Source organism: Vulpes vulpes, chromosome X (genome assembly GCF_048418805.1).
Source record: "Vulpes vulpes isolate BD-2025 chromosome X, VulVul3, whole genome shotgun sequence".
Classification (NCBI taxonomy): domain Eukaryota; kingdom Metazoa; phylum Chordata; class Mammalia; order Carnivora; family Canidae; genus Vulpes; species Vulpes vulpes.
In genome coordinates, this window is record NC_132796.1 from 85,112,912 (window position 1) to 85,234,807 (window position 121,896).

Below are 121,896 nucleotides of genomic sequence, written 5' to 3' on the forward strand. Positions count from 1 at the left end.
CACTTCCCTTCGTCAGTTTCAGGAAGAAAACTTGTCATTTTCTGCGTGACCTGTCCCCGCCCCTGCCTTGCTCTCTATAATCCCCTCCGCTGGGGATCCCTGGGTGGCTCAGAGGTTGGGCCCCTGCCTTGGGCCCAGGGCGTGATCCTGGAGTCACAGGATCGAGTCCCGCGTCGGGCTCCCTGCATGGAGCCTGCTTCTCCCTCTGCCTGTGTCTCTGCCTCTCTCTCTATGTCTATCATAAATAATAATAATAATAATAATCCCCTTTACTGTAGGAGCTCCTTTCCGCTGCACCTTCTCCAGGCCTGCTATTTCTCTGCTCTGCCCAGACCCGAACTACAAAAGCAGCCCAGGTGCAGACACCTCCATGGTGAACGAGTGGGATGACTGCCTACTGGGTCCCGCGTCCCGCCCCCCCCCCCCCCCCCCCCCCCCGCGCCCTGCTATTTTTCCTAAGGATATTCAACATTTTCCCAACCATCTTAGCCAAAGCAACACTTGGGCAGCTGTCCTCGGGGGACTAGTGCCCAAGGCCTTTGGACCCCCTCTCCTTGGATGTGATGTGACAGCTCAGAAGTGGTCATTTTCAAACATGCTTGAAGAGATGGGGAGAGGGAGGAAATTGGAGAGGTGGAAATACAGGTGTGCTTTGGACAACCAATCGGAATAGAGACGATTTGTCGGGAACATTCCTTTGGGTGGCCATTTGGAGAAAACACTTGGGTGTGTGTGATGCTTTATGGGTAAAAAGGGTCTTTGGGGCAGTCCTGGTGGCGCAGTGGTTTAGCAGCCGCCTGCAGCCCGCAGTGTGATCCTGGGGACCCGGGATCCAGTCCCGCGTCGGGCTCCCTGCGTGGAGCCTGCTTCTCCCTCTGCCTGTGTCTCTGCCTCTCTCTCTCTCTCTCTCTCTCTATGTGTGTAGTGTGTGTGTGTCTCTGAATGAATGAATGAACGAATGAATGAATAAATAAATAAATATTTTAAAAGATTAAAAAATAAAAATAAAAAGGGTCTTTCTCTTATTTTGGCCCTTAGCCCTCGCAGTGACTCTGATCTGAAGGGTGAGAAGACTTTTCCAATCCTGCATAGTAATTGTGCAAGGAAGCCAGTAAATGTCTCCTTATTTCACACAAGGCTGCTTTATTATTTATTATTTGTGAGGATCCCTTGGGCTCCCTTGACTTCACAAAACAAACTGTACATTTTAGAGACATTTTTATTTGAAGGAAAAATATCTAAAAGTTGTAGGGTGACATTATAAAGAAATGTACTAGACGGAGGGTAACCAATGGAGTAGGTGTGATAGAATGCCCACCTCTCACCATCTGAAGAAATGTAGGGCTTTCTTTGTAACTGCCCCAATTGTAAATTTAATCATGTTTCAGGCTCTAAAACCTTAATGGTCAAACATACTGCAAGGACCCAAGGGGATTTTTATTTAAGAAAACTGTCAAAAGCAGCTACAGATGGAGGCCTTCTATGATTCTACATCATCTATGATGAAAGATATTTTCATTTCAGGCTGGGAGCTGTTCTTTCTCCATCATTCAGATTACTTTATGAGCCATTTGCTTTGGAAGTAGGCATTTTTGCTCTTTTAATGGAATGAAATGGTATAATGTTAAGGCTCATTATCAAATTGGAATGCAGAAATAACATTGGCCCACAGTTTAAATTTGCCTCTGTAAAAAATTGTAAAGAAGAAGAAAAAAATACATCTATATAATAAAATGAAGCTTCTTACCCATAGAAAAACACTACGGAGACCTAGATACGTACAAAGCTGTCAACATGGGCAGCCCGGGCGGCTCAGCAGTTTAGCGCTGCCTTCAACCTAGGGCCTGATCCTGGAGTCCCGGGATTGAGTCTCACGTCGGGCTCCCTGCATGGAGCCTGCTTCTCCCTCTCTCTCTCTGTGCCTCATGAATAAATAAATAAAATCTTTAAAAACAAACAAAAAACAAAGCTGTCAACATGAATGAAATATTCAAATTCACTAAAAACATGCAAGTGAAGCAACACACTTTGTATTTCATATTTCTTGAAACTTTAACTGTCCAAAAGGTTTTGATCAGGGGAACCTGGGTGGCTCAATGGTTGAGCATCTGCCTTTGCCTCAGGTCACGATCCCAGGGTCCTGGGATCGAGTCCCGCATCGCGCTCCCCACAGGGAGGCTGCTTCTCCCTCTGCCTAGGTCTCTGCCTCTCTCTGTGTCTCTCATGAGTAAATAAATAAAATATTTTTTAAAAAGGTTTTGACCTCTCTGAATATAAATAATCTCCCTATCTATAGGTGTCTATGAATATTAAATCACTTAGCATTTAGCAAACTATATATAAGCAAAATTTTACCACCAGATACAAGTAGCTGAATGGGACAAATCAACCGATATGAGTAAATGAGAAAAGAGGCTCATTCTAAATTTTAAAAAAAGAACAATTATGTAGCACATCACCAATTCCACGATTCATATTCTGTATGGAATAGTGCATGCTACATCAGTTTCTGCTCTTTTTTTGAATTTTTTTCATTTGAATGTAGTCGACCCACAGTGTTACATTAGTTTCAGCTACACAGAATCATGATTCAACTCCTCTATACATTACACTCTGCTCACCACCAGTGCAGCTCCCATCTGTCACCATACAACACTATTACAATACCATCGACTATATTCCCTATGCTGTGCTATTTATTCCCACGACTTCATTCGATTACTGGAAGCCTGTATCTCCCGTTCCCTTTCACCTATTTTCCAACTGCCTTTCCTCTGACAACCATCAGTTCTCTGTATTTACAGATCTGATACTTGTTTTTAATTGTTTATCCGTTTGTTTTGCCATGGTATTTGTCTTTCTTGGTTTGACTTATTTAGCATAATACCCTCTTGGCCCATCCATGTTGTTGCAAATGACACACTCATCCTTTTTTAATGGCTGCATAAACTTCCATTAGATAGACAAATAGATGGATTGATATAGGGACAGATCTCACATCTTCCTCATGCATTCTTTTTTTAAAGATGTATTTATTTGAGAGAGAGAGCAAGCAAGTACATGAACAGAGGGAGGGGCGGAGGGAGAGGGAGAAAATCTCCAACAAACTGCTCCTCTCCACAGGGCATGGAGCCTGATACAGGGCTCCATCACACAACCCCGAGATCATGACCTGAGCTGAAACCAAGAGTCAGATGCTCAACTGACTGAGCCACCCAAGGGCCCCTCCATTCTCCTATTAATGGACACTTAGGTTGCTATCTTGGCTACTGTAAATAATACTGCAATAAACATAGGGGTGCATATATCTTTTCAAATTAGTGTTTTCATTTCCTTTGGATAAATGCCCACTAGTGGAATTATTGGATCCTATGGTGTTTCTATTTTTAAATTTTTGAGGAACACCCATACTATTTTCCACAGTGGCCGCACCAACTTACATTCCATACTCAAGGATAGGAAGAACAAATATTGTTAAAATGTTCATACTACTCAAAGCAATCTACAGATTCAATGCAATCCCTATAAAAATATCAACAGTATTTTTTCACAGAACTAGAATAAATGGAACTAAAACTTGTATGGAACAAAAATTAAAACCCCGAATAACCACAGCAATCTGGAGAAAGAAGAACAAAGCTGGAGGTTTCACAATTCCATATTTCAAGATCTACTACAAAGCTGTAGTAATCAAAAGAGTGTGATACTGGCCAGAAAAAAATAGACACATTGATCAATAGAACAGAATAGGGAGCCCAGAAATAAACCTACACTTATTTTTTTTTTTTTAATTTATGATAGTCACAGAGAGAGAGAGAGAGAGGCAGAGACAGAAGCAGGCTCCATGCACCGGGAGCCTGACGTGGGATTCGATCCCGGGTCTCCAGGATCGCGCCCTGGGCCAAAGGCAGGTGCCAAACCGCTGCGCCACCCAGGGATCCCTAAACCTACACTTATATGGTCAATTAATCTATGACAGAGGGGGCAAGAAAATACAATGGGGAAAAGACAGTCTCTTCAATAAAGAGTGCTGGGAAAACTGGACAGCTACATGCAAAAGGATGAAATTGGACCACTTTCTAACACCATACACAAAAATGAAATCAAAATGGATTAAATACCTGAATGTGAGACCTGAAACCATAAAAATCCTAGAGGAGAGCACAGACAATAATCTCTCTAACATTGGCCATAGCAACAGTTTTGTAGCTATGTCTCCTAAGGCAAGGGAAACAAAAGCAAAAATAAGCTATTGGGACTACATCAAAATAAAAAGCTTTTGCACAGTGAAGGGAACCATCAACAAAACTAAAAGTCAACCTACTGAATGGGAGAAGATACTTACGAATGATATATCTGATAAGACGTTAACATCCAAAATATATAAAGAACTTACACAACTCAACTTCAAAAAAATCCAAAGAAGAGATACGTATGGTCAACGCACACATGAAAAGATGTTCAACATCACTCATCATCAGGAAAATACAAATCAAAACCACAAGGAGATAGCACCTTATACCTGTCAGAATGGCTGAAATCAGAATGAAAAGAAATAGCAAGTGTTGGTGAGGATGGGGAGACAAAGAAATCTTCATGCACTGTTGGTGGGAACTTTTTGTTCTTTTGAAAAAATATAAACATATTCAAAGAAAAATATTGATTTTAGATTACAACACCCGAATGTGCTAAAGAAACCATTGTAGGGAAATAAAAATAACATTGTCTGGTAAAGCATATAAATTGGCAATTTGGCTATTTACTTGGTTACGTATAAAGCTGTGTGTGTCCTTGAAAGAGAGTCCAACGAGTTAGCATAAGAAAAAACTGTATGTAGTTTTTTTAAATTGCTATTTTAAAGGCCTTGCAGTGATCAGTTTGTAGTCTGCCCTATGAAAGCCAGGAAATCTAATCAGACCATAGAAACTAGTACTTTGATTTTTCTTAATCATTTGATTTGGAAAGGTGCAAAATTTGGGGGATTTATTTGATTTTTAAAAATATTTTATTTGTTCATGAGAGTGAGAGAGAGAGAGAGAGAGAGAGAGAGAGAGAGGGAGGGAGGCAGAGACACAGGCAGAGGGAGAAGCAGGCTCCATGCAGGGAGCCTGATGTGGGACTGGATCCCGGGTCCTCCAAGATCACGCCCTGTGCTGAAGGCAGCGCTAAGCCGCTGAGCCATCCGGGCTGCCCTATTTGTTTTTTTTATGTGGCTAACACACTGTGGATGGATCTATAAGACAATTAAGGCAATTATCTGAAATGATTCAGACAAAAAGCTCACTCCTGCCTACATTTATGAAGCATTTTACTCTGCTCTTTGACGTTGCTGTTTGCACTAGTATCCTAAGTTTTTTTTTTATTCATGAGAGACACAGAGCGAAAGCGAGAGAGAGGGGGAGAGAGAGAGAGAGAGAGAGAGAGAGAGAGAGAGAGAGGCAGGCAGAGACACAGAGGGAGAAACAGGCCTCATGTAGGGAGCCCAATGTGGGACTCGATCCCGGATCTCCAGGATCACACCCCGGCCTGCAGGCGGCACTAAACCGCTGCGCCACCAGGGCTGCCCGTATCCTAAGATTTTTATGATAATAAATTTAATGTTAAACTCTCTATGACTTAGATAATAAGTATTAGAAATGGGACAGGAGTATCTATTAACATTCTTACAGAGATTCTTATATAAGGAGACTCCTCCTAACTCTGGGAAACAAAGGGCTGCAGAAGCGGAGGAGGGTGAGGAGATGGGATAACTGGGTGACGGGCACTGAGGAGAGCACTTGATTGGATGAGCACTGGGTATTATGCTATATGTAGGCAAATTGAATTTAAATAAAATATTTTTTAAAAACATTCTTATTTCATGCGTGGGGAACTCAAGCCCAGAGAGGTGAAATGACTTAATATCACAAAACTAAATGCTGGCCAGTTGGAGCCCAAGTAGGTCTCCGTTTTCCAGTCTAGTGCACTTATGATTTCAAGAGACTGTCTCAAGTTTTAATTGGTTACTGCCAGAAGTATATAATGATCTCTGTTTTATAGAACTTTTTGATTTTCAAGTGATAGCAAGAAGAACAACTCACTGAGTGCCTGGTAGGTGCCCTCTCTCCGCACTACCTTTATATTATCTGGGAGAATTGCTATCATGATACTATTGAGTCTTCCAACCAATGAAAATGGTATATCTCTCCATTTGTTGTTTTAGACAATATCTGACTTCCTTTTGCCAGCTAAGTAAAATAATTTCTCTCTGATGACAGATTCCTTGCCCTCAAACTATTCCAGCTTTTCAGAACACTTGCTAGGCCATTCTGCTCTTTTTTTTTTTTTTTTTAATAAAATAAGATAAAAACAGAAAGGGAGGCAAACCATAAGAGACTCTTAACTCTAGGAAACAAACTAAGGGTTGCTGGAGGGGAGATGGGTGTGGGGAATGGGTAACAGGGTGATGGGTATTAAGGAGAGCACTTGATGGGATGAGCACTGGGTGTTATATGCAACTGATGAATCACTAAATTCTAATCCTGAAATTAATAATATGTCATATGTTAACTAAATTGAATTTAAATAAAATTTTTTAAAAGATGAAATAATAACCAGTAAAAATCAGAGAAAGTACAATGTGTTCATTCAGGGGAAGCCTTGTCATTTGGCTCCAAATTAACATAAAAATGCCAGCAAGACAGTTAAATGACATTCACTGTGAAAGCTTTTCAGGAAAAAATATCATAAGCTGATTATTTTATTTTTCAGCAACTTTATTAGGATATAACTTGACAATCAATAAACTGAATACATTTAAATTGTACAATTTAGTAAGTTTTGACACATGCATATATACACAAAAATCATCATCACAATCAATATAGTGAACAAATCTACCACCCCCCAAATGTTCCCTGTGCCCCATGGTAATCCTTTCCCCATGCTCAATCCTCATCTTCCACATTCCCAGGCAATCACTGATTTGCTTTCTGTCATTATAGATTCATTTGCACATTATAATCATTTATGTATACATAGCATCATATAGTCTGAACTCTTTTTTGTCTAGCATTATTATTTTCAGGTTCATCCAAATTGTTATTGTGAGGCACCTGGATGGCTCAGTCAGTTAAGTGTCTGCCTTTGGCTCAGGTCATGATCCCAAGGCCCTGGGATGGAGCCCCGTGGCAGGCTCCCTGCTCAATGGGGAGTCTGCTTCTCTCTCTCCTTCTGCCCCTGCCTGCCCCCTGCCCCCAACCCCTCACTTGCATGTTCACTGTCTCAAATAAATGAATAAAATCTTTAAAATAATTTTTGCATGTATCAAAAGTTCATTTCTTTTTAGTGCTGAGTAATATTCTATTGTATACAAATTCCATAATTCACCGTTTTGCTGTCGATGGATATTTGGGAAGTTTCCTATTTGGGGCTATTTTACAAATAAAGATGTTTTGAACATTTGCATACAAATCTTTGGACATATACTTTGATATTTCTTAAATAATTACTTAGGATTTGAATAGGTGTATCATATAGTATGGGTATGTTTAACTTTTTGAGAAGCTGCAAAACTGGTTGCCAAAGTGGTGGTACTATTTTACATTCCCACAAGCAGTATATGAGCATTCCAGTTCTTCCACATTCTTGCCAACATTTGGTATGGTCAGTCATTTCCATTTTATCCCTTTTAATAGATGTATAGTGGTATCTTATTTTTTTAATTTTCATTTCTTCGATTACTAATGATAAACATCTTTTCATTTGTCTATTTGCCATTCATATATTTTCTTTGGTGAACTGTTCAAATTTTGCCCATGTTTAAATTGGGCTGTTTTATTATTCCGCATTGAGAGTTCTTTATGCATTCTGCATGAAAGTCTTTATCATCTACAATGCAAACATTTTCACCCAGTGACTTGTTTTTACATTCTTTTAACAGTAACTTTCAAAGAGCAGGATTTTAAAATTTTGATGAAGTCCATTTTATCAATTTTTTGCTTTTATGGATTGTACTTTCGGTGTCATGTCTAAGAAATCTTTGCCAAATCCAAGAACACAAGTATTTTCTCCCGTATTTTCTTCAAGGAGTTTTATAGATGTAGATTTTACATATAGGTCTATGATCCATTTTGAGTGAATTTTCATATATAATAAGAGGTATGAACCTATATTCACATTTTTGCATATGGATATCTAATTGTTCTGGCACAGTTTGTGGAAAACACTATCCTTTCTCAACTGAATTGCATTTGATTGATTGTTGAAAATCAGCTGTCCACATAGATGTGGGCTTATTTCTGAACTCTCTATTCTGTTCCATTTATCTACACGTTTGTAAAAATATACTGCTGTAAAGACACTAGTATCATAGTTTTGATTACTATAGATTTATAATGAGTTCTGAAAACAGATATTCTTACTCCTCCAACTTTGTACTGTTTTTTTCAAGTTCTTTTAGCTCTTCTAGATCCTTTGTATTTCCATGTGAATTTGAATATATATGGATCTATATATCAACTTGGAGAAAATAGACATAATGACGAAACTGAGTCTTCTGATCTGTGAACACCATATATCTATTTGTGATTTATTTTTTCTCAGTAGTATTTTATAGTTTTCAGCATTCTGGTCTTGAACATCTTTTGTTGGATTTACACCTATGTATTTTATGGGGTCTTTTAATGCTGTCAATGGTATTTTATTTAAATACAATTTTCAATTGTTAGTTGCCAGTATATAGAAAGAACATTGATGTTTCCATTTTTATCTTGTATCCTGCAAACTTGTTAAACTCCCTTATTATATCTGACATATTTTTTGTAGATTCCATAATCTTATGTGGATGATCACATTGTGTGTGAATAAATAGTCTTACTTCTTTCCTTCCAGTCTGAATGCCTTTTCTTTCTTGCCTGATTACACTTGCTAGAACATCTAGTACATTGAAGGGAAGTAGAAAGAGCAGACCTCTTCATCTTGTTCCTGATCTTAAGCAAAGCATTCAGTTTTTTACCACTGCACACGATGTTATCTACAGAGTTTGTACATGGCTTTTGTAAAATTGAGAGTTTCTTTTTACTCTTAGTATTCTAGTATTTTATAAGAAATGAACCTCTTTGTTGTTGAGTTGTAACAGGCTTTTTTTTTTTTTTTTCCTAATTTCTGATTACTGGACCCTTATCAGAAATGTGATTTGCAAATACATCTTCCCATTCTGTGGCCTGTCTTTTCAAACTCTTGATAGTTCCTTTGTTTTTTATAAAGATTTTATTTATTTTAGAGAGGAGAGAGAGAATGCATTGCAAGTGTGGGGGAAAGGCAGAGACAGAGGGGGAAGCAGACTCTCCCCTTATCATGGAGCCCATGCAGGGCTTGATCCCAGGACCCTGAGATCATGACCTGAGCTGAACCAAGAGTCAGACGCTTAACTGACTGAGCCACACAGGTGCCCCTGATAGTGTCCTCTGACGCATCAAAGATTTTAGTTCTGATGAAATCCAATTTATATGCTTTTCCATTTTGTTTCTTGTGCTTTTGGTGTCATATTTCAGAAACTACTGCCAAATCCAGGGTCATAAAGATTTCATTTGTTTTCTTCTCAAAGTTTTATAGTTTTATTTTTTACATTTAGGTCTTTGATCCATTTTGAAGTAATTGTTTAATGTGAGATGAGGATCCAATTTTATTCTTTCATATGTGAATATCTAATTGCTCCAACACCATTTGTTCAAGACTCCTCTTTCTCCATTGAGTAGCATTCTTGGCATCCTTGTGGAAAATCAATTGACCATAAATGTGAGGGTTTACTTCTGGACCCTCTATTCTACAATTAATTTTAGCATGTTGGCCTCATGTCCTGTAAGTTCGCTGAATTCACTTATTAACTTTAACTTTTTTGGTAGATTCTTTAGGATTTCCTAGTGATAGTGATGTAATCTGCAAATACTGATTACTTTTACCTTTCCAATTTGGATGCATTTTATTTCTTTTTGTCACCCAATTGGTCTGACTAGAACTTCTGGTTTGTTAAAATATGTGTTTTTTTATGTTTGTTTTATTAAGTTAAACCAAGCTAATGAATTTTTCATGCAAAGCTCTGTCAAGATTTTTTAACTGAAAAGAATATTCTATAATCAACATGTTAATATGTAATGTGTGTGTTTAATATATTTAAAACCTTAAGCTGTCTCAGGATTTCATAAAAAGATTTTATGTTAGAATTAAGTAACTACTGGGACGCCTGGGTGGTTCAGCGGTTGAGCGTCTGCCTTGGGCTTAGGCCGTGATTCCAGGTCCAGGGATCAAGTCCTGCATCAGGATCCCTGCGAGGAGCCTGCTTCTCCCTCTGCCTATGTCTCTGACTCTCTCTCTATGTCTCTCATGAATAAATAAACAAAAATATTTTAAAAAATAATTAAGCAACTACTGAAAGTCTATAATTTTTCTTACAGTTTTTGTTTAATATTTGATGCCCTTCTCAAAACTGTTATAAATTTAGAGAGGAGCCTACCTTATTCATATTCACTCAAACAACTTGGCTACTTAGAATCTGTCTTCAGTGATAGCCCAAGGTGCAGGGAACCAATCTCCTTTTTTTTTTTTTTTTAAGTAAGCTCTATGCCCAAAGTGAGGCTTGAATTTACAACCCTGAGATCCAGAGGCACATACTCTATGGAGTGAGCCAGCCAGATGCCCTCCAATCTCCTTTTGAGATAAGAAGCAATTAAGTAATCCTGGAAGCTGACATCGAGTATTCAACTGTGAAGAAGATATATCTTTATGTGTAAAATTAATAAGAGCTAAATGCAGAATCGTCAATTTTTCATACTTTTTTTTTTAACTCTCTGATGGAAGTGGGAATTGAATGTTCACTGAAATGATCAGACAAGAGTTACTATTTGGAGAAGTGAGAGTCTTTAGTTAAAGGAAAATCCCATGGTGAGCTCTACATTTTGGCCCACTACAGGTTCATTTTGGGTGTTTTCCAAATTCTCACTTAAAATTGTTCTACTTCAGGGCACCTGGATGGCTCATTTGGAGGAGTACGCAGCTTTTGATCTCAGGGTTGTGAGTCTGAACCTCACGTGGGGTTTAGAGATTACTTAAAAATAAAATCTATTAAAAAATTTTAGGGATGTCTGGGTGGCTCAGTGTGGTTGAGCATCTGCCTTCAGCTGGGGGTGTGACCCCGGGGTCCTGGGATCAAAGTCCACCTCGGGCTCCCTGCGTGGGGCCTGCTTCTCCCTCTGCCTATGTCTCTGCCTCTCTCTGTGTGTCTTTCATGGATAAATAAACATAATCTTTAAAAAAAATTTTTTAATTAGTTCTACCTTTCTGACTCAGTTCCTAGGCTTCCCCCCTTCCCCACCTCAGCCTCATCTCCATCTGGCTGAGCCTTCAGACCAAGAGCAACAGAAAGTTGAGACTCATACTGGAGGCTCTACTCTAAATGATGGAACCCAGATCAACAGGTGGAGAGCAATTGGGACAGCACAAAAAAGGGAACAAAAAGAGGCTTTTTGGCCACTTTTTTTTTTCCAGAGTTGTGGAAGGCTTTAAAATTATTTTATTTTTAAAAGATTTTATTTATTTATTCATGAGAGACACACAGAGAGGGAGAGGCAGAGACACAGGCAGAGGGAGAAGCAGGCTCCATGTAGGGAACCCGACGTGGGACTCAATCCTGGGTCTCCAGGATCACACGCTGGGCTAAAGGCGGCGCTAAACCACTGAGCCACCCGGGCTGCCCTAAAATAATTTATTTATGAAATGAATAGTCTTCTTCAGAGAAGACCTTTCCATTCATTCAAAGAAATCTTGTATGTTGAGGAGACATGCAGAAATAGGGAAAGATGAAAACTGCATTTAAAAGCAAACCAGGGGGTGCCTGGGCAGCGGAGTTGGTTGCCCTGTCAGACTCTGTTTTGTTTTGGCTCAGGTCATGATCTCAGGGACTTCAGATTGAGTCCTAAGTCAGGCTCCCCCCTCAGCAGGGAGGAGCTTGCTTGAAGAATCTCTCCCTCTGCCCCTCCCCACTCTCACTTACACACTCTCTTAAAAAAAAAAAATACAGCAAACTTGCCTCCTAAAATTTCACCAGCTCACTGGAATATTATATAATCAAGCAGCCATGTCCCCTAAGGTTAGGATTGTAGGATATTACATGGGTCATAATTATACTAAAAAACTATTTGTTGTTTATCTCAAATTCAAATTTAACTGGGCATCCTATAGTTTTGTGCGGGTTTGTTTTTGCTAACTCTGGCAACCCTATTGAGGTGCTACTCCCTCACATCTGTGGCATTTAAAATTTAGAGTCAGGTTTTATAATATTCTTTAAAGAATAAATACTTTGGGGCACCTGGGTGGCTCAGTTGGTTAGGTGGGGAGCCTACTTCTCTCTCTGCCCCTCCCTTTGATCATGCGTATGCCCTCTCTCCCTCTGTGTTTGTGTCAAATAAATAAAAAAGTCTTTTAAAAAAATAGACTTTTTACACAGTTAGGTGTAGGAAAAATAACTTGTTTCCTTTGACTGTAAACAGAATTTGAAATCTAACTCTTCTATTGCTTTTCTAAAGGTTAAGACAGTAATGACTTCACCTATAAAACTAAGAGTCTAAGTTCTATGCAGTATGAATATCAGTGTCACAGTAAATCCTAGGTTTAAAAGTTTTCTGGCTTTCCATGGATTCCTGGCCTTCTCAATCAAGGCCTTATATCTATTGATACCAGACTTTGTTTCAGTGAAATTGGGAGACAGGGGAAAATTCAAGGAACACTCCCTTGCTATTTGTCCTGGCTCAGTGAGCACAATGTGGGTTCTATGTCTGCTTCATGCTTGCTGAGCAACAGAGAGTTAAAATCTTTTTCAACATTGCCACTCAAATTGCTGTTTACCATCTAAAGTACAGGGTACAGAGTGAGGAGAAAGGCCACAAGGGTCATTATGCTGTGGTGGCAAAAGACCTATCATTATTTTCATTCTATTCAATGCCAACAAACCATTTATTAAAGGACAAAATTGGAAATTCTCCACTTTGCTCTTTTTGAGGACTTTTTATTTTATTTCCACAACCTGAGGAAAAGAAAGAAGGCTTTACAGATGAAGCACTGCAATTGTCAGGGTCTTCTGATGCCCACAGGCTGCCCTCATCCAATGACACTATGCTCATTGTTGGGACAATCGAATTTCATTTTTTCCTTACATTGACTTGAAATATTTCAAAATCTTGTTACTGAAGCTCAGCTGGCTTCTTGAGCCTGAAATATTTGGTCAATCAGTGGGGGAAACGAATCACATGAGGTATTCAGCCTGGAGGAAACCCTCCCTTCTCTGAAGATACATTCTCTTTCATTCGTACCATGCACAGAACACTCATCCCTTTATGCCACGTAGCAGGGGTGGCTTGTAGCTTGCCTTCCTGTCAGATCCCAGCGGGCTTTCATTTAATCAATTCAATTTCACTCATCTTAATCCTCTCATCAGAACTTTACATTGCATATCATAGGTTCTTGATAAATATCTGTTAAACAAATGAATGTGGGAACTGTTTTTAGGTTGTACTAACTCTCGCACCTTCGTACCCAGATGTTTGGGGCTTAGAAAGGAGCTTCTTCCCTTTTCACCAGCTCAAAATAAAAGATGTTTACAGCTCTATTATTGACAGCTGCTTGGAGGCAGAGAGAAAGAGAAGAGAGGTTTTGGGATTTTTCCCTGCTGACCAAGTCTAAAAACTGAGTAGCGCTCAGCAGTAACTCCTTGGCCCACTGTGGGTCAATAGAGAGGTTTAGCTAAAGTGAGTATTGACCATAGCGCAGTGTATTCTAGAGTCTTAGAACAAGTCTTTTGTCACGGGCTCAAAATCAAGTGGTGAAAGCTCTAGCCTGGTTAGGATATCTTTCCTCATTAGTTAGATTTGAGGTCAGCGTGTTCTTTCACATCTGTAGGAAGACTTGAATGTAGCCAGAAGAGGATGACAAAATCTGGAGGGCTACAAAAAGTTACTCTGGAATAAGGAGGGCAGGAGAGCTTTAAAAACCGGAGATACAAAAGCAGAATAAATGATGCAAAATAAGCAAGCTTGAGGAAGGGCCAGGAAAAAAACGTGGGAGGCTAGTTGAAAGAGATTCCTCTGAGTAGAAGAATGGGAGAACATATTCAGTACTTAGGAGGCTGAGGACAGAATTTTCCATCTAGAGAGAAATGGCCCTAGATTCCCGAACAAAAAGAACCTCACTTCCTTAGAAGTCAAGGTCGTGGTGGGGGGACGCCTGGGTGGCTCAGTGGTTGAGCGTCTGCCATTGGCTCAGGGTGTGATCCCAGGGTCCCCGGATCAAGGCCTGCATCTGGCTCCCCGCAGGGAGTCTGCTTCTCCCTCTGCCCTCCCCCCCTCTCTCTCTCTGTCTCTCATGAATAAATAAATAAAATCTTAAAAAAAAAAAGTCAAGATGGGAAGGAGGAAAAAACACGAAAGAGAATGAGAAAAGCTGGGTGATACAAGGAAAGCTGAAACCAAGAAAGAATTGTGGACCCCACAGGATGAGGACTAAAGCAAGGAGTTGAGGCACGATATGAGAAAATCAGATAAGAATTACTGAAATTGAAAAAAACAGTGATTGAAATTTGATTAACCAACTAAAAAAGGACACTGTGCACTTACTGTGTACCAGTCAATACATCAGGTTCTTTCACTATTTATATCTGATTGAGTCCTCAAATAACTATTCAAGTAGAAATTTTTATTTTCTGTTTCTAGATGTAAAAGATGGTGGCTCATACACATCTTATTCAAGGTCAAACAGTAAGAAATTGAGAGGAAATTCCAACTCAGAAATAATTCAGGTGGTTCCCAACAGATTGAATCCCATGCTCTTTCCACTAGACTTAATGAATGGAGTTTGCATTAGGCTGGTTCAAATAACTATGTATATCGCTATTTACTCTGATGTAGTCTATTTATTACCCACTGAGATTTAATAACTCTGGAATTTATTAACTTTGCAAGAAAGGCAACTGAAATCCTATAGGGAAAAGAAGTCAAAAAGGAAATGAGATGGGACGCCTGGCTCAGCAGTTAAGCATCTGCCTTTGGCTCAGGGCCTGATCCCGGGGTCCTGGGATCGAGTCCCACATCGGGCTCCCTGCATGGGGCCTGCTTCTCCCTCTGCCTGTGTCTCTGTCTCTCATGAATACATAAATAAAATCTTTAAAAACAATAACAACAACAGCAACAAAAAGGAAATGAGACTGTTCAGAAGACATACTTCTCATTTCCTGAGGTTGTAACAACAAAAAAAGGAGATACTTCTTGGAATCCTTCCACTTTCTCTCAACCCCCATAGCTTCTAATCCTAATTCTATGAACCAGTTTAATGGTCACCTCTTCCGGGTGTACCTTCACCTCATACCCTGACAGGATCCTGGCTCTAAATGGGGAAGAGAGAGTCACATCACTCAGGAAGACGGAGACCCTTGAAAGAGTCTGACAGCTCTGGTCCTTCCAATGTGGGTCTGCCTATAACCTGTGCTCCTGCCAGAGCCTTCACTTGATGTCCTGCCCTCTCCCTCCCCTCATCAACCCCCACCCCCACTTCAAGTCCTTTCAGGGACAGGATTTCTTGACCCTGAACTCTATACCTGTCAACACTGAGTCTCTGGTACCTGGTACCACATCATCCAGATGCTGACCACCACCAGCACTTCCTCTGATTCTATTATTAACGACAAAACCTATGAACTTTACAAATGTTAAATTCATATTTCCCCTGGCCTTTACCATCTTGTATACTTGGGTACAAGTGTTTTTTCTCCTCATTTTAAAGATAAGAAGCCTGAAGAGTTAGGACTTGCCTGAGGACACAGAATATTAAGTGATTTTTTTTTTCTGCTGAATGGGACCAGTGCTTTCACCTCTGCCCTGTTGCATTCCGACTGTCCCTTCTGCCTACTGGGTTCATATACGGGCTTGAGATCTGTGACTTTAAGGTCTCACATGCTTGCATTTTATTCTTTGCCTCCACAGATCCACTTCTATTTTTTTTTAAGATTTTACTTATTTATTCATGAGAGGCAGAGAGAGAGAGAGAGAGAGAGAGAGAGAGAGAGAGGCAGAGACATGTTCAGAGGGAGAAGAAGGCTTCCCCCAGGGAGCCCAATGCGGGGCTTGGTCCCAGGACCCCAGGATCACGACCTGAGCTGAAGGTAGACTCTCAACCACTGAGCCACTCAGGCGCCCCACCCCACCCCCATCCACTTCTTAAAGGAATGCTCCTTCCTAGCCCAGAGATTCTCAAAGTTTAGAGTTCACAAGAATCACCTGGGATGCTTGTTAAAATGCAGATTCTGAGACCTCAGACACCACCACTCCCCCATGGATCGGATTTAGGATGTTTGGAGGGAGGACATAGGAATCTCCATTTTGAAAAGGAATATAAGCGATTGTGACGCAGGGAGTCCAAAGATCACCCTTTGAGAAATGCTGTTGTAGGTATTCTGAAATAAGAGAATCCTCAAAGTGAAAATTGCTGGGGGATTCTTCAGTTTAAGTGTTGTGTTGCCTTGAGTTACAGAGTTCTTACACAATGTGAAGTGAATAATGTGGAACATTCAATCAACACAGTTGTTCACTGCCATAAAATGTCAACATTTCAGATCTTTTTTTTTTTTTTCCAAAAGACTTCTTAAGAATCCCTCTCTCCACACAGGGTCATGTTTAAAAGGAATTACAGCTGCTCCTACTTTTGTAACTAACACTTCCAAGTCTATGTAGAAAATATTTAAAAAGAACAAAGAGCAGCAAGAGCTATATTTGCAGTCGTGTAGAACAAATCCATTGCCTTCGAAATTATAAATCTGACTAATTAAAGCTAACCAAAAAAATCTACTGCATAAGAGTGGAATTTTTAAGCATATAAGCAGTGGAAGAAACCGCAAATGGAAAAATCAATAGATTTGGACTACACGAAAATGGAAAAAAAATTGAAGCTCAAAAGCCATTACTAAATAAGAAAACCTAAAAGACCAGCCACAGGCTAGGAAAAATAGTTGCAATAGACACTAAAAAGGAATGATAGATTTGAAATATTAAAAAGCTCACAAAAATCAAAATGGAAAATCCTAAAGAACAGGAACAGAGATAAACACAAATGATACAAGTTCAAGAACCTAGTGAATATATTTTTTAAATGTTCAATATTTTAGGGATGCCTGGGTGCCTCAGTGGTTGAGCGTCTGCCTTGGGCTCAGGGCCTGATCCCAGAGTCCCAGGATGGAATCCTACATCGAGCTCCCCACATGGAGCCTGCTTCTCCCTCTGCCTCTCTCTCTGCCTCTCCCTGTGTCTCTCATGAATAAATAAATAAAATCTTTTTTAAAAATGTTCAATATTTTAAAATACCAGTGGATAAGGATGCCTGGCTGGGTCAGTCAGTAAAACATGGGACGTGTAGGGTCGTGAGTTCGAGCCTTGTGTTGAGCATAGAGCATACTTAAAATAACATACCAGTGATAAATACCATTTTTGTCCATTAAATTAAGAACTTTTAAATGATCATTTGGGTGTCATCCTTGCATAGGGGTCACGCTAATCCTCTCTGTATCGTTCCAATTTTAGTTTATGTGCTGCTGAAGCGAGCACTTAAATGATCATTTGGGAGAGAATTCAGTGAAATGGACAGGCACATTCAAATATTGCTGGTGGGCAGGTAAATTAATAGAAACTTTCTTTAAACAATTTAAAAATTATTATCATGAGTGTATTTTTTTAAGTAAACTCTACCCCAGATGAGGGGCTCAATATTATAACTCCAAGATCAAGAGCTGTATGCTCTGCCCACTGAGCCAGACAGGTGCCCCTCTTGAGTGTTTTTTGAAAAAAAAAAAAAAATCATACACTTAGACCTAGTAAATCCCTTTGTAGGATTCTAGTCTAATGAAACAGATATTCAGACAAAGATTAAGCACAGAATTATTTTTAAGATGGAACAATTGGAATCATACCAAACGTCCAACAATAAAAGGATGTTCTTTTTAATAAACAACACATGGTATAGTCATGTGACAAAATGTTACATAGCAATTTAAAATGCTTTCAAATACTTAACGGTGCTTGAAAATGTTTCAGATATAAGGACACTTTGAAAACCCAAGATATAGCATTTTTATATATAATATAATGCCAATAAAAATATTTCATAGGCACATTAGAAAGCTGTAAATAAACACAACAAAATGCTAATAGCTGTTATCTCTAGGTGTTGAGATTTTTATTTTCCTCTTAGTACTTTTCTGTACTGTCAATTCTCTGTAATGATCACATTACTATTACAATCAAACTGCAACAAATGGTATTTCCAAAGTTCCTCTGAAAGCATAACATAAAGAAGGAAAAGTTGTCAACTTAATTAATTTATAGTTTGCAAGTGACAGAGAACACTCACCACTTGTTTCTGTGGCAGGCGCTGGAATCCACTTATGGAATGCCAGTGACCTTATATTCTCAAGACAACTGCTTATCTGTCTCCCTAATTGAAAGACTCGCGGATATAGAGTAGAGACGACAGTCTCTGGGAACAGATGTCCGAAGGGAGATAAGACAAGTATTGGGATAAAGTAAAAGGCAAATTTTACTAACAATCCTTAGTCTAACTACATTCTCATTTGGACTCTTAGACTAAAACCTTTCTCTTTGTACAATCTGATACATCATAACACCATTAATATTTATGAGGGTTTTTTTTTTTAACAGAAAAGGCTCTCCTTCAAGAATTGAAAATTGTAATCATAAGAGAAATGTCTTACTCCTTTCTTGATGACACATGCTAGGATACCTGACCACCCAATCAAAGACCAGCTTTGCAGGAGACAATACTGAGGAATCTTAGGCATCCATCTTAATTTTGTGTTGGTCACTGGTCAATTTTGTATGGGTCAACTTGACAGACTGCTAAAACAGATAATTCTGGGACACTACTTGCTAGCTGAATACCCACCTAGAACACAAACTTCTTCATATTAAAATCAGTGTGTAAAATGATCCCTTCTTGGTTACTGGGCGAACAAAAACAAAGTGGGGGTCACTTTAGGTAATCTGAAAGGAAGGTAGGACCAAGATTTTTCTCCTCGCTCCACAGGAGATTATTACTCGAGCATTCCCGAGCTCAGAGCAGGCAATTAGACTTGATGAGGTTAATTCTCTATATTTAAAAGGACAAGTTCAAAACCGAGAGATTTCACAGGTCGGTGCACTATCTCTAACTTACCACACCTCTCTGCCCAGGGCTAGACAGGCCAACTAACACACTGGATAGTCACCATCTGCAATGTAATTTGAAAGATATTTTAAGGATTATGCATCCAAATTTCCACTTCCTCCCAAACAGGCTGTCGTGAAGCCAGATATACCATCATTTGCTGGGACATTTACATTAGAGCTGGATTGAGGCACCGATTGGGAAGGGAGAGCAAGGAGTTAGCTAACGAAACTTAGCAGAGATGAGTTTACCTAATTCAGACCTATCTTTTGGTACTTAGCAAAAGAAAGCAGAAACTGAGAACAAACATGAAAAGACAGATATTTTAAGGATCCTGCAAGGTGGGAGGAGAGTTATTCAAATCAAGAATCCGTGAAAGAGCCCTAAAGGCAGATTTTCCCTGCATTAATGCAACAGACATTTATTGAGTCAGACCCTGTTTCAGTGTTACAAATAAAAGGAAAGAGTCCTTCCCTTAGATTTCATGGTCTAGGGGGGTAAATATGTGAATTAAAAAGTATAGTCAAGGGGTGCCTGGCTGGCTTGGTTGGTAGAGCATGCAACTCTTGATCTTTAGTTCAAGCCCCACCATTGGGTATAGAGATTCCTTAAAATAAAAAAAGTCAAATCCTATGTTCTAACAAAGCTCTGTTAGACAACTCAGTCTCTTCATCTTTCAACAAACATTTAGTCAGTCACTCTATCATATACCTGAAACTCTTAGAAAATAGAGACACAAAGCCCAATAAGGTGGAATCATGGCCCTAAGGGAATGGACACCTAGTTGAGGAAATGGACAGATTACAATGGCAACACAATGCTCTGAGAAGTAGGTATAAGATGCTATGGAAATGCGAAGATAGAACCATTCAGTCTGCCTGGAGGGGCTGGAGAAATCATCTCCAAAGACATGTCATTTGATGTGGGACTTGAAGAATGGTTAGGGATTTGCTAGTTTACAAAGGAACATGACAGCAGAACTCACAGGGGGACAGAAGAGAAATGGTAAGAGGTACTATCTACCGATACTATTGTAAACATTATAGTTGATCCTTCATTCAGTAACAGTGATCTGAGCGCATGCTATATACCAAACACTGTGCAGAAGTACTAATTCTCTGAATTTTCATAAGAGGATACAAAGGCATACAGAGACTAAGTGATTTTTCCAAAGCCACACAGATAAGAAGAGGCAGATTCAAACCAAGTTCTGACTCTCTCCTAAACACACATGTTTTCCATTCCACCCCCAAAACTGGATTGTATAGGTATACAGGCATATTTGGGAAATGATGAAATTTCTGGTTTGGCTAGAATAAAAGAGAATGTGGGGAGGAGGTGGGAAGTGGCAGCAGAAAATTTGTGGAATGTTTCACTAATTTGCATGTTAAGGTTTACATATCTGATCATTTGCACTTGATTTTAGAAAAAGGGAAATCATTCTTTTTTTATGCCTTTCCAAGAAGGTCCTGGAACAGGTACAATAATAGCTTTTTAAAGTTTTTAGAAACTTATGACCCCATAATGTGGAGATGGAAAAAAAAAAAAAACAAGAAGGAATTAAAATTGATTCTTAATGCAACCATTTTTTACTTGCAATTACTTTAAAATAGCATGAATATCTATCACTCAGCTTTCCAGACAATATGCCAGAACCCAAGCAATGATAAGGGAACAGCTATCTAAAGCACATGTGGAGAAAAGTCCCAAATAAAAATGGCAACCTTGACATTGTGTCATCACTGTATTGTGTTTATGTAGTTGCATGTTTACATATCCCAAAAACATTGTCAAGATCTGCATATACCTTGAAAACTTGTTTCTCACAAAATGAAATCTCATTACACAATCTAAAATTATGTTAAGTGGTGCTACCAAAGAAAATGGCAATAAAAATTGAGTTGCTGATAAAATACTATATGTTCATTAGTTGATTTTATTTTTTAAAAAGATTTTATTTATTCATGAGAGACACACAGAGAGAGGCAGAGACACAGGCAGAGGGAGAAGCAGGCTCCATGCAGGGAGCCCAATGTGGGACTCCATCCCAGGACTCCAGGATCACTCCCTGAGCCGAAGGAGGCGCCAAACCACTGAGCCATCCAGGGATACCCTTTTAGTTGATTTTATTTTATTTTTTTTTTTAAATTTTATTTATTTATGATAGTCACACACAGAGAGAGAGAGAGAGAGGCAGAGACACAGGCAGAGGGAGAAGCAGGCTCCATGCACTGGGAGCCCGATGTGGGATTCGATCCCGGGTCTCCAGGATCGCGCCCTGGGCGAAAGGCAGGCGCCAAACCGTTGCGCCACCCAGGGATCCCCTTTTAGTTGATTTTAAATAATTTTTTAAAAAAAGATTGAGTTGCTGAGTAGTGCAAACCTATAGTCACTTCATGAGACTTCTGTTTTGCCTTCAGATCAATCATTGTAATGACCGATCTTAGTGGTCATGTTAAAGAATTGTACCCAGCACTGAGGCTTAAGATGTTGGCTTTAAGTTTGTAGACATTAATGTTTATAATGTTTAAGCAAATATATCACTTCTGTGGTGCACCAAAGCATTATCATTAATTTAAGGGCTCTTAATAGGAATAACGGAAAACAGAGGAATTAGCTCCGAGCACTGCACTTTCATTTTAGATAAAGTAATTGAAAAAATCCTACTAATGGTTATGTATTTCTTGAATTTATATAATATTTCATGCTTTCATATGTGTCATACACATTGTTATAAATTATGCACCAATTTCCTTTTTAGAAATTGAATGTGTATTTCTACTTATTTATAAAATGCTATGAGACATTTGAGAAAAATTATACTATTACTGATAAGCATTCAATTAACCCGATTTTCTGACCTGCATGTTGAAGGCTGAGCTGTTCCATCCTTCAGAGGATTTTCTTTCCTCCACACACTCAAAAACTGGGTTGATATAAATATTAATGGCAGTATTGATTCATTTTTGAAAATTTTACATTTAATTCAAAATAGAAAATTAGGCATAGGAAAGACCTTAGTGTTCTGAATCATTTCTGGTAAAAAGAATGATGTATATTACTTACTATTTTAAAATATTCCAAGACAAATTTTAAAGAAGAAAGAATCCCCAACAAGCGATTCTAGTCCTGCACATCCATTCTGTGCATCTGGGGAGCTCCAACACATAGTCATATGTTGCTGGCAGGTTGGAGAGGCTGGTATTCATATTTGGGTTTCATCTTTCCAATTCTTTTTTTTTTTTTTTTTTTTTTGCAATCTGTTACCTATACCTCGCTCCTTGGGATTTTCTGCTCTGCTGAAGTTGTACCCTACAATGAGACAGAATGATGAGTCCGTTTTCATGAGCAGTACATGCTTCCATCAAGGTAAAAAAAATAAATTGGAAAGAATGAAGAATCTCTTTTTCAGGTTTAATGAAGACACAGGGCTTCATTGTCCTTTTACAGAAGAGAGTCTTAGAGAGCCAACAATAAGGTAGGGGAGAGAAGAGAATGAAGGAAGCCAACTAGATGAAGTCCCTCCATTGTGTGGCAGAATGACCTGACCAGTGACCTCTTTGCAGACACGGACTTGCTGCTAATGATATAAATACTTTCCTCCAGCTTCCCAAGGAATAATGTACTTCCTTCCATGCCTCTCAAATCGGGGTAATTAACTAGAGGACACAAATATCAGTCCAAACTATCTCTCTGCTTAGTTACAACTCAGGTTTTCTTTACCTTTACCCAGCCTTCTCGTCAAGCACTCAGATTATTAGGTCCTTAACGCTTGGATTTTGCATTTGTTTTGGTTAACTGAGTGCCTGGCCTTGGTCAGTCCTGGCTCTAGGTTTGCTCTGCAAGGTGTAAGGCTTTGGAGACCCACTTACAGCCTGCATGCTGTTTGACTTCAGCCAGTACCCTCTTGTTGACTTCCTTTGTCCAGGAAACGAATAGCTGGAAAGGACCTCACCCTGCTACATGGCCCAAGTGATGGCAATGTCACTGCAATGCATCTTTATTTAGCATATTTGCGAATCCACACTTGAAGTTGAGTTACATAGAAAGAAAAGTATAATCCTCAAAAAGCCACCCTAGCTCTTTCGTCTGGGTTGCCGACATGCCATCCAAACTAAGGAAGGCCCAGAACCATTGGGGCCACGGGAGCCAGGGCAATGTCCCACAGGCAAGCACCAGAAGCCCCCAAAGGGCCAAGGTAATGTTGGTGGCATGCATCACCACAGGATCAACATTGACAAACATCACCCAGGCTACTGTGGAAAAGTCGGTATGAGGCATGACCACTTAAAGAGGAACCAGAGCTTCTGCCCAACTGTCAACCTTGATAAACTGTGGACCTGGGATCCCTGGGTGGCGCAGCGGTTTGGCGCCTGCCTTTGGCCCAGGGCGCGATCCTGGAGACCCGGAATCGAATCCCACGTCGGGCTCCCGGTGTATGGAGCCTGCTTCTCCCTCCGCCTGTGTCTCTGCCTCTCTCTCTCTCTCTCTGTGACTATCATAAATAAATAAATAAATTAATTAATTAATTAATTAATTAATTAATTAATTAATTAAAAAAAAAAAAAACTGTGGACCTTGGTCAGTGAGCAGACACAGGTAAATGTTGCCAAAAACAGGACTGGAGCTGCTCTTCCCATTCATGTGGTGCGATGGGCTACTACAAAGTTCTGGAAAGAGAAGCTCCCAGAACAGCCTGTCATGGTGAAAGCCACGTTCTTCCTTCAGTAGACACATTGAGAAGATTAAGCATGTGGGAGGTGGGGGTGCCTGTGTCCTGGTAGCTTGAAGCCAAGTAGAGGGAGGTTCATTAAATGCCAACAAGTGCTTTTCTCTTCTAAAAAGAAAAGTGCCGCCCTAAGGGAACTTTATAAAAGGACTTTGAAAGAACCAAAACTTAGGGCCAGTCATTTTGCTTCTGTGGACCTCAGTTTTCCTAATCTGTAAAGTGAGGGAGATGGTCTATAATATTTCTTCTGGGCAGCCCAGGTGGCTCAACGGTTTAGTGCCGACTTCAGCCTAGGGCCTGATCCTGGAGACCTGGGATCAAGTCCCACGTCAGACTGCCTGCATGGAGCCTGCTTCTCCCTCCGCCTGTGTCTGTGCCTCTTTCTCTGTGTGTGTCTCTCATGAATAAATAAATAAAATCTTAAAAAAATAAAAATAAAATATAATGTTTCTTCTAATACAAAAATTCTATATTAATGATCAAATTATTTTGGTACTTAAATGTGATACTTCAAGAGGCCCTATGTTAAATAAAATGTCAGCTCTATGCTATGGGAGATTTTTTTTTTTAAGATTTATTTATTTTAGAGAAAGAGAGAGAGCACATGCACACAAGAAGGAGAGAGGTAGAGAGGGGAGAGAAACCCAAACAGATTCCACACTGAGAGTGAAGCCAGGCGATCTCATGACCCTGAAATCACGACCTGAGCTGAAACCAAGAGTCAGATGCTTAATGAGCTCTGCCACCAAGGTGCTCTTATGCGATGGGTGTTTTTTTTATCAACACTTATCTTAGAATATGCTTCAGCTGCTTAAAACTACCCCCCCCCATAAACACAATGATTTGTGTGACCTGTAGTTCAGAGTTCATCAGGTAAGACAACTTGGGCTGTTAATAGTGTATTTTGGGGAAAATTTGATAAATTATGCCTCTGTCTTTATCCTGCCTAGCAGATAAACTGAAAATCTGCTGTTGTTTTGTGTTTGTAACAAACAACTGGTTTGATAAACTTTTCACTAAAATTATCCTAGATTTTAAAACCCTGTAGAATATAGACTCAAAACACCCTTTGCTTCCAGTCTTCATAATATTAAAACATCTTTTTAAAAATTTTTTTAATTTATTTGAGAGAGAGAGAAAGCATGAGCAGGGGCAGGGGCAGAGAGAGAAGCAGACTCTGCTGAGCTGGGAGTCCAATACAGGGCCCGATCCCATGACCCTGGGATCATGATCTGAGCCAAAGGCAGAAGCTTAACCCACGGAGCCACCCAGGTGCCCCATAAAAATATTTATTATTAGTCCTAGACATCACCTACAAATATTACAAAAGACAAAGATAGGATTATATTCTTCCTGCTGCCATTGGCATACATTGCTATTACATGGATCCACTGACCTACTCTTTAAACTTGACAGTGCCATTTGGTGGAAAGAAAACACCTTGTACAGAATTACGAAAATAAATGCATGCTATTATACACTCCTAACATTAGATTAGGCATTACTGTAATAAACATGCCTGCTTACCTGTGAGATTTACTCCTAGTGGGCTAGCCACTTTCCATAGAAATGAGAAGAAGGGTGAAATACTCAGTAGTGCTCCTGTGCTTTATTTCTTGGGATAAAGCAGGGAACATTGCCTATAACACTGTGGTTCTGATCACAGGCTGCAAAGATAGAACACTCTCCTGCCCACTCTCACACCTGCACCCCACTCCTGCATTACAAGCCAGGTGACCTGCGTAAACGTTTACTTATTCTGTAAGCCTTAGCTTTCTCATCTTAAAATGGGGATATATGCCCATTTGTGGAAGTTATTAGCATTAAATGAGGCAATATACGTAAAGTTCCTAGTACAAATCCCGCCACGTTGAAGAACTTAATAAGGGGTAACTGTAGATATTGTCATTTTTCCCCTTGGTGAAATTTTGTCATTGTGTTTACATTCAAATTTGAAAAGTGGAAAAGAAATGACAGTAGGATATAACCATCTATCTATTGCTTAGTATTAAGATTGTGAAGACCTAAGATTGTACTGAGGGAAGGGTGCTAATTTCCATTTTAACTTGTTTCGTATCTCCAGCTGTGAACCAACTGGGTTTTTTTTTTTTTTTACAGATTTTATTCATGTATGTATTTATTTGAGAGAGAGAGCACAAGTGGAAGAGCAGAGGGAAAGGAACAAGCAGACTCTGCAGTGAGCACAGAGTCCAAAACAGGGCTCAATCCCACAAACTGAGATCATGACTGAAGCAGAAACCAAAAGTCAGACGCTCAACCTATGAGCCATCCAGGTGCTCCATCAACTAACTCTTACTTAAATACCCCTTTAAGAACACAAATACACCCAGATGCCAAATCCATATTGAAGCAAACACAGGAAACTAGCCAGGGGTCCATTGGCAAACTACAGCAGCAAACCTAATCTATTGTTACTTATTTTTAAAAATAAAGTTTTAGGGATCCCTGGGTGGCGCAGCGGTTTGGCGCCTGCCTTTGGCCCAGGGCGCGATCCTGGAGACCCAGGATCGAATCCCACATCAGGCTCCCGGTGCATGGAGCCTGCTTCTCCCTCTGCCTGTGTCTCTGCCTCTCTCTCTCTCTCTCTCTCTCTCTCTATCATAAATAAATAAAAATCAAAAAAATAAATAAAAGAATAGATTCAAAATTTAAAAAAACAAAAAATAAAGTTTTACTGGCACACCACCATGCCTGTTTATTTAGTGTCTGTGGCTCCTCTTGTACTACAACAGCAGAGTTGAGTATTTGCAACAAAGACTGTATGATCTGTATGCCAAAAATATTTACTATCTGGCCCTTTTTAGATAATGAATGTTTGCTGACACCTGAGCCAGAATAGTCCTTAAGAGTCTGATCTCATTTCACATGATGTTCTTTCCAAAGGACTCCCAAATATTTAAACCTTTTTAAAAAGCTTAGTTTAGTTAGATGCCGACTTCATTCCATCTACTAAATGAGATGTTGTTTGTATGACCCTATGGCATTGATAAAGAAACACACAGGTGAAAGCATTCTTGGTCCTGAATTATCCAAGAAATGTTTGTTGATTCAAAATGAAACTTCTGTGACACTTTCTAAGGAACCCTTTGGTTATTTAGACCAGATCTTCTAACTGCAATTAGTTATTAAAACCTTGTCACAGTTTAAATCTTTAAAGCAATATAGTCATGTACTTAAACTTTTCTAAAAGTATCAGAAAAGGTATATATCATCTTTTGCTATCTGGGTTCTGTTTCTGGTTTGTTTAAAATGTTTTTTGCAAAATGTAACTCTCTTTTGTGGTATATTGACAAAGTACTTTGTCCTTTTTCGATGAAAGTGGCAAACAAGGGCTCACGCTTGACCAGGACATAGAATCCTTTATGGTCCAAAACCCTTTTGATTTCTGAGGGTAGTTTGTCTCTTCCAATACAGATCCTTATAATAACTTTTTTCTGCCATCGCATGTCATATCCTCATTAGTATGAGTTTCCTGTGTTTAAACAGCCTGTGTCAATCTCTTTTAATGCAGCTTTGAGATATAATTCAGTCATTATTCAAGTCACCTGCTTAAATAATACCGATCAGTGGTTTTTAGTATATTTAGAGTTGTGCAACCATTATTGCAATCTATTTTAGAACATTTTCATGACCCCAAGAAGGACCCCTGTTAGCAGGAACCTCCCCCATTTTCCTCCATGGATGTCTCTATGGATGTTCCTTTCTTGTGCATTTCATATAAATGGAATCACATAAATGTCCAGATTCTTTCATTTAGCATGTTTTCAAAGTTCATTCATCTTGCAATACTGTCAATTACTTTTCAAAGCCACATTTTGCATATTTAGTAGACACTCAAATATTTATAGCATTTTAAAATCTGATTATATTCTCTCTCTCCACACACACACACAACCAGACACACAAACACATGCACACATGCACTCACACGGTCCTAAATTCACCAAAATCTAGCCTAACATTTGAGCATCAAACAACCAAACATAATAGACTAGACATGACTGTTTCTTTTAGGAGCCTAATTAGTGGTGTGGAAAATTATGGATAATCCTTATGAATTTTGAAATATGCTCTACAATTTATTCTGAAAGCTCTCTAGTATGTCTTTAAAAGACCCTTCTCATAGGAAACTTTCAGTGTTTGAAATTATATTCTGATGCAGATTGAATATTCCATCCAAAAGAATGCTCTTATAACCCAGACACACAAAATAGTGAAGCCAAGATATGCATGGGAGCTAGTGCACTCACCTACTTGCCCTGTAATTTACAGGTGTGTTCGTTTTTCCTCCCAAACCAAAATGTGACATGTGCTAATTAGTTATGTAAACTTCATGGGAGGGACTAACATAGCAGTATCTAAAGCAACTGTCAAAATTGCTATAACCAAAAGCAAGATCTCCTGTAATTTGCAATTTAATCACTGTAAAACAAGGTTCAGAAGTCTGTACTATCTCTAAAGGAAGTATAACAGATATTTTATCTTCGAAGTGGATTAAATAGATGTCAAGCCACTTTCTTTCCTGATTGATGTTATCACTGGACCTTTATAATAGGCAAATTCAAAGCTTTTGTTTTGCAGATGGGGAAGTGGAAGCCTGTAAAGGAAATCCAATCCCAGAAACTCACGCAAAGTTCTTTTGCTTTCCTCCTTGAAATGGAATGCATTTCCACTTAGCCTTATCACGTTTTATGCATCTTTTAAAGCCTAACTCAAGTACCATTGCACAAAAGATGCCTTCTCTGACTGCTTCAGCCTAATCATTCCCATTCCTTCCAGAGTTACTATAGCATCCCTTGTATATTCTATCTTGAATTGTTGTCTCAGTATTTCATCTACATTGGTTTTGCTATTGAATTATTCAACTATTAATTCCATGTGTGTTGAGACCATACTTTTTCTACATTGCATATAATTGATTTTTAAAAGATGATTTATTTGAGGGAGGAGGGGCAGAGGGAGAGGAAGAGAGAAACTCAAGCAGACTCCATACTGACCACAGAGTCCAACATCCCACAACCCTGAGATCACAACCTGAGCCAAAATCAAGAGTCAGATGCTTAACCCCAGTGTGACGTAATATTTAATTCAATGCCCAAAACATAATAGGCGCTTAAAAGAATATTGTCCATTAATGATATATTTGACAGGAAACCTGAGGGTAACAGTTTAATTCTGAGCATTTCTTGTGATGGAATAGTGACCTTCATTGGATCTACATAACAGAAGTTTACTGTTGATCAAATATATCCTAATCTTAGTAAAGACATTTCATTGGACTTTTTTTGGCCTTTTGTTCTTCCTTTTAACAAATGAAAATATGTGGGGCACCTGGGTGGCTCAGCCATTGAGCTTCTGCCTTCAGCTCAGGGCCTGATCCTGGAGACCCGGGATTGAGTCCCATAACGGGCTCCCTGCATGGAGCCTGCCTCTCTCTCTCTCTCTCTCTCATTCTCTCTGTGTCTTTCATGAATAAATAAATTTTTAAAAAATGAAATGTGAAAACACTCTTGGACATGTCACAATAATTTCTTTAGGAAAATGTGCTTATAAGATCATTGGCAAGGGCACCTGGGTGGCTCAGGGATTGAGCATCTGCCTTTGGCTCAGGTTGTGATCCCAGGGTTCTGGGATCCAGTCCCACATCGGGCTCCCCATGGGGAGCCTGCCTCTCCCTCTGTGTCTCTCAGGAATAAATAAATAAAATCTTAAAAAATATATATATAATTGGCAGGTTTTAGCAGTCATTCAAATTGATAGTAACTGCTGAGACTTGAGAAATATTTTAACACGCCTATCCAAAGAGTTAACATTCGTGTGTTATACATGCATACATTTTGAGTTGGCAACTTGAAAACCACCTTCACTTAGTAAACAATGGAAATAACTTGCAATTATTATATTCTGGGTAAAAAATTTTTAAGAAGTTTCCAGGTCTACCAAGATCACCCTCATGCTTTAATATTTAAGGATAAGAGAAATCTTTAAAATCACATTTTTTTAAATCACAATTGAAAAATTGTATGTCACTATTTGCTATGGATATTATCATATAAGCTATATTTTTAACCACATATAACATGTTGAATAAAAAAAAAAGAATCGGGGATCCCTGGGTGGCGCAGCGGTTTGGCGCCTGCCTTTGGCCCGGGGCGCGATCCTGGAGACCCGGGATCGAGTCCCACGTCGGGCTCCCGGTGCATGGAGCCTGCTTCTCCCTCCGCCTGTGTCTCTGCCTCTCTCTCTCTCTCTCTGTGACTATCATAAATAAAAAATAAAATAAAAAAATAATAAGTTCTTTCTTTTAAAAAAAAAAAATAAATAAAAATAAAAAAAAATAAAAAAAAAAAGAATCAAGGATCAATCCAAGAACATAAAAATATCATAACATGAAATAGAATTATCATACTAAAACATAAGATGAAAGCAAAATATATTGGTTCCTGGAAATTAACTGATAAATCACAAAGCAATTAATTAAAATAGATTGGTACACAATTACACATTTAGACAGTGAAGAGACCTTTTAGATTTGGGGCAACACAAAGGTAGCTTAGTTACATCAAAATGCCTATTTTAATAATATCCATCAAAATGCAGTTCTACCTGGATTATACTGGTGAGTTTGTTACATAGGAATCTCAACTAGCAGGTTCCTGGATGGCTGAGTTGGTTAACTGTCTGCCTTCGGCTCAGGTCATGATCCCAGAGTCCTGGGATAGAGCCCCTGCATCTGGCTCCCTGCTCAGTGGGGAGTCTGTGTCTCCCTCTGCCTCTGTGTTCTAGCAAATAAATAAATCTTAAAAAAAAAAAAAAAAAAAAGTAGGGGGAATCTCAACTAGAATCCAAATAGGTGGTTCCATGTTTAAGGTATATTTTTTCTGTTGGAGATTCTTGAGGCCATGAGTAGTGCCACCACTTAGGCACCCTGCAGCTTTGAAACTATAGACCACTGCACTTCCATTAAAGTGACACTTCTCACCAACAAACTCTTGCAGAATTCTACATCCTCACTGTTAGTGGTGAACAAAGACTTTTATTAAACTTTCAACATAAGCTTTTCTGATTAAAAAAGAAAGCAAAAATAGCCTATGCATAGGATTCTTAATATTTTGACATCCTCTAAATTCCAAAACTTGAAAAATAAACTGAAGTCGAAAATTAACTGAGACAAATATATCTATCCTCGAAAACTTAGCTTGCCGAGTTCCTTCACACTATTGCTAAGTCTGTCAGTTTAAGTCGGAAAGCAGGTGGAAGCTTTTCCGGGGTGACTTACAGGCAAAAGGTAGAAAACCAAAGTACCATATTTAGCGTGTCTCGAAATTCTGTGCAAAGCATTCCAGAAACCATACCAAAACGCGGGACAACTACTGGAAGCCAGAGATCTCATTCTGGAGCCTATTGTAAATGTGTGTGGCACGGCTGCCCAGTCACCCTAACAGCAATGCGTTGAAATCCATATTTTTGTGGTGACCCCAACCTGACCCAGTATGAAATCTCATAACAGAAATTTAATGTTTCTGAAAGCATGATTGCCCTCTCATTTCTTTTTCACCTTCCTGTGCCTTTCATAAGTCCTTCTGGTTGGTTAATCATTAATAAATATTTAACAAGTCTTTTTTTCTCCAGTGCCAAGTCCTCTGCTTATCTACCTTTTGGGCAGTCTCTGGACTCCCCTACACCTTCCCATTTAAGAAGTCCTGGCACCCACTACAGATTAATTTCTCCAAGGGAATTCATAATAGCAGATCAAATGGGGGTCTCTTTACAAGAGCATTCAATCTTTCAGGCCACTCTTAGTTTAGCATTTTTCCTAAAACACATGGAAAATGGGATGGAACTGAACCAATTTTAAGTTTGTAAAAAAAAAAAATCAAGGACACAGTTCTGGAACCAGATGGTTGCCACTCGAACGGGAAAGGGCTAAAACTTTCCCTTCGACAGCTGTCCCACAAGCCAATCACTTGACCTGACCCTGAAGAATGCCCTCAGATTCCGGCCCTCTGAGCTGATTTTGGACCTGGAGTGAGCCATAGGATCGGAATGCAGATACGGAGGGAAACCTCCCAGTGTATTAATGGAAGAAGCCAGCTCTGACCTGGAGGCAATCTCATGGGCAAAGAAGAAAAGCTACTCTGGCAAGCAGAAGAGGTACTCCGGGAAGTAGTAGCACGTCTGCAAGCTTTCTCTGGTGGAAAGAGATTGATGAGAATTGACATCCGTTTCCAGTCGAACGAGTGGAAGGACCTTGCTTCCACCATTCCTTTCCACCGCGACCTGTCACCCCTTTCCGCATGGACAAACCTACCAGACAGGTGGTCTTGCTCCACGACTAATTTACTTGGCACGAAACCAAAGACTTGAGAGCCTTGTCCTGTCCATATTCTGATCCCCGGACCCCGGAAGGGAAAAGGGAAGATCGCTAAGGTCTCACACCTGGGCTCATCCGCGCAGACGAAACTACTAGCAACGTCCCTCCTTGCGCCCAGATTATCTTCGCCGTTCCGGGGGTGGGGGGAACTGTTCCCTCGGGCTTAAATAGGGGCTTGGTGACTCTCAAACTCCCATTCCCAACATTCCCATTTATTTATCTATTCCACTTTTTTTTTAATTTTTACTTTTTTTGCATATGACTGAGCCAGGCACCGAGGGCTTCTAATGCCTTGGTAGCCGGGGAGAGGGAGAAGCCGGCGCGAGGGACCGCTCTCCGCTCCGGCCGCGGGGTTAGAGCCCCCATCCCGCCAGGGTGCCCATCCCGGTGAGTCTTCTCCCGGCTCCCCACCCAGTTGATGTGACAGGCTCGTGGCCCAATCCCCTTCCAGGTTCCCAGGCCGACTGTTAGCACCACCCGAGCCAATGGCGGCGGCCGAGGGGCGGAGGGGGCAGGCGGGGGGAGGGAGCGCTGGCTTTAGAGCCGCCGCCGCCAAGATTCCAAGAGGCAGAAGTTGTCTGAGCGCGTCGGTCGGAGGCTGGGAGGCTGCCGGGCCGGGGCCGGGACTCTGCGACTCCCCGTAAGTGCTCTGGGGGCGCGCAGGGCCCGGCGGGAGCGGGCGCCCGGGGCGCGGGCAGGCGTGCGTCCAGGGGAGAGCATCTCCCGGAACTTGGGCTGGAACGTGCCCAGCGCGGGGGGACGCGGGGGGACGCGGGGCGGAGAGGGGGCTGCAGACATTTCCGTCCTGGACCTTGGGCGCCGAAGCGGTCCTCGCACCCAGGATGGGTGGGAGTGACAGCGTTCCCACGACCGCCCGCCGCAAACACGTTTTCTGCTCTTAACGACCGGGGTGGTGGTTTTTCGCTAGTTGCTCTTAACTTGTTGCCTACCTGGGGCCGCGGTCCTTGACGCCCACCCTTGCTCTTCTCCCCCGCCGTGGCGGCGGCCCCGAAGCGGGAACGGGGCGGCTAACTTCCCTTCGCCGTCCTCCCCCGGCCCCTGCCCCCCCGCCCGGGCCTCGGGAAATCCCGGAGCCCGCAGCCTGCGACGCCTCCGGCCCCCGCTCGCCCACCCCGGGTGACCTCGCGGGCTCACGCCAGTTCCGGGGCCCCGAGCGGCTGCCTTGGCCCAGGCAAGGAGCCGGGTTCCGACTGCCGGCCTCCCGCTTGCTTCCCTGGCCATTGGCGAGAGCGCTGCTACCGCGCCGCGTCTCCTATGAGTAAGCACTTTTTTCTCTTCAGTAGCACAAGCTCCGCGGGCCGTGGGGGCAGAACCCCTCGATCCTCCTCTCCCCGGACCCCGCGCCTTCCGTGCGCTCCTTGCCCGGCTCCCCCGGCTCTGCAGCCACGAGCGAGCGCGCGCGGCCCGGGCGGCGGCAGCCGGGACCTCCCGCGGCTCCTGGGGAGGCTGAGCGTCAGGCGGAGCCCGAGGGGGGTGATCTCCCCTCCCCCGCCCCCCAGCTGCACTTGCGGGTGTTTACTTTCCTCCGCCGCAGCACTTAAGCGCGCTAATACGAGGCGGGGGGACGCTGAGCACCCCCGCCCTGGCTTCTCGCCAGTCCCAGAGCTGCTGCCGCTGCTACCGCTCTAGCGCGCGGGCGGCTCCAACCGCCCGGCTCCGGGACAGCGGCTGGTCCCAGGCGGGGGGTGGAGTGGGGTCAGTGCTGTCTGACACTTGCCCGACGCGGTGCTTCTTGCCGCTCCCCGGATCTGCACCCCACCCGCAGGGGCGCAGGCTGAGCCTAGAACTGTTGGCGAGCCTCGCCATTTAGGATCCGACGGCCGGGATGCTGGCGGGGGCGGGGGGGATGGGGCCCAGCGCCTGGCTGGCCTCGACGTAGGTTGAAAACGTCAAGTGAAATGACAGACTCCTGAGAGAGAAGCACTTAGCGCCACTTTATTGATGTCACAATGTGTCTGGGAGCCTCAACTTGATCCTGGAGACCCGATTTACAGTGAATTCCAGCGAAGTGGCCGAAGTCCCACACTTGCTGATTGGCATCACGTGCCCCAATCTGATGCCCCTAGGGTAATGGTCACATGACTTCTTTTGCCTTGAAAACTGGAATGTAATGGCTGAAGCCCATTTTCCAAAACTACCACGACAAAAAAAGAAGGGGGAGTGTGAACTAGCCTCTACTCCAGGGAATTCTACTTGGATTTGGAGGAGGGGAACAGAAAGGGAATTTGGTGCTCCGATTTTATCCGAAGTAAAAACGGGAGCTGTTTTTAAAATAACTATTTGAAATAGGTTTGTGCTGGGATATATATCTCCCCAGTGGCTCTCCTAAGTTAAAAAATCTTACTAATTATTTGGTAGGGAAGCCGTCCATTAATTCACACCCACTTCATCCCTAAATGATAGTTTTGAAGCCATATTCCGTAAGAAAGTGTCACAAAAAATTAGGATTTACCCATATTCCTGGTTCTGGCCTATATTCTAAATGAACTGTTCTCTTTAATAGGCATCTACGTGAAGGTGGTGGTTCATTTCTTGACTAAAATTAACCACCAGTAATTTGTAGTTTGGAAGTAATTGGACCAGAAATCAGCTACAAAAACAGTGGATTCTAAATCTGATAAATCGAGTTGGTTGGGTTTTTGCCTGTCAGTACCTAGATAGAATGATGAGAAGCCCCTGAAACAACTCGGGTGACGACCAGTACTCGCCCATGTGGCCCAAGTTAAGATTGCTGTTGGAAAAATGTGGCAGTTCTGATACTCAGATTATATTGTGCTGAGTATAGAAATGGGCAGGGCGGGGCGGGGGAGAGAAAAATGGGCAGAGGAGTCTCTGAGGTTAGGAGTTTAAAAACTTATTTACAAAAGTGGATCCAGTTGATACATATTCAGCCTTGAAACTAGGGCAGCTATAAATGAAAGTGGGAACATTTAAGAGATTTTTTGGCTTTGTAGGCATTAGCCAAAAAAAACCCTCTGTCTACTGCAGCAACCTCGGAATGACTGGAGCACTCCATTTTTGTGCTGTGCCTGGGTTTCTGAGCCTAAAAACTAGAACTACTTAAAGCATATAGTTCTGACTCAGGGCTAGCCTTGTGGCACAGATTTGCTCAAAGTGGGATTAAAGCCACACCTGAGTTGCTGGAGTTAACTATACTGGTAGATAGACCCCCCTAGTGGAAGTGAGGTGATCATATATTTTAGATTAAACTCCTAATACCTATCTTAACCTCAAAGAAAGAATACAATTATCCAACCAGGTTAAAGTGATGGGGACATAAGCTCTTTTTAAAATATTAACACATCAAAATAGTATCATCGCTAGGCTCTCAGTCGACCAAGCATTTCATTTCATTGTCTTCAAATGTACACTCATTTAAAACCACTGACTCTGTTACTGACTTAATGGGGGGGGGGGTATCATTTAATGAACTCAGGTTTTTCTTAAGATTAGGAGGTTGTGAGTCTAATTCTTATGTCTACTGTTAGATCTAGCAATTTATCAACCAGTCTCTTTCCCCGGGGTGGGGAAGCCAAACAAATTATGCTCTGCCTTGACTTAGTGCAGACAGTCAACGCTGAAGTTGAAGGGTCTCCAGTCTGATGCCATCATTTAGATTCCATAGCTAAAAACGTCTGGGCTTATGGCATTTGGGGTAGAAGGATTAATTATAACTGGTGAGTAATATTTTGGTTGAGATTACATCTCTTCTACAAATGGTTACATGCACATTAGACTTGACTATTTATACTGGCAGACTGTCAGTATCCAGGGCACTATCAGAAACCAACTGAAATTTTGCTCCTAGGCAAACCGCATGATTGTTACTAAAAAGAAGGGGGTAGCTTGGCCATGGTACTCGAGAACTAAAGTGATTCTTTTTGGTGAAACCGACAGGGGTGAAAAGGAAGAAAGTCCGCTTTCCATTGGCTTTAGGCATCATTTCTCCTTGCCTTTCCAAGACATATACTGATATATTTTTTACCACATATGATAAATTCAGGAATCCGCTCTTCTGTTTCATGGAGCTCAGCCTCGGCAAAATGCAAACACTAAACTTTTTGCTGTTCACTACGGATTCCAAAAGTAGCTGGTATAAAATTAAAAACCATCATCTATCAATATACAATTCAGGTATCTGTTTTTAAAATTGTTTCATATTTGCTCACGTGATCGTTTTTCTTTTGGTTGAAGGTAATCCAGGGAGGGAAAAATTTGATCTGTGAAACTAATAAAACACAGATTGGATGAAAACAGATCATGTTTTGAGTCTGTGTAAGTATTCTAGAAAGTGATCTGCCATATATATGTACATTCAGTGTGTTGGGAGGTTTCAAAAGCTTTTTGGATACATTACACTGTTGGAAGTTCTCAGACACCAATGGTCAGGACTAGCTGTTTTTTGTTATACAGCTTTGGTTACAGTTATGGCTTAGAAATACAAAAAACTGTCTAATCATGAAATGTCAGGCTCAGAAGGTCATAACTCTTGGGCCAACTTACTGTAGTTATGAAGGTAAGGCACTGTCAAAAAAATTCAGTATGTTTAATAATACCTAATTTGCCTTAATCTTGGCACTTGAAAAAAAAATCTTGGCACTTGAAAGACAAATGTCAGTATTTGATGTTTTAGGGATGAAAAAAAAACATGCTTTTAAGTGAAAATTGAAATACTAAGGGAAAAATATATCTACCTTCAGAAGAGCTCAATTTTACACGTCTCAGCTACCGACTGACTCCTAGTTTGACCTGGGGAAAGTTACTTAAAATTACTATATTGAGGGGCGCATGGGTGGCTCAGTTGGTTAAGTGGCTGCCTTCAGCTCAGGTGGTGATCAGAGTTCTGGGATCTCGAGCCCCTACCCCCGCCCCCCATGGGGCTCTCTGCTCAGTGGGGAGTCTGCTCCTCCCTCTCCCTCTGACCCTCCCTCCTAGCTGGTGTTCTATCTCAAATGAATAAATAATCTTTATTACTATATTGATAATGCACATTGAGTACATTATACATCTTCTCATTTATACAATTGTGGGCATGGCTCAAGGTTTTGGGTTTGCCGGGGATTCCCCCCCCCCCCCCGCCAATAGTTGTAGTCTGGCTTATTTCAGTTTTGTTAGTTGATTTTTCAAGTTTTAATGCCCCCATACAGAACCAAACTAACTACCTCGTTGGCACTTTGGTAGCTATTCAGGAAGATGGTCACCAGTGGTCTATTCTATGACTCGTGTTAGCTCTTTAAAATATAGAGGTACTGTTAACATCATTCTGAGCTAGGATTTTGACACATTAAACCCTACTGATTTTGTATTATGAGAAAGCTTAATTTTTCTTACCGTTTGTTTGAGGGAAGGAGGTGGTGTCGTTTATTGGCAAAGGCAGTGAGCATGGAACCCAAGGGCTCTTAGTCCTCTACAGTTTGGACATAAAGGCCATTGTAGGTAAATCACACACGTTCTCTGTGTTCATATTTGGATTTTACTTTATTAAAGCCATCTGTTTCCAATCTGTCACAGCCATGCTGAAAGGATAAGTGAGCTATGGATAAGTGAGCCTTGGCTCTTCAGCAGACAGGTGCTATATAAAATCAAAGTACTGTAGTAGTAGGTCACAGGCACACTAAAACTTTTAACAAGAGTCTACGGAAATGGTAGACTCCTCATCACTTCAGTCTCTGCCCCGTTTTTGCTTGCCGGCAAATGTTCTCCGGCCATCCAGTTTTACGAGCAAAGGAGAAATAGAGCCAGGCATAATCTAACGCAAAATAAGGAGAAACGGCAGATAACAAGAGAACCAAAACCTATATGTAATGCTGGAAGCAATTACTGTGATCGTTTTTTTGTTTGTTTTTCTTCTCCTTCTCAAGTAACTACTGAGCAGGATCTTACTGTTGGTAATCTTACAGAATCCAATGGCTTATCCAACTTCATTCATAGTTTTGTGACTGCCCATAATGGGGGGGCCCCAACTGCTCCCGAAAAAGCCAATGCTTCTCCTTAAATTGCCCTTTAGAGGAGTACAGGTTTGCAAAAGCTTCTAATGGAGGAGATAATCTGTGGTATGTAACTGGTAAGCCCTCATGAACACAGAAAGGGAAGTTAATGTAGATCTGCATTTGAGAAGCCCGTTGGATAGCTGGCTGCTGAGGGGTCAGAGTTAATGCCCACCCTTAAAACCATTAACCTTGAATTAATTTTCAGTGTTTATTGTCATCTTGCCAATTACAAGACAGTGTGTTAACTCTGTCATTCTTTGAGCTACCGTGCATTTTTATTTCGTCGGTTAAAATTATGGTTTTACTTACTGAATTCCAGTATGATTTAACATACAGTGTTACACTAGTTTTGGCTGTACAATATAGTGATCCAGCAGTTCTAGACATTGCTCAGTGCTCATCACCATCAATGTACTTTTAACCCCCTTCACCTATTCCGCCCACCCCCCCAGGTTGTTGTCTATATTTAAGAGACTTCTTTTTCGTTTTTCTCTTTTTTCTTCACTTGTTTCTTAAATTTTCTTAAATTCCACACATGAGTGAAATCATAGGATATTTGATATTATTCAAATATCATTGGTAAAGTGATAGTACTGAATTAAAATGAAATAAGCAGAAACCTCTGAGTTAAAGGGCTTTTGAAATAACCTGGTATCATGTGACTGGTTCTGAAGAGTGGATTTTTTTTGTTCATAGTGGTCAATTTCTTCTTTAAGTCTGATCTCTTGTTTCTACTATCTTTGGTTTAAAAGATTCAATAGCAAGTTATTTTTGTAACCCATTTATTGAAAATCTAACTCAGATCTTTTAAGCTGCTTATATGTGTGTGTGTGTGTGTATATAGTAATTTGCATAGAATACATATGTTTTTCTCTATAATAAAATTTGTGAGGTCAGTGTAATAGCTTTGAATATTATATGCTCTAATTACATGGTGTTGCACTCAGATTGACATTTCTGCTATTGACACTGAATAATACACTATCTTTCATAAACTAATGTAATTTGTAAGCTTTTTTCCTGTATTTAACTAGCTTGTGTATTTCTGGTTTTGTCCTTTCTTATTCTTTTTGATATTTTGGGGCTTGTATTTCAGGTCAGAGAGAATTACCATTATGGACTGCATAGTGTTTTCTAGAAGTGATCATGATAGGAAATGCTACAATAGTCATTATGATTTAGTTAATCTACTAGAAACCTATCTTAAGTAGTGAATACTTAAAATATTTTTAACCACTTTGTAATCATAAAAATCACAAAGTAATCATAAAAATTTTAGAGGAAAATATAAAAGGATTTATAATGAAGAAAATAAAAATTACTCATAATTGTACCACCTGCTCATATTTTTAATCTATTTCCAGTATAGAAAGTTGTATATTTTAAAAATTGGAATCATCCTGTATATATAGTTTGTATTCCATTCTTTTCACTTACTTACTATATGTTTTCTTGTAATGAAGTATTTTTTTTTAGAGATTTTTATTTATTTGAGAGAGGGAGAGCACAAGCAGGGGGAGGGGCAGAGAAGGGAGAGGGAGAGGGTCAAGCAAACTCTATGCTGAGTATGGAGCCAGAAGCTGGGCTGGATCACAGGATCCTGAGATCATGACCTGAGCTGAAGGCAGACACTTAATGGACTGAGCCACCCAGGCACCCGTGTAATCAAATATTTTTGAAAATTTTAAAAATTACTATGATAGTCCATATAATGGGTATTTCATAACTTACACTAATTCCAGGTTGTTGCAAGTTTATGGCATTCCCATATTTTGTAGATAATGCTTCACTGAACATCCTTGGGCAAAAACCATTTTGCAACTCTGATTATTTCCTTGAGATAAATATTGAGAGGAGAAATTGCAAAGATTTTTCTCTTTAAAGATAAAGTCCTCTGCCAATCGCTGAAATTTAAACATTGGCTTAAGCAAAAAGAGGCCTTGATTTCAAACAGTGGTATTCCAACAACAAAAAAGGACTGTTCTTTATATAGTGTATGGTATTTGACTCTAAACTGAAGCTGATTTAGGTAAAGTATATGTCTTGGAAATATTTTGGTTTCCTCTGATCTACTTAACAGGTGCAAAGCAGGATAAAGGAGAATCGTGTGGGGCATACAATCATAGGAAGTCTATTTTTAAAACGGAACTGTTAATGGGGGAAGGGAGACAGGTTTGTTTTTAACTTGCCCTTAGATTTCAGGTTGCTATAAAACTCAGTTCAAGTATCCAGAGCTTATTTGTGACCATAAACCTTCAGTATCGTAAAGGAACTTTTATTTTTTTATTTTCTTAAGATTTTATTTACTAATTCATGAGAGACCCAGAAAGAGAGAGGCAGAGACATAGGCAGAGGCAGAAGCAGGCTCCCCATGGGGTGCCTGATGCAAGCCGAAGGCAGATGCTCAACCACTGAGCCACCTGGGCATCCCTGTAAAGGAACTTGTAATCCTGGAGTTAGTTAAGTATATTTGTTGATAGGCTTTTCTCTGTCTCAGGCTGTCTGTCCCTTAAATTACCTTGAGATCACTCAATAAATTCGAAGTTTTGTATTTCATTCACATTGCTTAGATAACTCTGCAGAGATTTCAATAGTGGTGGAAACTGATGCTACTACTTAATTTGTGCCTAATTCTAGTATATGGTGACTCCCCAGATTACAAACACTTGATTTAAGTAATAATTTGTATATTTGAATGGGTCATTGTACACTGTACCTCTCAAAACTTGTCCCGTGCTGTTTCACAGACCCTTCCCTAATGTTTTTCTCCTTCCCCCAGGTCGCCAGTCTCACTAGGGACCATATTGGTCTGGGTGTAGCATGATGACCCAGAAGTGATAGAGAAAATTTGACTGACCTGGGGGCGCCTGGGTGGCTCAGTCAGTTGAGCATCCGACTCTTGGTCTTGGCTCAGGTTATGATTTCAGGGTCCTTAGATTTAGCCCCACATCAGGCTCTGCCCTCAGTGGGGAGCCTGTGTGAGATTCTCTCCCCCTCTCCTTCTACCCCTACCTCTACTCACACGTGAATGCTCTTTCTCTCTCTTTAATAAATCTTAAAAAAAATTTTTTTGTCTGACCTGACAACTCATTCCTACCATCTCCATTATTTTTTCTTTTCAGAGAGATCATCTACAACTATACTTCATAGTCAGAATGGATGTTAGCATAAAATATGGGTTCCAAGGGCTTTGCTATTTTATGTCTCTGTGACATTAGAGAAGTTCTGTAACTGCTCTAAACCTCAGTTTCATCATCTGTAAAATGGGGCTAATACCCCTTGTTTTCAGTGTTGTCCCTAAAATGAAATGAGAACATTAACCATGAAGCTAGCTGGTAGTCGGTACTCAATAAATACTTCCCCTTTACAATAAATGTTTCCCCTTAGATGACCTTGTCAGATATCTGTATCCACCTGTTCATTTTCCTCTGATTCAGACGCTTTTTCCTTAAGTATCACTATTCCAGATAAACCAGATAGTTTATTTTTTTCTGCTTTATTTAATGGTGTTGTGAAAATATTGCCTTCCATTGCTTTTTATTGTGGATAGGTAAGATTTTAACAATGTTCCAGGTTGAAAAAGATTCTTTACTTAGCTAGGAAAACTGCTTACCATTTAATTTATCTTTTTGTGACAATATGCCACCTAACAGTTTAAAAAATTCGCCTTCAAAGGAAAATTGGAAATGTGACTCTATACATACATTACAGAAACCATTATTAAGCCCATTGTGGCTAACAAATACAGCTTAGGGGTGCCTGGGTTGCCCAGTTGGTTAAGTGTCTGCTTTTGGTTCAGAGGGTCTTGATCCCGGGGTCCTGGGATCAAGCCCCGCATGGGGCTGGGAGCCTGCTTCTCCCCCTCCTTCCTGCTTGTGCTCTGTCACTATCTCTGTCTCTCAAATAAAATCTTTTTTAAAAAATACAGCTTAGATCAGAGTGAAAGGTAATGATAGGTAATGTTGATGCTTGATGGGGAGGTGGGGAGGGAAAAAAGCTTCAGCGTCTTTAGTGCTTCTGCAGTAGGAGGAATAGAAATGTGAGTGTTGGGAAGTTTACCTTTGTAAAAATAGGAGACGAGAAAATAGTGAAAACTTAGTGTTGGGGAATGCAGAGAGGCAAAGGGTTATAAACGAAATCAGCATCTTTCCAAGATGACATGTAGCCTTTGGAAAATGGGTGAATCCAAAACTTGTTAATCTTAAATTTATGATGTCCCTTGTTTCCTCTAGTGGAAGTTTTCAAAAGCAAAAACCAGGAAATGATGAAGGACACTGACACATTCAACAAATATTTTGAGCACTTTGTGGGTCTCCAGTTTAAAGCTACAGTTGAAATCATTTTTACATGTGACCATGAATAATTCAAATTTATATCTTATGATTAAAAAACAAATATAACCAAACTAGTATTAGTGTATGTAGATCACCAAAAAGTAATACTGACAGATTTACATGTTTAAAAATATAAGCCAGCCCACACATTTGGTGTCTGATCCTAAATCAAAGTGTTCCAGCATTTGTTGGGCCGGGGGGGGGGGGGGCAAACTAGAATCTATTCATAGGTGCAAGCCAAAGATGGGAAACTTCCCTAACCAGAGATTTGTGTAAAGAGGAAGGGAAGGAGGATTTGCCAAGTCCCTCAAGATATGTAAGAATTACATAAAAGAAGGCCTCTAGGCCAGTTATTTGTTATTTTTCAAAGATGTTATTTATATATTTGACGAGAGAGAGCGCGCGCGAGCATGAGCAGGGGGGAGGGATAGAGGGGGAGGGAGAAGCGGACTCCCTGCTGAGCGGAGAGCCTGATGTGGGGCTTGATCCCAGGACCCTGAGATCATGACCTAAGCCCAAGACAGATGCTTAACCCCCTGAGCCACCCAAGCGCCCCCTAGGCCATTTATAAATAGATGTAAACTCAGGAAAACTTTAAAATGTGCCCATAGTTCCCAAATATATATTGAGAATAGTATAAACTCCAGATGAAGTACTAGTTAACCAGGGATAGTAACATAGATGATGCCTTAATTACTGAGTTTGTGGTATGGTTTCATCATTCAAAAACAACGACAAAAATATGTAACAAAGACTTTTAGATGCCATCACTGTAAAGGTGGGTAAGATACACCTGCAGCCTAGTAGAAGCAAAAAATACAAAATATTGGATTTCATGAAAGCTAAAAATATTCTTCCATGTAGAAAATGAACTTAAATATGGCCCTTTCTCTCAACATAAAATAATTTCTAAATTTAAACCTTGTGTGAACAAAGACATTCATTTATAACCCAATATAATCAAATCTAAACTAAGAACAAATCAAATTTAAACATTGTTATTTCTTTGCAATAATTATTGCATCCTAAAAAACAGTACCCGCTATGAGTTAATTTTACTTAAATAGAACATTGCTCAGCCTATAAATGAAGGTCAGCAGACAGCAGTGTCTTGGAATAAAATAGCCCTTTGGCAAGAAAATGAGCCACACCCCATTTAGTTTTTACAAAAATAAAATTCTTTCCAGCTTTACTAAATTGTAGATGTTGTGCACAGCATGGAGCTCTGCTGTAGTTGGAGCCACAGCTGTGGAAACAGCCATGTGTGCAGAAGCCCCGAGTAACATTGATGAGCCGTTAGTTGTACCTGCAGTTCTTGGACTTTCTGTAGTACAGTATTCTGTTAAGTTTTATCTGACTCCAGAAGAGTAGTGAGTACCTACACCTTCATTTCCTTCCTTGAACTTCTTGATTGTCACAGACTTTACAATGAGCAGGAAAAGCCCAAATTCCAAATCTCATCATCATTTCATTTTGGTGGGAGAGCATCAGATGCTCTGTGGACTATGTCTGGGTGTACCATGGAAAGAACTGTGCTTCTAGAGAGAAAGGAAGAGGAACTCTGAGGGGAAGCCCCATTCTTCTAATTCTTTCACTGTACCTAGCACAAGGCAGATCTCCATACATACATAACATTTAAAAGGACGAAAAAGATGGGATGCCTGGGTGGCTCAGCGGATGAGCATCTGCCTTCAGCCCAGGGCGTGATCCCAGGGTCCTGGGATTGAGTCCCGCATCAGGCTCCTTGCAGGAAGCCTGCTTCTCCCTCTGCTCCGCTCTCTCTCTTTCTCTCTCTCTCTCTCATGAATAAATAAATCTTTAAAAAAAAAAAAAGAAATGGCTATGAATGACCTTTACAGATGAAGATTAAATTTGAAAACCTAACCAGCATAATTTGTAACTTAGGAAACACACCAAATAAAATACATAATCGTGAACCTACAAGAAGACTAAGCCAATGGTTTCCTTGGTTTTCTTTCTCGTTCAGTTGTTGTAAACAAATAGGAGTTAATGTTATGGCTGGCATTTGCATTGTGATAACTGCTTAATTTTCGACTCAAAGAAGAAAGTGGGACATACTAATTTTTTTTAACATTTTGAAGTGGTTTTATTGAGTACAGTGTACAGCTTCAGCGGATTTTGGCATATTCAGAGATACGGATAATCATCACCATGGTCAATTCTTAAACATTTTCCTCCCCTCAGAAAGAAACTTCATGCTCTTGAGTTATTACTCTCCCCCGCCCTCTACGTCCCTAGCTTCCCCCTCATTCTTCAGCAACCGCTAATCTACTTTCTGTCTCCATCAGTATCCACATTCTGACTTTCTTTTTTTTTTTTTTTTTTTTTTTTTTTTTTAAAGATTTTATTTATTTATTCATGATAGTCACAGAGAGAGAGAGAGAGAGAGAGAGGCAGAGACAGGCAGAGACAGAAGCAGGCTCCATGCACCGGGAGCCCGACGTGGGATTCGATCCCGGGTCTCCAGGATCGCGCCCTGGGCCAAAGGCAGGCGCCAAACCGCTGCGCCACCCAGGGATCCCCACATTCTGACTTTCATACGAATGGAACATAGAGCCACATGGTCTTTTGTGACTGGCTTCTTTCACTTGGTATAGTGTTTTCAAGGTTTATTCACAATGTAGCATGTACCAGTACTTCATTCCGTTTTATGGCTGAAAAAATATTCCATTGTATGGATGTACCACCTTTTGTTTGTCCATGTGTCCATTTGATAGACATTTGGGTTGTTTCCACTTTTTGGCTATTAGGAATAATGGACAATGCTAATATTAAATGACTAACCACAGGTCAGCTAATGATGTAGAAGTGGTACTGACAAGATGCCGTTTCACTTCTCACTACTGTATTACTGTAAATCTTTGCTTTGATTAACTCTCAGCAGTACTGATTTTTACATCTCAAGGTAGCTGATTTTTGGTTTCCTAATGTTTAGTTGCATATTATCACCTTGTTGCCGATTCCTTTTTCTTTAGTAATATTTTCACTTGAATAATTGAAAGCCTGTGCAAGTTGTGTAATCACCTTTTCTAAAATTCACTGTAAAATAAATAACTCACTGTATAATAGATCTATACAGAATTTCTTGTTTATACACATTTATTGAACACCTATTAAGTATTGAGCACAGTGGTTTCAGCTGATCTAAAGCATTATTGAACACATCTAATATATTTTTTTAATTTACTTCTCAAATATGAAACATTCCCAGAACAAAATTCAAAAGCTATAAAAGGACATAAAAGAAAATGAGCCTCCTGCTCCAGACCTGAGCCTCCATTTCCCTTTACAAGAGCTGACCATTAGAACTAGTTCCTTGTGTATCCATCCAGAAATAATATTGAGTACACTTAACGCTTGATGTTTTCGGAAGAGCATGGTGTTCCACATTTGGAACTGATGTTAAGGTTGAGGAATTCTTTACTTTCTGCCTTAAATATGAGAATGAGAGATTATCAAAGAATAATTAAAAGCATCGCCTTTAGTTTCAGATCCATTTTTCTTTCAAGCACCCTTGACCACCTCCAATTCACCTTCATGGCATCAGGTCAAAATAGCTAATGATACTAGAACTGACTTCTGCCATTATGTTCTGGATTCAACCCATAGAGAAGTTTCTAGACCCAGTCTCCTTAGTCTTTTTTTTTTTTTTTTAACATTTTATTTATTCATGAGAGACACAGGCAGAGATACAGGCAGAAGGAGAAGCAGGCTCCCCAGGGGGAGCCTGATGCGGGAGTCGATGGATCCCAGGACCCCAGGATCATGACCTGAGCTGAAGGCAGACGCTCAACCACTGAGCCATCCAGGCATCCTTTTTTTTTTTTTTCTTTTAAGTAGGCTGCAGGCCCAACGTGGAGCCCAGTGCCAGGCTTGAACAGTCCTTTTTTTTTTTTAATTTTTTTTTTTTTTATTTATGATAGGCACACAGTGAGAGAGAAGAGAGAGAGAGAGAGAGGCAGAGACACAGGCAGAGGGAGAAGCAGGCTCCATGCCCTGGGAGCCCGACGTGGGATTTGATCCCGGGCCTCCAGGATCGCGCCCTGGGCCAAAGGCAGGCGCTAAACCACTGCGCCACCCAGGGATCGCCCCAGTGCCAGGCTTGAACTCACAACCCTGAGATCAAGACCTGAGCTGAGATCAAGAGTCAGACGTTTAATCAACTGAGCCATCTAGGCGCTTCCCCACCCCGCAGTCTCCTTAGTCTTATGGATAGCGTGTACCTAACATAAGGATAGGCCTCCCTGAGGGAGGAGGGTTGTAGTTCAGCTAAGAAAAGATATAATTTCCGGGAGAGCCATTTAGAACTTGCTAGATAATTACTTAATTCATTTAACAGGCCTTTATTAATTATCAACAGTGTGCCAGGCACTGGTATCACCAAGAGAAATCAAACAATGGCACATTGTTTGAAGAGCTCAGAGTCTAATCTGGCCACTGATTTTTACAGATGAGGTGACAGGTTTAGTTGATTTTGACTTGCCCCAGCATCCAGTGGTCGAGGACAGGGATGGAATGTAGAGTTGCCTGTTACCTAATTCATCACGTTTCTCACCATGAATTCAAACCCCACATCCAGAATCCAACTTTGTTTACTAGGAAAGCCTCTTCCTCTCTGAATTAGCTCATACTAAAGGGCGTTTTCCTTCAAGTGTTAAGAAAATGGCAGATGCCAAGTCATTCAACTTGACAGGAACTGAGATACACTTCACCTATAAATTAAGCAGCTTGGTTTAACTCGGCCAGCACTTTGTCACTAATGGAAATTCATTAGAAATGGCTTTACAGTGGTGGATTATTTTTCTAGGTCATACATTTAGTCCAGACTACTCTTACACTAACAAAACTGCAGTCCTGATTACTGATCTTAAGAGAGTTTCCTATATTGTGATGTATCCAAAAGATTTTGAAAACTCTAGTGTCAATATATTGGATATACATTATGAGATTGATCACTCTTGATTTCTTTTGAAGTGGTTTTTGTCACTCTCTGAGAGTTGGTATTTCCTCTTTGTCTTATTACACACATACACACACAAACACAATTCCATTTCATGCATTTATACAAATATTTACTGAGTGCCTTCTATAGGTCAGGGGGTGTCCTAGGACACTGGCAATGATAACTTTGAATGAAACAAACAAACAAAGGTTACCATCCTTATGAGGCTTACATCCTACGAGGGAAAGATAGAAAATAAATGATAATATAGTGTATTTGATGGTAGTGTGTTGTGAAGAAAATTGCAGCAGAATTAAAGATCCAGGGAGTGGTGATGGGCACTGAGGGGGGGGCACTTGATGGGATAAGCACTGGGTGTTATGCTATATGTTGGCAAATTGAACTCCAAAAAAAAAAAAAAAAAAAGATCCAGGGAGTGGGAAGAGGGGCATAGGTATCTCCAAGTCAGGTGGTCACAGAGGCTTCACTGACAGGAAGATATGTGGGGCAGGACATGAAGGAGATCAAGGAGGGAGCCATGATCAGTTCCTGATCTGGGGCGAAGTGCCAGTTAACTAAATAATTCCAATAATGGGGGATCCCTGGGTGGCGCAGCAGTTTGGCGCCTGCCTTTGGCCCAGGGCGCGATCCTGGAGACCCGGGATCGAATCCCATGTCGGGCTCCCGGTGCATGGAGCCTGCTTCTCCCTCTGCCTATGTCTCTGCCTCTCTCTCTCTCTCTGTGTGTGTGACTATCATAAATAAATTAAAATTTAAAAAATTAATGAAATCACAGAATTTGTAAAATTTGGGGATTTTTTTTCACTCAGCATAAGTTTCTGGAGATTCACCCAAGCTGTCTATATCAACACTTCCTTTTTATTGCTGAGTAGTGTTCAGTGGTGTAGATGTACTACAGTTTTGTGAACCATTCACCCATTGGAGAACTTCTGAGCCATTTCTAGTTTTGGCTATTACAAATAAAGCTGCTGTAAACATGTGTGTACAGGTTTTTGTGTGAATGTAAGTTTTTATTTCTTTAGGATTCATGCCCAAAAAGTGCAATTTCTGAGTTGTAGGAGAGTTGCATATTTAGTTTTGTAAGACACTGCCAAAACATTTTTCCAGAGTGACTGTGCCATTTAATCTCCCACCAGCAGTGTATGAGTGGTACAATTTTTTCACATCTCTGCCAGCTTTTGATGTTGTCACTTTTTTTTTAAGCCATTCTGATAGGTGTGTAGTGATTTCTCACTGTGGTTTTATTTTACATCTCCCAGTGGTTAATGATGTTGAACATCTTTTTATGTGCTTCTTTCCTATCCGTATATCCTCTTGGGTGTAATATCTGTTCATGTCTTTGGCCTATTTTTCTTAATGGGACTTTTTAAATGTTGAGTTGTAAGAGGTCTTTTATATTCTAGATAGTAATCCTTTGTCCAATATGTGGTATACAACTATTTTCTCTTAGTCTGTAACTTGTCTTTCCATCCTCTGAACCAAAGTCGTTCACAGAACAAAGGTATTTATTTTGACGAAGCCAAATTTGTCACTATTTCTTTTTATGAATTGGCTTTTTGATGTCATGTCATGTCATGTCTAACACCCCTTCACCAAACATGGTTCTGAAAGAGTTTTTCTAAGTTGTTTTCTAAAGTTGTATGGTGTTATGTTTCACATTTAAGTCTGTCACCCATTTTGAGTTAATTTTTGTGTAAAAGTGTGAGGTTTAGATTGAAGTTCTTTTTTTTTTTTTTTTTAATGGTTGTCCAATTGCCCCAGCACCACTACTTCACTGATGCACTTCTACACCCTTGTCACAAATTGGTTGAGTATACTCGTGTAGGTCTCCTTCTGGGTTCCTTGACCTGTTCCATTGTTCTGTGTCTGTTGCTCTGCCAACCCCACATTGTCTAGATTCCTGCAGCCACAAGATAGGATTTGACACCAGACAGACCCACCTTATTTTTCAATATATTTTACCTGTGGCAAGACCTGCTTGTTTCCACAAAAGTTTTTAGACTAAGTTGGTCTGTGACTACACAAAACTATGCTAGGATGTTGATAGAAATTGCATTAATGAATTAGAATTTTGAGATTGCATACATAATGTTAAGTTAAAAATTGTAATTCCAATAAGGAAGGCAATTTAATTTTTTCTGTGGTCTCATGCTAGGTCTTATTTTCTACAGTGGTCCCAATTTTTATGATTTTAATTTTTTATCTTTTTTACAGATTTATTTATTCATTTAAGCAATCTCCACACCCAATGTGGGGTTCAAACTCACGACACTGAGATCAAGAGCCACATACTCCACGGACTGAGCTAGCCAGGCACCCCAACTGCTATGATTTTTAAATCATTGAAAGAATATTAGTCGGTCATTTCTTTCCAGACATAACTTAGATGCCTTTTTTTGATTGCCAAAATTAGAAGTTTCCTTTTTTCCAAATGAATGTCACATTGATATATCTTGATTAGTATATAACTTTCAGGTTCTAAATCATTGATCTAGTTTTCAGTTTAAAACTTTTTTGAAGGCTTACTTCCAGATTTTTTTTTTTAAAGATTTTTTTATTTATTCATGACAGACACAGAGAGGCAGAGACACAGGCAGAGGGAGAAGCAGGCTCCATGCAGAGAGCCAAATGTGGGACACCATCCCGGGTCTCCAGGATCACACCCCAGGCTGAAGGCAGCACTAAATCCCTGGGCTACTGGGGCTGCCCTTCCAGAATTTTTAAAACACCCCCCCCCCCATTAGATAGGTTTCCTAAACCTATTGTTCTACCTTAAGAGATTATGGTTTACCTTTCCTGTTGTTTTAAACAAATGCATTTCCTCAAATAGCAAAACAGAATATGCCACTAAAGCATTGGGATTTAGGGTATTGAAGTTTGGGATGTGCTTGTTATTCACAAATAGTAAACCAAGTTTTAAAACTTTTGGTCATTCTCATGTTTTGATTTTTGATTCTGCAAAATAAAATCTTAAAAATTACAAAAAGAACCTGGTAAACTTCTAAGTTTAAATAAGACACTTGGAAACTTATTCTTAGGTGTAAAAAAAAAAAAAAAAAAAAAAAGACTGTTAAATTGATTAGGGCTGAAGAAGAATGGAAGAGAAAATGTCACCTTGTTGCTTTTGGGTAAGGGAAAGTGAATGAGATCATGCTCTCATTTCTGTCTTGCTTTCTCAAGATAAAATTTTTCCACCCTTCTTTCTGCTTAATGAGGGTGGAGGCACCAAAAAACCTCTGGCTATCTTTCCTATCCTGTTTATATTCTAGATTGGCTTTGATTGCTTTAACAGAATGTATCACTGGTGGCCTATAACATTATGTATGTGGTATTAAGTAGTTAGGCTTAGACAGGAACTTGAAAATCACAGTCCAAGGATACTACCTTGATAAGTACAGTTAGCAGAATTAATTTCCCAATAATGAAAACTTCCCTAAGTTAGAGCCTATGGCTCAGTTTTAGTATAATCATCATAGTGAAATTTACTACCATTGATTTCACCCATTGTTTCTCCCCCCGCCTCACCTATACCTAACTTTGTTTAGGTAATGGTCAAGCTACCCCATAATCTTCCCTATAATCGGGGGAAAAAGTGTAATTTAAGGAAGAATGCAATGAAATGGTGCTTATCATAAACAGATATTCCAATTTCTTATTTTCACATGTAGGTTATCTGCATTTGTTTTTATTTATTTGGTCTAATGAGAGACTTAAGTGCCGTCTTTAAAGCAGTGAATTCTCAGAATCATTAAGCCTATGACAGTCTACCCCATCAAAAGAACACTGCTAATGGCTTTAGCCAACATCTAAGGTAACATAGTACCAGGGAGAGGGATAAACTCAGAGAAGGATGAAGTTACTCTGGTGTGGGTGACTTTTTGCTAACAATACGATTTTTAGCAAGTGAAAGCCACACAAGCCATTTGCTTTGTGGCAGAATTATAATGAGACTTTTTAGTTTAACCAGGTAACAGATTGCCAAATAAAATACTGAGCAAGCAACACTGGTCAGTTAGAATTCAGGCTCTAAAAACCGGAGCCAGTGTAGTGTAATGTTTACAGATTCAACTTCATTTTCAAAGAAATGAAATTGGGGCATCTCAGCAAAACTATATAATAACATTTATGGGGCATCTCCCTCATGTTTGAGCAGTATGGGCAAATAACACTTTATGAGCCCACAGTATTTTTGCACCCAATCTTAAGGATAACCCTACATTGTGTTCAGGATTCTGTACTGGGCTAAATTTAACAAATGACCATTATGTGTGGAAAATAGCAACCATTGTTGTTGAACTAAACTCTCTCTGGAGGGCAGCCTTTGTGGCTCAGCGGTTTAGCGCCACCTTCAGCCCAGGGCCTGATCCTGGGGGACTGGGGATCGAGTCCCACGTCCGGCTCCCTGCATTGAGCTTGTTTCTCCCTCTGCCCCTCTCTCTCTCTCTCTCTCTCTCTCTCTCTCTCTCTCTGTGTGTGTGTCTCTCTCATGAATAAATAAATAAAATCTTAAAAAAACAACTCTCTCTGAAGATCAAAAAATCTTTTAATTAAGCTACTAAAAATTAATGGCAACATAACCAAAGAAATTAATCATAAAAGAATGGATAGAAGCAGAAAACCTCATGCAATTGTTGAATGATACCTAGTAAAGGAACTCTAAGCTGGGGGCTGTTTACTTATCTAAAAAGTTCCAAAAGTATATATACAGAAAAATGTGGATTTTTAAGCTTAGACCTTCAAGCTGGCTGTTCATGACAAACTCCCAATGAAACGAAAGTAATTTGTGTTGTATTTCGAAAGTGTATATATGTGCTTGCAAGAATTACATGGGAGAATTAGATTTACCTAGAGTACCTGGTGGTTCTTATAGGAAGTATTGGCAGTCTTAAAGACGTTTTGTTAGACAATGAGGCAACAATTTTTTTTCTCTGGGAACGTGTCTCCACAGTAATAGCGGAAGTCAGAAAATATTTCACATGCAAATATATCTGAACCTCTTCATGAATGCATTTAACACTTTGAAGTGATGGCAACATCTGGTAACAAGTAGAAACCAGCGTCTTATAAACTAGAGGTTCATGTTACCACTTCATCTGAATTAGTCATTTAAAGGGGTTTTATATGTCTTCCTAAGAACTGACAAGGTTAATCTTGTTCTAGGGCAGGCAGGCAGGAAATGCTAAAGCCGCTCTTTCTTTTGAAGATTTCAGTATTCCTTGTGAGGTCGAAATGTACTCGTTTTAAAGTTTAGAGAACTAGAAGCAGTGGTATCTTGACAGCTAAGTGAGATTTTTCTTTCTTTGTGTGGTAAATTTGAGGGAAAAAATAAAATTCAGAGTTCTTTATACTTTCCATTCTACTTCTTTTCTCTGAAGTACCTTGATTTTCTCAAAGTGGAGAATTTTAAGAATCCTTCCCTTCATATTTCATTCAAATGTGATCGTGGATTCAGTGCCACTAGGAAGATGTAACCTACGATTTGTGTTGCTAGATTGGCTCTCAGGAATCCTCTTATTTTGTAGAGTTACCCAGTGTGATAAGATAAGACACCTTTTGTGTTTATATTTATTTGGTACGTATTACAAGCACTAAAAGTTTGCTCTTGGTTATGTAATCACCCACTATAGCAAATGAGTTTAATTCCCTTTGGATGCAATGTCATTATCATATATTATGTATGCCAGGCACTGTTCTAGATGCTTGAGATAGATCGGTAAACAAAACAGACCAACCACTGCCTTCATAGACATTAACTAATATTAAATATTGAAGCAGTTGAGCAATTTTAAATCATTTAATGCTCTCAGCTTTTTTTTTTTTTTTTAAGATTTTATTTATTTATTCATGAGAGAGAGAGAGGGGGAGAGACACAGGCAGAGGGAGAAGCAGGCTCCATGCAGGAAGCCTGATGCAGAACTCGATCCCGGGACTCTGGGATCATGCACTGAGCCAAAGGGAGATGCTCAACCGCTGAGCCACCCAGGGATCCCCACTCTCAGCTTTTAAAGACTTTCATTGCATGAGCTTTGAGAACTCTTATACATTTTATCTGAAGTTTGAATAGGGAAAAATTGACAATTTGTTTGGAATATATGGCACTAAGCTGGAACCTGATAAGTAAATAATTGATTTTTTGGTTATCGCTTTTATTTTTCATTTCATTTCATTCATTATTTTTTTATTTGGTTATCGCTTTTATTTCATTTATTAATGTTATAATCAGAACGTTTTAGTAACTGAGGACTGTTACCAGTCGAACATGTGGATTTACTCTTCAGGATGGGCTTAGTTTGTGTGGAGGGAGGTGGTGAAAAAGACACAGTAGCCCTAGAAATTAATGCTAACGTATGGCATTTATAAATGTTGCCTTCAGTCACTTGGAGGATTCTAGAATTCTTAGTGTTCACCATGGAAAATGAATGTATCACTCAGTTATTTTTGCCTATGTGAGTAGTACAAGAGCTGACTCAAAGGATATGACATGATGGTTCCTGTCCTGCAGTGAAATAAGATGATGGCTTGTGGTGGAAACATGATGTGGTCATGCCCATATTCGTTCACATCCCTTGTTCGTTTCCTTTTAGAGAGGAACATCAGAGAGACTTTCTTGTTTCTTAATTTCTCGGTTTCTTCTTTGTATTTTCTTTTTCTGCCGTTTGTCCTTTCTCTTTTCTGAAAATTGCATTGTGATTACTGGCAATTCAGTTGGCCCAGTGTGTGCTTTGCAATAGTGTAAGTACCTCTGAGGACGGTCGTGGCAGAGGCATTATACCCATTTTAGGGAATTCATGACATATATGGGCACAGACGCTCTGAGTGAGCCCTTTGGGTGTGATAGGCATGTTTCATAACCTTTGTATTTCCTGATGCCATCTAGGACAGTGCCTTTTACAGAGTGGATGCTCATTCGGTATTTGTCTAAGTGAATTAGTAGAAGCCAGGAACTTTATTTTTGCATGCCAGTGTACTAAATACTCTCCTATAAGCACATGGAATTTTTTTATAACTTATTTTCATGGAAATTCTCAAACATATGAAGTAAAATAGGATAGTGAACCCCCCCTCCCCCGGCTTCAACAATTATCAATATTTGATGTTCTTTTTTTTATAGTAATTTTTTAAAATTTATTCATTCATGAGAGACGAGAGGCAGAGACACAAGCAGAGGGAGAAGCAGGCTCCATGCAGTGAGCCCAGCGTGGGACTCGATCCCGGGCCTCCAGGATCACACCCTGGACCAAAGGTGGCACTAAACTGCTGAGCCACCCAGGCTGCCCCAATATTTGATGTTCTTATTTTATCTTTTTTCTCCCCTTTTTATTTGTTTGGGATTTGCTTTAAAATATGCCGTATATTACCCGTAAGTACTATAGCACACCCAGTTTTTGTTTTTATTAATTTATTTTAAAGAGAGACAGAGACAGTATGCACACATGCGAGTGAGGGGAGAGACAGAAGGAGAGAATGCATCCTCAAGTAGACTTCCCTTTGAGCCTGGAGCCAGCATGGGGGCTTGATCCGAAACTTAACGGACTGAGCCACCCGGTGCCCCATAGCACACCTAGTTGTCTTTGTTTTTTTTTTCAAGATTTTATTCATGAGAGACACCAGCAGAGACATAGGCAGACTTCCCAGAGGGAGCCCAATATAGTACTCAATCCCAGGACTCTGGGATCATGCCCTGAGCTGAAGGCAGACACTCAACCACTGAGCCACTCAAGTGTCCCCACACTTAGTTTTTAATATTTTATTTTTTTATTTGTATTTTTTTTAAGTAAACTCTAGGCCCATTGTGGGGCTTGAACTCACGATCTTGAGATCAAGAGTCACATGCTCCACTGACTGAGCCAGCCAGGTGCCCCTAGTTTTTAATATTTTATTTACTTATTTTTTTTAAATAAATTTTTATTTATTGATGACACTCACAGAGAGAGAGAGAGAGAGAGAGGCAGAGACACAGGCGGAGGGAGAAGCAGGTTCCATGCACCGCGAGCCCGATGTGGGATTCGATCCCGGGCCTCCAGGATCGCGCCCTGGGCCAAAGGCAGGCGCCAAACCGCTGCGCCACCCAGGGATCCCCTTAATATTTTAAAATAGTAATAATGTCTGCACTTCCCACAGGCTTTTTTAACTTTAAAACCCTTTCTATTTTAGTTTATATCTGAGAAACACTGTTAATCTGATTTGCTACCCATGAGCTGGATATTTTGAAACAGTTTTTAACAAATTTATTGCCGTTAATCTTTTTATTTTTAAAAAAGATTTTATTTATTCATGAGAGACAGAGAGAGAGGCAGAGACACAAGCAGAGGGAGAAGCAGGCTCCATGTAGGGAGCCCGATGTGGGACTCAATCCCGGGTCTCCAGGATCATGCCCTGGGCCAAAGGCAGGTGCTAAACCGCTGAGCCAACCAGTGTCCCTGCCATTAATCTTTTAAAAAAATTTATTAAAAGTTTCTGAACTACACTATCATAAATTTATGTCTTTCAGACATGAACCTGATTCTGCAAAATGTGCCTTGGAATGGATAAGCTGTATAATGGTCCTCTCAGAATTGATATCAATGCATTAATTTTTCTTTTCATAATTCAATAGTCACAGAACTCCCATGAAAACCTACCTATGCAATTCTGGTAATTGTATTCTCAGTTTTGAAATTTCTTGTCAAAACCTGCATACCTGGGGCACCTGGGGTGGCACAGTCAGTTGAGAGTCTGACTTTTGGTTTCAGCTCAGGTTGTGATCTCAGGGTTGTAAGATGGAGCCCCGCGTTGGGCTCCATGCTCTGCACGGAGTCTGCTTCAAATTCTCTCTCCCTCTCTCTCTCTGCTTGCTCCTCCCACTCATGCTCTCTAAAATAAATAAAAATAAATAAATAAATAAATCTTTAAAAAAAAAAAAACCAAAACCTACATACCTTTATGTGTTTTATCTCTCTGAAATTCGAGGACTCCATGATAAACGTTAATAAATAAAGCACCAGTTATCAAAAAAAGTGTTGACCTATAAGCCTTTGGGGATCAAAATGACTTGGATACTGACACTAGGATGTTATTTGCTTTTTTATCTGTGTTGACATTTGTACCAGTGGTGCCAAAGCAATGGTAGTAAAACTACTGGTGCTTCTTAGCAAGAAGCAAGGCAGCAGCACCACCACCCTGTATTAGTAGTCATTGTATGCAACGCCACATACCCTTACAGTTAGATAAAAACCTACAATGTGTGTTTCATTTATAAGTGTCATTAATGAAGCAGGAAAAATTAATTTTATTGAGTCTGAAGTCTTGGGCATACATCTTTTAATATTCTGTATGATGAGATGGGAAACATACATAAAGCTTTTCTACTGTATATACATGTACACGGGTTATCCTGAGGAAAAGTACATGTGCAGTTGTTTGAGTTGCAAGCTAAATTAGCCACATTTTTTAAAAATGGAAAACTGTCTTTAGGGCAGCCCCGGTGGCGCAGTGCTTTAGCGCCGCCTGCAGCCTGGGGCGTGATCCTGGAGACCCTGGATCTAGTCCCGCATCGAGCTCTCTGTGTGGAGCCTGCTCCTCCCTCTCCCTCTGCCTGTGTCTCTGCCCCTCCCCCCTCTGTGTATGTCTCTATGAATAAATAAATAAAATCTTGAAAAAAAAGAAAAAAACCTGTCTTTACTTCAAAGATTGAATGACATGTTAACTGATTATCCAGACCTGAGTATTTGGGAGATATGTCATCAAAAATGAACCAAGTGAGCCTCACTGGCTCAGTCAGAACATGTGACTCTTGATCTTGATGTCGTGATTTCAAACCCATGTTGGATGTAGAGATTACTTAAAAACTTCTAAAAATGAACCAAGTGTTCCTGTTACTACAAGGCAACCACTGAGAGTATTTGTTGCCAATGATAAAATTGGAGCTTTCAGGCAAAAATTCAAAATCCTGAAAACTTGCATCAGCCGTTAAGTGTCAATACTTAGATTTTTCTGAGATTGGTGGTGTTTTTAGTGAAAGTGATTTGTTAGGGACGCCTAGGTGGCTCAGTGGTTGAGCCTCTGCCTTCAGTTCAGGGCGGGATCCCACCGGGAGTCTGCTTCTCCCTCTGCCTATGTCTCTGCCTCTCTCTCTGTGTGTCTCATGAATAAATAAAATCTTTTTTAAAAAAGTGATTTGTTAGATATTGTAAAATGAAGTGGGACAACATTTGGAAGATCTGTATTAGTCAAACAATATTGTTCCAGGGGACCAATGCTTGATTGTTACATTTGATGTGCAAGGTAGTCCAGGGAGTTTTAATGTAACAGGGTAGGAAAAATTCATCTGTATGATACCAAATTCCACACTGCAACCAACATTTAAGAAGCTACCAATTCTCAAGTTTTGCTGTAGCATTATAAGGAAGAATATCCATAATTATCTGAAAGGGCTCTTAAAATACTTCTTTCAACAGTGTATCTGTGCAAGGCCATATTTTCTGAATACGCTTGAACCTAAAACAACATTGAATGCAGAGGCAGACATGAAAATCCACCTGTCTTTCTATTAAGTTAAATGATAAAGCTGTTTGCAAAAATATAAACAATACACTGTCCATTTTGGGAAAATTTAGTGATTTTCATTAAAAATGTTACTTATGTTAGCATGTAATGGTTTATTGTTACTTTAAATAAATGCCTTAAAATTTTCCCAGTTGTAGTTTCTAACATGATAAATGCATTCGTAGATCTACCCTCATATCAAAAAGCTCTTTGGTGTCTTCAGGTCCTGAGGCCAAAAATTGAGGAATTGCGGAGTTGAATTTTTCTTGTTTCTAGTCCTTTCCTTTTTCCTCTCCCATTTCCTTTTCTTTCCTCTTTCCTTTTTTTGAATGAGAGACCCTCAGGATAGAAAAGTGTAGAGGATCTGAGTTGTTCCGTATGGTTTTACTAGCTGTGAACAGAACACAGATGGCTTTTTTCCCCCAGTGTTATTGAGATGTAATTGACATTAACATTGCATTAGTTTCAGGGGTACCACATAATGACTCGATATATGTATATATCGTAAACTGATCACCATAAAAAGACTAGTTAACCTCCAACACCTCATTTCTAATGATGAGAACTTTTAGGATTTACTCTCTTAGCAAACTTCAAATACACAATTCAGTATTAACTGTAGTCAGACAGCTGTCTTTTAAATCTGTTCTTTGCCCTGTCTGTAGTTCAACTATTTCTAGAAGACTCGAATGCTTCAAACTACCTTCTATTTATGTCAACCTTTTGTTTTAGTGCATTAGGACAAGGTATATAATTTAATGTATAATAGGACATTCTATTTTAAGATTCTGATTACTTTGTTACACAAACACTGAGCTAATAAATCCTTACTATTGAGGAGACATCCCTTGGAATTAAGATATATTTGTGGGTTATTTCCGCCTCAAATATGAAAAGAATGATAACATAAACCAGACACGCTTGATTGTTAAAACGGACATATCCATGCTGCAGGAAGACCATGCACCTACTACTACTCCTGGTATAAATATCCTAAACTTTGAAATATAGTCCAAAAGACAGTAGCAGTTCCCTATATGTTAATTTCTGGATGATCCCCTTGCTGTGATGCTTCACTCACTGTGGGAGTTATTTATTTGTTTGCTTTATAAGTCACGCAGGTGGGTAAAATCCTGTTTCATTAGAGGACAATAGGTCAGTGTTACCGAGGTGTGTCATTAAGCACAGTGGGAGGGGCCCTGGTGTATATGTCATACATGGAAAGAATATACTCGGTGTGGGTGCGGTGGGGAGCACAGTGTTTCAATGAGAGTCACCCTGATACGTTGGTGAAACTCTCAGGAAACTTCGGGTGTGCCTCTTTCCTTCCTTTCCACTCTTAGGGGTGTGTGTGTGTGTGTGTGTGTGTGCAGAGGTGCGTGTGTGTGAACTTTTACTTTACAGATTTGTACCACCTGAACATTCATCATGATGAATTTTGGAATACAGCAGCAGAGTAGGTTTTCATCCTGTGACCTGCTGAGAAAAGACATGACCTGTCTTCCACAACTCCTGCCACCATGTCCTATTCCCACACCAACTTTCACTACCCACAGTAAAAGCAGGTTCTGTTCCCACGTGGCGTCACACAGAGGCGCTCGCAGCAACCTGCACACCCACACATACTCAGATGAGGATGCATGTAGGTTACAAAATGGGCCGCAGACTAAAACTGGTTCAACGACTGATGCGGTAGAGCAGTCTTTTAGAAAATGGCCTCATATCTCCTAAGGAGAAGATGTGCATTTTTGAAGGGAGTAGCCATCTATTCCTGGCACTTTCACAACCTCGTGAGGTTTTGCAGTTTACAAAGTTCTATTATGTTGTAAATGGACTTTAAAACCAATGACCAGGGGCGCCTGGAAGCATCTGCCTTCCCTTGAGCCTCGCCTTCAGCCCAGGGCATGATCCTGGAGTCCTGAGATGGAGTCCCACATCGGGCTCCCAGCGTGGATTTCTGCTTCTTCCCTGCATGTGTCTCTGCCTCTCTCTATGTCTCTCATGAATAAATGAATAAAATCTTAAAAAAAAAAAAAAAAAGACCAGCTGTTGATGGGATTTCCCTGTGATCAAAGATTAGTCTTGGAGTTCACGAAGCTAGCAAGGAGATGCGCTCCATCCGATGGATTCTGAAGGGAAGGTCAAGAGAAGCTGATTCCAGGTACCATTATTATTGAAGAGATTAATAGCACTTGAGGCAGACCCTTCTAAGTGGTTGGAAGTGACAAGGATGGTGCAGAAAAGGTAAGGCTGGGAAAACACACTTTTTTCTTTTTTAAGATTTTATTCATGAGAAACACAGAGAAAGGGGGAGAAGCAGGCTCCCTATGGGGGAGCCAGATGCAGGACTCGATCCCAGGACCCCAGGATCATGACCTGAGCCAAAGGGAGAATCTCAACCACTGAACCACCCAGGTGCCCCAAAAGCCAACATTTCTGGTCTAACAGTGATCCTGTCATCTTACTGAGGCGATAGTCTGCACCCTAATTTCCTCCCATCTGTATGATGCACCATAACATATACGAGTATCTCCTTTCCAGTTAGCTTAAAGTGTTCGGAAAGTACTTACTGTCATATATTCCCTGGCAGGCTACAGGCGGATAGTGCTGTACTTATTTTTACAAACGGTGAAATTGAGACTCTGGAAAGTTGAAGGGGCTTCACAGAGTGAGTCAGCAACAGAGACAGATGGAAAAACACATCATCTGGCTCCTGCCGCTATATTCCTACTGTTCCGGATTTGTTGCCTTTTGATATTTCATGCAGTTTTTGTGATTAATGAAATAAAGTGCTTCCATTAAGGAGACAAAATGTTATGCAGAGTATACTAATGGTGGTTAGTGATGAGGACAGGAGAACACTCTGCCTCATGACGTGGACCATCCTGAACCCTTTTACAAGCGAATGCAGTAAGAGTTACCTCCTTATTTTAAGAATTCAATATGTTGTCCGAACATGCCTTGGTTTGCTTTCTATTATTTATAAAGGACTGGAGTTTCTCTTCTCTCACTTTCTTTTTTTTTTTTAATAAATTTTTTTTTTTATTGGTGTTCAATTTACCAACATACAGAATAACACCCAGTGCTCATCCCGTCGAGTGCCCCCCTCAGTGCCCGTCACCCATTCATCCCCACCCCCCGCCCTCCTCCCCTTCCACCACCCCTAGTTCGTTTCCCAGAGTTAGGAGTCTTTATGTTCTGTCTCCCTTTCTGATATTTCCCACACATTTCTTCTCCCTTCCTTTATATTCCCTTTCACTATTATTTATATTCCCCAAATGAATGAGAACATACACTGCTTGTCCTTCTCCAATTGACTTACTTCACTCAGCATAATACCCTCCAGCTCCATCCACGTTGAAGCAAATGGTGGGTATTTGTCGTTTCTAATGGCTGAGTAATATTCCATTGTATACATAGACCACATCTTCTTTATCCATTCATCTTTCGATGGACACCAAGGCTCCTTCCACAGTTTGGCTATTCTTCTCTCACTTTCATTCATATTAGGTAGATAGGGCAGATGGTAGTAGGCATGTTGTATCCCAGAAAGATTATAATAAGGTCTGCCACTTAGCACCTTGCTGAAGCCAAACACTCTTATGTATTTCTGTCATCTCCTTTAATCATTATAGTAACACTGTGAAGTATGTGGAGTTAGCTCGATTTTACAGATACAGAGAGAAGCTAAGTAGTTGTTCGAAGTCAAACAGTTCAAGTCTGGCAGACTCCTAAGACCCTAATGCTTGCACCATGCTCCATTTCCTTTCAAATGTTCGACTTGCCCCATGTCAGTATTGGAAATGATCTCTTAAGGTGCGCCTGGGTGGCCCAGTCGGTTAAGCACCTGCCTTTGGCTCGGGTCATGATCTCAGTGTCCTGGGATGAAGCCCCGCATTGGGCTCCCTACTCAGCGGGGAGTCTGCTTCTCCCTCTCCCTCTCTCTCTATCCCTCCACCCACTTGTGTTCTCTTTGTCAAATAAAATCTAAAGAAGTGGTCTCTTAAGCCTAGCACAGTACCTCTATGAATTTTCTGTTCTCTCCCCTAAAAGGCACCCCACAGAGAACCAGTTGCTTCATTTAGCAATTGACTGATTAGAATTGCTTGATTGGTTTAAAAGCAAATTTCAATAGGAAGAATTCCAGTGATCCCGTATCTAACGCCTGCCATGGGCCAGGATATGATCTCAATTTATGTAGAGGCGCAGGAGCTGAGGCAACTCGCCCAAGGACTCCCATAGTCCTGAACTACTCTGCGATACTGCCTCTGAGTAGAAGATTATTCAGTTCAGCCAAGTATTGGCTTAGTTCCTATGCGCTGCGCCTATAGAAAATATAATTCCCACACTTAACAGCTGACATTTTCAAAAGAGAACAAGACCTAGATCCTCAGCGATAAATGCTACATAACGCCTAGCATAGGGAGCATAAATGTATGAATAGGTATAAATCGAAATGAACAATAGAGAATGTAAGTGGTCTGAGACACTTTATTTGTCTTTCTAAGTAATGTACTTTCCTATGGACGAGTGACTTGGGCACTTGGGAGAAGCTGGTTCCATGTGTTCTAAAATAAGCAGGTTACTTGGCTAATGTTCAAGCTCTAAATAGGTATGTGGGTTGTAGCTATTTGACCTGAACCAACTTTTAAATTCCCTTGTGGTCTCTCGCAGGATTTCAGTGGAGCCGGAATTTTTAAAAATTAACTTTTCACTAAATCTTGTAAAATTAGAATTTATTAATATTTGGCAAAATACCGTAAGGCTGTCAGGAAGAGGATTCGTAAGTATTGTATCATTCCTTTGTCAGGGTGTTCTCTTTTTCTAGCAGGAAGTGTTATGACTTGCTTTCTAAAGTTGCAATTGTAAGAAGAATGTTGGGTTTCCAGATTGGCTTTCTGGGCGTGGGAGGTTCCTTCTATTAGTGCTGGGAGAGAGAAAGAAACAGGTTTGCTCTCGTCGCAGAAGGGTAACTATTTTAATATTATTTTGTTAGGCTCTAACTTCTAGGTGATTGAATATTAAAGCAGAAATTTATTTAAAAACCTTGAAATTCTTACTGTGTGTTTGGGTAGTTAAACATTTGGAGATGCATTCTAAACCTTGCTTATTCAAAGAGAACCAAATAGGAGAGAAAAGTTTTGAAGTTTTAGAATCTAAAATTTTGTCTTTATATTCTACCTTTTTATTATTTGAGGAATATTCTAGGAACTTTGTACTTTCTAAAAATTGGTTTTGAAATCTTAATTATATACCTGTATCTATCAAGTGAGAGGCCCAGAGGTTTAAATGACAGAAGCTATTACTTTATATCTTGTCAGGGTGGAGGGGAGTGGAATTTCAAATGCATTTGATGCCTTTGATCCATAAATGGTTTTTCAAAATTCTGGAAAAGATGAGGTAGCTGTCATGATAGAATAGGTTATGATTAGGCCAGTATTCTTCTCATATAAAATGACTTATGACAAATGTTGTGTTACTATTTATATTTTACAAGATACATGAAAATCATTGGTGATGAAATTTTGGTGCTGTTATTGTAATGCGGTGGTGATAGTGCATTCCAATGCCCACAAAAAGTCCTCCGGGATTTCCACCCATTGGTTATCATATATTTCTCCTTTTTCCAGCAGAGCTAGCTATCTGCCTCTGATACGCGTATGAAGTAAGAAGTGTTTTCTCCGTTAACAAGTACTATATCTTAGAACATGTAAGCAGGGTATGCAACACTGTGGGAGGCACTTTGAGTACGTTTTCAGTTTTTCAGCGTAGCTCAAAGCCTAAGCTAAAATTGTATCTCTAGTGACTTCTGAATTGTACATCATAATATTTTGGTTTGAATTGAAGCATGGTAACTAGTCTGACCTTGCCTTGTGATGTGTGTGTGTGTGTGTATATATATGTGTGTGTGTGTGTGTGTGTGTACGCACAGAAGCCCCTGAAGGTTGTCCTTGACTTCCATGTTAATTTTCATAGGAAAGGACAATGGAGGGCATTCCTGGTGGCTCAGCGGTTTAGCACCACCTTCAGCCCAGGGTGTGATCCTGGAGACCCGGGATCTAGTCCCACGTTGGGCTCCCTGCATGGAGCCTGCTTCTCCCTCTGCCTGTGTCTCTGCCTCTGTTTCTCTCTGTGTGTCTCTCATGAATAAATAAATAAAATATATTTTAAAAAAGAAAGGACAATGGAAATACCCCTCGGATGTGAAGCTTAATTAATTTCATTAGCAGCAAATGTATTTTTTCATGAATTACTCAGATATCTGAAGAAAGTGTCAGTGTTCACTTAGGCAATATAGACAAGCTGAGATTTTTGCAAAGGAGAATGTGCTGGGTTTTTTTTTTTTTTTAAGATTTTATTTATTCATGAGAGGACACAGAAAGAGAGGCAGAGACATAGGCAGAGAGAGAAGCAGGCTTCCTGTGGTGAACCCGATGGGGGTACTCGATCCCAGGACCCCGGGATCAGGACTTGAGCTGAAGGCAGATGCTCAGCCACTTAGCCACCCAGGTACCCCAAGAGGGTGCTGATTCAGTCCAAGGAATTAACAAGCTTAGCTTTGTAAAGGTGGGAGGAAGAGAGGGACTACTTTGTTGTTTGATCTTTGGCTTTGTTATAGTATTCTTCATCACATCAAGAGGGGCTTTTAGAATATGATGAGGACATACCTTAAATATCTGTAAACTCTTGACTGGTAAGAATGTAAAGAATGTCTTCAATCTGACTAGATTGAATTGAATGTTTCCATTATTGGAAAAGTAACCAACTTATTTTTAAATAGCCACTACTTTAAGGTCTTATCTCTCTCTCTATTAAGTACAAAAAGAAGAAACATTTACTTTAAATGGAAGTATTTGATATTCCTCCAGGAAATGACACAGGATTGGGCACCCTTTAGGGTTTAAGTGACTCATAGATATTGGTACTTGGAAAAAAAAAGATCAATTAGAATCTAGCTTATGCCGGATTCTAGAATAGAATAGAGGTATTTCCAGAAAATGAATGCATTTCTTAAGAGAGCTATGTAGGGCAAAACCATGAGATGTCTGGGGTTTGCTTTAAAATAATTCAAGAGAGAAAGAGATAGAAAAGGGAAGGGGGCAGGAGGGGAAGAGGAGACGGGGTGAAGCAGGGTGTGGGGAAATCCTGATCAATGTACAGTCTGGGTGGGGGTTTATGAGTGTTTATTGTACTATTTTCCCTTTTGCGTATATGGAAAATTTTCATAATAGAACATTCAAATATAGCTTTATTTACGTTTATTTCCAAACATTACTTTTACCTATGACTTATGGATTTGTCAAAGCATGATTGGTGCCCGGTATGTATTATTAGAAAGGTGAAATGTGCTGCTTGGTTGTCAAAACTGTAGCAAGTAAAAACTGTTCCTGGAAAAAAAGAGAAAAACCTTTCTGTTGGACTTCCAGCTAAATTCAGAGGACAGGCTGCAAACATCTTGAGTAGTTTTGTAGTATCTTGAAGCAGTAAACAAGAGTAAATAGCTAAAGCATGCTAATAGGCTAATTGCATGTGAAGGATATGGGAACATTATTTTGTCTTGACTATTTTGTTCACAGCTTTCTCTAATAGATTATGCATTTTTAAAACCAAGGAGACAACTATTTAGCCTGCTTTATGTTTAAGTATGCTCGCTTTCCCTTCTTGACTCAATCGGAGTTCATTTATTCAACACACATTTTTTAGTAGGGGCTTATTATGAGCCAAGATACAAAGTCAAATAAGATACCAGCCTTGCTTTCAAGGAGCTCCCAGACTGGTGGAAGAAAAAGAGAAGTAGGTGGTCATCCTATAGTGAGAGGGGACAGGGCTACAGGAATTGGGGTGGGGGAGTTAGTGGTTAGCAACTAGGGCTCTGTGGTGCATCTCTTTTAAAACGATGGAAAGAAGAGGCTCCTGGGTGGCTCAGTGGGTTTAGTATAGTCTGCCTTCTACTCAGTTCAGGTCATTCTGGAGTCCTGGAATGGAACCCCCCACCCCCTGCTCAGTGGGGAAATCTCTCCTCCCTCTGCCCCACCCCCACCTCACACGTGTGCACTCTAAATAAATAGAATCTTTTTTTTTTTTTTAAGATTTTGTTTATTTATTCATGACAGGCAGAAACAGAGAAGCAGGCTCTTCCCAGGGAGCCCAGTGCAGGACTCGATCCCAGGACCCCCAATCCCCGGGATCACAACATGAGCCGGATGCTCAACTGCTGAGCCACCCAGGTGCCCCAATAAATAGAATCTTTAAAACAATGCAATCAAGAGAATTTGAGATGGCTTAATTATTTGTAGGTACTAGAGAAATCAGAAGAGGGCTAACATAGCTTAGTTTAATTAACTCTGTGCAGTTACCATGTATGACCTCGCAAGTAACGGCCATCTCTACTTCCTTGCACTTCTTAATAAAAGCCTTTATACTTCTCTCCTACATCTCAAGGGTTGTTGGAGCAGCGTACCTGCAGGAGATAGCAATGTCTTCCTCACATTAAATAGTAAGCTAATGTTTAAGTCTCCTTAAACATTCAAGGATACATCCAAGGCAAAGTTGCACTTGTAGGTGGGCCACTATGTGGGGTGGGGTAGAGTTAGCCTCCGGTCACTGATGAGCCTTCTAAAGTTCATTTCTCCATCGATTTGGAGTTTGAAACCCGTTGTCATGGAAGTAGTAGGTAAGGTTTTTCAGGTCACTTCACAAATGTTCCTGACATGATCTACTGTGTTACCCGAAGTAATATATTGTTGTGTTCATGTTATTTTAATCTAAATGAATTATAGAAGCATAGTTTCTAAATGTAGCCAGATTTATGTTCCATCAGCCAGTTGCTTTAGTCTGGAGTCCTCAATCCTGTATGACCTAATACCATCTACAACACTGCCTCGTGGGAAAATGCTGTCAGTTTTATTTGGGGTCATCTAGCCGTGTCCTCTGTTCAGTTTTACCAGTTTGTGGCAGAAATATCAAGTAGAATTAGCAGCAGATCTAGGCCTGACAACCTCACTGAATCAAGTATGCTGTACGTGTTGAATGTTGCTTTCGTAGAACTTTGCTCTCCACATTGGCTATCGGAAGCAATTTGTCATAATGCTGAGGTGCTGGGACAATCGACAGTAAAATCTGTCACCACTTTCTTTCTGCTCTGACCTTTCCCAAACTCTCAGGACTAGGACCCTGTGACGTGGGAGGGCATTTAGAGTTCAACTCCCTTGTTTTGACTTTCAGAGCAACAAATCATTAAACTGAGAAAGATGCACGTAACCACTTAAGCTCTCACAATTAATTATTCCTATACCAAGATTCCACCGAAATTTTCTTTTTTAAAGAGGATTTTGGGGCAGCCCAGGTGGCTCAGCAGTTTAGCGCTGCCTTCAGCCCAGGGCCTGATCCTGGAGACCCAGAATCGAGTCCCATGTTGGGCTCCCTGCATGGAGCCTGCTTCTCCCTCTGCCTGTGTTTCTGCCTCTCTCTGTGTGTCTGTCATGAATAAATAAAATCTTAAAAAAAAATTTATTTGAGCGAGAAAAAGTAGAAGTGTGGGGAGGAGGTGGCGGGGGGGTGCAGAGGGAAAAAGTGAAGCAGACTCCCTGCTGAGCAGGGAGCCTGGAGATGTGGGGCTCAATCCACAAACCCCCAGATCGGATCATGACCTGAGCTGCAGGAGATGCTTAACCGACTGAACTACCTTGGCGCCTCTCTGCTGAAATTTTCTAAAAGAAAGCACACAAAACTCCAAACTGCTTGCCCCTTGAGAAAAATCAATTGTTCAGTTTAAGAACAAATCACACAAAACAAAGAAACCGACTATGGGTGCCATAGTGATGACTTACATATAAAAAAAAGATCCTTAAAATAAAAAGTAAATCCCGTAGATACTTGAGTCTTTGCTTATGTTTGTACTAAGTTATTAGCACTGATACAGTGGGAGTGGTTGTCCACAGTACTTAGCATTTAAGAGGGTGAAATGTAGTCATATTAAATCCAGTGAAGCATGAGCCTATCTTATAGAGGAATGAGTGGGCCACAAGAGAGGTAAGCATTGGTGTCCTTACTTCTTAAAAGTATGGTGTGTTTTATTGTTGGTACCCATTTAACATGAATGTTTTGAAGAAAGAACTTGTAGAATTCCATAGTATATAGTGTTTACTGAACCTGTGTCCTGTATTCTGTATGTTTCCATAATAGGTTTTAGTGATTTCAATTCAAGTTGAATTGAATTCAAAGTTACCCTTTAACGAAAACAAGTTAGTATTGGCTAGGGAGTCATTGTCTACGTTTTCTGGTAACTGCATATTTTTCAGTACCATGGTCACATTTGTTAAGAAACTTTCGGTGATCTTGGGTAGCCACTATAAGGGCATGAGCCTTCTTTCCAAAAGCAGTGTGTAGCCTCTTTGTTTTTGCTTTTACAGTAAGAGTACTTCGTTAACTTCACTCACGCACACTCTTCTAATTTTACACTTGTGGTGCAGCTTTGCATCTTGGGTAAAATCATGTAACTACCCTAGGCTCTGGTTTCTTCCTTAAGACGGTTTCAGTAGTGGTTGGATATTGAGCATGCTGGGAATCCTCACTACCCTCAAAACCCTGCAGTCAGTTGAAATATTTTTTTTGAGCCACACCTCTACTCAGGATCCGACAGTGGATCATTATGGTGGGAGTATGGAAGAGGAAGATGGAGTAAAGACTCTGTTCTTGAGATATAAATAATCTTTGAAATGAGACTAGCAGAGCAAGTAGTTAGCACACACAAGTATTTGTGTGCTTTTTTCGAAAGAAGGAATCCCTTTTATTGGGGAAGAATATTCTCGAAGCAAGTTGGAGGCGCTATATGGAGGAGGGGGCAGGTGAAATGAATCAACTAAGATGGCAGATGTCCCAGCCAGATGGGCCTCATATGCACTTTTGTAACTAAGGGAGGAAGGCTATAATGAAATTGCCAGATTTTGCTATAAGATTTGAAAGCCTATAGGACTTGAAGAGGAAGGGCTACAGAGGGCAGAGTCACTAGGAAACATGCTCTGGAAGAGGGTGAGGCTTCTGCTAAACTAGGAAGGGTGAGTACGATTTGGATAGGGAGAGAAGGAAAGTGACGAGGGCATTCTAAGTGTGAGAGGTGGAGACAGAAGGGAGCCTTAGTGGGAGAGAAGGAAAGAGGAAGGGGCAGGATAAAACAAAAGGTACTGATGTAGGAGTTAACAGGACACATTCAGGAGGATAGTTTTGATCAAAAAGCTAACTGAGTGTTGCTGAAATGTAAACCTGGTGAGGTATGTCCGGTAGGACCATTTCAGAGGACTTGAATATCGGGCAGAGATTAGACAAGCTCTTTTATTTTTTTAAAAAAGATTTTATTTATTTATTCATGAGAGACACAGAGGCAGAGACACAGGCAGAGGGAGAAGCAGGCTCCACACAGGGAGCCCAACGTGGGACTTGATCCCGGGTCTCCAGGATCATGCCCTGGGCTGAAGGCAGTGCTAAACCGCTGAGCCACCCAGGTTACCCTGGACAGGCTCTTTTAAACATAAGCAATTACAGCTTACTAGAAGGGGACAGGCATGATCAAAATGATTGTGGGCACTAGCTGTGGGACATATTTTTATTCAGAAGATATTTATTGAAAATGCGCTGTGGAGGCACCTGGGTAGCTCAGTCAGTTAAGAGTCTGACCCTTGATTTCAGCTTAGGTCACGATATCAGGGTCATGAGATCAAGCCCCATGTCAGGCTCCATGCTGGGCATGTAGCCTACTTGAAATTCTCTCCCTCTCCCTCTGCCCACCCCCTCCACTTGCATGCTCTCTCTCTAAAAAAAGAGAAAGAAAATGCACTGTGTTTATGCATTTTTCTAAGTGCCATGGTGAATACAGAGATAAGTAAGCCGTATCTTCACTCTAATAAGGTTATAGTCTTTTTGGGGAAATAAATTCATTCAAAAAGCTGTTATTTCAGTAGGCTGCATAGCAGAATGATTGAGAATACCATTTTGCTGCTTACCACTTTAGTGGCAAGCAGACCTAGGTTTGAGACCTGGCTCTACCTCTCAAGAGCTGTGTGACTTTGGGAAAGTGACTCAACCTCTCTGAGCTTGTTTGCTCTTTTGTAATAGGAGAATAACAGTATCACCCGGTTTATAGAGTTTCTTCTGAGACGTAACTTTCATAATGCATATAAAGCATTTAGCAGAATGCACCTACATAATAAGTCCTCTGTAAATGTCAACTGTAATGTAAACTTACAATAATATATTATTATATTATCTTAATTATTATTATTATCTACTCTATAGGCACTGTGATCAGGGCTGGGAGTATGAAGATGAATGGGATATGGCCCCTTCCATCAAAGAGCTTTGTTATAAATGCTATCCTTGTGACTGCATTTTCCCATTCAAACATTGGTACCTAGGCTCTGACAGTAAAACAAGGTATTTAAAATTGGAGCTGTCTGAAAAAAATCCTGTGCTGGCTGTTATAGAAGAAAACACAGCCAGTACTGGGCAGAGGATTGTCATCTCAGGTGGGTTCAATCTGAAGAGACATCCTCAAAGATGCGTTTGAAGAGCAGAAAGGAGGGACACCTGGGTGGCTCAGCAGTTGAGCGGCTGCCTTTGGCTCAGCACGTGATTCCCTGTCCAGGAATCAAGTCCCACATCGGGCTCCCTGTGGGGAGCCTGCTTCTCCCTCAGCCTGTGTCTCTGCCTCTCTGTGTCTCTCATGAATAAATAAATAAAATCTTAAAAAAAAAAAAAAGGAAGAGCAGATAGGAGATGTGTGGAGAGCATTCCACTACAGAAAAAGCACAGGAGAGAAGGAATGGGGGAGTGGTAAGAAACGGTGGCCTGCTTGGGAAATGGACTTTTTCTTGAGTGTGAGTCAAGGGTGCCAAGCATGTGATGGGAAGTGACATTGGAAATTTACACAAGTATCAATACAGAAACATGTAGGGCCTTGAGTGTCACGCGTGAAAGGTGGGATTTTGTGTTTTGCAGAATCGATCATAGATCTCTTCAGAGAGCTGGCAGGGTAGAGATTACATTGGAGGGACACAAGACTGGAGCTAGACCAGCTAAAAGGCTTTCGGAATAGGCCAGACATGAAGTGATCAGGGGCATGATGGAAGAATCCAGACTGCTTGTTGACTTCACCCCTCCCTGTGTTTGTTGTGGCCAGGCTTCAGTTTCAAATTTGTAAGCCTGCAGAACATGAAAGGGAAACCTGATTTGGCCGGGGAGATAGCTGAAAAGGGGAGCTAATGCAGCAGGAAGTTTAGTATAGACAAGACGCTGCGACTTTCCTGACTAGAAGCCTCCTTGCTGAGCTTCCTTCTCTCTTGGCCAGAGGGTCAAGTCCAGATTCTGAGTGTAGCCCTTCGAAAGTGGATCCTGACCTTCGGCTCCCCGTTGTGTGGGTCCTAAACACGAGGCACAGTGAGTGCTCCAACCACCCTGTGTGTCTCCGCCTCCAGAATAGAATCTTCTCTTCACATCTCTGTGCCTAGAATGCCTTTACCAGTGAGGTCTGTCTGAGGAATTCCTACTTAACGTTCCGAGATAAGGTTCAAAAGTCCTTCTCGGCTAACCTTCCATGACCCCCACCACTGCTCTCACCCCACCACTCAGGAGATAGGACTTGGAGAGCGTGACCGCACTATTATTATGTCTCAGTTTCTCTGTTTCTCCCACTAGATGGTAAGTTCTTGGAGAGAAGGGGACTTGGGGTCCTAATTCCCCATAGAACACAGCACCCAACACAGTGCCTGGTGAGCCTTCAGTTATGGACCAGATATAAATGAATAAGGGAGTGAATATGGTAGACAGTCAAGTTGAAATCTTCTAGAAAGTCTTTTGGAAATACAGGTCAGGAGCTTGAATAATCATGGCAAGAGTAGGTGAGCTTCAGCTCAGCTTTGAGCACCCATGTGACCCGGGGCTAGAGCTGTTATCTTCCCTAACTAGGGAGGAGACAGGGCGGCAGTTTCTGTTGGTGCAGGTGAGTATGTGAAGTGTGGGTGTTCCAAAGCGCTGCCCGGTTTGGACAAAGGAGGGTGACACATACACCTCTTTCTGTTGACCTCTGTTGAATTATTCACACACAGTGGTGGCACTGGTGTTTTTGGTTGTTGTTTTTTTCTTCATTGTGAAAGAATGTGGTTTTCCACATTTTGCCCACCTTTTGTTGCTCTCTTCTTCGTGATGCGAGCTTAAATATGTGTTGCCAAATCTCTGATTTAAGTAACCTGACTTGCTTTCCCAATCATTATTTACCTGGCCTGCTAGTTAGTGGCCGGGGATCAAATCTCTGGTTGAATGGCCCCCTGCCTTTGTCTCCTAGCTCCCTGTCAGTGGCCAGAAAAAGGAATGCAGAGTTCGTCACCAACTCCCGATTATCCACTGATGGGATTCCCAGCGTGTGGGCCCTGCCTCCCGCCCCACATGCTGCTGCTGAACACAAAGGTTAGCAAATAGGTCATTCAGTGGCTGCATTCCTCCAGTGAATCGCTGTAGGGGGTGAAAACTGGCACCCCTCCTCCCCTCCATCAAATACCTTTCAGAACTTGACTAATAGTTTCAGGTAGTTAGTTGTAGGTACACCTTCCTCAGCAAAAGATTTGTGTTCGGGATCTGAGTGTAGTTAAATAAGCCGGTGGAGTGGTTTCATAATTGGTGCATTGTTAGTCAAACTCTGTAATTAGGGATGACTTCACTGGCCTAAGATTTCTCTATGGGTGACGCCCTGAATTCAGACCCAGTCGGTCTGTCATACACCATATCCTTTTATGAAGAAACCGACAAAACAAGGGTTTTTGTTTTTTTGCTTTTTTTGAAAATCTGTTTTCCTTTGTCTCAGATGTTTAGGGAGAGGATCTGTGTTGGTTTTGTTGTTTTTTGTTTTGGGGGGTTTTATTGTTTTGTTTTCTGCAGCTTTCCCTTTATAGAGGCGGCCAGCAGAAGACCTAGGGAGGAAACAGAATTTGGGACAGATCAAAGTGCTTTGCAGATGAGAATTCAGAAAAATGCAGGGACCCTGGGAACTTTTACTTTTGATTAGTATTTCATTTGGCTACATTGAAATGAAAGGAAAATATTTCTATTTTCTTGAATATCAGCGTGCACGCTTCCACCCCACCCCACCTCCACCCACCTGTCTCCCATGTAAGAAAAAATTCACTTCTGTGGGAAGACAGGCTGGGGACTAAAAAATAAAAATAAATAAATAAAGGTCAGACTTTCTTTTGGCCTGCCAATCACATACTGTGAACCTGAGGTTAAACTTTTTCTTCAGCAGGTGAATTTACGTTTCACCTCTTTACCTGTTACTTTTCATCACTGATGGAAAAAAAAAAAATGTGCAGACTGGGAGGAATAGGACACTATCGACAAGCTGATAGGGATTTTTTTTTTTAAGATTTTATTTATTTATTCATGAGAGAGGCAGAGATACAGGCAGAGAGAAGCAGGATCCACGCAAGGAGCCCGACGTGGGACTCAATCCTGGGACTCCGGGATCATGCCCTGAGCTGAAAGTGGTGCTAAACCGCTGAGCCACCTGGGCTGCCCAGATAGGGATTTTTTTAAGTGGTCCTGAAATGTTGAAAGTCAAATCTGCATTTTCAAATATATCTCCTGGACACTCTTCAAGTTGGAGTTAGAAACCAGCCTTGATGAAGGAGCCAAATTGAGTCATGGGTGAAGAGTGGCTGACAGGTTTCATTGGGCCCATCCTTCTTAAATTACTTTGACTAAAGGCTTCTAATTTTTATGTATGAAGGACATCTTTATACTCTGTAGTCAATAATTATAGGGCAAGTGGAAAAACTTTTCACAGACCCCATTTAAAAAGCTCTTACTAGGATTTATGTCTATTTTTATAAAGCCTCTCACTACTTCGACATTCACTTATTCCACCATTTTCTTTCACCAAGGATTTGCAGTTACTGTATTAATATTTTTTTACAGGGTAACTTCACATATGCCATCTTTAATCTGCATGAGGACCCTGGGGAAGGAGGTATTTATTGCTATTTTCAAATGGGGAGACTGGGAGCCAGACAAATAAACTTGTTCTTAGACACCCTGCTAGGAAAGAGCAGAACTGCGCTCCCACTTGGTGTTTACTGATTCCACATTCCAAGTCGTTCTATCTTTCTCTATAACACTCTACGACCCCGGGTGGGAACGACCATCGACCGTGTTTAGGGCAATAATGAGGTCAAATCCCCGGTTTTGCTTCATAAGCCCCAGCCTAGGATGTTTTAGTCACTTTGAGAGAAAAAGACCCTAAAGTGCAGTGAAAAGGAATAGAGTTTCTGTAATTTGAATGTGTAAGATTTTCATTTTTAAAATCTTCATTGTAGGGGCACCTGGGTGGTTGAGCATCTGCCTTTGGCTCAGGTCATGATCCCAGGGCCCTGGGATTGAGTCCTGCATCGGGCTCCCTGCATGAAGCCTGCTTCTCCCTCTGCCTATGTCTCTGCCTCTCTCTGTGTGTGTCATGAATAAATAAATACCTAAAATCTTCATTTTAAAAACCTACCCTACAAGCTTTCCTGAATTATTTAAATGTGCTGTTTTTCTCCCAAGATAGGACTTAATGGCTTCATTTCCTTAAAGATACCATCAAATACCTATAAGTAGTCTTGAGGGAAAAAAACCTTCTTTTTAATCCATCATGGGAAAAGGCCTGCATTACATAAGTTACTTTAAAAACTGACTTTGGGATACCTGCATAGCTCAGTCGGTTAAGCATCTGACTTCGGCTCTGGTCATGATCCCCGGGTCCTGGGATGGAGCCCCAACATCAGTCTCTCTGCTTAGGGGGGAGCCTGCTTCTTTCCTCTCCCACTGAGCCTCTGCTCTCCTCTCCCGCTTTCTCTCTCCCTCAAATAAATTAAATTTGTTGTTGTTGTTGTTGTTGGACAGCCCAGGTGGCCCAGCGGTTTAGCGCCGCCTTCAGCCCAGGGCGTGATCCTGGAGTCCCGGGATTGAGTCCCGCGTCGGGCTCCCTGCATGGAGCCTGCTTCTCCCTCTGCCTGTGTCTCTGCCTCTCTCTCTCTCTCTCTCTCTCCCTCTGTCTCTGTCTCTCATGAATAAATAAAATCTTTAAAAAATAAAATAAGTTTTTATTGTGACATCACTAAAGCATCTATGGTGAGGCTTTTTTTTTTTTTTTTTAAGATTTTATTTATTTATTCATGATAGAGAGAGAGGCAGAGATACAGGCAGAGGGAGAAGCAGGCTCCATGCAGGGAGCCCGACGCGGGACTCAATCCCGGGACTCCAGAATCTCACCCTGGGCCAAAGGCAGGCGCTAAACCGCTGAGCCACTCAGGGATCCCCTATTGTGAGGCTTTTAAATTTGACTTTGGGGGCACCTGGGTGGCACAGTCCATTATGTGTCTACCTTCCGCTTAGGACATGATCCCAGCTTCCTGGGAAGAAGCCCTGCATCGAGACTCCCTGCTCAGCAAGGAGCTTGCTTCTCCTCTCGCTCCCACTGCTTGTGCTCTCTCTCTGTGTCAAATAAATAAATAAAATATTTTTAAAAATTGATTTTGTATTTCCTGGCTTTAGCTCTGGTGCTTCAGGGTAGCATTTATTTGAAATAATTATAAATAAATGAAATTGGGTTTATTTAAGTGAGAGAGTCCTAAATTCAACTATTCTGTTATCCTGGACCAACTTGCCTGGAAATGTTTTGGGGATAAATGCATATTCCAGTTCTTTTTATTCATGTTCCAATGTGCCTCCTGAAGTCTCCTGTGAATCATAGGTGTTTTGGGGGAAGAAAACAATTTTTATTCTGCCCTTCTAGGTTCTTTGGCTGATCTAATGATATTGACATAAGACAGATTAACAAGAGAAAAACAACAGTTTAATGACCTGCATACCTCCTGTATCCAAGGGAGAGACCTAGGAAAACTGAGTAACTCCCTAAAATGGCTGAAGTAACCATCTTAAATACCACTTTCAGCTAAAGACAAAAGAAAATGCTGGGGGTGGAGAGTCAGTTACGGGAGGTGACCAGGAAAAGCATGGTAAACAACAGTAAGCTTGTTATGCAGATTTAAGACTACGCCTTCCCCCACTAGTAAGAGTTTCTAGAGATTTAGATATTCTCTTCCTGTAGAACAGGGAGACGCTCTGACAAATGGAGATTTCCTGTATGAATATAAATATTTCATACAAAAGGTTAACTTCTTTTCAGGGCTTCACAGATGTTTGCTATTTCTTAAAACTAACCAGGCTAAAATAGTCAATATGTCAAGGAGACATTTCGGGATGGTATATTTTGCTCCCCTTCAGTGTAAGAAAAGTCACTTTAGGCTTTCGTTAAGACGGGAGGATGCCTGGGTGGCTCAGTCTCTTACCCATCTGACTTCAGCTCAGGTCATGACTCTAGGGTTGTAGGATCGAGGCCCCCCCCCCCCCCCCTCCATTGCATTGCATTGCATTGGGCTCCCCACTCAGTGGGGAGTCTGCTTATCCCTTTCCCTCTGCCCTCCTCATGTGCACATAAATGTGCACTTCCTCTCAAATCTAAAAAAAGACAATTAGAAATAAGAAATGAGAAAACTTGAAAGTATATTAATGCTGTGTTATATTGATTTCTTAAATTTACACTTTTGAAGTATAGTTGACATACAATGATTATTTTCAGTTATACAGCATAGTGAGTCAACAACTCTATACATCGCTCAGTACTCACCACCATAAGTGTAGTTACCATCTGCATTAATTTTTTTTTAAAATGTTGCCTTGAAATCATTTCTGTGAGATCTAAGTATTTCCTAATTTTGTAGGAAGGACAAAGGTACTTATGTCCTGGTCCATCTGAAAAGAAATTAATAATCTTAAAGTCTCCAGAGCCTTTTCCCTTCTATACCCTTGTTGCAGCCACTAATTCCCTTTGTGTCAAATTATAATTATTTATGTGTTACCTTACCCAGATTATAAATTCTTTGAGGGCAGGAACTAGGCATACAACAGATGCCTAAAATATTGGTAAAATTGTGTGAGGATGGAGGCGTTGTGTCTGTGTTGGGGACGAATATGAAGAAGAGGGAAAGAGATTTCTGCCCTGGTCAGCCTTGCTGCCTGCAACGGGAAGAAGGGTTTAGTCAGGGTTGAAGAGTCAGACAGGAGGGGTAGCTGTGTCTACAACCATCTCTGTCTAATGCGCTTTTTCATAAAGAAGGGATATGGTAGTATGAGAATAAAATCTTTTTTTTTTTAACTCACATACTTTAGATCATTACTGATGTACAAACTGCCCAAACTGTAAAGGACCTTTAGAGACAAAGGAGAGGCCACATATTTTAGATTTTCTGAGATGGTCTCACTTTCAAACTTTGTGTGCCATTGTTCTACATGGTATATAGTTCATGGAGATGGTTAATAATTTCGTATTGAAAACATGACTACTTAAAACTTGCATAAAGAAAATTGGAGTAAATCCTATATAGAATTTTTGTAATCAGAGTGTTAACACCATAATAGTAAAATAAAGGATGCAAGTACTACCATTAGATTACAGTTTAACATATGAAAAAATGGCTTTTTACTCTTATTTTTTTTAATGCCTACTTCATATCTAACTGAAGATCTTTCTTTACTTTCTAGAGCCTCAGACTACTCTGGAAGGTGATTTACCTAACTTATCTACTGAGGAGTTTGTCCCTCTTCAGTGACATTTTAACATCATAGGTAAGAAAAGTTCATGCAGAAGTAAGTTTTGTTTTCTGTTTTTTAAAAGTATGGTTATGGGGGGCACCTGGGTGGCTCAATTGGCAAGCGTCTGCCTTATGCTCAGGTCATGATCTCAGGGTTCTGGCATCAGGTGGTGTCCAGCTCCCTGCTCCGAGGGGAGTCTGCTTCTCCCTCTCGTTCTTCCTCTCCCCACCCCCTCAAGCACTCTCTCTCTCTCTCTCTCTCTCTCTCTCTCTCAATAAAATCTTTTTAAAATATAAAATAAATAAAAAGTCTGTTTTTAGGGCACCTGGCTAGCTCTGCCAGTGGAGCATATGACTCTTGATCTCAGGGTCATGAGTTCGAGCCCCATATTGAGGGTAGAGTTTGCTTAATAAAAAAATAATAAAATGGTTTAAAATAAATAAGTAAATAAAAGTCTGTTTCTTTTTTTTTCTTAAGATTTTATTCATTTATTCATGAGAAACAGAGAGAGAGAGAATGAGAGAGGCGGAGACACAGGCAGAGGGAGAAGCAGGCTCCATGCAGGGAGCCCAATGTGGGGACTCGATCCCAGACCCCGGGATCACGCCTTGAACCAAAGGTAGACGCTCAACCACTGAGCTACCCAGGCGTCCCAATGAGTTGGGGAGTAGTTTTTTAACTGTTAACAAAAAATGGGGTGGCTGGGTGGCTCGGTTGGTTAAGTGGCTGCCTCTGGCTCAGGTCATGATCTCAGGGTCCTGGGATACAGCCCCACATCGGGCTCCTTTCTTAACAGGGAGCCTGCCTCTGCTTCAGGGACCCCGGGATCACAACCCGAGCCAAAGGCAGATGCTCAACCACTGAGCCACCCAGGTGCCCCTAGCATATACATTTTTGAAAGGGTAACATCTTTAGGGCCATGAAACTATTTTGTTTGATGCTGTAATGGGGGATACATGTCATTATGTATTTGTCCAAGCCCAGAGAAGGTATAGAGCGAGAATGAACTCTAAGGTTCTAAGATAAACCATGGACTTTGGTGAGTATGATGAGTCAGTGTAGGCTCATTGATTGTAGGGAAAGAGCCATCTGGGGGGTGGATGTTAACAGGATTGACTGTGCAGGTGAGGGCAGGGGGTGGATGAGGACTGAAATCTGTACGTCTGGCTGTTTTGCTGTGAACCTAAAAGTGTCCTATAAAAGTAAAATCCTTAAAAAAGACTGAGGAAAAAAAAAGGAACAACAACAACAACAAAAACCCAACCAAACCCAGAGCAACACATAATCATTTTCATGCCTTTCTGCCTTAGTATATGTGCTGCCAAAGTGAGCACTTCATGTCTTTCTGTCTAAAAGTTGTTGATAAGTTTGTATTTGGGGATTACCCATTGTGAAACAGACCTCCTTTCTCTATTTACAGGGCTTAGTAAAGTTTGTCTGTAAAGGGCCAGATCATAAATGTTGTGGGCCAAGAGGCAAAATCAAGAATATTACATTCTTGGGACGCCTGAGTGGCCCAGCCGTTGAGCGTCTGCCTTTGGTTAAGTGTCTGCCTTCAGCCCAGGGCATGAACCTGGAGTCCTGGGCTCCCTGCAGGGAGCCTGCTTCTCCCTCTGCCTGTGTCTCTGCCTCTCTCTGTGTCTCTCATGAATAAATAAATAAAATCTTTTTTTTTTTTTTTTTAATTACATTCTTGGGCAGCCCCAGTGGCACAGCAGTTTAGCGCCGCCTGCAGCCCAGGGTGTGATCCTGGAGACCCTGGATAGAGTCCCACGTCTGACTCTGTTCATAGAACCTGCTTCTCCCTCTGCCTGTGTCTGCCTCTCTCTCTCTGTCTCTCTGTCTCTCTGAATAAATAAATAAAATATTTTTTAAAAATTACATTCTTAATATCAAGGATATAACAATATTTCCATGAATTTTTGCTAACAACATTCAAAATATAACAATAGAGTACATTTTTTTGGAACACAGATCTACTGGTGAGAAAAATGGAATTCTTTCTTGGAGGGGGACAGCCTTTCCTTTAATTGGGGTTCAGAGTTAACATGCCATATCAAAATTGGCTGCAGGGATGCCTGAGTGGCTCAGTGGTTGAGTATATGCCTTCAGTTCGGGTTGTGATCCCAGGGTCCTGGGATTGAGTCCTTCATGAGGCTCCATGCAGGGAGCCTGCTTCCCTGTGTCTCTCATGAATAAATAAGTAAATTCTTAAAAAAAAAATCTACAGAATCGGCTTTAAGTGTTTAAAAATAAACACCATACTTAGCTGGGGGGCCATACAGAAATAAGCAGTGGTCCAGATTTGTCCTACAGGCCATAATTTGCCAACCTCAGCTCTGTCAGATAAATAGATAAAATAGGGCCAAATCGGAAAGGGTGTAAACCCAAATAATAGAAGTTATATGAACAAGGATGTGTTTATTAGCACACATTTGTGTGTATTTCTTTATCAAAGTGAAATTCAAGTTGCTTTAGTTGACTCTAATAGGAGTGATTGATGGGTGTTAGTATACTATTTGAAAATCAGTGTTTTCAAGAACCGAAAATGGCCTTCCCTGGGGGGTCCAGAGGTGCAGCTTTACAGCTTGTCCTTATTTAGACAATTTTGTTCAAAATACTCTGTTTGATTATGTAGGCATGCCATTTAAGGAGGCTTTGAAAAGTACAAAAGGATTGTCTCATTTTTTAATTAAAAAGATAACTGTATCAGCATTAATTAAAAGCATTCTTCATTTGAATATGTTAAAGAAAATCAGTGTTTTCACATTGAATGATTTTTTAAAATTTTATTTATTCATGAGAGACACAGAGAGAGAGGCAGAGACACAGGCAGAGGGAGAAGCAGGCTCCACGCAGGGAGCCCGACGCGGGACTCCATCCCAGGTCTCCAGGATCACACCCTGTGCTGAAGGTGGCGCTAAACTGCTGAGCCACCCGGGCTGCCCACATTGAATGATTTTTAAGTGACTTAATGGGAAAAAATGGTTGCAATGTGAGGTGATGGATGTGCTAACTAGCCTTATTGTAGTAATCATTTCATAATGTGTTAGTATATCAAATCATCATGGTATACACCTTAAACTCACACAATATTACATGTCAATTATATCTCAATAAAGTGGGAAAAAATGGAAGTAGCCAGGAAGAAAGAGAGAGAGATAAGGGCTTAATAAATCAGTTACATATTCCCTGAATTTTTGGCCACATAGTTTTTTTTTCCTGAATAACTTTTAGTAAATAATGACTTCTCATGTGTTTTTTCTTTACTGTGGCTTTACCTATAAATATGGGAATGTATTAGGATAGTTTTAGCAGTTTGCAGTTTAAATTGTCCCTAAGATGAAAATTTCACGGGAATGCTTATATTCATCACAACGATCTTTCAGTCTTAAACTTTTTTTTGTTTCTCTTTAGATCTTTAAATGGAGGAGATGGCTACCACTCAGATTTCCAAAGATGAGCTTGATGAACTCAAAGAGGCCTTTGCAAAAGTTGGTAAGTATTTTTTATAGCTGTAGCAAAGCCATCTTTATTTGGCCCTAATGAAGGTTAATTCTCTAAAAAATTATATGAATGGTTGATCGTGAATCTTGGTATCATATTTTTGTGAGGTGAGGATTTGGAGCTTTCACCATATTCTCACAGGGATGTATGACCCCCGAAAACATTAGATGATGTTTTACCTTTGCCTCATTTGCTTGGCTTTAGTGCCTTTTTTCATGGCTCTTCTGTGCCTTTGGATAATGCAGCCCATTGTCCCTTCTCACGTTACATTTAGTATCAGTAGATGGTGGGAAGACCTAGCATGCCATTTGGTTTTTCCTTAAGCCTCATAGGACATGTCTTAGAATTTAGCAGCTATGGAAGCAGTTTATAGTATTTACAGTCCAAATTTTAGTGCTCAGGTCAAATCAGTAGATGATAGTGGGAAAACAGGGTAAGAACTGATTATTGATGTATGCACTCACACGAGTCAACTTGGGCTTAGAGAGGTAAACTACTACTATTGGGTATTTCCTTGATGAAGGGGTATAAAGTCAGATCATAATGATTTGTCATTTAAATCAGGCTTGACTCTTTGACCTGTGTTGCAAATCTCATTAATGAAAAGTAAGGAAGTATACGTCTCTATCTATTTCCATACATTCATGACCAGAATTTTCTGTGAAGGCATTTAGTAAGCATGCCTTGGGAAGAATAATGACCGCCTCCCCATCAAAGTGACTATTCATAATCTCATCAGAATTCTAAGTAGAAAAAGCGGTTAGGCCTGAATTTAACACACTTTTCTGTGTGTATGAAAAACAAAAAAAGCAGTCTGTTAACTGGCCATAGTTACTACTTGCTGTAAGAAGAGTACTACCCAGTCTGATAGAGATTGATTACAAGAAAACAGCAGATGAATTCCTGGCTGCAAGGCTTTTAAAATCTCATTACTCTATAGAAATAGCTTTATAATTGTTTTAGGGTTGCATATCCTTTGAACCTTCTTTTTTCCTTCTACTCCTCTTTCAGTGTTAGGGACAGCCTAATTTATCTCTTTATGACTAGAAGTTTGGAGTAAGGACCAGGACTTATTATTGCCATTATTGAATCTCCAAGGCCTTGCTTCCTCAAAAAAAAAAAAAAAAGTCTATTGTTGAATACAGACCTTGTTCTCATGTGAAGCATATTGGCCATAATTGTGTGCAATACCTTTTTTAAAATTTAAAGCTATTCATGTATGGTTGACTTGATGGAACTGGAATACTGTTATCAGTAAAGGAGTTTCATTGCTCCTTCAAAGCTTTAACGAAATGAAGAGGGTTGACCAGTTGTTTCCATGGAGGAACCAGGGTTAAATTGCAGGAAGTAAGGGATCAGTTAGAGCTTAGACTGCAAGAGAGGGTCATCATAGAACTACTGTCTTGTTTTAAATCCTACATCTGGGCAACCTGGGTGGCTCAGCGGTTTAGCGCCACCTTCAGCCCGGGGTGTGATCCTGGAGACCCAGGATCGAGTCCCAAATCGGGTTCCTTGCAGGGAGCCTGCTTCTCCCTCTGCCTATTTTTCTGCCTCTCTCTCTCTCTGTCTTCCATGAACAAATAAATAAAATCTTTAAAAAATAAAAATAAAATAAATCCTACATCTTGGAGGGGTTAGGGTAGACAAAGAGATTCCCAAAGGCACAAGATTGGACCGTACATCTTACTGATGTCCCTAACAGGCACATGTTCATTCCTGAGAGATGCAGACTCTTATTGTATATGCTGTAAATCAAAATCCTGGATTCCATTATTTCTACCTGCTCTGCATATTATTATTTTGTATCCCCTGCTCAGCATCTAGCTCAGTGTTGCACGCATACTAGGTTCTCAATCAATATTTGACTGAATCCCAAGGAATTACACGTAATATTTACATGTTCTGAGACTTTGTCATTATCAACTGTAAACGAAAAGGGCCTCTGTTATGAAGATTTTCATCATGGTGGAATTTATTGCTAGAGGTTTTGGCCATGACATCGTAGCACATAAAAAAATTTTTTTTCGGCATAATAAAGGCTTGTGTGTAGTCTGCCTTTTAGAAAAGTGTTTAAAGACCCGGCTGAATCTTTTTATTTTCCTTTAAAATCTTTGTAGTTTGTAGTTCTTACTTATGGAGCCCTCAGGCAACTGTCAAAGGTGTTATGGAAATCTTTTTTTTTTTTTTCTTTTTTTTTCATTCAGGGAAACCTGATTTGAAAAACAAGCTCTAGAACTTATTTTCCTGTCAAGGACAATTCTTCCTTATTGGTGGGGGGAGGACAGGGAGGACCACTTTGTCTCTGTTTAGTTGTGACAAAATATGGAAATCATTATGTGATTTTTCCCATCTATTAACAATAATAGCCTTGATTATCTCTTTAGAAATTCAGCAAAATCATAGTGTGTGAGGAAAATCTCTGTAATTACCACTAACTATAGGTTTTGTCCAATCAATTAATAGTGCTTTGAAATTCTCTTTACTAGCAGTAAATCCAGTATTAAGATTTAAAGTTCTTCTTTCACTCACTTTCTGCACCTGCTTAGTGTTAAGCTCCAAGCAGTATATTTTCATTTAATTATTTTAATTTTCTCAACATTTGTTTCCAGTGTTTCCCACTGGGATAGCAGAAGCCTTGGCTCTGTCCGCCCCCCCCCCCCCCCCCCCCGCCCCCATAATGTTTCCGTTTTAATTTAAATGCGTAAGTTCTTTCTACAGAAGAATAAATAAAACTTTCAGAACACTTAAGAAGTAAATATTTTTCCAACTAGAAAATGTCTTTTACCTTCTGAGAATTTAATCTTGTTATAGAAGCTAGAAGTCATTTGGATGATTACTTGTCATAAAGATAAATTCATGTAATGTAAATCTTTTCAGATTGGCCTTACTCCTGCAAACACTGACATCTGACTTTTTCCTCTCCTAAGCAATTGCTACTGAGCTTAAAAAAAACAAAGACACAAATTCAGCACTTTTGAAATAAAAGAATAACGGGTTTTTGTAAATGGCTAGGAATACCACGGGTATATTCCTTTGTGGCTGCCCACCAAACGAAGTCAAAAAATTCTGGTTATGGTGATTTTCTCCTCTCAGGAAGCTGAGTTGTTTCAAATTACTTGATATTCTGTAGTACATAAAAACCACATCAGGATGATGCCACAAGAAGCACAGTGGTTTAATTTACTTCTAGTATTCAATAAAACTACACCAGTGCATATTTGTTTAATTATGACTTGAAAAATAAAACCTATAGGCCAACCAAAAAGATAACTAACCAGTGCTATTTCACTGAGTCATCTACTTAATCATCAGTGGAATATTATAGATGAAGTCTTGGGATGGCAGGGAAACCATGTTTTGATGGTGTGGAAGATAAGAGAACTAAAATGTGGATGGGTAGGCTTCAGAGCAAGAGCACACGTGTGTGTGTGGGGGGGAACGTGCTCATGTCAGTTTGTGTGGACGCGTGTGTGTATTTTTTAAGTCGGAGAGTGGCAGCAGGTGGGAACTGATGGCCAAACTGCTGGAAATTTTGAGTTGGGAAAGGATAGACAACATGTATGATCGCCTGCATTCAGCCTTCCAGTCTTGCCCAGCCTTCAGCTCCACTTGACCTCCACCTTTGAGGATCCACCATTAGGATGAACTCTTCAGTAGTGACCTCTCTTCTACCCTTAACTGGGACTCATTATACTTCTCTTTATTTGCTGGAATGAGCTACCTCAAAAGGTATATAAGCTGTGAAAGGCAAAACTCATGCTTAGTTAAGCATCTGGAGATAGTTTAGCAGCTGCCTTTTCTAAAGTTTCATTAAATGCCTAATGAAAGCTCGACTTTGCTGCTTAGATCTTAGGATGGAATATAACCTAAATTCTTCTGCACAAGTCTTTTGGCTGAGTCTCCTAAGTCATTATGTAAGAGCATTCAGGATCGCGTATGTGCATACCACGCGTGTGTAGATCCATTACTATTAGACACCTAGATTCCTTTTGTCCTTTCTTTTTTAGTGCGAAAATTTTGTGGTTGAACTAAATGGAACTTTTAGACCCCAGCTTTTCAAAAGGATGTGCATCTGTACTTGATTGGATTTCTTCTTTAGGTTCTAATGAGCACTGTCCGTGATGGGTTAGTAAAGAGGTTGCATGTGTGTTACAGATGAGGGCACACATATGCAACCTCTTTATAAAGAAAGACTAGATTTAGACAGATTCAAGGATGGTTAAAGCAGCACAGACACACAACCTGGGAGTCAAAGGAAATCCCGGTTTTTCTTAACAGTCAGGTTGCTAAGATGAAGCAGCACCCCAAAAGATGCATTTGAAGTAATGAATTGCGCCACATTCCACCTGGACATGGGCAGTGTAAAACAGCAGCTAAAATCAAAACCACTTGAATTCTGGCTCAGCTTTCCCCAGACAAGTACTTAAAATAGCTTAAATAACAGGATGCAAGGGGAGGGAAAACATTTCCTTTTAAGGATATGCATTCTTGGTGTGATTCAAACTTCTGCAGGAACATGGCTGTATAATAAGTTTATTTACTTTGAGGTTACTTGGGGGAGGATGTTGAGAGAGTTAACTGGCATTTAAAATAATACTTGGTACAAGAGCATAAATGGGGTTTCTTTTAAGACAGAATGCAGATGTGAAGCTACATGTGTCATCAGAGAGAGAGACACACACACAGAGACAGAGCGACAGACAGAGAGAATCTGTTGTTACAAACAGTCGGTTCCTTTCTGATGAATCCAGAAGCCAATACGAAAGACAGGCTTCTCTGGTGCAGCACTGGGAGCCTGTTAGTGATTTTTTTTTTTTTAAGTGTAGTGATTTCTCTTTAAAAATAACACTTGGTCAATTGACTGAAATTTTGGCTGTTTACTTTCTGCGGGAACTTTGTTCAGTGGAGAGGTGTGCAGTTTCTTTTTCCCTGCCGTTCGTTAATGTCGACTCCTACCCACCATATTTTCTGAACCCAAAAGTTGAGACCTGCTTGCTCAGAAAGATTAAGGACGCTCTAGATAATACAGGCTCTGTGATGGTATCTACCTTATCAGGCAGTTGAAAACAGGATGCTGAAACAGGCGTCTTAGAAATGGCAAAACCCGTTCGACCCCATGCCAATGTGTAGTTAAAGAAGATGTGGCAAATGAGCCAGAAGGAGGTTCCAGAATATTGGCAGCTTTTATGAGAAAATAGAGGGCTGCCACTATGCCGGAAGGTTGTGATGTTAGTTTCCAGTTGTTAAAACTGTTTTCAATCTAGGTCTATGTTCTTTGGGTCAGTTTGTTATTAGATTCTCATGTTTGTGTCAAAACTCAGAATAGAAAAAGATCACCAAACAGTTTTGGGCTCCTGGTTAATAATGTCGCCAATAGGGGCGCCTGGGCGGCTCAGTGGTTGAGCATCTGCCTTCGGCTCAGGTCGTGATCCTGGGGTCCTGGGATCAAGTCCCGCATCGGGCTCCTCACAGGGAGCCTGCTTCTTTCTCCCTCTGCCTGTGTCTCTGCCCCTCTCTCTCTCTCTCTCTCTCTCTCTCTCTGCCTCTCATGAATAAATAAATGAAATCTTTAAAAAACAATAATTCACCAATAAGATGGAAGCTTTCTAAAATGCCATTGTGCTATCTCATTTTCTGGCTTTCCAAAGCACAGCATAATAGATCTCTGATAATAGTTTAAGGGTGTGTGTGTGTGTGTGTGTGTGTGTGTGTGCGCGCGCGCGCGCACATGCACACGCGTGTGTGTTTTGGCGGAGGATAGGAAATAAAATTAGCATAAAACTCTTTAAAAATAATTGCACCCTATTTTGTCTTTCAAGTACTTTTCCAGCTGGGAGATTTTGTAAAATTAATTGCAAGCTGCCTTTTTAGGCTCCCTCTGCCTTTTTATTGAAATTGAAATTGTCTTCAAAAAGATATGATTTAGGAGTTCTAAGAAAGGCTTGCTATAATTTACTAGTACTTAACACTAAAATGTCTTTGATGACAGGAGGTAGTACGAGCTAGATCTGCCGATAAAATATGGGAGAATTGCAGAGTAGGTAAAACTTCTAAAATATGTAAAACTAGATGTATATGATCGATGATTCTTTTCCCATCTTGGGAAAGATAGAGGATAGCTAGATATTCCAAGTGTCTCCTATTTTCACAAAGATTTTTAAAGCCACAGTTTCGGGCAGCTCCAGTGGCTCAGAGGTTTGGTGCCACCTTCAGTCCAGGGCCTGATTCTGGAGACCTTGGATGAGTCCCACGTCGGGCTCCCTGCATGGAGCCTGCTTCTCCCTCTGCCTGTGTCTCTGCTTCCCTCTCTCTGTGTCTCTCATGAATAAATAAATTAAATCTTTATAAAAAATAAAAATAAAGCCACAGTTTCAAGTAAGAACCAGAGAAAGTCGCTCTGATTAATTTCTCTCTCTTTGGTATCTAACTCTGCCTGCCACAGAGTAGGTACCCTGCTTGGTCTGGAGGCTCACTTATGCCAAACAACTGCACACGGTATTTCTTAATACAGTCAGAGCAGGTCTCTACATTTAGAACAGGAGAAGTCCTGACAACCAGCACGGGTTGTCTACTTGGGTACTCCTTGGTGGGTGTGTTCACTTAGAAAACCAAATTACAGATCTGAAGGCTGCCGGGTGGGGACAGGATTAGAACAAAGGGAATGAGATTGAATGTTATTTAAGGGATATTTCTGTCATTATGGTTTCCTGGTGAATTGCCATTCAGTCTTTTAGTGCTATTTCTGTGTTTTTTTTCTTATTGTTTGTTTAATTCTGTTTCTAAAATGCTCATTAGATTAGAGCATTCTTTTCCTGGTTAATAGTTGAGAAGCAGAGTTTTTTTCCCAAAAAAATTTTTCCCGTTGCTTGTTATATGCAAGGTACTGTGCAATGGATTGAGATAGAGATAAAAAGATTTAGAAGAGTCTCTGTTAAGAAATTTGCAACCTAATAAAGTAGATTGCTGTGTTATTGACAAAGTCTTACTCCAGCAAGCCCCTTTAAAATGTTCCTGTCACTAACAGCATCTGTTTATTACTACTCTTACTTCAGAATGGAGTTTCCACATGTGGTTATTTTACATTACTTATATTTTAGGGTGGGTACTTCCTGGCATCTTTTAATCACATCAGTGAACTGTCTTCTAATTAATGCCCAACAGAGGTTATTTCAGAAAGGGCTCACGCAAATGCTGATTCTCACCCCCCCCCCTTGTACACCTCCGTTCCACCCTCAGGCTAAGAAACTGCCAAATGGACTAGACTCTGGGTGGGAGGGGAACCTTGGTCAGTTTCATGCAGTTTTGAATTCACAGTTCTCCAATATTTATTTTAAAACATCTCTGCCTTCTGCTTCTGTTATATCACTGAAAATATAAAAGGAAAAATTAACCACCTGTTATATGCTCAGTCAAAACTGGAGCCAATCAGGGATGCCTGGGTGGCTCAGTGGTTGAGCATCTGCCTTCGGCTCAGGTCGTGATCTCGGGGTCTTGAGATCAAGCCCTGCATCGGGCTCCTGGCAGGGAGCCTGCTTCTCCCTCTGTCTGTGTCTCTGCCTCTCTCTGTCTCTCATGAATAAATAAGATCTTTAAAAAAAAAAAAAAAAAAACTGGAGCCAATCACAGATTAAATTATCCTCAGAGGGATCCCTGGGTGGTGCAGCAGATTGGCGCCTGTCTTTGGCCCAGGGCACAATCCTGGAGACCCGGGATCAAATCCCATGTCGGGCTCCCTGCATGGAGCCTGCTTCTCCCTCTGCCTATGTCTCTGCCTCTCTCTCTCTGTGTGACTATCCTATAATAAAAAATAAATAAATAAATAATCCTCAGATATGTCATTTCAGGTGTAAAATAAAATACATTTTTAAAATTTTTTAAAGATCAATTTATTTATGTTAGGGAGAGAGAGTGCCTGAGTGGGAGAGGAAGAGGAAGAGGGAGAGAATCCTCAAGTAGACTACCCACTGAGCACAGAGCCTGACAGGGCTCAGTCTCAGGACCCTGAGATCATGACCCAAGCCAAAGTCAAAATATCTTAAAAATATCTTTAGATCAGAAATTGCCAAATGGACAAAGTTTTGACAGTGGCAAGGAATAAGCTAGCTTTTCCTAAAAGTTAGAAAAACGAAGGACTGTTGTATTGAGATGATGTGATATAATAGTGATCAGAATTTTAGTACTGTATATGTTTTTTTAATATGTATTATGATTTTACCTCATATTTTTGGAAAGAATGTGTGTGCGTGTATATGTGTGGTTTGTGAAGTCTTGGCTACTCAAATTTAGAATCAGAGTGTGTTAGAGTCAAAAAAGGGAACTTGGAGGCCATTTGATCCAAATGACTCGTTTTACAGATGGGAAAATGAAGGCCTAAGAGGTGACTTATGCAAATCCTATGTCCCATTACTCACACTTGAATCCCTTCAACTATGCTGTGTATCTTTCACTATGTCACACTTACACCCTAGTACCGAGGTCTATTTTAACTTTTTAATTTATATTATTTTATTGGGGGGGAGGTGGGTGAGGAAGAGAGTCTTAAACAGGCTCCACACCCAGCATGGAGCCCAACACGGGGCTCCATCTCATGATCCCAAGATCATGACCTGAGCCGAAACCAAGAGTCAGTCAGTCACTCAATCAACTGAGCCGCCCAGGCACCCCTCTAATTTTAAATTTTTAAAGAAAATGGAAGTGGGATGCCTGAGTGGCTCAGCGGTTGAGCATCTGCCTTTGGCTCAGGGTGTGATCCCGGAGTCCCAGGATCGAGTCCCACATCAGGCTTCCTGCATGGAGCCTGCTTCTCCCTCTGCCTGTGTCTCTGCCTCTCTCGCGCGCGCTCTCCCTCTCTCTCTCTCTCATGAATAAATAAATTAAATCGTTTAAAAAAAGTAAAATGGAAAAAAAAAAAAGTAAAATGGGAGAAACAAATTGGTTTATGTATGGGGATAAAAAGTGTATTTAAACTCAAGAATTTCATTCATCAAAAGTTGCTAAAATCCTGCCACAGTACCATGTGGATTACTTTGTTCTTTATAGCAACTGCAGATGTTGTCGCTAGATTGATTTCTACATATAAACACTTTACTAGTAAAGTGTTTGATATATGGCCTTTTATTAATTCAAACAAAGAAAGTAAAGATGTGCCCTAGGGAGATTAAGTGCTTTGTCGAAGGAAATATTCGTGATTTTCAGAAGTTTGAGGTAGTTTGAGGATGATGTTTTAGAAGTACAGATACTCTGATAGATTTAAACATGCCAGTTAGGTTTCAGAGTATTTGTTTGACTCTAGAAGTGTACTTCATTAAAATTAAACCTAGAATTTCATCAACCCTCAAAGTATTGGGGAAATGGTTTCACATAGGATATTTAATATTAGAATAGTGGACAGAGCCATCCAGGTGGCTCAGCGGTTTAGCGCCGCTTTCAGCCCAGGGTGTGATCCCGGGGTTTGGGGATCGAGTCCCACTTTGGGCTCCCTGCATGCAGCCTGCTTCTCCCTCTGCCTGTGTCTCTGCCTCTCTCTCTTTCTGTGTGTGTCTCATGAATGAATGAATGAATGAATGAATAAAATCTAAAAAAAAATGGTTGACAAAAATTGACTACTATGAATGACCCTTAGCTCACACTGAGAGTAAGGTCCAAAGTACTTTCCATGGCCTGAGTGTACATGATCAGCTCCCCTGACCTCATCCCTCACCTTCTCCATTGTTCACACCACTCACCTAATACTGGATCTTTGCTCTTTTCAAAACATACCAGACACTCTTCCATATCACAGACTTTGCATTTGCTCTTTCCTCTACTTGAAATCTCTTCTCCCAGATAACTACTACATGATTTGCTCCCTTACCTCCAATAAGTCTTCATTCAAATACAACTTCGTCAAAGCAACCGTCCTTGACCACTGACATTTTGAGCTGCATAATTCTGTATTGTGGGAGGAGGTCATATGTGTTATAGGGTATTTGGCAGCTCTGCACACGGGATGCCAGGAGCATCCTCCCTCACACCAGCCCTCACCCTAGCCTGCAGTTGTGGCAACCAAAAATGTCTCCAGACATTTCTGAACGTTCCCTAGGGGAGGCGGGCAAAACATTCCCCAGTATGATTCCTTTCCCTGCCTTTCAACACAGCACTTAATGTTATATTGCATTATATATATATTTTATAGTCCTGTCTCACCGTATATGGGTTGTTTTTTTTTTTTAAGATTTTATTTATTTATTCATGAGAGACACAGAGAGAGGCAGAGACATAGTCAGAGGGAGAAGCAGGCTCCATGCAGGGAGCCTGATGCAGGACTGGATCAGGGGACTCCAGGATCACGCCCTGGGCTGAACGCAGACGCTAAACTGCTGAGCCACCCAGGCGTCCCTGTCTCACTGTATATGTTATTTGCTTAGTAGTTGTTATTAGAATGTGAGCTCTGGGACACCAGGACTTTTCTTTCTTTCTTTTTTTTTAAAGATTTATTTATTCATTCAGAGAGAGCAAGAGAGAGGCAGAGACACAGGCAGGGGGAGAAGCAGGCTCCATGCAGGAAGCCCAATGTGGGACTCGATCCCGGGTCTCCAGGATCACACCCCGGGCTGCAGGAGGCGCTAAACTGCTGTGCCACTGGGGCTGCCCACCAGGACTTTTCTTTTGTTGGTGGCAACATCCCCAATTCCCAGAACAGTACCCAGTACAGTTTTAAAGGAACATATCAAATAGATTGATTTCACAGTACATTTTCTTGAGTAGTGCTGTGGTCCTCTCGAGTCATTTCTCTATTGAGATTGCATCCTTTTGGGGATCCCTGGGTGGCTCAGCAGTTTAGCGCCTGCCTTCGGCCCAGGGCCTGATCCTGGAGACCCGGGATCTAGTCCCACATCGGGCTCCCTGCATGGAGCCTGCTTCTCCCTCTGCCTGTGTCTCTGCTTCTCTCTCTCTGTGTCTCTCTTGAATTAAAAAAAAAAAAAAAAAAATCTTAAAAAAAAAAAAAAGATTGCATCCTTTTATCATAAGAATTCAATTTATGTGGGAAATTCAGTGGGGGCCTAAGGAGTAAAAAGCATTGTTGAACAGTAGGTATTTGAAATTGCTGGTGAAAGTCCAATTTTCTTTATTTAAAAAAATATGCCCAAGTGACTACATCCCTCAGGACATTAACTCTCTTTTCCGGTAAATTAACTTTTGGTTACCAATTGTTTTTTTCCTGTTTTTAACAGTTTCAGACTAAGCATCATCAACACTTAAGATATATGCTCCATTAGAACCATCCTAGCACAAAAATAAAAAGGTTATTTATAGAGTCATAATAAACATTTGTATTACTCAGGGCTGCATTTACTTTTATGAACTCTGTATTTGTCTTAGATTAATGTTTATTTACATTAGCTCTTTTAAAAATGGCACTGAAGATGGTAGCTTAATCTCAGGTGTGCTTTGTAATATAATCAGCATCAATTCATAAAATATTCTACTAGACTAATGGAAGGATGAGGGACATAAAACTCCTAAATAGATACAATACAAATTGTTTTATACTATGGCAGTGTTTTATTGGTATATAGTCTATTAAACATTTTTTAAAAGACCTGTCAGCTTCGCGATTTAAAAATAATTTATTAGACAACTCTACTTTGTTAGTATTAGGAATGCTATTTTAAGGGAAGCTACTTATACACTGTTTAAAATACAGGAAACATGATGTAAAAGCATGCTCTTTAAGTTAAAATTTGTGTTTCCCTTTTAAACAACCTTAGATCCCAGATAGTAAGAAGAACAAATGGTGGGGCGCCAAGGTGGCTCAGTGGTTGCCTTCGGCTCAGGTCGTGACCCCAGGGTCCTGGGATTGAATCCCACGTCGGGCTCCCCGCAGAGAGCCTGCTTCCCCTTCTGCCGCTCCCTCTGCCTCTCTCCATGTCTTTCATGAATAAACTAAAATCTTAATTTGAAAAAAAAAGAAGAAGAGCAAATGCTGTATTCAGGTGGGCTTTAGGAATGGAGTCTCAAATGAAGAAAAATGCTCCCATTGTAAAAATACTCTAAGGGGTTAACTGATTTCACCTAAACTTTTTCCTTTTTTGCCTGTTCTCCTTTTGTACAAAGATCTCAACAGCAATGGATTCATCTGTGACTATGAACTTCATGAGCTTTTCAAGGAAGCCAATATGCCATTACCAGGATATAAAGTGAGAGAAATCATTCAAAAACTCATGCTGGATGGTGACAGGAATAAAGATGGGAAGATAAGTTTCGATGAATTTGTCTATGTAAGTATGTGAAACTCCACCGTTATTAGGAGTCAGGGTGGTTCCTTTGTCTAGTAGGATCTTACAGTAACAAGTCCTATTAAGTTCCTAAGTGTATCATATTAATACTGTTACAACTAATAAAATTTCTCTCATCCCACCGAATGCAGTTAGTTCTTTTAGCCATTAGAGTATCTTGGCAAACGGACTGAGGAAGAGAACACTGCCCCAGTCAAAGCTAGAATACACTAGAACCCACTACCTGTGTTGAAAGGTGAACCATTTCCCCCAGGGCTGGGGCATTTTTTTCAAGGTGCTAAGTGCCATGCTTGAGGTGCTCTTTCCCTCTCCCTTGGTGAATAGGGTGCTCCCAGATTTTAGTGTTGCACCCTTACTCACAGCTTTGGAAGCTTCCCCAGTTGAACTTTCTGATTAAAAAGATGTTACGACTCTCACGGTCGTATTATTTAACTCGACCATTTCCCCTAGAATGATAATTTTGATAATTAAAAGGTAGAAACACATCTTTGTAGTCCATTCGAAGAGGCATTTAAAATTTTCATCTTCCTCCCTAGTATCATCAAACACTCCTCGAGGCCCAGGGCTGACTTCATTCTACCACTTGCAGGCACCGGGTTCATAGCACACTCGGTGCCTGCAAAGCAGAGGCCTAGCGCTCCTTACCAAAGCCTGATTCTTTCCCCTCTACCGAGCTGGGGTGACCTGCCCCATTTTCAGCCCATAGTTGCTGATGGAGTATTTGAGATGTATGTTAAGGAGTAGCCGTTGCCTCTTCCCTCGGTTGACAACACCCTTACGATTGTAGTGGTTTTATCTATTAATTGAAGACTGAGTTTGACTAGATCTGATTAAGCATTCCTTTTACTGTATTACAAACAGGTAATTAGTAGCTTGTCTTTATCACAAACTTCCTAGCACTCTTACCCGCCTTTTCCATGGTAACTGAAGCTCTCACTATAGCCAGGGAAATTCTGGTATGTTCTCTCCCATTACAGTTAACTCCTTTAGAACACTGTTAAGAATTACAGAAACAAATGGACTAAATAATGATGTCTAGTAAGCTGAGAGCATTTGGTGGCGTTGGCGGGAGAGGGGACAGGAGCGGGGAGGGCTACTGTTTTAAAAATGTAGACGTGTCATAATTGTAATGGTGTCGTTCCTGCTGGCTTCTTTTGAAATACTGATTTCCTCCCCACTGTTTTTGTCTTCAGTTATTGGCAAAGCCTTTTGTTTTGAATTCTGTGTTCAATAGTAAGTTGCAATTGACTTGCAGTATGAGCACTTGCATGTCCTCTGATGTATGATGTGTTCCCCTTGTAAGTGCATGTTGAATTGTGAATTTAAAGCAGCTTAGAGAAGGAGTTTAACTATGATTGGTTATTTTTGATATAATTTACTGCCCAGAATTTTAATCTACTAGAAAGAATGGGCCTAAATCATTATGATTTTGCAGTGTTGCCAGTATTATTAAGGACAAAATTATGAGAGTGTCTTTGAGAAAAATGATCTTGGGAAATATTTCATTTTGTAGATCTTGAGATGTCGCAGAATCTTCAGAATCCTTTGAGGCTTTTAAGTGAGAAGGCTTGATTACCTTAGTATATTCTTAAAAAGTAAATGACATGCCTCATAGTTTTGGCATCACTAGGAATCTTTAAAAAATATTAAGGAAGATGTTTTAGGTTAAAATGTACATTTTAAAATTGAAAGGAATCGATATGTTTGTACTCTTTCATTTTTCCAGTCGAAAATAAAATCCTGGATTCCTGAAAAAAGGAAGTAGCCTCCCTGCCATTACACAGGGGACTAGTGGCTTTTTCCAGTTAGCTCCCTTCTATTCAAGAAATGTTATATATGAAGGACAGGGATGCCTGTGTGGCCCAGTGGTTGAGCATCTGCCTTCAGCTCAGGTCGTGATCCTGGGGACCCGGGATGGAATACCACATGGGGTCCCGACAGGGAGCCTGCTTCACCCTCTGCCTGTGTCTCTGCCTCTCTCTGTGTCTCTCATGAATAAATAAATAAAATTTAAGGTAAAAAAGAGATATGAAGGACAGTAAAATAACCTGTCTGAGGTTTCAGAATGATACCACCATGACCAAATAGAAAGATGGGTGTCTGACCAAATGTCTGTCCACTTCTGTCTGCTTTGTCACCAGTGAGACATCTTAAAAATGGTCAAAATATGAGTAGGTCTGAGTTATCTGTGAAAAAGGAAGGGAGTTAGTCCTACCAGGTATTAACAGGAAGTAGAAATAAACCTGCTCTTGCATCTTGGGTTTTTTTTTTTTTTTTTTAATTTAAATTGCTTCATAAGAGGTGTTAATTGCAAAGCAGCCTACAGACAAAATCAGTTTATGTTAATTATTGAGAAAAATATGTATAGGGCAGAAAGGAGTCCCTAAATTAAATGTAAACTTCAAACGTTAAAGTTAAATGTAATACCCTGATTTTGTTTCTTCTGAGTATTTCAAAATGAAATGACTGGACTTTTTTTCCTACAATGTAATAGTGGGGTGTTTTCCTGCATCTTTAAAAAGACTGGTATGGCACTTTCATTCAGCAGAGATATCTGCATTAAAGTCTTAACTTTCACAGTGAGAAATATGCTCTTGCAGGATGGTTCTAAGTTGTTGACCTGTTTGAGGACTTTTGCTAGTAGCACCGATGTCATCAGATTAAATAACTTCACATAAGTAAAGTGCTTAGAACAGTACCAGGCATATAGCAAATACTATGTGGATGTTGTTGAGGGTAGTAATTTGTTTGTTTTTTAAGTAGTGTTCTCTTCCTATTATTAATAAGCTCAGGCCTACAACAGATTTAAAAAAAAAAAAAAAAAGGAAAAATTCGAAAAGTACTACTTTGGAAACACTTTGGAAAGCAAGCCTCAAACCCTGGAAGCCAGTCAATATTTTGCAATTTCTGAAATCTTTCCTTCCCCTTAAGTCATTATGCCTCCGGATTGCTTTCATCTGGCCACTAGTCCTGTACTGAGCTGGAAAGTTGATAAAGCTTTAAAAAAGAAAAAGAAACATGTATATGTATATGTGTATGTATTCCATAAGAGACCGGAAAAGATGTAGATAGAGAGCCAGAGTGAGCAGTGTATGCCAGGAATTTGTTCGCGCATGACAAAGCCAGCCCTTCCTCATCGAGGGAAAACAGCATGAAACAGTGAGCTCATTAGTATCACAACGGGCAGCTCTGAAAAGATTCATTGAGAAGACTTCAGCACGGCGGTTGGCCTTGTGTTATCTCTGATTTCAGAGATGCTTGTTAAGCCAGGGCTTCTACTCAAATAGCTTTATCATCCACTGTTGCAATTTCTTCTCCAAAGTAGAAAATAAAATGCAAATTTTCCTTCAGTGAATCTGTTGAAGATACATAAATCTTCAGTTATTCCTTTTTTTTTTTTTTTAATCTAAGGAACAGAGGAAAATACCATGAACCTGAAAACTTGAGCTGGAATAATTTATTTAAAAATATTTAGAGGGGAGCCTGGGTGGCTCGGTTAAGCTGACTGCCTTCTGCTCAGGTCATGATCCCTGCATCCTGGGATCCAGCCCGCACAGGCCCCCTGCTCAGTGGGGAGTCTGCTTCTCCCTCTGCCTCTGACCTTCCCCCCAGCTCCTTCTCTCTCACTCACTCTCTCTCTCAAATAAATAAATAAAATATTTTTAAAAAATAATAAAAATATTTAGAAAATGAAGATCAGGGGATCCCTAGGTGGCTCAGCGATTTGGCACCTGCCTTCGGCCCAGGGCATGATCCTGGAGACCTGGGATCGAGTCCCACGTCCAGCTCCTTACATGGAGCCTGCTTCTCCCTCTGCCTGTGTCCCTCTCTCTCTCTCTCTGGATCTCATGAATAAATGAATAAAATCTTTAAAAAGATAAAATGAAGATCGTATAACCTTTGTAACACAATTAAAAATAAACTAATTTAATTGCAACTCTGCTTTCGTTCCCAAGAATGAGCTTAACTAGAACGACAGAAGTCACTGTATTAGGATATTATACAGCAGACATTACTTTTTTAAATTTTTACTTATTTGTATTATTCCTCTTTTCCATGCTGTATATAAATTTGCATTTATTTTTCAGCTGCACTTGTGATTGTAGAAACCAACCTAATTTTTTATTTTTTATTTTTTTAAAGATTTTATTTATTCATTTATGAGAGAGACAGAGAGAGAAAGAGGCAGAGACACGGGCAGAGGGAGAAGCGGGCTTCATGCAGGGAGCCTGACTTGGGACCCAATCCCAGGTCCCCAGGATCAGGCCCTGGGCCGAAGGCGGCGCTAAACTGCTGAGCCACCCGGGCTGACCCCAACCTAATTTTTAGAAGGAAAAGATCAGGAGGCAAAATAGTCCGAATTTTTAAAAAAAAAATTACTTTTCATAGGTCATTTCTGAAGCAGTAACATTTTGGATGCCTTTTTTTTTTTTTTTTTTTTAATACCATGCCAGTGATTTATGTATTCCAGTCTTGAGGGAAAACACACATTTCAGATTTTAATTTACTAGACAATGTCTTACTAAATGGGGTTCCAAATGAGGTAGAATAGTGAATATTGCATTTTTACCGAACAGATATATAGTTATTGAAGGGGGAGCTATGATGACAAAAATCCATCCCAGTGAAAACTGCTATATTCGCTGGTCGTCATTTTGTTGTATGATCTTGGCTCAGAAGTTAAAGTAAATTAAATGAAATCTGAATTGGACTTTAAAAATCAGTGTATGTAAAAATAATGTCGATAATTCAGAAATTACCCAGAGTACATGAGTAGTCAGCTCTACACCATTTGATACTTGACTGGAGTCAGTATAATGGCCATAAAAGAGGAAAATTCCTTTCGTTGGTCATGTGCAATATTTAGAGTAGTCTGTGTGTATGCAAATATATACATATACAGACATAGACGCATGCACACCCATTCTAAAATTCTACCTCTGAAATGACAGAACAGAAAACAAATCACAGCTGTGGAAATTGAGTAAGCTTGATTTTGTGGAACTTAACTGCTATTTTCCGAAATAAAATTGGATCTCTAAGTCCTAGGAAAGTCAAAATTTTAGAAAGGTAAGAGGAAACCATGACTTCAGGAGAGGCTACCAGCAACACCTACAGTTACAAAGTGGATTAATGACAAAAAGATTCTCTCCTGTGAAATCTAAATATCAAAAGGCCATCTCTGCTTTTGGCCTGACCCAGTCTTATGCAGAATCCAGGGCTGGGTTAATGGCACATGGGGCTGAATTTCAAGCTTCTCCTCTGTGCCTGGTCTCTGGTCTCGCATATACAACCTGAACTGCTAGGTATTGTGACCCTGGTCTATGAACTTCAAACATAGGCTGCACCTCCTGAGATGTCTGTGTGTGTGTACCTGTCAATAATGCCAAAAGCCTTTGACTCCTCTGTTTGTTAGCAACTCTTCCATTAGGGTCATACGTTTCCTTTTGTAAGCCCACTTATGTGTTTTAAACACCTTTTCTTAAAACGGTTTTATTTATTTGTTTATTTGAGAGAGAGCAAGCACATATGTGTGCACGTGTGAGTTGGGAGGGTATGGGCAGAGGGAGAGGGAGACAGAATCCCAAGCAGACTCTGTGCTGAGCACAGAGCCCAGCGCGGGGCTCAATCTCAAGACCCTGAGGTCATGACCTGAGCCTAAATCAAGAATCAGGCACTTAACCGACTGAGCCACCCAGGTGTACCTTTTAGAGAAATTTTTTTATGAAGATGCTACATCTTGCTCTTATTTTACTGGAGGTAGCTACTTTAGATCAGAAACAAGTTTGGGCTTAGATCATTTCCAGTATTTAAAAATATATAGGGGGGATCCCTATGTGGCTCAGCAGTTTAGCACCTGCCTTTGGCCCAGGGCCTGATCCTGGAGATCCAAGATTGAGTCCCACGTCGGGCTCCCTGCATGGAGCCTGCTTCTCCCTCTGCCTGTGTCTGCCTGCCCCTCTCTCTCTCTCTCTCTCTCTCTCTCTCTCTCTCTCTCTCGCTGTCTCTGTCTCTCATGAATAAATTTTAAAAATCTTTAAAAAATAAAAATATATAGATAGTCCTGGGGCACCTGGGTGGCTCAGTCAGTCAGGCATCCGACTCTGGATTTCAGCTCAGCTCATGATCTCAGGGTCCTGGGATCCAGCCCCACCTTGGGCTCTGTGCTCAGTGGGCAGTCTACTTGAGGATTCTCTCTCCCTACCTCTCCCTCTACCCCTCTCCTCCCAACCTGTGCATTCTCTCTCTCTAAAACAAATAATCTTTAAAAAATACAGAGAGATAGCTAGTACTTTAGAATGTCCATTCATTCAATCAGGCAGTTAGGGTAGGATATTAAATTTGCTTTATTACTACCTGCTCTTGAACAATTAGAATGTACATGTTAATTTTGTGAGCCATGTTCTTCAGTGTGAAGAGAAACTGGATTTCATAAACAAGTCAATCACTGAAAAGTCTCTTCTTTGTGTTTATTCTCCATAGTTCTCTTTTTTTGCCAACTTAATCCATTTTTCACCTTATTATTCTGTACATTTTGATTGAACAAACTTTCATAAACAAACAAGTCAATCACTGAAAAGTCTCTTCTTTGTGTTTATTCTCCATAGTTCTCTTTTTTTTGCCAACTTAATCCATTTTTCACCTTATTATTCTGTAAATTTTGATTGAACAAACTCTTTCATAAACAAACAAGTCAATCACTGAAAAGTCTCTTCTTTGTGTTTATTCTCCATAGTTCTCTTTTTTTGCCAACTTAATCCATTTTTCACCTTATTGTTCTGTAAATTTTGATTAAACAAACTCTAAACCCTCAAAAAGGTTTTTTTGATTGAGTCATAAATTTTCATCTTTCTTTGTGCTAAGAATTGTGGTTAAAGAAGGGGGATCCTTTAGCCTTTTCTCTCCAGGGAACAAACAAAGCCTTACTTGTTGGCAGAAAATTAGCAGATTTACCTATGCCTTTGGACCACACTAGTTTTCAGCTTAAAGCAGATTTGATGCATGTGGCACTTAACGTTTTTGACAAGTGTGTGCAATTGACTGTCTGGCTTCATTTTCAGTAGCAGTATTGTAGTACTTAGTTAGCATCTTAAAAACTCAAGCCCAGTTTTCCATCTCCTTTAACACTCACCACCTGTGTGGGGAAATGTAGGTGAGTGGAGTATAAAAGATAGAAGAGCTTATCCTTGCGCCTGATGTAAAATGAAACGTGAATTAACAATGTATTTTCATTAATAGATTTTCCAAGAGGTAAAAAGCAGTGACATTGCCAAAACCTTCCGCAAAGCAATCAACAGGAAAGAAGGGATTTGTGCTCTGGGAGGTACTTCAGAGCTGTCCAGTGAAGGAACACAGCATTCTTACTCAGGTAATAGTAAGAGTTTCACGTGTGTTAACACAATGACCTAATTAGAGTGCCTGCTGTAATGTATTTATTGTATTGTTTTGTTAGCTTGCAAGAGATATTATACAGTATGTACAAAGATAGACTTTGTTGTAATAGAGCTCTACAATAATGTAAGTAATAATTTTTGAAAGAATTCAGTAACTAACTTCTCTAAGGATCAGTTAACCTTTGCTCTGTTTTCTTGTTATTACTTTTGTACTTCATAATAGCCATGTTGTATTTAAGTGTCTGGGTTTCCAAAGAGGAGAACCCCATGTTTGTGACACATTAACTTTCAGCACTACTGTACAAATTATTTTAGGCTTTAGAGTCAATCTAGAGTGTGAACTAATTTCTTGTTAATTCAACATGACTTTAGAGGAAGAAAAATACGCTTTCGTTAACTGGATAAACAAGGCTTTGGAAAATGATCCTGACTGCAGACATGTTATACCCATGAACCCAAATACCGATGACCTATTCAAAGCTGTTGGTGATGGAATTGTGCTTTGGTAAGACGTTGGTTGATTTTGTGTCCAGGCTTCCAAAACAGCCTTCCACATAATTGATATATTGGTTTCTGAGTGCTTGACAGCTTCAGCTGGGGAAATAATTAGAATTGAAAGTCATCTGAGTGTGTCTGAGAAAGTACCACAAATACAAATCTAAAACTCAGTCATTTAGACTGGGGACTGCTTTATAAGGACACTGAGAGCTTCCAATTTCTTCTCATCCCTTGAGCAAGCAGAACATGACAACTATGTTGGACATAACATATGTCAGTGTCTCCTTATTTCTAAAGCACCATAGCTTCAAAATACGAAGACTCTCCTCTTCAGTTCTCACCCTCCAATTACTTCTGAAAAATGTGTTTGTCCTTGCTACTGCCCCAGAGCTAACAGTGTCTTGGCAGAAAAGATGTAAGATCATCAACACTTTGTCAGTTGATGGGTTGGCTATCTGTTGAGGCAGTGTAGCACGATGGCCAAGAGCATGCTCCATCATCAGTCTGCCTGGATTTGTCTTCAGCCTCTGTCACTCAGAAACTCTATCAGATGAACAGTCAGGATATTCCAACCCCTTTGTATTTCATTTTGCATCTACTGTGATCCCTGTTAAAAAGCATAAGCTATCCCATTTTGTCCATGTATAGACACTAAAGAATTCCCCCATGTGTTTTAATACAGAGAGATAATCACATGATGCTACTGATTTGATATTTAAATTTGACATGGGGGGGATCCCTGGGTGGCTGGCTCAGTGGTTTGGTGCTGGCCTTTGGCCCAGGGCGTGATCCTGGAGTCCTGGGATCAAGTCCCACATCGGGCTCCCTGCAGGGAGCCTGCTTCTCCCTCTGCCTGTGTCTCTGCCTCTCTCTGCGTCTCACGAATAAATAAATAAAATCTTAAAAAAAAAAAAAATTGACATGGAAAGAAGCATGGTTTTTCCTGTGCAGAATCCCATATTTGGGGGGCAGTATTATAAGCATCTAAAATGTTACCATCTAAGTCCAAATTTTACCAAATGAGATTCTTCCAAATAAATCACAGATTCTAGTTTAATTACTAGAACCTTTCTTCCTCTCACCACTGAATTAGCACCAAATATCATGCCTAGCTCATCATTTAGGCTCTCAATAAATATGATGAATGAAAGAATCTCACAGTCAACGAATTCACCTCCTTGTAAATAAATGGTCATTCTTACTTGCAAATTGTATAATCAAGAAGAGATACAATTTCAGTGTGGGATTTTTTTTGTTTTAAAATTTATTCGTGAGGTTTTTTTCATTATCCAAATTATTGCTTCTTATAAAATAATGAGAAAATACCAAAAATTAAAACTAGGAAGTATTGCTCCAACCCACAACTCAGAAATACCCAACTACTGCAAACATTTTTGTCTTTTTTTATTTGCATTTTTCATGCATATAGTTTTTTTGTGATCAACATGATAAAAGTCATATATTGCATTGAGTTTTTCAGATTACATTAGACATGTCATGAGCCTTCAAATATTTGTGAATATTCGCAGGCTCTTTAAAAGTAAACCAGCTCCTTGTTTAATTATTGTTTCAGTAAAATGATCAACCTTTCAGTCCCCGATACAATTGATGAAAGAGCAATCAACAAGAAGAAACTTACACCCTTCATCATTCAGGTACGCATACAGTGATCTTGCACTTTCCCGGGAAATTGCCTAGTGAGTGCCTATTCTGTAGACCATCAGTTCTGCCCTTCATTAGCTTGCCATTTAATTCTTACAACAACTCTTAAGTTGTTGAGTTTAGAACTATTATCCAAATTTGACAGAGGAGAACTGGAACTCAGAAAGGCTCCTGAGCTTGCCCAAGGTTAGCAGTGGAAGTGAAGTTCAAATCCAGGTCTAGCTCCAAAGCCCTATGTTCTTTTCATTACACAGTGTTCAAGCATGCAGAAATGAGCAGAAGTATTTAAGCTCTTAACTAATTAGCATGCTTAAGCAGTGGAGCATTTTTCTTTTCCATCAAGTGAATATTATACTCTGAGATAGCAAACTTCCCTTGGGCAAGAGCACCTCTTGTGATGTGGAGATTGCAACTTCTAGAAATTTTTCGGACAAATTCGGAATAGACCTCTCATTTAGGCATTTTAAGAAATATGACTCTTGGGGCACCCGGTTGGCTCAGTCAGTAAAGCATGTGACTCTTGATTTCAGGGTTGTAAGTACAAGTCCCATGTGAGGTATAGAGATTGCTTAAAAGTAAAATCTTTAAAAAGAAAAAAAGAAAGAACTACAACACTTAACCCACACGGATATCCTGACTCGAGTCACTCTCAGCCTTTTCTTTTCATGACAGTGTCAGTGTACTTCAAAAGAAACCACATAAAAATACCAAGTTAATTTCCCACAGAATTCTGGAAAAGACAGTAACAATAATAAGGCTGAGACTTGTTTTAGCTATGCTTGGTTTTTTAACACCAAAGTCTGGAGTTTGTTGTCTGGAATTTGTTTTCTGTGGATCATGTGTGGCTGAAATTAATTTCCTCATTGAGCATTATTTTCAGTAAAGGGAGTTGACTCCTAAAAAAAATGGAAAGGTCAAGAAGCTAATGTGTACATTGGCTGTCTTGCAGGAAAACTTGAACTTGGCCCTGAACTCCGCTTCTGCCATTGGGTGTCACGTTGTGAACATCGGTGCAGAGGATTTGCGGGCTGGGAAACCCCATCTGGTTCTGGGACTCCTCTGGCAGATCATTAAGATCGGTTTGTTCGCCGACATTGAATTAAGCAGGAATGAAGGTAATGGAACACAGTCATCTTGAAAGATGTTTATTGGTTATTTTTTCCTGGTCATGCAGGCTGTCATGCTTTCACTTAATTGAGGTGATTAGATGATAACTAGAATTAAAAGAAGGTAATGCTATAGTGTTATCCTGGGAAACAGTCTAATTATGACTTTTCTTCTTTAGTAGTAATTCACATTTGCCTGGTACTTTAGAATTTGTTTTACAGTAAAGACACAAAAGCGCACGCAGAGAGTTTGTGGAACATTCTCGAGGCCCCCAGACTGGGTATCTGTTCTTTCCTAATCTGCCTCCACAATTCCCACCCCATCCTCCACCCCCAGCTCTACCAATGTGCACCATCTCCTATTATTTTGAATATCTTTTATATTCTATCGCAGATTGAAACCTCTTCAAACTATTCTAACCCACCCTTTATGGTCACAAGAATTCCTCAACTTCTTACAGCATGGGGTTTTATATCACATCATGGATTTGTAGAATGTATAGCCATACACAGTACGATTGCTGTGTGTCCTAGGTGCTACTACATGATCCTCTGCCTATAAAGCTTAAAAACAGTAAACACCGCTCCAGATATTCCTATTTTATTCCAGAAATCACTCTCTCAATCCTAGTTACCTCTGGGGAACATCTATTTGAGGTTCTCAGGACTCCCAAGGCCCCAGAATGTCCGTCAGCAGTATTATTTTGCACATTTATCCATGATAAGACTTTTTTTGCACTTTTGAGACTATCACTCTTGCTCTTTGCATCTGCTCACAGGTACCTGTTTGAACAAATACTGTGACTCTCATTGCTAGCCTTCTTCACGGTGGTGTTTGTCTTGTTAAAGAACATGAAGTCTGTTCAAAGAGGAAAAGGGGACAGCAAAATGACATTACATTGGCTTGTGTAATACATCAAATGGCTTGTCTTTGACAAGGTCTCAGATACATAGATGTCAGGCTATTCGATCCTTTCTAGCCTTTGACTTGGTGGAGATGAGGAGCAAAAGGAAGGGTCCTGGACAAGCGACTTGCTGGCCCTGCCCTCACTTAAATCCCTCAGGGTCAAAATGATGTGGCATAAGGCAGAGTCTGCGAAAGATGAAATTTGCCTGATGAAGGTGTTAGGTTTTTTTTGTTTTTGTTTTTTAAAGATTTTATTTATTTATTCGTGAGAGACACAGAGAGAGAGAGGCAGAAACACAGGCAGAGGGAGAAGCAGGCTCCATGCAGGGAGCCCGACGTGGGACTCCATCTCCAGTCTCCAGGATCAGGCCCTGGACTGAAGGCAGCGCTAAACTGCTGAACCACCTGGGCTGCCCTGAAGGTGTTAGATCTCTTCAGAAATCAGGCAGTGTCAGTGTGCTCATTCAATCTGGACCTCCTTTTATTTCACGGGAGGTAATTATAGCATCAGGACTACACAACTCATTCCTGAAACAGTGCTAAAATTTAGACAGTTCGCTGTGGAGGCACCTCCACTTCTACCTATTACCTGAGGGAATAACTTACCTGAAACGCTTGGCTTCTCCTACACATCCAATTCAGCATAATTGAGCAGCTTTTACATGTTAGATGCTATAGAAAATGTAAAGTAGGGGCACCTAGTGGCTCAGTGGTTGAGCATCTGCCTTTGGCTCAGGTCTTGATCCTGGGGTCCTGGGATCGAGTCCCACATTGTACTCCCCACAGGGAGCCTGCTTCTCCCTCTGCCTATGTCTCTGCTTCTCTCTGTGTGTCTCTCATGAATAAATAAATAAATCTTTAGAAAAAATAAAAAAGAAACTGTAAAGTAAAATTATATCCCTTTAAAAAAGAGATTTAACCCAGGACACCTGGCTGGCTCAGTCAGTAGAATGTGGGACTATTGATCTCGGGTTGGGAGTTTAAGCCCCACGTTGGGGGGAGAGATTAAAAAATAAAAATACTGGGCAGCCCCAGTGGCTGCCCTGCATGGAGCCTGCTTCTCCCTCTGTCTGTGTCTCTGCCTCTCTCTGTGTGTGTATGTGTGTCTATGAATAAATAAATAAAATTTTTTTAAAAAATTAAAAAATAAAAATACTTTAAAAAATAGATTTACCCCTTCGAGTCAATTAATTATACTTAAATATTACCGTAGTGTCTCTATACTCCTTTAGTCAAAAAGTGAGGTATAAAGGCTCTACCATTTTAAACATTCTCTCCCAAATCTCTGATTTTAATATGATTTAAAAAGGACAATTTAGGGGGCACCTGGATGGCTCAGTCGGTTGAGCATCTGTCTGGATTTCAGCTCAGGTCATGATCTCAGGGTCATGGGACTAAGCCTCAAGACAGGCTTTGCGCTCAGTGGGGAGTCCACTTGTCCCTCTCCCTCTACTCTTTCCCCTGCTTACTCTCTCTCTCTCTCTCTCTCTCTCTCTCTCAAATAAATAAAATCTTAAAAAAAAAAAAACAATTTAGGTAAACTTGTGACATAAAATGTTTAAAAACTGTAATTCTTTTTTAAAGATCTTATTTATTTATTCATGAGAAACAGAGAGACTGAGACATAGGTAGAGGGAGAAGCAGGCTTCTAGTAGGGAGCCTAATGCAGGACTCGATGTGGGACTTGATCCCTGGACCCGGGATCATGCCCTGAGCTGAATGAAGGCAGACACTCAACCGCTGAGCCACCCAGGCGTCCCTAAAAACTGTAACTTAATTACCATTTGGAACGTGAAGACCAATAAAGAAAATAAATTATAGTGTGATAATATTTGCTATGCATTCTCATGACATAGTGTCTTTATCAAATCATTGTATGATTATCTACTAATATATGTCTGTTGTTAGACTATCAGCACCTAAAAACGAGGAACTTGGTCATATGTGTTACTGCACCTCTGTTACCTAACAGAATGTCAAAAGACCGAATGAACTTGTAATGACCATTGTCATATATTATGGTGGTTGTTTTTTTTCTTATAGCCTTGGCTGCCTTACTTCGAGATGGTGAGACTTTGGAGGAGCTTATGAAATTGTCTCCGGAAGAGCTTCTGCTCAGATGGGCAAACTTTCACTTGGAAAACTCGGGCTGGCAAAAAATCAACAACTTTAGTGCTGACATCAAGGTAACAGGGCAAGGAACCATCACGCTTTCCGGGGGAGGGGGGAGTATTGTGGATGCCGTGGGTGACTTCCTCCCCGCTGACAGAGGGAACATCCTGCCAGTTTGTCACCAGGCCTTGCTGGCCCTCGATTTGATGTAGATTTTCAGGAGAGATAAAACCTTAGGAGTACAAGCACCAAGCCTAGCTTTCCTTCTGGGGGAAAGGAGCAAAGTATTACAGTCCTAACACTTTATTCTGTTACCTGTTAACCATGGAGTATCTAAGGGTGGGCCACGGCCGTTCCCTTCCTACTTGCCTTCCTTTCCCAGACCTCAGGGTACCTGTTAGTAAATCCTAGAAGACCAAGAAAGGGCCCCAAGATTCCCCTTCCCCTTTCTTATTTGTCTTTGCTTCTATTGTTTGCTCCCACCTTTAGACATTGAGTTCATGAGGGTGGCGATGAGCTCTTATATACACATGGCTGCATCTCCTACCTCAGCGCCGGCCCTAGCACCCTCCTACTAAAGCCCCCCCTCTAGCCACAATACCTGGCACATCAAAGACCTGATAATATTTCTTGTGTTACATTTACTGCGCACGAGCAATAAGGAAAAAACGAGCAGAGGAAGGAGGCGTTGGCAACATTTCTTTGCCACAGGTTGCTCTAACTTCCCAGAGAGAGGGGGCCGAAATTATCATAGCAAAAACCTCACAGAGTTCTCATTAACTGACTTTCTCCAAAATCCAAGTGTTGGGACGCAGGGAGCAAATTGAAGGATCTTCACCGGATGTCACTGACCCACAGGGCTATGGAAACAGCAGTCCGTGATCCTATCAATGTGTTCAGCGGCGAGAGGAAGTCGTGGGATATTTGCATTACTGATTTCCTCAGGGAAAATTAAGGATAGCTCCCAAATTATGAGACCAGTAGGCCCCCACCCACCCCATCTTTTAACCTACACAATATGCTTGGCCAGTATGTTTCTGCTTTATGCACTAGATGTGTTCTTGAAAGCCAGTCTTAAATGGATTTTCAGTTCTGGAACCTATTTGAAATGTACAAAAGAAAATAATTGTTTTTAAAAAAAATGGAGCCTGCCTTGAATCTTTTTAAAAAGCAAATGATTGTACAGTAATGTGAAAAAAGGCTTCCAATTTATCTATGCTTCAAGTTCAGTTGCACCTCTGAAGCCCTTTTCAGGGTAGTAAAGACACTGCTGGGTCTGCTCTTTACCCATCCTTCTCAAGTGCATAGGATTCGATTATGATTTATGTACCATTAGGAAGACATAGTAAGCGAAAGCATTTTCTCGATGGTAATGCCCCATTATAGGGAGGCAGATCCTGTGCTGGCCAATGATGGGATCTGGGTTTGCATTTCATGAATTGCTCTGAAGTGAATTTCACTCACCTGCTTTTCCCCGTTCTTAGAATCATTTCTGGCATTATGTATCAAACTCACTCAGGTAGCTTATATAAGATGCATCTCCCAGAGATTCATATTTGATAGGTTTGGGGCTGGACCGGGTGGTGTGCATATTGAACGACTTCCCCCAGGGGATTGGGACACACACATAATCTACAGAGTTTACTAGGAGGAACATTCCTTTATAGCCCATCTGGACTGTCAAGGTTCAGTAATAGAAACGGACTGCCGCTAGGAAGGTCATCTTCCAATATAACAGGATTAAGGAGTCAAAGCCTCCAGTTTCAGCCCCCTAAAGGCAGAAGCTTACTTGACATGTGTGTTGAAGACTCTTCTTAAGTGTTTGCACTGGTGCAGTTGAGTGTCCACACAGCCTGAATTCACCCAGCCTACCCCCATATGAGTAGTACCACTTCTAGGTATTGGGATCCCAAGTAAAAACATTCAAACAATGAATGAGTTCAGGAGCTTAAAAACCAAAAAATCTTCAGGGATGCCTGGGTGGCTCAGTCAGTTAAGCGTCCAACTCTTGATCTTAGCTCAGGGTCATGAGATTTGAGCCCCACCTGGGACTCCATGCTGAGCAGACAACCAAACTTGTTTGGTTAACTATATTCAGGTTATACAGAGTTAAATGTTATCTCACCAGCTCAAGTGTTACTCATTTTAAAAATGTCGTTTAAATTTACAATTAAATACATCTTTAACATAACTAATCTCTTCTCCATAGGTTGTGGTATATATCGTGTTTTGTAATGACATAACTTGTTTATTTTCTCTTTCCCTATGCTTCCTGGATTTCTGCTCCTACTTTCTTTTCTTGCCTGTTTTATCTACCAAGCTTATTGACTTCAGTAATTCAGTGAAGGTACAGAACTAGTTACCTGTTTACTAGCATCATTATATTGGTAATATTAATCAATTGTAGAGTCATGATAAAATCCAGTTATCTGTATTTGAGGCAGACATTAGGCCAGATAGATGGACTTTTCTGGGGGAAAGATCTGTTAGATTAGAAGACAGAGATTTGTGCCATGTATATATTCTCACAAAATCTAATGCAAATATCCTTCCACACATAGGACAATGGGATATATTCATTCTTTGTCAATGTGATCTCACTGAGATTTTCAATTCATTTGTAGGATTCCAAAGCCTATTTCCATCTTCTCAATCAAATTGCACCAAAAGGACAAAAGGAAGGTGAACCGCGGATAGATATTAACATGTCAGGTTTCAACGTAAGTATAGGTGTTCACTTGAATTCTACAGTCTTGCAAAAATAGTGCCAATTTCTTCTAAATAACAAGAATTTTTGTAATTGCACGTAATGGTGTTGAAAATTTTGAGCATTATTTTAAAATTTATTGCTGTAGGTATAAATCAAAGGCAGAAAGATTAGCTTTGGTTTGATAGTTTATTAGTGAGTTCCATAATGATGGCTCTGTTGGCTTCTATTGATTGCATAGAATATTCAAAGCAAGGGTGGGGAAATACGTGGTGAGAACTAACCTTTTCCAATTGTTTGGATTATAATCACAGTGAGAGATTTAATGACTAGATATGCATATATGCATCTCTAATGTTCCTGTGTTGAGAGTAACGTGAATATGTGTTTACAAACTGCTGATCCCTGAAATCCAATTTAGGGACTCACTCATGGACCATGTTCCCTGGTCACATCATTCATTTGTTCAGTGACCTTGGACAGATTTCTTCCCCAAATTGGATCTCACTCTGCTCATCCATAAAGTAAGGAGTTGGACTAGACAATCTAGTCTCAGGTTTCTAGGATCCACTGGTTTGTTCTTTGGACCCGTTAGTTACAGAATGCACTGTACTAATTTAGAAAATCCCTATTTCTAGACTATTATGCAGTCAGATTGAGTAGATTACACTGGCTAAACCACTTACACTGCCCTTACCAGAACTGAACTCTTTGTTTGGGTCACTTGGTATGGATGAGGAGCCATCCTGTGCACTCAGGAGCTGTCTGGGAAGGCTAGCCGAGTGACCTTAAGCCCGCGTAAATGGCACCAACATACTAACTGATTCTGTTTCACCTCTTCTCCATTCAGTCTTCCCTGGTTGATCATGAAACATTCTTGTTGAGGCAAAAAATGATGGTTAATTTTGTCTGTCTCGGGGCACCTGGTGATTCAGTCAGTTAAACCATCTGCCTTCGGCCCAGGCCATGATCCTGGAGTTCTGAGACAAGCCTCACATTGGGCTCTCTGCTCAGCAGGGACCTTTTTTTTTTTTTTTTTCGGACTTTTTCCTTATTGGTCAGTGTCCTTCATCTTTTTCAGCCTTATTACCTTCCTTAGGGCCTGATTGATGATTGATTTTTATATATCCAGGATCACGTCAGGTTTTCTCATGGTCCTTTGTAATGCCTTCCTGCCCCCATCCATACTCCCCCATCCCAAGCAACCATTGATTTGCTTTCTTTCCCCTTACATTAGTTTGAATTTTTGCGAGTTTTATGTAAACAGACCCCTACAGTATGTATTCCTTTTGCATCTAGCTTCTTTCACTCAGCATAATTATTTTGAGATTAATTCATGTTGTCACATGTATCATAAAATGCTTTCCTTTTTTATTTGTGAATTCTATTCTGATGAATGGATATACCACAATTTGTTTACACATGCTCGTGTTGATGAACATTTGGATTGTTTACAGTTTGGGGCTATTACAAATATAGCTGCTATGAACATTCAAATAGAACTCTTTGTATAAATATATGCATTCGTTTCTCCTTGGTAAATACCCAAGAGTGAAATGGCTGAGTAGTAAGGTATGTGTATGTTTAACTTTTTTAGGAAGTGGCCAATTCACTTTCCAAAGTGGTTGCACCATTTTACATTGCTATCGGCAGTATGTAAAAGTCCCAGTTCATCCACACCCTCACTAACACTCTAGTATGGTTAGTCCTTTTAACTTGAATCATTCTATCAGGTGCGGAATGATCTGGCATTGTGGTTTTAATTTGTATTTCCATGATGACATGTGATGTTGAACATTTTTTATGTGGTTATTTGCCATCTATGTTTTGTTACTGTTCAAACATTTTGCCCACTTTGCATTGCATTATTTGTTTTCTTATTAGCAAGTTTTGAGTGTTTTTACATATTTTTGACACGAGTCCTTGATTGGATATGTGACTTGCAAATATTTTCTCTCAAATGTTTTTCAAAGAACAGACGTTCTTAATTTTAGCCAAGTCAGATTTAGTCATTTTTTTTCTTTTATGGATCATGCTTTGATCTTGTGTCTAAGAAATTTTAGCCTAAAAAGGTCACAAATATTTCTTCCTACGTTTTTTCCTAGAGGTTTTATAGTTAGAGGCTTTACATTTAGAAATATAGTATGTTTGGGGTTAACTTCAAATGTGGTGTGGGGTAGGGGCTGAAGTTATTTTTTTTAAGATTTTATTTATTTATTCATGAGAGACAGAGAGAGAGAGAGAGAGAGAGAGAGACAGAGAGACAGGCAGAGGGAGCAGCAGGCTCCATGCAGGGAGCCTGAAGTGGGACTCGATCCCGGATCCCCAGGAACAGGCCCTGGACTGAAGACGGCGCTGAACCGCTGAGCCACCCGGGCTGCCCTAAAGAAAGGATTTTAAAATAAGCTGGCAAATAGCATAAAGCAAACAATATGAAAGTAATAACGGACAGGTTACAAGAAATAAAATAGGCTCTATGAGAGGAAATCACTGTGCTCAGAGAGAACCCTGAAGAAAGGGTTGAATACTACTCAATTGCCCAGCTGCTGGAGGCTTATGGATTGTTCTGCAAAAGGTAACAAGCATAGCACAATAAATACACATTGTTCTGGAGTCCTCTACAACCAAGGCACCTCACTGGAGGTTAAAATACATAATTAAAGGGGCGCCTGGGTGGCTTAGTTGGTTAAGCGTCTCCCTTCAGCTAAGGTCAATCTCAGGGTCCTGGGATAGAGCCCACATCAGGCTCCTTGCTCAGGGGGGAGTCGGCTTCTCCCTCTCTCTCTGCCCCTCCCCCTGCTTGAGCTCTCGCTCTCTCTCTTAAATAAATAAAATCTTTTTTTTTAATGGGGGGGGGTATTCTTAAACTAATTAAAAATAGCATCACCCATTGAAGACAAAGTTAAGACTGTCAAATTGTACATGCTGGGCAAGTTTAATTTAAAAGTAACCTTCAGAGGCGCCTGGGTGGCTCAGTCGGTTAAGCCTCTGCTTCCAGCTCAGGTCATGGTTCTGGGGTCCTGGGATCAAGCCCCACATCAGGCTCCTTGCTCAGCAGGAAGCTTGCTTCTCCCTCTCCTCCCTTCTTGTGAGCTCTCTTGCTATCTCTCTCATTATCTCTCTCTCTCTCAAATAAATAAAATCTTTAAATAATAAATAAATGTAACATTCCTCAAGCTTCATTTACCTTTATCTCTCCTTTCCCCACAAGATTATAAACCCCTTTCTCACATGACACTGTTCCACAGAAGTGCTTATGTTTGTCCTGGGGCAAAACTGTAGCGGGTAGATGTAGTAACGTCCCAGTGTGCCACTCTGTTCTTTTATAAGTGTAGGTCACCAGAAACAGAAGATCCAAAAGCCACTGTTCTTCCTGCGGCTCCAGGGTTTTCACTTGTAGCCTTGGGAGGTGGGAGTAGTGGGTGCCTGAGAAACTGTGTTTTTGACATTGGGCTGAAATGATTGGATAACTTAAATTCTTCACCAACCCCTGTGTTAATCCAGAGTGGGAGGTGGGGTAGGAACACCCCGGTGGCTCAGTGGTGGCTCAGTGGTTGAGCCTTTTGCTCAGGTCAGGATCCCGGGGTCCTGGGATCGAGTCCCACATAGGGCTCCCCACGGGGAGCCTGCCTCTCCCTCTGCCTGCATCTCTCTGCCTCTCTCTGGGTCTCTCATGAATAAATAAAACCTTTAAAAAGAAAAATCCAGAGCTGGGCACTTGACTTTCCAGAGGGGAGAAAATAGAATGGGGTAAGGGTAGAGAAGGTTACAAGTGAGGAGTCATAGGAATTAGTTGGAGGTAAGTATTCTTTACAGAAATGAGCAACTCCGCATCTGCCTGGGTGGAAAAGTTAAACAAACAATGACCAGGGACGCCTCAGTGGCTCAGTGGTTGAGTATCTGCCTTTGGCTCTGGGTGTGATCCTGGAGTCCCGGGTATTGAGTCCCACATCAGGCTCCCCATGGGGAACCTGCTTCTCCTCTGCCTATGTCTCTGCTTCTCTCTCTGTGTCTTTCATGAATGAATAAATAAAATCTTTTAAAAAACAAACAGTGACCAAAAAAACAGAAATTCTTTGCACTACTATTGCTATTACTACTAAAGAAAACTACTATTTGAAATATGCATTTTAAACCTGAAATTAAATTCTTGGAAACTGCTATTCTTGATTACTATTTTTAAAATATTTTCTCACAATTTCTCTGTCTCCCACCCTATTTAGGGTCCAATTGAAACGTTAAACAGTTTTAGCTTTTTGAGGAGTTGTTGCAAGAGTGACATAATAATCCCAATTCAATGAAAGGTTTTATACTGAGCTAAGCGATCTGGTGCCACCTAGGGTGTTTTTGAGGTACTGCAGTCAAATTCGGCCAACTTTTTTTGCTGTTGCATTCAAAACAATTTTATAATAAGCACCATATGTTGGCTAAGAGAAAGTCGAATTGTATATCCAGCCTATCATTGTAGGGAAACATTTCTATATTTTTAGTATAGCCTTTTAAAAGATGCCTTCTTATTTTACTTCAACAGGAAACAGATGATTTGAAGAGAGCCGAGAGTATGCTTCAACAGGCTGACAAGTTAGGTTGCAGACAGTTTGTTACCCCTGCTGATGTGGTCAGTGGAAACCCCAAACTGAACTTAGCCTTTGTGGCTAACCTGTTTAATAAATACCCAGCACTAACCAAGCCGGAGAACCAGGATATTGACTGGACTTTACTGGAAGGTAATTGAAGGTTTCTCACATTCTAATGTGTGGGTCTACAGACTAGAAATACAGAGGACGTGGTGATTCCAGGATTTTGACTGAATAAGTTTCCTTCTCCACTTTCCTTTAGCAAATATCTGCTGGAAGTAGACCCAAGGGCTGAGTAAAAAGTGGCAGCTGACAGAAAGGAATGATACCAGATTATATATGCATGAAGTAGAAGGTTCAAAATGAACAAATATAACAGTCATTCCTTGGCATCCCTGGCAGTACTATAAAATCTTTAAATGTTATGCTTTCAGGTTTCACGCAATTTGTTGCTTTAATATAGGCATGGAAAAGGAGTACTCGTGTGTAGCTTAGAATTTATAAATGTGTAGAGGGAAGACGTAAATTCATGAGTATAGAGAGTTCATATGACCACCCCTCCCAAAAAAAATTTTTTTTTGATCACAAAAAAATGTTTTAATGTAAAACTGATAACAGTTGCTTTTGAGGTATAAGGATTTGGGGAGATACTGGGGAAGCATTAGAAGGGGGAAGAGATCATAAAAAATTCATAGACCGGAGCAGCCCGGTGGCTCAACAGTTTAGTGCCACCTTTAGCCCAAAGCCTGATCCTGGAGAACCGGGATCGAGTCCCACGTCGGGCTCCCTGCATGGAGCCTGCTTCTCCCTCTGCCTGTGTCTCTGCCTCTCTCTCTCTCTCTCTCTCTCTCTCTGTCTCTCATGAATAAATAAATGTTTAAAAAAATTCATAGACCTCTAAATTGTGTAGCTGGTTATAATGTATTCTTTGATTTTAAAATAAATTCAAAAAATATTTTAAAAATAAGCCTGTAACTAGAGAGAATGTTTAGAGATTCATACTGGAGAAAACCTCTAGATCTGTACCGAAGAAAATGAAATAATCTTACCCATGAATTGATATTATATGCACATATACAAGGTGTTTAATTAATATATAAACTTTGTGAATATTCTTAATAGGAGAAACTCGTGAAGAAAGAACCTTCCGTAACTGGATGAATTCTCTTGGAGTTAATCCCCATGTAAACCATCTCTATGCGTAAGCCTTTTATACTATTATCTTAAGCAGTCAGGAACATTGAGAATGGATGTCCCAGAAAGAACTACAGCTCTGAACATTTTCCAGATGTCAGTTTACACTGGTTACTTTGACTGGAAGTGCTGAATGGTGACATCCATTATCATTTTCCAAATACACAGAAGCCCAGCTTCTTTCTTTACATGATCGTTAAGTGAAAGAATGTATGAATGTCTTTCTAACCCCCTACGGAATAGATCCTTCATATCTTTAAACAGAGACCGGGGAATGCCTTAAGTAGACCATCCATGATGTCTTGAGGCTGTTGTACTCACTGTTCTCTCAGCCTGGAATATTCTTTTCTGCCTCTAATGCCTTACTCCCTTACTATATTCAAGCCACTAATTCAGACCCTGACCACCACCTAACACTCTGCCACCCTAACCCTGGTTCTTGTTATCTTCATAGCAGTTATATACATCCCCGAATCAAATTATCTATTTATCCATATACTTGTTTATTGTCTGTCTCTGTGTCTGACTCTAGTGTAAGGCCAGGGATTTTTGTCCTGTGTGCCCAGCTTCTAGAATACTACCTTGCCAACCAGAAGCCCTCAATAAGTATTTTAAGCGAATGAGATGGTGTTAGCTCTATCTTTAGGACAAACTGTTAGAAAATATGAGCCTTGGGTATTATCTGTGATTTTATGTTTTAGTTGGCGTACTGTTATTGTTTTTAAGGAAACAAAGGCTCAGCTGTCTGAAAACACTGATTAAATGATTTTTAAATCTTTAGTGACCTGCAAGATGCCCTGGTAATCTTACAGTTGTATGAACGAATTAAAGTTCCTGTCGACTGGAATAAGGTTAATAAGCCTCCATACCCGAAACTCGGAGCCAACATGAAAAAGGTAGATCATTAAGTTGCTGCATACATTTGTTACAGGCCATTTTTATGCTGCGTTTGTTTCTTTTGTCGGGAAAACTCGTGAATCTGAGCTTCTGGAGAACAGGAACCATCTCTTACTGATTTTGATGGGTCAAGCTCGGGGCACCGAGCGCACGTGCAGCTGAAACACACGAAAAATCCTCACCGATTTACTCTTTGTGGGTTTCCAGCTAGAAAACTGCAACTACGCTGTTGAACTGGGGAAGCATCCTGCCAAATTCTCCTTGGTGGGGATCGGAGGGCAAGACCTGAATGATGGAAACCAAACGCTGACATTAGCTTTAGTCTGGCAGCTGATGAGAAGGTAGGTGCACAGCGGGACCTGCTGAAGCCCCACGGGCCTAACAGTCTATGACTCGGTCCATGTTAGTGTCTGGCAGGCGTGTCGGAGACCACGAGAGGTTTGCAGTTGGAGAGATGCTGGATGTTCGCAGGGATGTTCCTGGAAAGTCAGGCCGCAGAGCCGTGAACGTTTCCTGACTTTATTATTTTTTTTATTATCTTTTTTATTTATTCATGATAGACATAGAGAGAGAGAGAGGCAGAGACACAGGCAGAAGGAGAAGCAGGCTCCATGCAGGAGCCTGATGTGGGACACGATCCCGGGTCTCCGGGATCATACCCTGGGCTGAAGGCAGCACTAAATCGCTGAGCCGCCCGGGCTGCCCATTTCCTGACTTTAATAGGAAGCCTGGCCCGTAAACGTGAGCCCCGTTTAGTGTCAGCCAATAAAAATACAGCAAAAAATTCTGAACAGTCCATGTATCCATTTGAAAAAGATCTCTCAACTGGAATGCCGAAAAGCATTCATTATGGTTGAGGACCAGCCAAAGCACAGCTGCTTTACAGTCATTGTCACTGTTGGACTAGTACAGAGAAGGTACCTGCTAGACTGCTGAGCTCGCTTGGGAAAGCTCTGAAACCCCCGCACCAGCACCACCTGCAAAGGGCCAATCAGTGGTGAGCCACTGCTACTTGAATGATTTTATATATTTTTTAAAATTTATATCTATTTTTTATTTATATATAATATATATTATTTATATATATAAATATATGTGTGTGTGTGTGTATATATATATATATATATAGAGAGAGAGAGAGAGAATTTCTTCCCCTGAAATCTTTAGTCTTTCAAACCTGAGGATGGAAGAAAAGAAATTGAAGGGAAAGCACCTTTCTATTGTCCGCATTTCTTTTCTCATGAAGTAGATTTTCAAACCTCATCTTCCCTTTCTTTGTTTAGATACACCCTTAATGTTCTGGAAGACCTTGGAGATGGGCAGAAAGCTAATGATGACATCATTGTAAGCTGGGTGAACAGAACATTGGCTGAAGCTGGAAAATCAACTTCTATTCAGAGTTTCAAGGTAAGAGTTGCACATTTGACTCTTAACCATTAGGGTTGCTAGGAAGTGTCAGTCATTTGGAAGGAGAGCCTTTGGTTGGTTTGTCGGCGTGAATTTGCGTTGTGCTGATGGCAAGACCCCCATCACTCACGGGCGGGGCGTATGGCAACCTTATATGAGTAACCCCACGCCAGTCTGTACAAACTGAAACTCTCGGATGTATTGTCCTTTGACACTAGGACAAGACGATCAGCTCCAGTTTGGCAGTTGTGGACTTAATTGACGCCATCCAGCCGGGCTGCATAAACTATGACCTTGTTAAGAGCGGCAACCTGACAGAGGATGACAAGCACAATAATGCCAAGTAAGAGACACCAATGGTACTGACGATTAATGTCCTGGCAAGAGCACAGGCTTTGTAGCCAGACAGATCTGCGTTCTCGCTCAGGTCCTACCATGTAAGAACGGTATCACCTGAGGGAAACCTTGGAGCCCCAGACTCGTCATCGGTAAAGATGTGAGCAGTAATACTTAGCTGAGAGATTTGGCAATGAATTAAATATCTAAAAGCCTAGCATCGCGTCTGACATAGTAGGGGCTCGATCAGCTGTTGCTTTAGGGAATTACCAAAATACTACAGTTTGTGTTTTAATGCAGCTCAGCTACACGAACTTCCAACAAGGAGAAAATGAGCTAAGAATATTCTTCTGCCTCACGCTTTCTTTTTTTTTTTTTTTTTTTAATTTTATTTATTTATTTATTTATGATAGTCACAGAGAGAGAGAGAGAGAGAGAGAGAGAGAGGCAGAGACATAGGCAGAGGGAGAAGCAGGCTCCATGCACCAGGAGCCCGACGTGGGATTCGATCCCGGGTCTCCAGGATCGCGCCCTGGGCCAAAGGCAGGCGCCAAACCGCTGCACCACCCAGGGATGCCCTCACGCTTTCTTTTGAAACACATTATTTACGGCTTTTTTTTTTTTTTTTTTTTTTACCATGCACAGATCACCTTTCCTACATATATTGAGTTTATTTTTTTATTATTATTTTTTTATATGTTGAGTTTATTATCTTGCTTCCTAAATGAGCAGGATGCTTAACCTGCCACTGACACTGTGCTTTGGAAGTTGTCTGCATTTCAGCAATATGGAGAAGGGCCTTTCCACCTGTCAATTCCCTTCTTCACCAAAGACCTAGACTGTGAGACCTGGTTTTCTAGGCAACCCATGAAAGCTTGATTAGCATACACTGAAAATCAGCCCACTGAAAAACTTCCTTTTTCAGAAACTTGATCATCTTTACAAATTTGTGTTACAAAACCCCTAGAAATGTCTTGTGTATTAATTGTAGTATGCTCCTTCCGATTTCCTGAGCTGGACACAAAAGTTCTTTCCTCCCTTATTTTGTGGACCTTTTGTCTTCCTTGTTCTGACCACTCTGTCCACATACCTTCCAAATTCTCTCCCCTCCTTTGACTGCGTGGAAGATTGCACTGCATCTCCCAGAGCAGCTTGGAATCAGACATGTGACATAGTCTTCCACCCCTCATCTTTAAGATCACATGAGAGCATCCGTTATCCTATTAACAGAAGCATCCGTTATCCTATTAACGGATGAACTCAGTGTGCTCAATGAACATATCAACACTGACCGTACGGCTGATCTGGATAATTGTATGTATTTTTTCTCATCTTCATATCATGTTGGTGCTCCAAAAGTAATTCTCCTTGCAGAAGAGGGGTGAATAAAATCAGTCCCAAACAGCAGAGCTTAGAAATGGGATGTCACTCAAGAGTGACCGCCAAAACAAAACAGAAACCAACAAAAAGTAAAACCATCCCAATTTGAAGTTTCAATGTGAAAGTTTCACATCCCAGCCAAATGCTTTTATAAGAGGAAACAGATGTCTCATCTCCTGTCCTTGGCTAGCAAGGGGTTCATCTTGATTTTTGTTGCCAATAGGTACGCCGTGTCCATGGCTAGAAGAATTGGAGCCAGGGTGTATGCTCTCCCCGAAGACCTTGTGGAAGTAAAGCCCAAGATGGTCATGACCGTGTTTGCATGCTTGATGGGCAGGGGGATGAAGAGGGTGTAAAAATCACCCGTGGAAATAAAAAACAACCTTGCTCCCAGGTGTATGATTAGCAGGTCAGCTCTTCCCAGGTGCAGTGCTCATGGCTTAAGGAACCGTTGGTCATTCAAAGGACTCATAGTTGTGATTCACAAGACTCCTCATCTTGAGAACTCACAGGGGAAAGAGTTTTAATGGAAACACCTCCTCTTTCCCAGAGTCAAAGTCGGATTTGTCAGGCACACCTGAAATGCACTCATGGCCAAATCATTTACTCCCGCCTCCTACATCGCTGGCCTTGACTTTTCCCATTGCTGTATTGTCATTTCTGTGTATCTTCCCCCCACCCCTTAGAATGTCCACCTCTTGGGACTTGCTTAGATGATTCGATATGAATATCATTAGACCATAAGTTTGCTTTCCATCCAGGATGCTAGTTCTTGTTTGAGAGCTGTGGCCAGAGGGTATTTGGACAGGAGTATCCTTCGCTTATCTTTGTAGTACTGAAAATTGGCAGAAGTAACTGGCTGTGCAGAAGGTAATAGAAGCTTTTCGTATTCTTTTATTCTTAAAATCAGTATCTTTTTACAGTATTCTTTCTACGTGATCTTTTTTGTACATTTAAGGATATTTTGATTACATTAAATAAGACTGCTGATTTTGCTACTTTTTTTAAGGGGTCTTCAAGTACGTAAAAACCATACATTATAGGTAGAGGAAAAGTGTTCCTTGATTTTGCATCTGCCCTCTCACACCCAAGCTGTAAACAGTTGACATATTTGGTCTTAAAAGACTTGGTTCAATATATGCTTATTTGTTTTAAAACCTGTATCATCAAACTCTCTCTTTAGATTGAAAATGCTGTTGAATATGACACTTTTGAGGAGAGAGTGTGCTCAGAACGTGGACAGGATACATAGGCCAAGCATGCTAAGCATACCATAAATTTTCTAATTTTACACCTAAAACAAGGAGATGAGGTCATTAAAAAATAAAAATACATATGTAAAACTTAATGTACTCTTGCTTTGTCAAGCTGTTTGCTGTACTTTCTGAGATCATAATGTTACGCTAACTCTGAAAAGTGATGTAATCTGGTAGCAATGCATTAGTTCAAATAAAGGCATTTACATAATCATTAGTCTCTGCATGTTTCTACCCCTTCGTGGTTTGCCAGTAATGTCTGCCAGATTCCGCGCCCCCCCCACCCCACCCCCGTATTCTCTTTTTCTGGTGTACTGTACAAAGTGACGGTTGTTCAATTTAAGCTTTTGGAGCTGAATTACAGGGACTGAATTAAGGAGAGTCCCAGTGGGCTTCAGAGGGTTTTCTCCAATTTATCAGAATTCCCTTATCCGTTCCTCCCTTTTTCCTTCTTTCCCATCTCACTCAATCTTTTCAATGTTCTGTGATATACAGAAGACCTAAACAATGAGGGATCCAAATAACCAGTGAGGGGAGATTGTTTATGGCAGGTTTTCTTAACCTTCTCACCATCGCCATTTGGAGCTAGATAATTCCTTGCTGGAGCCGGAAGGGGCTGTCCTGTGTATTGCAGGTGGTTTACCTGGGCTCTGTGGCCTCTACCCCTTAGGTGTCAGTAGCACAGCCCCAGTATGTGGAACAAATATGTCTCTAGACGTGGCCAAATGTCCCCTGTGGGGCAGAATCACCCCTAGTTGATGGCAAGTGGTTCATGGTACCATTTTAAGGATTTG

At 40.5% G+C, this 121,896-nt stretch overlaps 1 protein-coding gene, 1 non-coding gene and 1 pseudogene across 13 annotated transcripts; 2 read left to right on the forward strand and 1 right to left on the reverse strand.

The window, feature by feature from the left end:
- Window positions 1-17,515: 17,515 nt before the first annotated feature.
- On the reverse strand, window positions 17,516-17,618 carry LOC112908455 (U6 spliceosomal RNA). The gene has a single exon (XR_003232932.1). It is a non-coding gene; the product is annotated as a U6 spliceosomal RNA (small nuclear RNA).
- Window positions 17,619-23,335: 5,717 nt separating this feature from the next.
- On the forward strand, window positions 23,336-24,022 carry LOC140596178 (large ribosomal subunit protein uL15-like; annotated as a pseudogene).
- Window positions 24,023-32,823: 8,801 nt separating this feature from the next.
- On the forward strand, window positions 32,824-121,316 carry PLS3 (plastin 3). 12 transcript variants are annotated; one of them, XM_025983886.2, is made up of 18 exons: window positions 32,827-32,997; window positions 77,834-77,917; window positions 81,302-81,382; window positions 93,488-93,651; window positions 100,909-101,038; window positions 101,436-101,568; window positions 103,135-103,216; window positions 104,173-104,338; window positions 107,280-107,422; window positions 109,669-109,695; window positions 109,973-110,068; window positions 114,587-114,782; window positions 115,755-115,833; window positions 116,608-116,722; window positions 116,931-117,064; window positions 118,007-118,130; window positions 118,349-118,473; window positions 120,070-121,316. In XM_025983886.2, the coding sequence occupies exons 3-18, from the start codon at window positions 81,310-81,312 to the stop codon at window positions 120,200-120,202; spliced, it is 1,920 nt and encodes a 639-aa protein (XP_025839671.1). In that variant the 5' UTR covers window positions 32,827-32,997; window positions 77,834-77,917; window positions 81,302-81,309; the 3' UTR covers window positions 120,203-121,316. The 12 variants fall into 12 exon arrangements, with proteins under 12 accessions (XP_025839673.1, XP_025839671.1, XP_072599543.1 ...); XM_072743439.1 differs by having other exon boundaries at window positions 32,859-32,997; window positions 77,834-77,938; XM_025983887.2 differs by lacking the exon at window positions 32,827-32,997 and adding an exon at window positions 33,355-33,636.
- Window positions 121,317-121,896: the final 580 nt, after the last annotated feature.

Bases quoted from the DNA above. Each gene is read 5' to 3' on its own strand.
- PLS3 (XM_025983886.2), top strand. From the start codon at position 81,310: ATGGAGGAGATGGCTACCACTCAGATTTCCAAAGATGAGCTTGATGAA. The intron at 110,069-114,586 runs GTAAGTATAGGT...TTACTTCAACAG, and splicing joins TTAACATGTCAGGTTTCAAC to GAAACAGATGATTTGAAGAG. The intron at 114,783-115,754 runs GTAATTGAAGGT...TATTCTTAATAG, and splicing joins TGACTGGACTTTACTGGAAG to GAGAAACTCGTGAAGAAAGA.